At 45.5% G+C, this 105984-nt stretch overlaps 3 protein-coding genes across 6 annotated transcripts; 2 read left to right on the forward strand and 1 right to left on the reverse strand.

Moving 5' to 3' along the window:
• Positions 1–1354: 1354 nt before the first annotated feature.
• On the reverse strand, positions 1355–18391 carry SENP2 (SUMO specific peptidase 2). 2 transcript variants are annotated; one of them, XM_030456455.1, is made up of 17 exons: positions 18234–18368; positions 16459–16514; positions 14924–15051; positions 14035–14110; positions 13444–13516; positions 12073–12217; positions 11079–11182; positions 10251–10345; positions 9240–9297; positions 7716–7779; positions 6903–7040; positions 5510–5641; positions 4912–5115; positions 4701–4780; positions 3234–3318; positions 2542–2637; positions 1355–2028 (listed from the first exon to the last, which is right to left on the reverse strand). In XM_030456455.1, the coding sequence occupies exons 1-17, from the start codon at positions 18332–18334 to the stop codon at positions 1966–1968; spliced, it is 1698 nt and encodes a 565-aa protein (XP_030312315.1). In that variant the 5' UTR covers positions 18335–18368; the 3' UTR covers positions 1355–1965. The 2 variants fall into 2 exon arrangements, with proteins under 2 accessions (XP_030312315.1, XP_030312316.1); XM_030456456.1 differs by lacking the exon at positions 6903–7040 and having other exon boundaries at positions 18234–18391.
• A 13963-nt stretch (positions 18392–32354) lies between these two features.
• On the forward strand, positions 32355–39681 carry AMOTL2 (angiomotin like 2). Of its 2 annotated transcripts, none has more exons than XM_030456563.1 (10): positions 32355–32432; positions 32848–33682; positions 35064–35298; positions 35846–35990; positions 36129–36221; positions 37114–37409; positions 37515–37807; positions 37917–38128; positions 38281–38442; positions 38752–39681. In XM_030456563.1, the coding sequence occupies exons 2-10, from the start codon at positions 32937–32939 to the stop codon at positions 38808–38810; spliced, it is 2241 nt and encodes a 746-aa protein (XP_030312423.1). In that variant the 5' UTR covers positions 32355–32432; positions 32848–32936; the 3' UTR covers positions 38811–39681. The 2 variants fall into 2 exon arrangements, with proteins under 2 accessions (XP_030312423.1, XP_030312424.1); XM_030456564.1 differs by having other exon boundaries at positions 38284–38442.
• Positions 39682–56542: 16861 nt separating this feature from the next.
• On the forward strand, positions 56543–105304 carry RYK (receptor like tyrosine kinase). 2 transcript variants are annotated; one of them, XM_030456536.1, is made up of 15 exons: positions 56543–56781; positions 71887–72008; positions 73732–73831; positions 74882–75016; positions 77267–77323; positions 78710–78854; positions 82337–82437; positions 84843–84977; positions 86025–86111; positions 97368–97437; positions 99178–99310; positions 100107–100216; positions 103429–103588; positions 104173–104309; positions 104822–105304. In XM_030456536.1, exons 3-15 carry the CDS (start codon positions 73768–73770, stop codon positions 104931–104933), a joined length of 1446 nt encoding a protein of 481 aa, XP_030312396.1. In that variant the 5' UTR covers positions 56543–56781; positions 71887–72008; positions 73732–73767; the 3' UTR covers positions 104934–105304. The 2 variants fall into 2 exon arrangements, with proteins under 2 accessions (XP_030312396.1, XP_030312397.1); XM_030456537.1 differs by having other exon boundaries at positions 56544–56781; positions 84852–84977.
• The last annotated feature ends 680 nt before the right edge of the window (positions 105305–105984 follow it).

Here is a 105984-nt window from a genome sequence, read left to right on the forward strand (position 1 = left end):
CCCCTCTTTCTCTCCATCACTGCCCAACCCAGCAATAAGGCCCCTGGAGAAGGACAGGCAGCACCAGCACTGCCTGCTCTGGGCAGGGCGTGTTGGGGAAAGCTGCCTGTTGTAGGAGAGGAGGGGGAAAAAGAAGAACAAACCAAACAGATTTACAAGAAGTTGTCAGTCCAGGGCTGGAAAAAACCCCCCAACATCTACTGAAATTATTTTTTTTTTAAATTATAAAGAAAAAGAACAACAACCCCCCCACCACCACACACATACAGAAAAACTACCTCAGGTTTTCATACCTCAGCACCTTGCGCTTGTGTTTCCCTCCTAGAGATTTTTTTGTATGCCTTGTAAAACTGATAGTTGGAACATTTTTTTTATTTTTTTAATAAAACAAAATGAGTTGGAAAAAAAAAAAAATCTCGACCAAGTCAGCTGTGAGGCATGAGCAGGAAACTATCTCATGTATCCCTGAGCTCTTCTGTAGTCTCCTGCTAGCTGAGAGACCATTCCTTTGGAGAAAGCTTGTGAAAGATTTAAAAAAAACAAAAAAGAAAAATTACATAAGACACCACCATCCAAGCGTAAAAAAAGAGTAGGAAGAGGGGAAAAAAACCCCAAACCAAACCACACCAAAAGAACACCATGAGAACGGGTGAAATGCACTGAGCAAGAGGAAGGACAGGAGCAGCAGAGTGCTGGGGTGAGGTGCCAGTGCCCCACCTTTTCCTCTGCCACAAAGTGTTCTGTGAAACAAACCCAACACTCAATGAGAAAAAAAACCCAAAAGAAAAATGTATCCAGCTAACAAGAGCCTGAGTTTGCTATCCTTTGACTTCTTTTCAGTGCCTTGCATTGATCATGGCCAAGCTAAGCATGGGGATTTCTGGGGTCCCCCCATAGCCATCCCTTTTCCCTGCCTCTGGGCACTTGGTGGCTGGAGATATGCTGCTGGGGGAAGGAGTGGATAGAGGAGTATTTATATTTGGGGGGTGTGTGTGTGTTGTTTTCAGGCATTGTCCAGCATCTCTTTACCCAGCCATTTGGGGAGGTGTTGGCATCACACAGCTGCCTCTCAGTGAAGCAAAAATGATGGGATGACCCTGCTGCAGTTATTAATGAGGCATTAATTATGTTGATCTGGAGGGCTCAGGTGTCCCTGTAACCTACAGAAAGGTTTAAACACCATATTTAAACTAATCCAGGTCAGTGTGACCAGAGCAAGAATTCACCCCAGCTCTCCCTGTGACAGTCCCATAGAGGCTTTTGTGCTGATAGTCATCCTTGTGAGCTAAAACCCACATCAATAAACACAACTTATTTTTTAATTAAAGAATAAATAAATCACTCCATTAACAAGTACAGTAAGGCTCTTCATATAATTTAACATCTTTATTTTAATAAAAAGAAATAAATACTTCTCTTTTCACATTAGATAACTCCCTGGAGACAGAGAAACAAAACAAATCAACCCCAGTGACAGGGGTCTTCACGATGGATTTGTAACAAATCAAAAGACAGTGAATGCTTGCTTTCCGTGCTCATCACAGATCCAGTTTTAGGAGTCAAGTAGATATTCCAGAAACATAAGAAAACTCAGAGGAAACAGTAGTGTGTTGTCCTCGGGATGATAAAATTCAGATGGCACAACTGTTAGAATGGATGGAGTCCCATTTGTCCACAATGTCCATGTGTGATGCAAGGTAGGAGCACTGATGACAAAGGTTTAACAGTGTATGTTAACAGTTCCCTTGGCGAGGTCACAGCAGTCTTTCTGGCTTGCACTTGAGGTGCATTAGAGAGCTACTGTTTCCATAATCAGGGGGGCAAAAAACCATAACCGCTACTACTTAAACTAAAGAAGAAAATGTGTGCCTGCTGCCTTTTCAAATTAAGATACTAGAAATGGAACTAAATCAAGAATTAAGTCACCCAGAGGTGATCACAGTGTTAACTCCAATAGTGCATGTCTCACAGCAGCTGCTGGTGGATTATTTCCCACGCCATCTTCATGCGGAAGTAGGACATGTGACTCTGAAAATAAGAAAACCCAAAATTAAATAAAATCACAGCAGAAAGAGGCAGAACACTATGCCTAGACACCCTCCAAATTCTTTAAAATGAAGTTCCTCTTCAGAACTGTCAACACTTGCTGTTTGGCTACCACATGGGTTTCACCTCTACAACAACACAAGAGTGTCACAACCCAACTATACCAGGTTCACGTGAATACACAACCAGTATCTTCACTGACCAAAGGGTGAAACTTGTTTCTCCAGCAGACAGAAAGGCCACAGACAGCAGAAATCCGCTGGCTGAAGTATCCTGCCCAACCAGAATCTCCCTGATTAAACTCAAAAGCAGATACCAGCTCTGCTCTGCAAGAGGCCACATGTAAGTTCCAACACCAGCAACTGTGCACCAAAAATAGAGAGAGGTACAAAAACTCAGCCCTTAGCCCAGAAACAATTAAAAGTTGCTGTGGAACTCTGGCAGCTCTTGTTATCTGTGTGGAAAAATCTGGAGCTGTTTCTAACTTTCACTCACCTGGGTAAAGTTTATGCGTTTGTCTTGGGAGATGTAGTCTGCATATTTGCACATAAACACCCCACAGTCACTTCCATTATGTTGCTGAGGGATTTCCTAAGGAATGGAAAGAAGATGGTGAATTTTCCTCCTACTCTAAAAGCAATCTGGCAGCAGAAGACAACCCATACCAACAATACACTAACCATATACTCACAAACCTGCTCACATAATCCACTTACCCCTCCCACACACCAGAGGGTAAAAACTCTTAAAATAAGTTTTTCAATAGCATATTTTTATTATTAGCTTTTTGAGAAACATCGGCTCAACCATTTGCTTTGTCAGAATCCAGGATTTGTGCTCCAACCAAGAATTACCATCCCAAATCTAAGCCTGATTTTTGAAGCCTGATACCACCTTCTCTGACAACAGCTAAAGAGATTCTTTGATTCGACTTGAAAAATGGGGGCAAAACCAGATTGACCTTAATGAGACAGACTCAAAAAACATAATGTATTCAGCCAGCAAGGAGAGGCCCTGCTTAAAGGTTTCATCCCAGCATGGTTTACTGGTCCACCTGCAGATGGAGGTGGTACCATAAGAACATGAGATGTTTATGGCTGTTCTCTAAAGGCTTGGACTTAATAGAAAGTGTTAAGACCTTTGTGAAGAGGAGTCAGAGTTCACCTTTCAAAGCAAAGCTCACATACCCGTGGCCCCATGCTGTGAAGAGTCCACTCTGAAACAGTCAGCTCCACGTTTCTTTTCACCCGGCTTTCTTCTTGCAAGTATTGGCTGTTTAAAACCAAACAGTCATGCTTCAGCTACCTCATTTAGGTCAACAAACAAAAAAAAGAGCTGCTGAAGGATCAGAAGCTGAGTGGCTGGACAGTAAAATGTCAGAGGATGCTCACTGCAGCTGATTTAATGAATTTGGAGAAAAAATCCACATCTTAAATTTACAAAAGCATGAGAAGCTGTGAGCTAATGGTTACTGGTTAGGAATGAGACCAACAACTCCAACAGAGCTTTTCATAAAAGCTTAAGGTCATTGCTTAGTTGAGGTCAAAAAAACCAAATCAGATGTTAGAAGAGAAGGAAGAGAAAAAAAGAACCAGAATGCCATAATTGCACCATGTGCCTTAATCCCACATGGTGAGTGCACCTCTGGAAGAACAACTACAGAAGCTTCTGGGCTAATACCTCTGGGTGAGGAAGTTCCCAGGCCACCAGGTGCTGGAAGAACACACTTGAGGAAAAAGCTATTCTATGCAGACACTTGTACACTTTCCCAGGCATCTGCTGTTAACTGTTCAGGAGAGGACTGGAGTGAAACAACACTTAGCTTGTCTCTCTTGCCCTCCCACTCTTGGTCTACAAGGTTGTTGGGTTAAGGGTTTTTACTACTTCTGTATCAGCAGCAAAGTCATCTAAAGGATGCTGACTTGTGCAGCATAAAAACCTGTACCCCTGACACTCGAGATGCATGCTGTGCCATCTGGCAAAGCTTGCTACAAGACAACTGTCTTGAAGAAGATGATCAGAAATACAAATGAGCCACAGGAAGGACAGGAGGGTCACCTGCTGGAGGGGTCAGCTGAAGGGAAATGCAGTGGCTTTGTTTAAAGTGCTGAATAGAAGAGGTATAGACAGCGTGAGTAGAAAGGATGAACGCTGCAAGTGAAGAGGAAAAAAGGGTTTCAACACACAAAAAGAGGTAAGCAATAAAGAGGAAATTTGCACATATAGCTGATCCCCAACAGGACTGTATATACTCTAGGGCACTGACATTACTGAGTTGCAATCTGGAAGTTCTTCAAGTGGGAGTAGAAAAGGTATTGGAAGGCTGTAATTGCTTTTGAAACATTTCCCTGCAGTCTTTCATACTCATCACTAGTCCAGTTTAAGTAATTCCTCACTAAGTCAGTACATGTGTGCCACAGCGCTACCACATCTTTGACTGACACCTTGTCTGTGGCAGCATCCAGCAGAGCCTAGGTGGAGGGAACTATGAGAAATAAGCTAAGTAGCCAAAGTCACACAGACCACAGCAAGCAAATCAATTATTTGGCTTGTATCTACAACAAATGCAAAAACCTGCAGGTGTATTGCAGGGACAAACCAAAAAAAATTCTCCTAATTCACAAAATAAAAGCAGTGGCTGAGCAGTTACTTACAAAACAGTTTCACAAATGTCATCTCCTTTCTGTCCCATAGAGTCAAAGTAACTGATGTTCTTCTTTCTCATATCTATGACCTGTTATGAAAAGGTGACTCTTAGATAAAGCACGACCTTGTGCTGCACACACACCAAAACCTAAGTTTTTGCTATTTTTTTCTCCACAACCAGTTCTAAAAAAAACCAAAAAACCCAACAGTTTGACTCACCACTAGTGTCCAATGTGATCTCAAATGAATGGGAACAAAGATTAGGTCCTTCTTAAAGAGCTCCACATGTTTTGTCCATCTTCCCACTGCCTTGTATCCTCCAGACAGTAGTTTGGGATAGAAAAAGGTGCTGAAAGCATGGACTGATGGATAACCTTCTTTCTTGCTTCTTTCTATCAGTAGATTAACATAAAAATTGATGACCTGCACCACAAAGAGTAAACTTGAGTTGTAAATTAAGACACTGGTTTACCAAATGAAAAATAAGGCAACATGCCTTTGCTGGCTAACCTTATGTACATAGCTGAGAGGACTCCAGCCTCAGCTGACAGCTTTTGTTTTAAGTATTTTGCACTTGGTTACTTGTGCAGTTTGATTAAAAACACCTGCCACCCATTCCAGTAACCTAGACTAACTCCTGGAAGCTGCATAATACAAGTAAAGGAACTCCCAGAAATACAAGATCTTTAAGTACTCAAAACCAAAACTGTACAGGTATTTCTAGACTCTGCTGTGGTTTGATGACTGCTGTAAACAGCAAAGGGTATTTTAAAATAAATGCTGAATGAGAGGATCATTGTGATGCAGCTAGTTTTACCACATCGTTCAGCCAGCACGGGGTCCGCAGTGACCTGATGTCTTCTCGAGTCACATTCAGTTTGAAGGCACTGCTTAAAATGTCCTCTGGCTTGCCATCATCAAAGGCAGCAGCCACCTCTTTCTCCATTGCCTAAAATGAACAACGAAATGGGGAAGGACTTGTGAAACCTTCCAACTGAAACAAGGCCTGTACATTAAGTTCAGGGGACAGAGCAATTGGCTTTGCCAGGTTTGGGTTTTTTTGTCCAAGTTAGGACTAGCACTTTTTTTTTGCTTTTTTGAACGTTAGAGCCCAGGTTTGCTTCAATTTGTTTTCACAAAGAGAGGCAACAGGAAACACATAGACTAACAAGCACACTAAAGCAGCTGGAAAATGAACAGAAGTACAGTAAACACCTTTCCCACGTGATGCTGCAGCCCTCAAAAGCCCAAGGTTTAAGCCAACCCCAGCAGGCATTCTCTGTACACAGACAACTAAGTCAGGAGCCTGAAAAAATGTGAAGGTGAGGGACTTCAAAGGGAACTGAAGTAACAGCAATACAGGAAATTTAGGCAACTACACTTGAGTCAGGCAACGAGGAGTCTTGGATGTGCATGCAACTGGCTGTTAATACAGGTGTTTCCATCTAAGTCTGCTTAAGGAATGCAACAAACTACTGATAGTATAAAATACTCTGATCTGCAATAGCATCTCTTTCTTGGCTGAATCTGGGCTTGCAAAATCAGGAAAACACTTGGATTTTCCTTGTACTGAGCATCACTCTGCAGGCCTTGTAAACTCCAGATTTTCCATCCCTTTGCAAGTCAGTCCTCAGTGGCCAAAAAGGAGGTGTGCAATTACATCAGCAAGACTGCAACTCCCAAGAAAAGCAGCTTAAATTCTTACAGGTAGGGGAAGCTGAACTCCCACTCCCTGCTGAACCATACCAAAGTGACCACTGCTGGATGTAGTGCAACCATGCCCAGCGCACACATGTAACTCAGATCCTGAGGATGTACACAAGATACTCAAGGTTCCCCCAAGCAGTACACCACCACAGATCAGCAAAAGCTGATGTTCTGTCAGCATGGTAGGACAGGCTAAGAAGCAAAGCCAACAGAACTGTAGGAATCAAGTTAGCTCTGCTCTGGGAGACTGTTGTTAAACCTATTTCATCCTGGCAGTTGAAGCTCCACAAACAGGTTAGCACAACTGAAGGAGTGTGTGGAGCATATTAAAAAACTTCATTGCTGACCCTCGCACTGCAAAGCCACAGCTGCAGGCACTACCACAGGTTAAATGCAAGTTCTTAAGGTTTAAAAAAACCTTAAGAACCTCCCCTAGTAAATGAGTTCCTTGGAGCTGTTTCACAGCCTTCTGGTTTCTCTTAACAAACTGTCAGCTATGGTACCTGGGTGAATGGAGGAAGGCATTCTGGTTTTTCTGAGCTTGGGAATTTCTTTCCTTTCGTATCAATGGGAGGCGACTGTTTAGATACAAAAGGTGCCAGATACAGTAGCCACTCTTCTGGGATTTCCCGTCCATGTTTCTATTAGACAAAAGGACAAGCTAGCAAGAAAGCATAGATTTTTTGCTAAGGGACAGTATGGAACATCTTTCTTATGAGTAAAATTGAAAGGGGTTTTGTACACACATCCCAACAGCAAACTCTTAAAGTTACTTTTTATCGATGACTGAGTTGCAAATGTAGTGCTGCACTCAAAACTAAACAGAGGCAAGAGAGAGGCAGAAAGTTAGCATGGCTTGGACTAGCACTGAGGGACCTAGCAAAGCCTCCATGTGCAGGTTATCAAGTTGAGACTGAGATTAGTATTTCTGATTTCCATGATCAAAATTTTGATCAAAGAGCTCTACTTCCTACCTCATAAAACAAGACTAAAGATACAGCAGTCCAGCTTTGCAGGTCAATTAAGTTTGTGTACTCAAGATTTTGAAGCTATAGCCAACACATTAAAGGGGAAGAACCAAAATAATAGTGTCCTGTGTTTGTAATAGTCCAGAAACAAAATTAATGGCAGCAGGAAAGCCTTTAGGATAGCACTGGTCATAATAATGCAATAATGCTCTGGCTTACCAGGGGAAAAGCAACAGGGACAACAACATTACTTCCTCAACAATACATGAAAATGAAGAATGGGAAAATTTCTGATCACAAATACCTGCATTTTCCTAAAATGTGAAATAATAAAACACACAAGCTTACCCCGGCAACTGCTGGCTTCACTGATCTTGCCTGCTCATTAGTGTTCTCTGATGGCATGCAGTAGCTGTAAAAAGAAGGAGAGAGAAAGAGAGAGAATATGCATCTGGACTGTCTTATGAAATTTTCAAGAATTCACCTTCTGGGTAAGAAATGCTTTTTCAAGGCTGATTCTAACCAGAGCCTCACGCATGAACACAGGATGACACCATCTCCACTCCCAGCACCATTCTTTTCCAGCAGTAAGGCTGGGATAGAATGAAGAGCTGGGAGCTTTGTAAATTTCTTCCATCTACAGGTGCAAGACTCCTTTTTGTTTCTCTTTTATCAGTTTCATTATTTGGAAAAGAGAGAAGCAGCCCTTCTATTGAATGCTTTGTGATAAATACTGTGTGCTGGGTGTTACATTGCCAGGTATGACATGAACATCTGCAACTATACCTGCATCCACATATAGTTTGCTTGCAAAAACTAAGACCAACACACTGATTTAAAAATGGGACAGCTACAGGATGTTTATTTGCCTTCTATAGGCTAGTCAAGAGAGTGACTATTCCCCTTTGCATTACCATTAAAACCACAGACTCTGAAGAGCAAACAAATACACAGACATTAGAGGTGTCCACAGAGATGGCCCTTCTGCAAAACCAAGAAGAGCCCCTTTTTTAAGGACAGAGACCTGCTACAGACTCTCAGGGCATCCTACACTAAATGTGCTTTAAAGGCTTTCATGATTCCAGCATAGTAAGAGTACATGACACAAACCTTGACAAATGACATCAGTTAGTAGCTAAATATGCAATAAAAAGGCAAGTGTTCCTTTTACTTGAACCAATCTTATTCTATCAGTTATTTCCTTCTCTTCCCTCAAACTCAGGGGAACCAGTGACAATCCAAGCATAGGCACAGTGCTGCACAGCTAAATACAGCACTAGAGTTTAAAGCTGGAAGAACAGCGACAGAATTAGCTAAAAAACAGGACAGCCACATCTTAATCTCTCTCTGCTCCCACCTCCTTTTTCTCCTCCCGCACTTAAGAGCGGGTCAGTACAGGAAGAGGCATGCATCAGACTGCCATACAAAAATCTCTCTCTGTAGCTTGTTGCAACAAAAAAACCATTTCCCTCAGCAGCACAAAGCCACCTGACCTCACAGTCCTGCTGGCTCAGGCAGCAAACACAAACCTGCCCGCTGGTCCCTCAAACACGCAGACAACCTAACTGGAAGCTCATACTCAAACCTGAGACATCCTGTAAACAGTCACAAAACCCACCTCAGTCCCAACAAAGCTTTACAAGCTTTCTAATCCTTAACACTTAGTTTCCAAGGGAAAGAAATGAGACGTCAGCTCATCAATGGTTTGGCAGAAAGACACAAAATCAATTCTACAGCCACAAGCCAGCCACTTGCCTTCCACAGCACCAGGACAGTAAGTATGATTTGTGTTCTTGTGGACACACTACTGGAGGCTCAGACATGCAGGCAGAGCCAAAAAGAAACAAGAATTGTGATTAAGAGGGACTCTACCTTATCTTGTCACTTCTTAGGGGCCACTGTGGGCTGGAAACATCTGCACGTTTGAGGCCTGCAGAGAAAAGCAGTAATGGACAAGAAGCCAGTTCTCAATTACCATCAGATGCACACAGCTCTCACTTTCTGGGTAGTAATACAAAAATAAAATCTTAATGATGTCTGTACAGTTAGGAAGTCTGAACTCTGGCAAACAGTTTGACCTTTCAGTATTGTGTGCGAGTCCATGAGAGCTGAAGCAGGGCATTATATTTTATATCCTAGATCACATCCTTGACTAAACAAGTGATTTTTTCACAAAACCAGATGCTCAGACAGCTTGTCATTTTCCACAACTAAACAAGCTTTCCCCAAATTCTAGCAACTCCCCAGACATAATTTCCAAACCCATAATTGCATAACAAAGTCATAAATATGTGAAATGAATATTATTAATGAAAAATTATTTAAGTAATGAATGGGGAAAAAAAAGACTGGGACAATATGAAATGTAATAGGCACAAACACAAATAAGAAAATAGCTTCTCAGCTAATCAGTTTCACTAGCCCATGCTGCAGAAGACAACTAAAGTCACTTTCAGTAGTTATGTGTCTTCACCTTGCTAAGAATGATCTATCAAAAAAGATAACTTGGTATCTATCAGCAGTGGTACGGGTCTAAACAAACTTTTTCACTTCAACAAAAACATTACAAAGTAATTTTAACCATTAACTAGCTATGGTTTGAGGGAGCAGAGAGTGTTCCCCCTTTTTTCTTTTTTATTTTTTTTTTTTTGCCCCCTTTCTTTCCAGAGACAGCTCATTTCATTCCAAGAGCTGACATAAGCTATACTAGCACTAAGACACTGCCTGGTTTAGATTTCCTTACACATGGACACAGATTACTGATACACTAGCACTGACAAATATTTGTAACATAATTTATACCCTGGAGACTTAAGGAAATGCCCTGCTTTGATTTCAAATCTACCTGCAAAGTGGTAGAGATAAGAATCATGGGTTACTCACCAGGTGTTGGTGTCCCACACCGAGAGACATCACCTCCATATCTCTGCCCTTCCAGACTCACAGGTGTTGCTGCTTCCTTGGAGGAGACTTGAATGCTTTGGTGCAGCAAGAAGAGATAAGAATCACAATTTTTATCCAGATGGCCATGTTATCAGTGCATAACAATTCACTAGAAGGGACTGAATTTATTCACTAGAAGGGACTGAATATATTTGTACACAACTTGTCTACATGAGAGTTGGAAGCCACAGCTAAAGTAATAGAAATAGGTGAAGTAAAACTAGGCTGTTGAATCCCTTGTCCTGCACTGGCTTCATGACAAAACCCCAGAGGGCATTTCCAGGAGGAGGCAGTTTACATTTAGAAGCCTGGCTTCTTTTGACTCTGGTATACTGAAGACACAGAAGCCAAATTTTCTATCTCCTTAGAATTTCAGAATAGATTCCCTCTTTAAATGATTCCTTCACCTTTTCACCAGTAATCAGTAATTTTTTTTTTCTTTAAAAAAAAAAGTATTCTTTGCATATCCTGGATTAACCTGAGGAGACCACTTAATTTTAGAGGACAAGACAGCACTCCTTACAACCAGAGACCCTGTATCAGAAAGAGAAACACATCCACATCAACAAAGGAATCTTCTCCTTCCAGAGAATATTCATGCTTCATGTCAGGGGGACTATCAGTCTTTTAAAAATTCGTTTGCCCCAACAGCTGCCCTGGGACTCTGTCCAGAGCCCTGAGTAGGAAAGATTAATTCCCCACCACTTCTAAATATAACAGCCACAAAGTTAGCACCAAAAAGTTCCTGGTTATTTTCCCAATAATTACGTGTTGAAGTTGGTTGGCTGTGGACTAGGGCGGCTCCTGGGGTACTTTTCTTTAACCATTTCCAGGAGTTGTTTGTACTTGATCTTCTCCTCTCTTCGAACATCCTAGCAGAGCAGAAGGAAAAAAACCCAAACAGGTCAGAACCACCATGTATGAAGCAAATGGTTGTAATCTGGATAGAGTGCACTCTGTAGGGGTGCTTCACATAATATTGGCACATGATTCAAGTTTACTTTAGCAGGAATTCCCACACTGTCATTTGATGCTAACCCTTCTCTAGGAACTTCTGTCCCACTTCTGCAACTGTTCTCTCAAATGGAGGCCTCTCCTCTTTGTCTGCACCTCTTGCATAATAATTCAGGCTAATGTGCATTCCTGTCAATATACAAGATGACTGGGTGCTATGAGTCCCCAGGGTGTCTTAATCACACTCCACAGCCTGCCATGGCCTGCTGCTCCAGCACTTTGGTATAAGTTCTTCTCCCATGTAAGATAATGTTTATCAGGAATTTTCTAATAGTTGCTTCAGATATTGGAAGCAAAGGACAGGGAAGGACCTCTCAGATACTTCTGCAAGGAAGGATTATCAGCAACTGCCCATGTTTTTGCCTATATTTATCCTTATAAATTTGCTACATAAAGATCCCAGTTGAACTAGGCTAGGCTAAGGGCAAAATAGTGAAACAAATCTAGAGCAAATACGCACTTGGTGACAAGGAAGTACAGCTCTACCTACAAATGAAACTTGGTCCTCCTCCAGGACACCATTTCCAAAGACACTTCAAAATTCAGCTTCCTGGCAACAAAGCATCTCTCTATTCCATAGCTTGATACATGTCAAGGCAAATAAAACCCTATATGCTGTTTTTCCAGCAGTTTCCTTCATTAACTACACCCATTGTGCGGTAAAAACTGCCCCTTCAGCCTTTAGGTACAGCTTCCTTAGACTCCAAAGTTGTTTCATTTCAAATGACACGCTTCTCCCCCAGCCTACCTCCTCCACTGTGCAGAAAATTCTCCCCATTTTTCCAGCTTCTGAGGTAAAGGACTCGGGGACACTGTGCTCTTTTATGGGTGGTCTCAATGTGAAGGTGTTTTCTGGACCTGGTATGAGGTGGTGTTTACCACTCTTAGTTTTGCTAAAAATATCAATTACAAAAGAAATAATATTAAAGAACATTTATATGCATCTCCTGGTTCAAGCTAACTAATTTGTAAAGCATGTATGCTCATGAGAATGGAGACAGAAACAAGATGTTTACAACTTTCAGATGAGGACCTGCTGGCTTCAACTGGCTCATGAGAAAGCATGGAGAAGTAAAAGTGAAAATGCCTGGAAGAGAATGTTGTTTATCTGCATGTTACAACTGAGAGGCAGGTTACGCCCATGGCACTCCAAGCACCGAGTCAATATAGAAGGCTAAAGAACCAGACAGGTGTGTTATACATCCCATGCAAGCCTCACCTTTTCTAAAAGCTATAGCTGCTGCTTTCCACACAGAACTATTCTGGCAGAGACCTCTGGAGATCACCTCCTCCAAACCCCTGTGCAAGCAGTTCACTCACAACCTGGAAATTTCTGGTATTTCCACAGAAATACCAAATACTCCACAACCTCTCTAGTCAACCTGTGCCAGTATCTGACCACCCTCTGAGTAAAAATGTTTTTCCTGATGCTATTTTCTGGTTTGCAATTTGTACTCATTGTCTCTTGTCCTGTCAGTGAGCACCACTGACAAGAGCTTGCCCTCCCCCCCTCTTTACTCCCTCCCTTCAGATGTTTATTCACATTTGATAAGACCCCACTGAGCCTTCTCCAGGCTTAACAGCCCCAGCTCTCAGCCTCTTCTCATATGAGAAATGCTTCATGATCTTGAAATCATCTTTGTGACTCTTATGGAGCACTGTGCCCAGTGGGCTGAGCAGACAGGAGGGCAGAACACTCTCATCAGCTGCCAACACTACTCCTAAGCAGGGCAGGATCCTGCTGGCCTCTGCCATCAGGATGTATCCCTGGCTCATAGTCAGTTGGTCGTCTCATCAACTCAGGGGCTATTTTATGCCAGACCTCACAGAGATTTTTTTTTGAGAAAAGGTTGTTGGGTTTTTTGGTTTGTTTTGTAAAACAACTTATTTTTTCCCATTAAATTAACTACTTAGGACTTTTTCACAAAGCATTCCTGGTCTCAGCCTTTTATCATGTTCAGCACTTCCTCCTACAGATCTACACAGATCTACAAAGATCTTTAATCTTTATCTAATCTCATGTGTGTATGAAGCACCTGGATTTTAGGTTTAAAGTTGGTTGGAGGGAAAATAAAAAGCCTTTCAAAGAAGCAGTCAGAGAAAACAGAAGGATTTTTACCTTAAAGATCGAACTGTGCTTAGAGAATGGGACAGTCTGTCTGTCTTCAAGCAAGCAGTTCCACAAGGCATGTCTATGAGGGAAGAGTGTAAGTCATCAGTTAACTGCAAAAGGAAACTGAAGACTTAGGAGTTTACAGCAAAGAGCTTCACCAAGCAGAAATTATTTTCATTTTCTCTCTTACATTATAATGCTATTTGTTATGTTACTTCAGGAGATTTTCAGATTTTCATATTGGCAACTACAGAAAGCTCTGCAAACAAGGTGTTGCCAACCTAAAGCTGAAATAAAAGGGGTTATGGGGAACTACTACCTAAAATTAGCATTTACATCAATTTCCTTTGGGCAAGCTAACAGTGGAGAGATCAGATCTGAAGCACTGCATCCACGGCAGCTCTTGTACTGAGATGACAAGATTAATGCTTGGCCCCAATCCAGAAGCAATGCAAGCATGCAGGGAAGAAACAGAGCTCGTAGGTACTTTTAGATGCTGCCTAGATATTGTGCCTGCAATAATCTGTACAAAAGCCTAGTGGTAGGGCTGCACAATGCACAAAGTAGGGAAAAAAAAGAAATGAGTTTGTAACATACCCACTTGTAACATTTCTACATCTCGTGTAGAACTAGTTGGTGTTTGACATGGATGGCCAGAAGAATGGGACTGAGCCTTAAATCAAAAGAAAAAACATATTAAAGTGAGTATAACGTGAATGTGAAACCATCCAAGCAAACATGAGCTTCCTGAAATTTAGTCACTCAATCATGACTTGGGACCATGATTTGTTGGTTCAGACTGCAGCAGAAAGCAAAACTTTACAGGACCTTTGAGAAGTACACTTTAAGTTTTTAATACAGGCTCTCATAGGTGCAGTGATTAAAGCAATTCAAGCATATTGCTGAGTTCTCAGTCAGTTCTCCTAATAGCCCTTGAAAAACATATTTTGTGCAAATAAGAGTTACTGACTCAAGAATGAATAATTAGAATGTGAGAGTTTCTGATTCCTCTTATCCTATGGGAAAAATAACAGTATTAGAGAGTCAAGCAGTTCCTAACTCATTTTTACAGAGCCAAAGTCTTACAAGAAACTTCTTCTGGACTGGTTGATAGCAGACTTAGCAGAAAGAGGTTTATCCAGAGGAATTATGCAGTTTTTCTTGTAAAGTAATGTATTTTGGCTCCTTAACTACAAGCTTGAGAAACAGAGTAACTGCTTACTAACAGACCAAAAATATAAACATAAACAATTTTAAAGTATCTGGAAGACAACAAACATTTTTTCCTCCCTCCTCAGCAGCAAGTGGTAGAGCAGAGTACACAAGCTGGACAATCCCAGCAGACAAGAGCTGCCTGCTATAAGTAGAAAAGAAGAACCCACTGTTGTACAGACTCAGAGCAAGCCCAACTTGAAGATGCATCAGGGAGAGCCACTTTCTCTTTCATCCTGCATGGATTCTACCCCATTTCAATATCCTTGCTAACCAGTTCAGCAGTTTGGGTGGTTGGAGTGACATTTCCAACTGAAGTTTTCTGAAGCTTGCTTCTTGCCTTCGTTGGACACTTCACAGAAGCAGCTTCAATTCTCTTTTTCAGCTTAGAAAAGATGTCAGCTGAAAAAAAAAAAAACCAAACCAGAGAGGCTATTCAAAATGCTTTAAAAGGGAATTAGGAACTCTATTTTCATTAAAGCCCATCTCCTTACACCCAGTGTAAAACCCATCTCCTTAAAGCAGTGTAATTCATTTCAAGTGACATACCCCTCTGCCAACAGCAGCTGGTGGTGATTTTTGTCTTAGTTGGCTCCCTGAGCTGGAGTCTGCCAGGCAGACCTGAAAAACGACCCTACTTTGGGGAACACTGTCTGTTTCTGGAGAAGCAGCACAGGGTGTGATTATCCTCCTCACCCCCTCCACACATTCATGTACTCTTGCAATTTATTATGTGTGTCTGAGACAGTATTTTCAAACATCAGCAAATCTCTAATAAGAAGCTGTGTTAGAGCATTTTGTTTTGAAGAGAATGACTCTTCAGCAGGGGAGGTCCATAGATGGTCACACATTCTTCAATTTGGTCTGCTTGGTAACAGGTGAGAACTGTTCCTACCAAGAGTCAGTCATGTTGGTAAAAGGAGGAAGGACAGGGGAGCAAGAGGTCAACGTGACAGATTTTTCAATTGCTTTTTGTACTTAAGCCTGAAAAGCACACTAATGGTTCAGAAGACCCTACCATTAAATTAGGGTCAGCACTGTTGGCCAAACAGTAATAATGAAGCTCCACACCTTCCTGTAGAACTTGTGCTGGAAAAGGTGTAACAGCCTAAAGAGCCTCACTTCTACCTCTTGATCAGTAACAAGGGGAAATATCCACCTCAAATCATGACCAAGGCAGATGGCATCCGACATGACTGCAGGCAGGTAATTTTACCCTTAAACACTTTGTGGAGGGGGTGTGAGGGAAAGCCTCAGTGAAGAGAACACTTCACTGCCCCTGCTGCATCTCCATCCTTCTTTACTCAGTCTTCCTCTCTTTTTAAAATTCACATGCAAAATATTCAGATTCAGGCTCATTGGAGTTCAATTTGGCTTCCTCCCCATGCTGCAAACTCAACAGCTGACAAAAACATCCTTTTGGTCTGCCTGCCACAGGTTTGAAATTACCTGCCTTTACATCCCAGGTTCCAAGTGATTTCTCCTAAGATGTTGGGGTATTTTGAACTGGCAGAACTCACAAACAGGGAGATAAGGGAGCATACAGCTTTGATTTCAAATATCCTCTCTGCTGATGTGCGTGGGCTCACCACCAGAGAGACCTTGACTGTCGCCTGCTGGCAGGAAAAGTACAGTGCCCTGCCACAGCCAACACCGAGGAGGTAACACACCGTGCCAGGCCCAGTGACCCACGAGGACAGCTTGAAAAGCCACAGTTTTGGGAACAAAGCTGAAGTAGAAAAGTCAGTTTTCTGAGGTACACGAGACCTGGGAAAGCCCAAGATGAAATCCCTGTGTAACGCTCCATACCTTTCTTCCGTTTTTTCGACGGAGCATCACCAGCATCTTCCACAGGTGGCTGAGAACTGAGGAGAGACCACACACAACACCATTTTGTAACCACAGGGAAGCTTCTGCCAGGCTGACAACCCTTCACAGGGCCCAAACTTCCCATGGTAGTTTTTCATAGCCTAAAGGTCTCCCTCTCCAAGCCCCACCAGGATAATTTCAGCCAAACACACCACAGCCTCCCTACTGCTGAGCACCTTCATCCACACTCCTCACCTCTCCCAGCCAAGTATCCCCATAAAGCACATCTGGCCACTTTTTCTTGTGCTATTGATGCCACTGACTCTTATGCTCTCCAGCTCTGCTGCTATCATTGCTTCTTGTCTATTATCTGTTTGTACCAGGAGCACAAAAAATAACTGATACCCTCACTAGTACCTTTCTTACAATATAAAGAATATTTGCTGTTATTATGCCACCAAAGTCAGGCAGAAAATATTGGGGAGCAGATGTTATGGCCAAACACCTCTTCAAAAATGCATTCCTACTCAGCAGGTTTGAGACTTCAGAAGGCAAACCTGAAGAAGACAATAGATGTGTCTCCTCTTGCTCGATTTTCAGCAAGAACAAACTCATCCTGAGCTGCTCTCCAGTGAAAACTTTTCAGCATCAGCCTGTTACAGGATAAAGCACAATTCAACTTCCTCCTGGCTATCTTCTGAGATAAGCACAGTGTAAATACCTGACTGTGGCTACAAAACCTGGTTTTGAACAAGAAAACCTCTCTCTCCAGCTTCAGCAGAGTACCCACCACCTGTGAGAACGTTGTTTGGGCCTTTCCAAGTTTCCCACTGGTTTGCTATGATGGGAAAAAAAACAACCAAACAAAAAAAACCTGAGTTCTTCCTAGGTAATGAAGAAATAAACAGGGAAATATTTGATGTTCTGAAGCAGGCATGGCACAGCAGCTGAGAAAAACAATTTGCATAACAAGTGTCTCTTTCTAAAGCAGATTCACTTCTCCTGTTCCGTCTGGAACACAAGATGGTCGATAGCAACCATGCTCCCCAAAACATGGCACACACTCTGTACGTTCCCTCTCATCAGACACAAACAAGACAGCAGGCACAGAGACGGTTCAGCCATATGTTAAATGGGAGCTCTGGGGCACCAGCAAGGGTTAACGCCTGGGAAAGAATCCTCCCTTTCTCCACTCCACACGCACACATCATCCCCATGCCATAACTTCCCTCCATTCAATCCACAAGCACATACTATGTTCCTTCCCTGTTCTTTTAACACATGCCCTCCAACTACCAACTCCTTCTTTTCTTCCCAAACCCTGGCCGTGCAGATGGAAAGCCAACGAGGGGATGGGTTTGCCAACGGACTCACGGGGAACATCTAGAACCCACAATCGCCCCAGCATCATCACAGGTGAACAGCAGTGGCAACGGGCAGAAGGCGTCCCTGGCAGCCACAACAACCGGGGTTCAGCCAGCCCTCCTTCACCCGCTCCCGTGCCGGGCTGGGACGGAGCGGTGGAGGGCGGTGGTCTCCTGGGACCTCTGTGGCGGGGGGCACTGGGGACCCGGGGACAAGACCCCACACCACACCCGAGCTCACGCTGCCCCTGAGCAGCGCAACAGCGCTCCCGCCCGCGCCTCCAATGCCTTCAGGCCGAGGAGAGGCGGCCGCGGCTCCCGGTGGGCAGGCCCCTGGGGGCCCCGCAGGCCCCAACCGAGGAGGGGGCGAGGCTTTCGGGCGGCCCAGAGGCGGCGGGGTGGCTCGCTGACCTGGGGAGCGGCCTCTTGCGTGGCGACGGGGCCGGGGGCGGCGCAGGGCGGCGGGCGGCAGCGAAGAGGGCGCAGAGGGCCCCCAGCAGCCATTTGTACATAGGCCCCGGCCGCAGGGCACCGCCGGAAGTTGCAACCGGCCCTCGCGACGCTCGCCACACCTCGCCCCGCCCCTCCGCTCAAGCCTGATCCACCTCCCCCTTTGGGCTCCCGCCCCCTCGGCTGAGAGAAGAGAGGCAGAGGGTGGGCGGGGCGAGCGGGCGCAGGACCGCCTTTCTATTGGCTTTCACCGCTGTCAATCTAAGGGCCACAAGCAGCCTCTTATAAAAATGGAGCGGAGGGGCGGAGCGAGGCACTCGCTGCCCGTTACCTCGCCGAGCGTTAACGGAGATCTGTACCCGGCTCCTTTCGCTGCTGCTCCCTTTTCTTCCCTTCCCTTCTCTTTCGTTCCTTTCCCCCCCCGCCCCGAGCGATGAGATCTCCGCCCCAGAGAGCCCCAGACCCAATGCCGCTCCAGATAGCCATAACCTCGGGGAGAGGTGCTCCCAGAGAGTCCCAAAGTGAAGGCGAGGAGCTCTCCGCCTGACAGCGGGGGACCACCGGGAGCCTCCCCGGTGCTGCCAGCGCCTGGTGTCCGGTCTCCCCTCGGGGAGAATCCCCCCTAACCCCACACGGGTCGGAGAAATCCCGAGGGACTGCGGGCAGCACGGGCACCCGCCCGCTCCCTCCTGCTTTCTCTCCCCTCAGGTGCTGAGGCGCTGCCACATCCGGGCTTACCGAGCCCGGCCACGCTCCCCTGCCTGGGGCACTGCGCCGATCGCCTGGAGCACTCCCGTGCCAGCGTCCGCCATGTCTGGAGAGCGTCTGTAGGAACGGCGGGGAGCTCCGGCCTCCTACCATTGTCACGAATGCGAGGCCCCGTTCGAAGTTCTGTCCTTGAACCTTAGCGGGGGAGGGGAGGTGTAGGCAGCCTGTTGGGGCAACACCCCCCTTGCCACCTTATTTAAAAGGGCTTTTAAATACCATTTTTGCCTCAGCTGTTAATCTCTGGGGTGGGCATCAGCAGAGGAAGCCGTAGGTGTTGCTGCAGCCATCGGACTGGAAGGGAAAGGAAAATTGATGGTGGTTTTGGGCTTTTATTTTCTTTGTTGTTGCTGTTAGTTTGTTTTGAAGGCGAGGAAGGAAGCTGTGGAGCAAACTGGGCAGGTGACAGTATTGGGAGCAGAGGTGACACCTGGGGACAGCTCTTGTAGCAGGAGGTCCCTCTGGCTTTCCACGCCTGAGTGACGGCGGTGCCTCCTTTCCTTAAAATCACCTTCCCCCGTGGTTCTGCAGCTTAATTGCCGCTCCCCTTCACCCTGCGGGGCTTCGTCTCCGAAGTGCGGGGAGGCAGCGGGGTGCAGGCAGCCCAGCAGAGGGCACGGCAGCCCCGCGCAGGACCTGCCCTGGGCAGGAAGCGCTGGGAGATGCTGCGGCCGGAGCTCGTTTCTCCTTTTGTCTCCTCTCCCCATCCTGCGACCGCCGCTAGGCAGGTTTTCCTTCACTCCGTGGTATAGCCCCCCCGCCTGCATCCAGGCTCAGAAAAAAAACACAACAACAAATCACAAAGCAACAATGAGAAACCTATTCAGGAATTGCGTTTGCTATTTTAAACAAGCTCCTCTTTCCCTCCTGGTATCGCCACTTCCTTAGGCTCACCAGGGCATTTTAGTGCTGTTAAATAATTTTAAAAGGTCTCGTGAATGGCTTCGCATGTGCTGGAAAAGTACCAGGCTGTGACCACAGGGTCAGTCCATCTGATGTCCAGCGCAGCCTGGAGGTTTTGTTCCAAGCATGTAAAGACACTCAGTGTGGGGTTACTGGAGCTGATTGCTTTTTTCATGTGGTGTTTTGGATGCAGACTATTGCAAAACATCAATAACGAAATCCATAAAGAAGTTAGAACTGCATTAAATTCGTGCCACCAGACTGAGAATCTTTCTTCTTGGAGAAGAGTGTCTTGTCACACCTTGCATTAAATGTTTTCTTTTTCATCTCTCCCATGCATGCAGAAAAAAAAAAAAAAATCCCTAAAAGCAAACCTCACAATAACTAGCTATGCCAGAGGTTGGATGTTGTAACTCCTGGCATGTCTTTCCAGTGCAGTTTAACACCAGCTCTATTTCTCAATCCCTGTAATTTATGCAGCTGAGTGTTCACTTCATGACTTCATTCTTTAATATGTCTTTGAGCTCCTTGCTCAGTATGTTGAATGACTCAAAATTATGACATTTGATGCATGTAAAGCCAGAATCCTGCTACCAACCATTCAAACACACAGGGATCATCTGTGTTCCATCTCCAATCCAAGAGTGAATGCAGATAATTACAGAATCTGGGGTAATTAATTGTGCATTACCCAAGGTCTCTGGTTGTAGAACAGTTGCAGTGTGAAAGAAATGTAATTCACTTATCTGAGTACCAAAACACCATGTTTCAAATGAGTGTGATAAGAAAGTAATACCACCAAATAATCAATTTTGGAGCCAGAGGAATAATTGCTAATAGTAGGTATATACCTGATTTTAGGTGTATAAAGCATAATATACTTAACCAGTCATTAAGATCTTTTTATTCTACACCTGTTAGGGATGATCTCCAGGTGGCACAGCTCTGTACTGCAGAGCTGTCTGCCAAAAAACTGTTTCCCCATTCCCTGGTCTAACACGAAGAGGGGCTGGGGTAGCTCAGCTGCTGCAAGCCCCTCACTGCACAGCTCTGCAATCCCACCACTGCCCCTGCTCTCCCTGGCTGCCAACAAACAGGTCTTGGCATCTGGGTTTGGAGCTCAGCACCTCTTGCAGGGCACGCTGGCTGATGCTTTCCCATCTCTTACGTTGCTAATTCTCCGTGATTCTTCACCTTGGGAATCATCCCACTAAATGTGCTTGGGTTTGCCAGCATGGCTGCTATGTGACTCAGGTGTGTGTCACACATCTCAGCCCTATTTTCAAGGTTGCTCTTGATCAGGTGGGATCTCAAGCTACCACAGAACCAGTTGGAAAAAAATAGCTTAAATTTCCCTGGCATAGCTCTGAGGTTGAGGCTCTCCTTCTCCTTCCCACTGCCCCAGTTCAGCTGGGTTCCGCATTACGATCCTGCCCCTGTTGTTAAGGTGTCTTTATAATCCTGGTTCACATTTTTTTGTTCCCTGTAATTTACATAGCTGAAGGTGAAGTTCATGGCTTTGCTGTGTGTTATCCCTTTCGGTTTCCTGCTGAGACAGGAACAGCTCCGAGCACGTCTCTCTCCTGCAGTGCGTTTCAGCTTGTACACACAGTAGCCATATTTCATCCAACTTTCAGCTTGTCCCTTCTTCCCACCTTAAAATGGCCACTCCCAGCTTTGGTCTTGGACAGTGTTTCTCAGGATGAGAAATTGTGGAGCATGGACTTGACTCCTGTCTGGGCTGAGAAGGACAGATCTGAACTCATGCCTGTTTGCTTACCTGTCCACTGAAGCCTCCCAGACATTCCTTCTTCCCCACAGGCTGTTGTGGTGGCATTTGTCACTCCACTTGGTAGAGATGCCACCATCACCACCACTTTGTCGACCATGAATGACTCTGAGGGCAGGGCAGGGGTTCCTCGTGGCAGGGGCTTGTGTGGAGGTGGCACGTCACTCACCAAGCCCCAGCTTGTGTAACAGCACAGTATATGGTCCACATCTGATCATTGCTCTTTGTCATCCTCCTCTTGGAGCGACACAGCTCATAGTGAGACAGAAGGCACACTGGGAAGTGCCACAAGCCTGGAGACTCAGCCCCCGGCCGACAGCCCCGTTCCCACATTCCAAGAGGCGATTGGCATACTGCCCCAGCACCCACTCTGAACACAAGTGGTGGTGGGGTAGCCATAGGACCTTCTCACCCCCATCTCACTGTGTCTTCAGGGCAGGTGGTTAACATTGCCTAAGGAAAGGGATAGAATGGCAGAGGGCACATGAAGCACCCTGGCCAAGTTTCCCCAATCCATTTTGAGGTCAGGATGGGAAGTCCCACCTTCCCTAGTAGTTCCTCACCTCCTAAACCCATGAAGCAGGACAAGGGTGGGCATCCCAGCACTGGAGGCCTCTGTGAGAGCCCAGAGGTGTCTCCTCTCCAAGCCACCTTTGGAAAAGGGCTGCAAACTGGGACCTTGGGAAGTCTCAGTGAAGATAAGAGTGTTTGGTCAAGACTTCCAGCCTGCCCAGCATCTGTGGTGGCTGACAACAGTGCTCTTCCTGAGACTGGCTTTTCCCACCACGGCATTCCCAGGGCTTTATCCCTGACCCTCTCTAGTGCAAGCGAGTGGTCATACTTCAGCACTTGCTTCCCAGATCCACCACTGTTAATTCTGCTTCAGCAGCAACTGCTGGATTCATGGGCTCTCCAGTCCCTGCACAACACTGAGAAGCATGAGGAGCAGATGCTTGCCCTCAGGATGGCTCCTCTGCTGTGAGGTACAACTATTTACCTTTTCCTCACAAGACAGAGCTGGGACTAGTGGTGGGCCAGGTGCTGCTGTCATGCTGTGAGCTGAGTCATGCCATTCTTCTCTGGTTCAGGGCAAACAAAAATACCACGGCAGCACAGAAAACAGCCCTGGTGATGGTGACTCATGTCTGCCATGCCACGTTTCACTTCCTAAACACAGCCAGCTCCTTTTTTTTTTTTTTTAAGCAGATGCTGAACTTTGCAGAATCAAATTGCCAACCTAGAAGCCTCCTCCTCAGACTCCCAAAAGCCCCAGAAAAGGAAGATGGAGGCAGGCTCCCCGGAAGGCACTGCATGTTCATCATGACTGTGGCCTCTTTAGGAGGGAAAGCCAGTCCCATTGACTGGGACAAAACAAGTTTTGGAAGGTTGCCTTCATCTCCAAGCCATGAGCTAGCTGTTGAAAGGTCTCCTGGACTTCTACTGCATTAGCTGGTGATGAACAGAGGCAGGAAAGAGAGGAGGACCACAAGGAAACTGCTTGCAGTAAGGAGATGTATTGAGATGCAAACGCTGAAATTCAAGTAGTGCTTCCACATCTGGGTCTCATGGAGCATCTTCACAGCCACAGGGAGCTTGGGGAAAGCTTGTGCTGCAGGAGGGGAGCTGGGGTGAGCTTTTGGGGCAGATGGCCCCACTCATGCTTGAGGCCCTTCAGAGCCATCTGCATCTTCTTAGTGCATGCCAGGTGGCTTATTGAGTGTGTAAGTGAGGATTTTATTCTAGAATGATTACTGCATCCAGCTCTGGGATCCCCAGCACCAGACTGACATGGACCTGTTGGAGTGGGTCTAGAGGAGCTCCATGAAAATGATCCGAGGGCTAGAACAGCTCCTGTGAAGAAAGGCTGAGAATGTTGGGCTTGTTCAGCCTGCAGGGGAGAGGCCTCCAGGGAGATCTCATTGTGGCCTTTCAGTATTTAAAGGGGCTTATATAAAGATGGAAAGAGACTTCCTAGCACAGCCTGTAGGGACAGGGCAAGGGGTAACAGTTTTAAACTGAAAGAGAGGGTAGGTTTAGATTAAATATGGGGAAGAAATTCTTTCCTGTGATGGTAGTGAGACACTGGCACAAGTTACCCAAAGGAATTGTGGATATTCCATCCCTGGAAGTGTTCAAGGCCAGGTTGGATGGTTTAGTGGAAAATATCCCTGCCCAGGTGTTGGTTGGAGCTAGATGATCTTTAAGGTCCCTCCAACCCAAACCATGCTGTGATTCAGTGATCTCAAGCATGTGCTTCCCTTTAACTCTCCCTTTCAGAAGATGACTTATTTCCTTACCAGTCCCCTCCACTGCTCTTCCAGACACCTTTTATCTGGGAGTGGGAACCAGAGCTGGTGGGACAAACCACTGGCAGCTGGAGTGGGAGGCAAAGTGGACAAGCCATATGGAGCTGGATGAGGTCAAATTCCACGTCCTGTGGGGTGGTTTGCAGCAATATGAAAAAGGAGCCACTTTGTGTGGCCACTGATCCTTTCAGAGGGGAGAATATTTCTAGCTTACAAAAATTTGAGCCTTCTCACTTTCTTGTCCTGCAGTGTTTCTTCCTTTTCTTTACCGAAAGAGAGTCAAAGTCTGGTGTAAGGTCCAGATTATCCCACAACACATAATCAGGACTAACCACATGAGCATGAATTATTTCTAGAGGTAACTCACTGAACAGGGGCAGTTCTGGGATATACAGCCAGAGAATGAACTCCCTTGAAAAAATTGTTTCAAGTGGAAAAAAGGAAGTTCAAAAGAGTATCCTAGCAAGGGGAAGTACATAATTTGGACTGATTTTCTTATATTTATTTAAAGTAACCAAAGGTCTGTTTTCCTCCTGCCTTTTTCATGGTCCCTTGTAAACCCATAAATGACAAATATTGCTGCTGTGTGTCAATCAGGGACAGCCAAGGTGTGAGCAAGCAGCCAGGAGACAGGTTAGTCTGCAGAAGCAGCTGAATCCACCAGTAAAACTTGATCAGCTCTAGCCCACCCATTTCTCTTCTCGTTCAACTCAGATGATGCTGCAGAAGTATTTCAGTGGAGACAAGCAGTTGTGGGGGCATTGCTGCACCTCCTGGGTTGGCATTTGGGACCAGAGAGAGCAGGAGCATTTCCACTTGCTTCAGAAGACTTTAGGGCAGGGGAGGCAGGAGAGGTTTAGAGTTGCTGGAAGAGTAGTCGGGCACCGGAATGGGCTGCCCAGGGAGGTGGTGGAGTCACCATCCCTGGAGGGATTTAAAAAACGTGTAGATGTGGCACTTCAAGACATGCTCTAGTGGGCATGGTGGTTTTTTCTGCATTGATGGTTGGACTTGGTGATCTTAGTGGACTTTTCCAACTGTAATAGGTATTGACCCAGCAAGATGACTGCTGCTCTCAGGCCAGGGGTCTTAGTGAGCAGGGAAGGGCTGGGATTACCTCTGCTCCCATGGGCTGGGCTTCAGCCTTGCATTCATTCAGAGTGACCCCCTCTCAACTGGCTAAAGAGGAGGGCTGAGCGCTTCCGAAGAAAAGAAGACTCACATTAAACTTTGCCAGAAGGTTCTGGTGACCATGTGGAGCTGGAAGAGGATGAGGAGTCAGCTCTGACCTTTACTGTAGGGAGGGCATCGCTGACCCTCTCCCTGCCCCCCAGGGTGGCTGCTCCCATGCGACTCAGGATGTTCCACGCAGCACTGGGGGCTCTCTGCTAAATGAGACAACTAAATCCTTGAGTCCAGGTTTTACTATTTCCATGTGCCGCCAAGTATCTTAATCTGGGCTGTTTGGGGAATTTTTATCCCGTGGATTCCTTGGTATGCCTGGAATGTTTGCTTTTCCTACTGTGTGTATGTGTTTGAGGCACTCCTGTAAAAACAAGAGCTTCCTGCTTGCCTTGTAAATCTTTCCTTGATTGGCAGAGTCGCCTTTGGTGATTAATCAAGGGGTGAGCTGAAGCTGACACCCTCCAGGAACTTGCTCCTTGCAAATGCTCAGCACATGGGTGAGAGACCTGAGAGGGGGACCAAGAGAGCTGGCCAAGCTCCAGAGCCCGCTGAGGAGACACATTCAGTGACACCGGTTTTCAGTCAGAGCCTGGGAGAGGAAGAAATAAACGGAAATTCCAGTGAGCTAAGGAAATGCTCCAGAGGGCCGGGGCTTGGGAGGCATTTGCTATTGTGTCATTGAGCACACAGAGAAAACATGCAGCTCTGCTTGAAGGTCTTTGCTCAGTGGCCAGTCTGACCTTCCCATTCTGGACTGGGGAAGAGGGAGGTTTACCCCATAAATAGATTAAATTTTCTACAGAAGGGCCCAGGATGCCATGAAAGGACCAGGACCACCTTGCTGATGCACTTCGGCTTCATCTCCACATTCCCTTCGGAGTCCTCCAGGTGACTCTTCCTATCTGTGATGCCAAGCTAGGTCTGAAAAACAGGTCGCCTCCAGAACAACTAAACCAGCTCCAGCAGCCTGGCCAAAGGAGCTCTCATTTGCCCCAGCTAATGCAGCTATTGCTCCTCTGACACCTGAACTTGTGTGTGCTGCCCCAGTCCTTGCCCAGAGGTAGCTGTGGGATTTCTACATGTGTGGGAGGTGTCCTCATGTTCCCAGAGGAGATTCACCTTGCCAAAAAAACCTGGCTCCTAGAGCAGAGCTGCAGGTTGCCAGCCACAGGGCCAACCACAAGCTCATTAGCACAAGCAAGCAGACCTTCAGCATGGTAATCTCGTGGGAACTTGCCACTGGAAAGTTCGGTGCCCATCATTTTCAGATCCTGCTCTTCCCATTTTTTAATTTTTTTTTTTCTTTTCACTTTCCTCCATTGCTAAGAGGCAGCATCCATGCTGATTGCCAGGGAAGGGATCCTGCCAAGATGAGAAAGTCCAGGAGCAGAGCACTTCAGCTTAGTGTCACAGCAGAGCAGGTGGCCAAGGAGAGTCTAAGCTGTGGAGGAGGGACAGGTAGCATCATGGGAGTGCTAGGGACACGCAACCCTGCATGGAGCAGTTGGTGGGGCTGGTGGCTGCTTCCTGGAGAAAGGAAGAGCATTTCTGCCATGCACAGCTGTGACAGCCTGGGCAGTTGTCCAGAAGATCCCTGATCTCTAACAAAGTTATCCCGAGGCTCTGCCTCTGTTTATCCTGCTGGTTCATAAATAGGTGCTAGGCACGGGTCCTCCTGGAGCCTGTCTCTCCACACCTGTCTGTGTCCCCCTGGCAGATAGGACCAGAGGCAGGATAGTCTGTGGGTTTCTCCCTGTTGCATCTTTCTCTGGAAATGTTGGGTTTGAAGCTGCTGCTGCTCCACCCTCCACCTTTCCATCCTGCTTTGCATCCCTGTGTCTCCTCTACATACCATGAGGAAGTCATAGAGATGCTCTTTGCCTGCCTCTTTCCACATCCGTCCCAGTGCCAACCATCTGCTCTCACCATCATCACCATGTGCAACAGGAGAAACTCAAAAACTCCTGATGAGGGGTCAAGCAATTTTTCACAGCAGCTTTGTGCCCATGCAGGGTTTGCCCTGAGCTACATCCAAGCCCTGAGCCCTCTGGTAGCCCTGCTGCCTATTAACAGTGACCAGCCTGGTGGCACCTTTGCTGTCACCATGCTAGAGGATGTTTGGTACCACTCAGGTGTTACCTTCATGTCTGGAACACTGTTTTCTTGTGTTTTCACCAAAGCATAGCTCCCAGGCATGGCTCAGGGGGTTGGAAGCAGATGGCACTGATCCTAGGGGTGACGCAGAGCTTGTCTGTCCCCTGCTGCATGGGGGGGACCTCCTTACAGTATTCCAATGCTAAGGATATCCAGTTATCTTTACTCAGTTCCTGGATATCAGGAACAATTTCTTCCTGGAAAGGGTTGTCAGGTGCTGGCCCAGGCTGCCCAGGGCAGGGGTGGACTCCCCATCCCTGGAGAAGTTTCAGAGCTGTAGAGATGTGATGCTGAGGGACACAGTTTACTGGTGGCTTTGGCAGTGCTGGGGTAACAGTTGAACTTAGTGCTCTTAAAGGGCTTTTCCAACCAAAACAGTTCTGGGATTCTGTGACCATTAGGCATAAGAGTGTACAGCCCTTTTCTCTCCCCACTAGCCCAGCATGACTCGGCCAGGGCTGCTCTCCCAGAATGAATAGTTGTCACTTCTCCTAGGTTTGAGAACACAGTGCTGGACTGATTTTGGCCTGGCCGCACCCCTGGCAGGTTAACATCAACGCAGAGGATGTGAAGCTTCCTTAGATGTCCAGAGGTGTGTGCTCCTTGTCATCATAGAAGAGCAATGGAAAGTGGGGTGGCTTCTGTCCCTCTGCCCCTCTGGTTGCTACCCTCCCTCCCCCGTTTCCTTCTGCAGCCGGTGGCTCCAAATTAGGGTGCCTATTTGCCACTTGGCCATGGGAAGGGGGCACAAGCAAGAAGGATCTGCATCAATCTGAAGGTGCTCAGGAGCAGGAGGTGGCAGGGACAAGTGTGCAAATGTGGCCAGCGAGAAGACAGTACCCATGGCCACCTGGCTGTTGCACTTTCCTCGTGGCACTGTGTCACCCCCTGCTCCCGCCCAGTTCTGGGGCAGGAGATGGAGTGATGCTGGAGCCATGGAGGGTTCCTTTGCAGCCCTCCCTGGGCAGGAAATTGCACCCAGCACTTCGCATTTCTCAAGGAGTGAAAATGCCTCAAAAGTGAGAATGTGGCCAAATGACAGCTGCCACAAAGGACAGCAAAGGAATTTGCTATGGAAATGCTGAGCCCTTTCACAGTGGGCTCCTGGCATCTAATTGGGATGTGGTGGGTGACCACACTTGACCTTTGCTCTTGCTGGTATCTCCTTGGTGGATGCCAGCAACTGAAACCAAAGCCCCAGGTCCCACCATGCTGGTGCCTGCAGGTCAGGAACAATGAAACCCTTTGAGGAAACTGGGAAAGAAAGGAAAGCAGAACAGGACAATTTAACATCCAGGAATGGAAATGACTCAGTGGGGTTAAAATGCAGAGAAGAGGATGAGAAGGTACTGGACCAGCTCCTTTCTGATGGCCGTGTGGCTTTGTCATTTTTCCTCTCCCCAGATTGCTGAGAAGGGGCTTCCTGAATGTGCTCATGGCATCACCTCCCTTACCTGGTTCTTTGAGCTCCTCGAGCTTCCCACCTGGTTGCACTTTAGTTAGGGAGCTCAGGAGAAAAGCAGGTATCTGGAAGGAGCTTTATAGTGCAAATGGCCACAGATGGGTTGGGGGAATTCACCATCCCACAGGGCTGGGTGGCTGGTCCACACTCCCCACCATAACTGTGGCCTCAGGAGATGCCCACAGCTGGATCTAAACCTCCTCTCCACAGCAGGCACCTTAACTTCCCACAGTACCCCACTTCTCTGGGCTCAGCAGGGCCATGGCATTTTGGGAGCCACAAAGAACATACAGTCGAGGTGATCTCATCCCGTGAGTATTTTCTTGGCTCTTTCTCCTTGCTTCAACACTGGCCAATAAGGCTGGGCGGTGAGGTCAGTGGGAGGGTTTTGCATTGTGGAGCTGTGTGTCACCCTGGAAGCCAGGGACGCTGGCACCTGCACTCACCCACTGCTCCTCTGGATCCAACGGGAGCTGCAACTCCCTGCCCCACAGCATGGCCACAGGTGGGCTTCCCACCCATCTGCTCCCACCTGGGCTGCTGGAGGGCCTGGGGGGCAGCCTTGCCTTGCCTCCACTTCTTGCCTGCTGCCCATGGGTCTGACTGCTCTTTCACCTTCTCCAAGGGAAAATGTAAAGACTGAGACTTTTCTTACCTCCAGCATTAGAAAGTAAAAGAGGAAACTCTTCAGATCACTTTCCAAAGGGGTGCTATCAGCCCAGGAGGGGTTTCCTGATGCCGAAAATAAAGCAGTGTGGAGATAGGAAGGGAAGCAGGATGACGCAGGCAGAGATAAGGTCCGTGGATGAGGTGGGAGAGGCGGCCCAGCTGCTGGGGGAGATGGGCTGGCTCCCTCAGGCTTGGGGTTGATTGCCCTATGCCCCAGAGAAAGAGCAAGTCAGAGCCACAGCCAACCCCACGCTGGATGTGCTGCTGCTGGTTGGTATCAGAATGGTGTGTCTGTCCATCCATCAGGGACAGGACCTGTGCCCTCCTCTCCTCCACAGGAAGGAGCAGACCCTTATCACAGTTTTGGGGTCTTCTCCAGAGCTGATACCCACATCCAAAACTCCAGATGGGCAGATTTAAGTTGGCACTGGCAAAACTGGGCTGAAAAACTTGTTTCTTGAGCCTCATTACTGTTTGATGAGCTTCTGGGTGCTCAGTGCAGGCCCAAGACCACCCTGTGTGGGGATGCTGCCAGGCTTTTAGCCTGAATCCAGACTGACCCCACCAGAGCTGCGTCCTTCATCTCTGAATCTGTAACCTGCTCCATAGTGGGGATTTATCTCTTTCCCCTTATTTTTTTTGAGAAAACCAAGAGGGAGAGAGCTGTGCCTGCAGCTCCCTGCCTGCTATTCTGTCTCATTCTTTGTGGGGTGCTTGGAGTGGCCTGGGCGTGATACTGGGTTGGTGTGGATTCCATTGAATCATAGAATAGTTTTGGTTGGAAAAGACCCTTAAGATCATCAAGTCCAACCACTGAACTAACTCTGCTGAGTCCAGTGCTAACCCATGTCCCTCAGCACCACATCTCCACGGCTCTGAAACCCCTCCAGAGTTGGGGACTTCACCCGTGCCCTGGGAAGCCTGGGCCAGCCTGACAACCCTTTCCAGGAAGAAATTGTTCCCAAGCTCCAACCTAAACCTCCCCTAGCACAACTTGAGGCCGTTTCCTCTTGTTCTATTGCTGGTTCCTTGGGAGCAGAGCCCGACCTCCCCCTGGCTCCAACCTGCTCTCAGGGGGTTGCAGAGAACCAGAAGGTCTCCCCTCAGCCTCTTCTGCTCCAGGCTGAACACCCCCAGCTCCCTCAGCTGCTCCTGGTCAGACTTGTGCTCCAGACCCTTCCCCAGCTCCATTTCCCTTCTCTGGACACATTCCAGCCCCTCAATGTCCTTTTGGTCCTGAGGGGCCCAGAACTGACCCCAGGATTCGAGGTGCAGTCTTGACAGCAGAAGCAGCAAAACAAGGAGACAAGGTTTGAGACAGCTAGGTCCCCCCCCCCTCCAGACCTGCCTCCCAGTCAGAGGATGCTGAGTTCCCTCTCACAAAAATGAAAGCTTAATGTCCCGTAGCTAATGAGCAATTTTCCCCTGCACCTGCCTCCCCAGCACTGCCTCCCCTCCAGCCATCTGCCACCCCTGGGGCCTCGCAGGCAGCCGCAGCTTCAGGCTCTGTTCCGCGGCCCAGATGAGGCTGGTGCTTTTCTTCTTTGGGGTTAGGGGTTCTTGCTGTCCCCCCAAAGACAGGCTGGGGCACTTTGGTGCAGAAAGGGAAAAAAGAATTTGATCCTCGATGGCTCCTTCCATGCCCTTGTGTCCCGGAGTGCTGGGGGTGGCCAAACCCACCCCATGGGCTGTGCTGTGAATGGCATCTACCAGGAAAGGTAAACCGAGGCTGGCAGAAAGGCAGGGGATGCCCTAAAGTGCCAAGCCCAGAGCTCAACAGGCAGGAGCTGGCAGGGACGGCTGCATTTGCAGCCAGCCAACATCCCCCAGCCAGGGGCACATGAGGGGGGGCGAGGAGGAACAGGACACGGTTGCAAGGAGGGGGGCAGGAGGGCAGAGCAGATGGGGCCGGCAGGTTTTTGTGGAGCTGGGCTGGTCCCTCAGACAATGGTGCGTCTCTCTGAGCTGTGATTAACTAGGAAGATTTATGCTGCCAGACAGCTGGTGGGCAGAGCTTGCCGGCCCCCCCACCACGGCAGCTGTGAGCTCCCCACACGCACACAGTGCGCTCCAGACCCGGCGTGCTCCTGCATCTGCCCCCCAGGACTCCTCACATGCCTGCTAGCCGCTGTGGCACACGTCTGGCCCCTCGCACATCCTGGGACAAGGCGGGCCAAGTGCCTCAAGCATCCCTGCATGCTCATGACACACTCCCCAGGCACTTGTGGGGCTGGGAGCCACGCCGATGGGGATCATGGTGCCGGTGGGCTCCTGTGGGTGTGGGGAGGGCCTGGGCAAGTTTGGGGGGGATTTTAAGGAGGTGGGAGTGGGGATTGGTGTTGCATATCCCAATCCCTCCCTTCTTACGGATGTGAAGCTGCCAGCCCAGGCCAGCTGTGGCTGTCCTGTGGCTAGTGTCAGCCTGTGTTGGCATCAGTGCCAGTGTCACTGTGTGCTGGTGTTGGTGCCTGTGCTGGATTTGGTGCCCATAGTGGCGTTGCTTTCGGTGAGTGTTGGTTCTGGTGTGACATAGTTGGTGTCAGCGTGTGTTGGTGCCAGTGTTGGTGCTGGTGCCAGTGCCCACATCTGTGCCTCTGTGCGCTGGTGCTGGTGTTGGTGTCTAACAGTGCTAGTGCTCATGTCGGTGCCGGTGCCTGGTGTCTGTCCTGGTGTTAGTGCCCTGTGCTGGTGCCGTTTTCCGTCCCAGCGCCTGGTGCCTGTCCTGGTGCCGGTGCCGGTGCCCGTACCCGCGCTCCCCCTGCCGGCAGCGGCCCCGGCGGGGCGGGGCGGGGCGGAGCGGGCGGGCCTGGCCCCCGCATTCCGGGCATAGCAGAGCCCGGCCCGGCCCCTCCGCCGCGGGACGCTCAGACCCGCCGCTCTCTCCGCAGCTCCGCCGCCCGCTCCGCCGCCCGCTCCGCCATGTCCTGGTAAGTGCCGCCCGCCGGGGGGGTCCCGCCCGCTGTGGGACCCCCGAGAGGGGCGGTTCGGCTCGCCCCGGCTGAGAGGGTTGGGGGGACGGGAAGGGGAGGCGGGGGGGAGAGAGGCCAACCGCTTTCCGGTGGCTCCGTGCCCGGTCCTCGGGGCCGCTTCGTCCCCTGTCCCCGGACAGCGGGACAGCCCTTGTCCCCAAGGCGAGTCCCGGGAAGTCGGCATGGGAGCCAGCCCCGGCCATGGGTGTGATGAGAGAGCACCAGTGCTCAGCCCCCACTATGGGCTCCCGCACGTCCCTGCTCAGGCGCGGAGCGCGATTCCTGGAAAACAAACCCTCGTCTGCCAGGGCCTGCGCTGCCTGCCGCCCGGGCCTGTGCCTAATTCTCCTCTTCTGTTTTTTTCCTCACGCAGGTGCCTCAGTGTGGCCGGTTGCTGCTGAGGTCCCTCGGGGACGCCCTTCTCGGGTGAGAAAGGTGGCTTGGCCGAAGGTGCTGGCAGCGATGAGGACGGACGAGGACTCGAACGGGACGGTGCTGCACCGTCTGATCCAGGAGCAGCTGCGCTATGGGAACCTCACGGAGAACCGCACGCTGCTGGCCATCCAGCAGCAGGCCCTGCGCGGTGGTGGCGGTGGGGTCGGTGGTGCTGGTAGTCCCCGTTCCTCCCTGGAGAGCCTCAGCCCCGAGGAGAGCCAAATGGTGCAGCAGTCCACGCGGCAGGAGCCCCAGGGTCAGGAGCATCACTCCGACCATGTCTACTTGGAGAACAACGTCTATCGGCTCTGCCAGCCCCAGCACAAGGGTGAGGAGCTTCCCACCTATGAGGAGGCCAAAGCTCATTCCCAATACTTCGCTTCACAGCGAGGTTGGCAGCAGCCCGGAGGCACCAACCTGGGCATGCGGGGTGAAAATGGCACTCGTGGGGCTGAGAGTGGTGCCCGACACCCCAATGAGAGGCTGAAGGACCTGAAGCACGGCCATGTGCGGTCGCTGAGTGAGCGGCTGATGCGGATGTCTCTGGAGAGGAATGGGGCCAAGGCGCAGAGCCCCATCAGCTCTTCTCACAGTTATCCCCAGCTCTCCCGCCACCATCAGCTCACCGCCCTCCGAGGGCAGCACTCTGAGGGGCCAGAACCACGGGGACCCCCTCCGGAGTATCCCTACATCATCCCTTCCCAGGATGATTACCTGCCTGAACCCCGACCCTGCTCCCGGGAAGGTCCTGGATTTCAGCATCCTGAAATCAGGTAAGTTGCAGCCCCTGGACCCTTCTTTTGGGGAACCCACCAGGTACCTCTCAGCTGCAGTACCCCAGGAGCAACAAGGATGGATGCTGGGAAGATGTGGGATGTGGAGAGTGGTGTGGGGGACCAGGACAGTCTTACTGAACCTCTCGTTCTTGAGGGACTGGATCTGGCTCAGCCCACAGGGATCTGCAGAACTCCTCCAGCCCTCTCGTCTCTCCAGTTTCCCCCAGCACATCTGGGTTTTTCCAATCGGCCATGAAAACCTTGCTGTCCCCCTGTGTGCTGGGAGGAATTTGGGGTTAATTCAGGAGCTGGAAACAGCTCAGGAAACAGTTAAATGTGGATCAAGCATGGGCTAGGGTAGAAGGCAAGAATGCTCCGTGCTCTGTGAAGAGCTACCCCCAGGGTGTCTGTGTGGCACTGGATTTTTGCTGGTGCTGTGTGATTGCAGCCAAGCCAAGACCAGGCTGGTGTGGGGTGGTTAGCAAAGGCCATGAGCAGTGCTGGGCAGCTTTCCCCACCCCTTCGGCAGCTCGACACCTCTGACATAGCCCCAGGTTGTCTCTGAGAAGGCTACAGAGAGATCTAGGGAGCCCAGAGGTCCATACATTGCTTGGCATGTGGGGAGGGCTGGAAGCAACACTTTCCAGTGCAGAAAACGATAGGAAGAAGGGAACTGGAGTCTCAGTGAGAGGACGCACGTTGCTCCCAGCCCTGCTGACCTATCTGGGATGATAGCATCTCTGGCAGGAAAACCTTCTCCTTCCAGGAAACAAAAAGGGGAAGGGGAGCTGTGAGGAAGATATGCTTTTTCTTCCTCTCTCCTATATCATCCTGCAGCAATGCAAGGCCTTGGCAGACAGCCTGCAGTGCAGTGGAATTGGGCCGTGCATGGCCATCCCGCGCAGGGTATCTGAAGTGTCTGTGGGATGTCGAGGAACTCGGAGTGACTGTGCAAGGGGTGTCCGGGCTGGACCAAATTCAGTGAGGATGTGTTAATAGTTTGGTGGAGAGGAACCGTGCCAGGAGCCCTTGCTTTGCCCAGAAAACAAGCTAAAGTGTTGTGACAGATTCTAGTGTATCCTTTACCAAGCTTCCTCAGCAATAGGATGGGCCTGACCCACCAGGTAGGTCCTGGAGTTCTCAGGTCAAGGCATCCCTGTGAGGTGTTTAAACAAGAGTTAAACAAGACTTTATCTCTTGTTTGAGATTGCTGGGGTGAGCATCTTATAGAAAGCAAAAAAAGCAGGATAGGTGCTTCTCAGAGCCTTCCTCCTCTATGGGACCACCCAAAGGCACCGGCACCAGCTTGAGGGGATGCTGGAGATGTAGTTGTCTCTCCTGGCCTTCCAAGCCCCCTGACCATCCTTGCTTTCTCCAGGGTGCTTCCCACCCCTGTCCCTGCTGCTTTCCTGCCACCTACGGATGCCCTGAGCCCAAGCACACTGGGTGCTGCTGGTGTGGAGGCACTGGTGAGCACCCAGGCGGTCTCGGCTGGCAGCCGCCTGGCCCGGGCAGATGCTGTCCTGCGGGAAAACGAGAGGCTCCAGAGAGAGTGTGAGAAACTGCGTCGAGAGCTGGAGAGCTGCTCTGAGAAGGCTAGCCGCATCCAGAAGGTGAGTGAAGGGTGGCCATAGCATGGTGTCCTATCCACGGCTACCTAACCCAGGCCCTGCCTTGGGGGGATGCTCAACCAGCTGCTATAAAAATTCACCCCCTTGAGTGTTTTAATCCCTGCTCCCTCTTCTGGTGGCTTGTTTCCCCTCTGAGCAGCTGCATTTTGGCAGTGTGGCAGCCGGGACGGGGGAGAAGGAGCCTATTCTCTGGTCACCCCCTCCCTGCACCCGTCCCCCCCCATCCCTTGCCACCACAGAAAGCCCTTTGTGCAGCTTTGTACAAGGGGTGGCTGTTCCCTGCCAGACAGTTTATGGTGAATCCAAAACCTGCTGAGGGACTCTTCTGCAAGAAGTAAAACAGAAAAAAAAAAAGTTATGCCCCCCTAAAATTGCTGGGAGTCAGCCTGAGGGGGTCCCTTGGGTCCTCTGAACACCTCTTAGAGCTCAGGTTGGGCTGAGGGACTGAGGTGAGCTTTGGCCAACATCTCCCTCCCCTTTCCTCATTCCATGAATATCTAATTCTGGCCTGTCCCTTCCTCCGCCCCAGCTGGAAAGTGAGATCCAGCGCATCTCAGAGGATTATGAAAACCTTGTCAAGGCATCTTCCAAGCGGGAAGCCTTGGAGAAAGCCATGAGGAACAAGAAAGAGGGCGAGATGCGGCGACTTCAGGACTTCAACCGGGACCTGAAAGGTGAGGGACCTTCTGTGTCACCACCCTCATGGGTGCACTCCACTAGGAGCTTTTCCACCAGGAGCCAAGCTGCTTCTGCTTCCTCTAGCCAAAAACTTGCCTTTAAATCTCAATTGGGTTTAACTGTCTTTGGACCAGAGCGGTTGGAATCGGCAAACAAGCAGCTGGCCAGCAAGACCCAAGAAAGCCAGGAGAGGAACCAGGGGAGCGTGGCCAAACTCCTGGCGCAGAGTAAGTCCCAGGCAATACCCATCCTCACCCTGGGATGGTGGGGCCCAGCGTGCTGTAAGAGGGGGCGGGTGCCAGGCAGCAGCTCTCGCCCTTCCCCAGGGAGGATGGAGCTGCTCTTGGCGCTGGACTCGAGCCATTAATCCCGGCCGGCCGGCGGCGTGACCCGCATTCTCCACATTCCTGCTGCTGTTCCGGCTCTTCCAGCACCAAGCCCGCACTCCCGCCCCGCTCCAGCCCAGCCCTTCTCCCTCCTCCCCTCCTCCCCCCTACGCCTCGGAGCTGCACTGCTTTGGCCTTTTTTTTTTTTTTTTTTTTGGGGGGGGGAGGGGTTGGGGGAAGGGCATTGTACCCTAGATCCATTATTTTAGCAGAGAGATGTGGTATTAATGTTCCATGGGAGGAAACACATCCCTGTCCCTAAGGTGGCTGGATGCTCACCAGGCAGCTTTTATCATAGAATTGTAGAATAATAATTTGTGTTGGATGGGACCTCTAAAGGTCACCTAGTTCAACCCCCCTGCAGTAAGGAGGGACACCCTCAACTAGATCAGGTTACCCAGAGAGCCTCGCCAAGCCTCACCTTGAATATCTCCAGGATGTGGCCTCAGCTACCTCCCTGGACAGCCTGTTTCATTTTTCTACTACCCTGATGGTAAAGAAGTTTTTCCTAATATCGATGAGACATTTTTACAGCCAAAATTTGGGCTAAACATGGCAAATGGAGGCTTTTGGCCAGCTGCCTGTGCCATGACCTACCTCACGGGCTGGGGGAGGGTTCGCAGGGCCCGGTTTCTGGGGGGACAAAAAGCCTTCCCCTTCCACGAGGGCATTGTGGACCAGCTTTAGAAGGGATGAAGCCTCTTTTGGTTGAGACCTGGGTCCTCTCTGGCAGGCTATGAGCACCAGCAGGAGAAGGAGAAGCTGGAGCGGGAGGTCTCCCTGCTGCGCAGCGCCAACGAGGAGCAGCGCCGGCGGGCAGAGCTGCTGGAGCAGGCACTGGGCAGTGCCCAGGCCCGAGCGGCCAAGGCCGAGGCCGAGCTGCGGAAGAAACGAGCCTACGTGGAGAAGGTGGAGCGTCTGCAGGCAGCCCTGGGCCAGCTCCAGGCTGCCTGTGAGAAGCGGGAGCAGCTAGAGTTGCGTCTCCGCACCCGCCTGGAGCAGGAGCTGAAGATGCTGCGGGCTCAGCAGGTGGGTGCTGGTGAGAGACGGCGGTGGGTGCCTGCAATCTGCATCCTCCCAGCACCTCCTCATTCTCTTTTTTTTTTTGGTGGTTTTTTTTTTTTGCTTCTGCAGAGACAGGCAGGCATTGTGGGTGGAGGGACACTGGACCTGAGTGCCCACACACTCTCAGAGCAGCTGAGGGAGAAGGAGGAGAAGATCCTCGCCCTGGAGGCTGACATGACCAAGTGGGAGCAGAAATACCTGGAGGAGTGCACCATGAGGCAGTTTGCCATGGATGCCGCAGCCACTGCAGCTGCCCAACGGGACACCACCCTCATCAGCCATTCCCCACAGCACTCCCCCAGCAGCAGCTTCAACGAGGACCTCCTCCTGGCCACCCACAAGCACCAGGAGATGGAGAACAGGTAGGCTCACCACCCCTACAAGCTCATGTTGTGGTCTGGCCACGTGGTGCCTGCATCCTCCTCCCCACCTCTGGCTCCTCTTCCAGCTTCTACCTCTTTTCCTCATCAGGTTAAAAGCCCTTCATGCCCAAATCCTGGAGAAGGATGCTGTCATCAAGGTCCTGCAGCAGCGCTCACGGAGGGACCCCAACAAAGCCCTCCAGGGCTCCCTGCGTCCGGCCAAGTCCGTGCCCTCCATCTTCACTGCCTCTGCTGCCCCGAGCTGGCCAGGGGCTGGCCAGAGCGAGCGGGGAGCCCAAGGCAGTTCCCAGGGCAGCACAGGTAAATCCAGGCACCTGCCCATCCTCTGTCTTCCCTCAGATGCCGTTCCCCCTTTGGTTTTGGAAGTAGAGAGCATGGGGAGGGGCGATCTCTCTGGTGAGCCATGGGGTCCAGCCGGAGGAGTCAGCCATCACTAAGGGCATCTCCTCCAGCAGGCAAAGCCACCGTTGAAGGGGCAGCAGCAGCAGCACCCACTGCCCTCCCTCTGCCCTCCCACTCCAAGCACGGCAGCAAGGACGGCAGCACGCAGACAGATGGGGCGGCTGACAGCATTGTCCAGGGTGAAGGTCCTGAGCATCCACCTGGTTTGTTGGGTGAGTCTCCACAGATGGCATGAGGGAGAGCCAGGGATGCTCCAGCACCTGGGCTTGGCACCCAGGAGACTGGCTGTACACAAGCACCTGTGATATTTTTTATTTTTAAGGCTTTTTAGAGGCCCCAGCTGAGTCTCGAGGCTATGAATCTCTGTAATCTCTCACTGACTTTTTTATTAGGGGTTTTTGTTCTTCAACACTTTGAGGGAGGCTGGGCCAGCAGCACACTTGCTGGCAGCCTGTCAGTGGGGTGGGTGCTGTGCCCGTGCTCCTCACCCCTCCTCAAGCTCTCACCTTCTTTCTCTGCAGAGAGCTCGGCTCCTTCTAGAGCCCTGGACCTGTCCGACATGGTGGAGATCCTGATTTAAGGCCATCCGGGGGCTGCATGCTGGCCCCTTTACCCTCCCTGCCTGCCGCACATGCAGAGCCACCCTGCCTGCACCTGCCAGGATGGAGGAGCCTTCAGGAAGAACCGAGCCTGGAGCTCAGCAGCATCCCCACCACCAGTCTCAGTGGGTGGCCCTATGCCTGGGAGGGCCAGCGTACCTGCTTGGCACCCACAGGGAGTCCCCAGCTGTGCAGGGCGCGACGGACTTTGGGGACCCCACAGTGGGGGCTTGTGACCCCCCTGTAAATACAGCCAGGCCATGTATGACAGGAGCGGATGTATTTATCGCTTCAGCCTCTTCTCCTTCCCAAGTTGGAGGGGTTCTTCCCATCCCCTCCCTCGTCAGCTCCATCCCCATCCCACCTCTGGGTCTTGGCCTTCTGCATCTACCCAAGTGCTTGGTCTTCAAATGGAATTTCCCACTTTGCTCTCTTAAACTGTACCTACAGCTGATGTCTCCATGTTAGGGAAGAGCTCGGATGGATCATCCACAGGTTTAATCACCCACCTGGATCCACATGGCTAGACCAAGTGCCAGGAGCCCCAAGCCCCCATCATTTCCATCTTGCCTCTGGGATTTCAGAGGGGTTTGGGGTACCATGGTAGTGATGCAAAAGAGAAGATAATAATTGATGGAAGGAAAGGTGGAGGAGAAATCCCCTTGAAACAGGAGGTTTCTCTTGGAGTTACCCCTGGATTGCTGATGGAGGGGGTGGGATGTGCCACTCCTCTTGTGGCATCATCCCACTGCCACATCCCCAGCTACTGGCAGCTGGCTTCTGCCTGTAGCCAGTGCTGACCTCGTGCTCCTGAGCTCAGGTGCTTCCTGTCCTTGCCTTTCCTGTATGTGTGTGTGTGTATATATATATATATATATTATTTTTCTTTCTTCTTTAAACATGCATTTGCTGGACAATTGCATTTTTTAATTTTTCTCTCCCAGACAGATAAAAAATGCATTTGTGCATTGTTTACAAACAAACAAAAAATTATGAAAGAGGACAAAAAGCCCCACCCACAACTTAATATATTTTATATTAATATTGGTATTTCTTTTTAAGTATATATATTTTTTGTGCTGTGAACTTTTGGTTTTGTTTTTTTTTTTCCCTTCCGAAGATGAGGAGTTCTTGTTTGTGCATTTTAAATTATCTTGAAGTATTTAAATGTAAACCTGGCTGTTTCGTTACGCCGCCCTATACCGAGATTGCTGTAGCATTCCACTTGGTATAACAATATTTTAATTAAAAAAAACAAATATTGACCCATGACTACTCTTTTTTTTTTTTTTCCCTTTTCTTTTTTCCCCATGTGATGGGGCAAGAGGGAGGTGCCACCAGAGGGAAGGAGTCTAGGTGATGCCCTGGCTGAAATGCTGTACTTCCCAGCTCCCTGGGCAGTGAGGGAGCATCCCAGGGACACAGCTGCCTGAGAGAAGGAAAAAAAATGCTAAGGGGTGGTGATGGGAAGGACTGGGTGGGACGCTTAGGGGGCTGGGGGGGAATGAGTTGGGGGGCCCCGGTGGCCCCTGGACAGGGGCTGTACCTTCCCTGCCTGCCTCAGCTAATGCTGCCTGGGAGCTGCAGCAGCCTCCCCCGGAAGGCTTGCAGCATTCCTGGCATTCCGCAGCTTTCACACCCCAGGTTTTATTTACCCGAATGCGTATGCGGAGCAGCTTTATGGCAGGTCTGGATCTCTGCAAGCAGCTTTCTGGGTTCAGGGATTCAGTCTCCTTGTGTTGAGAGCTTTGCCCACTCTTTGACCATCCTCCGTCCTGCTCCTCATCCCATGACCAAACCCTGGGGCTTTCACAAGCTCTGAGGGGGGGGGAGGGGGGCAGAAAATGGGGAAGCACATTTTGGGGATGAGTGAGGAAGCAGAAAAAGAGTTAAAAGAAATAATCATGGGAAGGGAAAGGAAAATGCCAACACTCATCTGTAAATGCAGGAGCTGGGCTGTGGGGAGAGGATGCCCCAGACTGGCAGGTTGGGGCAGGAGGTGACAGCTCCTGAAGATGCAGCAGGAGGTTTTGTTTGTTTTGGTGGAGTTGCTTTCCAGTGGCAGCAACAGCCTTGCTGGAGCTCCATGCCTCGGTGGGAGGAAGGCGTGGGGGGTGTGTTTTATCGCTCTGCTTTATCACAGGCGTTTCCCTCCACCCTTGCCACACTACCTCACAGGGTTTCACCATCAGCAGTGCTTGGATCCACAGCACTTGATCCCACGTGGGTCCTGCTCAGGCAAGGACATGTCCTTGTCACATCAGCCTGTCTGAAATACTATGTGGGACCTCAGACTCCTGCTCCCATCCCTGTGGCTGGAATTTCTGTGTCCCTGATCCTTGTGTCCCAGCATCCCTCCATCCTTGATCCTTTCATCCCCATGTCCCTCTGTCCTTGATCTATGTATCCCTGTGACCCTGCATGCCTGTGTCCTATCCCATATCCTCACATCCCTGTGTCCCCACACTCACAGAGGGGTGGCTGGAGGTGGTTGCTGAGCTGCTGGTCCTTGATGTGACACTTTCTGTGAACTTCACATTGCAGCTCTGTTCTGAGTGCCACCCCAGTGGCTTTGAGCAAGACATTCTCTTGTGGGGCAGCAGCTCTCTTGAGAGATGGGTCATCTGGCCTGGGAGCTATTTAGGGAGAGGCAGTCTCTCCTGTGGTCACAGCAGGTCAGGACAAGGCTGAAGATGGGTTGGTGCCCCATGGCCCTCCACTCTGTCCAATGGCCAGCCCACAGCACCTCCTTTCTCTGGTGCCACACCACAGCAGTATTGCTGCAGCTTGAGTTCCTGCTCCTCGTTTCTCTTTAGAGCCAGGAGGTTGTATCTTGGTCCCTGAAGAATCCTTGGAGCTTGGTAGGTCCTTCACCAGCCCTGGGATCACTCCTCTTCCAAGTAATCCCCATTCTGGCAGGGGAAGGTCGGCAGGGCTGCAGGCTGGCCCCGCAGCCGCCTTTCCAGCAAACCAGTCGGGCAAACCACGGGGCTTTCTCCTGCCTCAAGTCCCGGCTTGCCACTCGGCCCGGCAGGAATGAAGCTCTCCCTGCCCGGCCTGCTGAGCCCTTCCCTGCCCCCTGCCTTCAGTCTGCTCCCCACCGCCCTCCCCGGGGGTCCCCGCGCTGTGCCCAGGGCACTCCCCAGCGGCCTTGTGCAGGCAGGGCCGGGTGCAGGCAGGGCCGGGTGCAGGCAGTGGTGGGTGCAAGGCAGCGGTGGGTGCAGGTAGGGCCGGGTGCAGGCAGCAGTGGGTGCAGGCAGTGGTGGGTGCAGGCAGTGGTGGGTGCAAGGCAGCGGTGGGTGCAGGCAGCGGTGGGTGCAGGTAGGGCCGGGTGCAGGCAGCAGTGGGTGCAGGCAGCGGTGGGTGCAGGCAGTGGTTGGGCGGCAGCGCGTTGCGGGGCAGATTCCTCATTCCTCTTCCCTGTGCCGCCTGCCTGCCATTTCTGCCTGCACGCAGCAAACAGGCTGCTATTATCCCGGATGCTTCGAATAACTGTGGCTATTTTTTCTCTTCCCAGTATGCTAAAAAGGCAAAAAATTCCATGCGGTTTCTGAGTCAATTTTTCTTTTTTTTTTTTCTTTTTTTTTTTCTTTTTTTTTTTTCTTTCCTTCCCCCTTGCTCTCTTTTCATTCCTTCCCACCGCCTCTGTGACCTTGCCTGATGAGGCAGACGAGCAGGCTGCCTCTCTGGCCCCTGCTCTGCAGCTTCTCGAGGCTAGCAGTGGGGGAAGCTGGGGACAGCACTCTTGGTGGAGTAGCCGTGGGCTAGCAGTGCTGGGCCCCTTGGGCACCTTGCTCATCACCTCCCCTGGCCCAGGTGGCTGGGTATGCTCCAGGAGGCTGGAGATGCTCAAGGAGGCTAGAGATTTTGAGGAGGATGGAAGCAACAAGAAATGCTTAGGGAGTCTGGGATGCTCGAGGTGTCTGGGTATGCTGTGGTAACAGCAGAGCACACAATAATTTGTCCCCACTGTACTACTTGTGTGTGGCAATTGAAGGATTTCCTTACCTGTGTTCCCTGGCAGCTGCAGAGGAGTTTTGACACCTTGGGCAGCAAGGAGCATCCTTGACACCCTTCACATCACCAGGGGTCAGTGGTTCAGCGCCAGACATGGGGAGAGGTGACAAGAAACATTTTTGAGGGAAATACATTTCCTTTTAGCTAAACGTTCACGTCATTCCTGTCAGTGTTTGAGTTGTCTTGAGCCCAAGATGCCTTTTTATTGGCTTTGACCGAAAAACCCGCAACAAAACAACAATCCTAAGAGTTTTTGCCTTGACATTTTGGATGCCTGGCTTCCCAGCAGGCAGGGGTTGTTTTCTTAAGCTTTGCATTTGCAAACGTGCCTCTGAAAATATTCAAGTCAGGAAGAAAAGGAACCTAGAGTCCTGCTAGAGCTGATGTGGGGTTTTTTTTCTGGTTGCTTGTTAGGTTTTGCTGCAGCAGGGCAGCTTTTGCTGTTCGTGCCAGGTCCTGGAACACCCTTCTGGTGGGATTGGCATGGAGCAAAGGGCATGTCCCATGGGCCAGGTTCCACCACAGGATGCTGCAAGGGGCTTGGGCCAAATAGCGGAATGGAGTCAGCAGTTAATTAATTAGAGGGATTAATTAATTAGAGAGAGAAACATCAAGTGCAACGGTTGTTAGATACTCATTTGGAAGCTCACTGGGAAGAGGCTTGGCAGGATGGGCAAGTGATGCCCAGCAGGTGGGAGTGATGGCTCCAGGTGGAGAAAGTCTTTAAAACCCACTGAGCTTCATTTCCTAGCACTTAACACCAGCACTGAGTCACTGCATGGTAGCACCACCCAGAAAATTTCAAGTGAAACATTTTTCCAAACAGAAGTGATTTGATTTTTTTTAATTTTTTTTTTGTAGTATCAGCACCCCTGGCTTCTTCCTTCCAGGAAAAATTGGAGTCTTGGCTTTTTCTGTCTGCTGGAAGGAAAACATTGCCTTGTAATTTTGCTTCCCTCTCCACTTTAGAACTAAAACTCTCCTGAAAAAAACCACAACCCAAGCTTGGAAGAATTTGTATTGGTTAACTGACAAGAAGGTGCCTGTTTCTCACAGTCCACGTTTTTAGGGAAATTCCAGAAATACTTAAATTTGGGGGAAACAATGGACTTCAGGACAAAGGAAAGTTTTTAACTCCTGATGTTTGAAATTTTACAAGGTTTCCTTGAAATTTTTCACTGGGGTGGGGGAGAGAATCACTTCCCTTGAATTCCCTAATGCTTCCATCCAGAAAACTAGAGCCTGGATCATTTCAAGCTGGCACTTGGAAGACAAACATTGTGCTTGGGCCTTTTTCACCCTGGGTTTTTGCAGGCTCAGATGCTGCTCTAAGACAGAATGTGGCAGAGGTGGGATGAAAATGTCTGGTCCCCATGGGGGGTGACCCCCTTTCCCTGTGTGCCCCCTCCCCAGGGAGCCAGGCTGCCTGCCCTGCTACCCCCTCCCAGGCTGTGAGCTGTGGGGAGGGAGGTGAGAACAGCATTACAGACCCTAACAATGAAAAACAACCCCCCCAAAAACCAAAAAAGGGCACTTTCAGGGAGAAAAACACAAACAGCAAGCAGCAGAATGGGAATTTTGGCCTGGGTGGAAAAATGACACAGGCTGGAAAATATTCCCACCCGCATTTTTACAGCCTGAAAGTGTGATGGTGTGATGCTTGGTGCTTTTATTTTTTTTACTAGGGTCTAGCATGAAGTAACACCATGCTGGTGGAGCCCAGCCTTACAGTCCCATGGCATGTCCCAGCAATTTGTGAGCAAAACCATGTTTGCCAAGTAAACAAGGGTTGGTACAGAGGGGTAGGTCAGGGCCATGAGTGCCTGGACCTGCTGGTGAGCAACATCTGCTGCTTTTGGGAAGTGAGGGCAAGCCTCCACCACTGTGACTGGCCATTCTGGAACTCCTGGCATGCCTTGGACCCATCAAAAGTTTAGGACCATGTTTCCATGGCAACCAAAACATGTTATTTTTTCCAGCTGTCAAAAAAAACCAAAAAAAAAACCCCAAAACCAACAAAACAAAACAAAACCAAAACAAAAAAAAAGCAGAACCAATGGAGGAAATTCTGAGAAAATTATATCAGCTGGAAAACGGGCAGGCGGATCCCTGTCCCGAGCCCTCCCTGATGAGCACTGCCTGGACACAGGCAGGGAAGATGCTTGTGGTGTTTGAGGTCCTCTGCATGCAGGGAAGCACAGCAGGGCCATCCAGGGCTATTCCTGATTCCTGCTGCCCCATGTGCCAGACCAGGAGTGGCTCCATCCTGGAATAGAGCTGCCACCCAGACGTTCCCCTGTGGGGGCTATTTTGAGCTGTGTCCCTGCAGAGACCAGTGTGTGTCTGCAGCACCCGGAAGGCTCCTCCATGGGGCTCTCGCTTCTGCCTCTAAGCCCCCTGTATTTTCATTTTGATGAAAAATCCAGTCGTTTTTCTTTCCATCTGGCTTGGCTTTCTGGCACACCAGTGTAATCAGCGGTACACAGAGGAGCTGGTCTGGCTTGGAGAGGATGGTGGGCCAGCTTTGCAGCACCTGGCAGTTTGGGAAGACCCCCCTGCAAGTTCCAGAAATCTTTAAATTTTTTTTTTTTTTTTTTTTTTTTGCCTCTGCTTTCTTTTTTGTGACCACTTGTCGAGTGTAATCCCTGCTGCCCTCCTCTGCCCTCCTCTGTGCCAGGCATTTGCTGGCAGGGCTGCTGGGGAGGGGCTGCAGCTGTGGGGCTGCAGACGGAAGGGAAGGAGAGGAGAAGGCAGGAGAGCTCACTTTGGCTTTGCAAGGTCCAAGAGGGCTGTAAGGGAGAAGGCACACGCAGGAGTTGGGGATGTGTGTTATGGCTGCAGCTGAACTCAGGGAGGCAGCTGGTGGCTTTGTGGGTATTTGTGCTGGAGAGGAACAGGAGTCAAGGGGTATGACCATGGCCCTGGGGCCACCTGCACCATGGGCAGTAGGAGGGCTTGCTCAGGAGGCTGAGGTTGCAGAAAGCAACTAAAAGATCTCACACACACACATATGCTTTGCTTCTGCTTGGTTCCAGACAGGAGAAACAGCTACAGCACTTCCAAGCCACAAGCTCTTCACGCTCCACCAAACACCATCTCCACTCCCATGGCCTAAGCACCATCTCCATTGCATGGTTCATCTCCACTCCCACTGCTCCTTGGAAGCTGGTTCCCTGACAGCTAGTCAAGTGTCTAAAACAGATCTCAGTCTGGAGCATCTCCAGCTCCACAGCCTGCCCTGGCTCCATCATGGGGGATCCTTGGTGCTAGAACCAGGAAACCTTGGTGTGACCATGGCACAAATATTTAAGAACGGAATCATCCAGGACAGAGGCTCTCATTGTGCTGTGGATCCCCCTGTCTACCACCATGTGAAGCCTTGCACTGCACAATGGGAGGGAAACTCTGCAGCTCCTCAACTGTCAGATCTTACCCACAAGCCAGGGATCAAAATCCTGGGGTGACAAAGCAACAGTATGCCAGGGTGAGCTCTACCACCCTAAAACAAATGAGGCTTAACCCTTGAAAGCCAGAATGGGCAGAGCATTCCCAAGCATCTCCATGTTTGCAAACTGTCCTCACTGTTGGTCTCAAACAAGCTCAGTGATGTCTTTTGCTGGGTGAACAGGAGCAGATAGCCTTCGAGGTGGGTTTGCTTTCTGGGCTTTTCTTTATCTTGAAGATGGTGATTTGGGGAAATGGGTCTCTCTGCAGCTCAGCATTGTGGTTCTCCCGTCCTAGCTGGACACGGACATGGATCAACTTCTGTGTTTCAATAACTCTGACGACCCAAAGGCACGGGCTTGATCATGCAACCCATGGACACATCAAGGGCCCAGGAACAAGTCAGTCTTCCTTCCTGCAGACCAGAATTTGCCGGGTGACCTTGGATGCTCCCTGAGCTTGATGTTAAGAACATGACTAGAAAGTGTTGGCTGGCTCCAACGTGCCGAGGCAAGCACTACCTCTTCCTCAGGTTCTGCAACAAACTGCTGGTGCTTTGCTTTTGTGCAACACCTGGAGACTTTCCAGAAGCCAGGCCAGGCAAGGGAGGTTTGAAAGCCCAAGCTGCCGGGCCTGCTGGGAACACTGGGTCAGGTTGTGGTCCCACATGGGGTGTTTGCAGCTGAATCCCATTCTCAACATAACATGTCAGGATGGTATCCTCCCACTCAACCCTGCCCCAGGTGTTGTAACAAGGTGGATTTTGTGATGCCTTCTTTAATTTTATCCATCTGGTCTCCAACCAGTTTCCCAGGGGCTAGGCATAATCCTCCTCCTGGTGTGCTGGTGTTGTTAAAAAAAAAAAAAAAAAAAAAGGGAATTCCACAAATTCTTTCGAAACTACCCATCTTTCTCAGCTTCCCTACAAGCTCTTGGGCTTCACCCTCTGTGCAAATGGGTGGAATGAGCAGCATTTCCCTGGTGTCGTAATGCTGAGGTGGTGAATCAGTGGGGATCTTGTTGCCTGAGCCCTCTTGTAGCATTGTTATTGCTGAAGTTTTGCTATTTTAAGCGACAATGCCCCATGTATGATCCTGCCTAAGTAAGTGGCAAGTAACTCCGTTGTATCCCATTTCAAGCCTAGGAACTGTTGAGAGTTGTGTTAATGCAAAACCATTCTGGTTCATGAGACCCTGCTCCACACAAACTGTATGCCAAGGGGTAATCCAAGCAGTGTGTAACTTTATGAAGGGTATAAATAGTCCTGGCTGGCCTTCGCCTGGGTGTGTCAGATGGGCAGGGGGAATTGTAGCACACGTGTTTCCCTGAGATGAAAGCTGAAAGCTAGGGATGGGTTCAGGGCCTGATTTTACTTTTCATTCTGGTTTCTGCCACAAGATTGTGGCTGCCAAAGCAGGTCAGCTTTGCTTAACAGAAACTTCAGGATACCTTCTGCCTGCACTGCCTTTCCAGGTCTTCAAGTAGCACTCATCAAACCAAGGAGCTTAGTTCCCAAGTGGTGGTCTCCTGGCCACAGCATCCCCATCACCAACCCCTATGAAGGGGTTTGCCACGCATTCTTGCCCTTTCCAGATTTAGAGCTGCTACTGCATGGACAACAACCCATCCATCAGCCTCCAGGTCACCTCAGGCTCTCTGGGCTTTTCCAGGAAAAAGCTGACGTATCTGCAGATTGAGGGCCAGAGGCCATGAAGCCACCAAAACAAGGAGAAGCAATTGCCTAGAGGCCCTAGCAAGATGTGTCTTCCATGGGGAGATCCCTGGAGAGCCTGGAGGTGATGGGGGAGCACATCATCTCCTGGGATACAGCAGCCTGGTCACCCAGGGCTGTGGTCTCCTCGGGTCCTGGCGTCCCCTTCACTCGGGGTGCTGGGTGAATGAACTCCAGGGCTGGAGTTTGGAGCGGACACTATGTCCACATTCTTCAGCCTAGGGCTGGGAAGCAGCTTCTGTCCTGACGCCAGAGGCTTGCATTCCTCCCTGATGTTGCTCCCAAAAAATGCCAGCCCAGAACGGTGCTGGGGAGAGGGGTGCCGCTTGGTCCCTGGGGGAGCGGGGGGCAATGCACGCAGAGCAGGGCTGGGGTTAGCATGTATGTGCTGGTGTGTGTTTACTAAACCCTGCTCCTAGGGAGAGGGAATGGCTGGAATTCACCCCCCTCACTCCCCACCAGACCCCAAGGACACACGGGTGGACCGGGGGAATTTGCTCCTCCAGTCTGTTGTTGCCATGGCTGCATATTTCAGAGAGACCCAAGCAGCAAAAAAAAACCCAAAACATTTTATTGGGAGGGAAGAAAAATAGCAGGGCAAAAAAAATGCAGAAGAATGAGGAGGACTGGGGAGTCCAAGAAATGTATTAGATCATCCAGAGAAACTGATGCCTGAGGAGTTCTCCGTAGCTCAGGCTATTCTAATATTTATTGTGTGTTACTTAAACCGTTACTCCTGGCATCAGCTAGGGCTCCACAGCACTGCTCAGAAACAGAACTAAAAGCTAATTCTGGGCTCCAGGACCACTTAAGAGGTGCTGGAAGAAACCCATCCACTTTGGCTGCGGGAGGCAGTGCACTTCCAGATGCACTTCCAAAAGCACTTCCAGATGAGCTGCTGGCAGGTTGGCAGCAGAGGGACTTCTAGCAGGCAGGACCAGGTGCAGAGCTGGCAGGCAGAGTGTCTAAATGGCATGTAAGCCACAAGCATGATAAAATCCTTGGCGGGGCTAAGCAAGGACAGGCCAGTGGCTGGCTCTGGCATGAGTACACACCTAAGCCAGGGCAGGACTCACACACTGTCATGGATGGAGAGAAGGGGAGATGCAAGTCTGCAGGCAGGCAGGTATCCCTGGCACCTCTGAACCTGAAGGGACTTGTTCATATCGGTGTACTGAGTATTTGAAATCTCCATGGGCAGTTTTTTAGCAGCAGGTTTCAGCATGCTGATCATGAGGCATTGCTCCCCTGGCTTGGTGTCTGTGACGCTCTGGCAAAGCATCTCCTCCATCCTGCAAGAGGCTGTGCAGACCATCAGGGAACCTGGAGTTCTCACCCAGGCCAAGATGATGTGTGTCTCATCTGTCCCCATGGTACCAATTCATGGAGCGCCAGGCATGCCAGAACCCAGCTAGTTTTAAAGTTCTGCCATCTTATGGCACGACTCATGGAGGAATCATAAAATTCCAGACTGGGTTGGGTTTTTGGGAATTTCCTCCTAACATTTAATCTACATCTCTCCTCTTTCAGCTTAAAGCCATTCCCTCTCATCCCATTGCTCTAGGATTTTGTCCAAAGTCCCTCCCCAGCTTCCCTGGAGCCCTTTCAGGAACTGGAAGGTGCTCTAAGGTCTCCTCTGCAGCCTTCTCTTCTCCAGGCTGAACAACTCCAGCTCTAAGCCTGGCTCTAGAGCAGAGCTGCTCAAGCCCTCTGATCATCTCTGTGGCCTCCTCTGGACTCACTCCAAAAGCTCCATGTTTCTGTCTTGTTGGGGATCTCAGATTTGGGCCCAGCTTTACTGCAGGAGGGTCTCACCAGAGGGGAGCAGAGGGGAAGAATCCCCTCCCTCACCCTGCTGGTCACACAGCTGGGGATGCAGCCCAGGACAGGGTTGGTTTCTGGGCTGCCAGTGCACATGTCTGGCTCATGTTCATCTTTCCATCAAACAAGACCTCCAAGCCCTTCTCCTCAGGGCTCTTCTCAATCCATTCTCAGCCCACCCAGTGGGCTTGAAATAGGAGGAATCTGGCTCTTCAGCGATGTTTATTCTGTCTCGGGCTTCCCCATCATCGGTGTTACTGACAAGACAGAGGAATGGCATGAGTGTGGCACAGTCTCTGCTGCGGAGCAGGCAGGAGTTTCCGTAGCCATCCCGGGCGGGCAGTGACACCTAGTGTCACCCTTTCGTCGGTGCTTCTCCACCTACCTGCTTCCAGCTCCAAACCAGCTGCCTTCAGGAGACATGTGCCTCGCCCCGAAGTGCTTCAGATACACAAAGGAATCTTCTGCTCACACCATCCTCCTTGCTGCAAGTGTTCCTTAGATGTCAGGAGACCTCTTGAAAAATCACGTTTAGTCAAGGATTTGCCTTGAGGGCTTCCAGCTGAGGGCTTCTTCACATGATTCAGCGAGGAATATTTCTCCCTGGCTGGTTTCATTCTGCTTACAATAATGTGTGCAAGACAAAGTATAGAAATCTGGGAGAGGGAATCCATTGCCCTCTCCAGAAGGGATTATTAACAAGAGCTGTGAGATGCAAATATTACCAAAATAAAAGCAGTTCTGAAACTGAGCTACAGGATCCTAAACTTTCTGCATGTCTTTCACCCCATAAAATGCCTGTAGCTGGTGTTCCAAGAGCAGATTTTTGCTTCTAGTGATATCTCAGAGATGTTAGGCACCCCACCTGCCACAGAAAGCTGGTTTCCAGCAGACCTAACCCTCACCCTGACCCACAGAGGGAAGTGTGGAGATGTCTCTGGTAGGAAATGGGAGACAGAATTAATTTGTGTGATGCTGTGTCCAGCCCTGTCATCCACAACTCAATAAAGAAGCTGAATACATGGAAAATGCTGCATAAGACCTGGGGAAGTCATTCAAGGTCAGGCTTCCGCTTTACAGGGACAGGCCAAGGTAAGAGAACTTGTTTTGCTTCTGCAAGAGAAACAGCTAATCAAAGCAAGAAAGCTCCTGGTCAGCAGTGATTTTTAAAGACAATGAAACCAGTGGCAGGCAAAGCTGAGGCAAAATGCTCTGCCTGGGCATGGGAGAGCCAAAGATGCTTATTTTCTTCCCCTCGGGTCCCTTGCTTCTTTCTCCTGTTCTCAAGAAATCCCCCTCTGACTGTGAAATCATGTGCTGGGGAAGGAGTGAAAATAACCTCAGAACCACCCAGTTGGGGACAACACACACCTAGGCTGAAATCCAGCCTGGAGGGCGGAATCTGTCAGAGAAACACTACCTCTTTCTGCAGTCCATTAGGTTGGTGACTTGCTGCTGAATCACCTGGTTCAGAAAATGCCTGTCTGGGGCTTATTTTTGTCACAGTAATGACAAAATTTTTAACCATCAGAGGGATGAGCTGGTGAAGATCCTGCAGCTGTCATCCAAGATAGGGAGAGATCTTTTCCTGAACAAGTGCTGCATACAGGCTCCCTTCCTTGCTGACCCTGGGGCCTTAAAAGATTTCTCATCACTGGAATCTATGAGGGAATACTGGATATTTTATGAAAATCATTTTGGGGGCTTGAGTTTTGCTGAAGGAAGGAGTTTTCATTCAATTTTGAGTACACGTGACTTCATGTGGTATGAGCTGCTGGAGGATGAATGGTCTGGAGAGAACTTGGAAAGCATGCAGGAACAGTTGGATGGGAGGAGGCCAGGTTGTCTTCCCAGCCTTTTTCCTGACTCTTTCCTCATTCTCAAGATGAGGATCTTGGAAAACACAGCAGCCCTGAAAGGAACCCAGTCAAAAGCACAAAGTATTTTAATGAGGCAAAAATTCCTGCTAATTCTTTCAGTTTATTGCTGTTGAGCATGTTCCAAGCCCAAAGAAAAGGGCTCAGAAGAATCTATGAAAATAGTTGGCTGATAGGATCTGCGATGTAAGTGTGATTGAAATGGATCTAGTTTTATCTGTATGAGAATGCATCAGCTACAGGAATCTGTGTTTCAAAAGAAATGTATATTTCTCATCAATAAAAGGTGTCTGGTTCTGCTTTGGGTGTAACAGTACTGCCCAGTGTTGGGGAGAGAAGCAGATACCTTAGATCACAACATAATACTCACTTCAACCCTGTGAACAGCTGAGTAAATCGATACCAGAACTCTCCTTCATCTCCATGGGCATGTTCTGGTGTGTCTGAACATCCTCTTCTCCCTCTGCTGTGGTTCAAAGATACCATAAGGTATGGGAAGATTCTTGTGGCCCACAATGATTTTGTTGCTATCACTTAACATTCACCAATCTAGTTTAGTTGGTCACACCAAGAACTTAAGCACTGCTGAAGATGCAGCATCTAACCATAAATGCCCAGCCTGCAGCTGGAGCCCAGGTGTCTCTCCAGTGTGGGTACAGAGGGAAAAATCTCCCCAGTGTTCTTCCTGCTGAGTAGGAGTCACCTAGGAATTGCTAATTTGAAGCTTGCAGGAGAGCATGGCCATCTGAACTGGGATTGCAGGCAAGAGACTTCATCCATAACAGGACTCAGAGTCCAAAATACTTGCTAGCAAAAGTGTCTGTTCACCCAGTGCATGCAAGGATTGAGCAGGGTTTGCTCTTTCCCAGCCACTTTGTTGGCTAGTACTAAGTGGCATGGCAAGACCTGTAAAGTCACTGGGCCAGAAACTGGGAGACAAGAGTTAGAGCTCTACAGCTCTCAGGCTCACTTCTTCCCCAAAACAATCCAAACCCTGGGAGGAGTGTGAGAGTCATGCTCTCTCAAGCTTTGATGGATTCAGGGCTTCTACCACCTCTCCTGTAAAGGGATTCAGTGAAATAAGTGAGCTGTTGGTACTTCTTTCTGGTACTTAGGTGCAGTAACCCTAGTGAAATTGCAGCTATTCAGAAAGGGAGTTCAATTAACATTTTCCACTTTCTGGTGGAAATTGTTCAAATGGTGCCTTTGTAAAAGAAGGATGGGATATACAATGACCCTTACAACTAATTATCTCCATTCCCATATCGTGTGTGGGCTATGAAAAAGCTCTGGTAAACTATAAACCAGCTCAAACTGCCAGAGCATAGGGTAAAAAAATATAAGTGATCTGTAAAACATGACCACATATATTTGTTAACTGCTGTTCCATTGACTTCCCAAGGGAAAAGGGAAAGGCATAGAGAGGAATGTGCTCTCTGAGGGAGGGTGCTGCATTTGGAGTCCTGTGCCTAACTACACCACAAGGCCCGTTGTTTCAGCACACTGGACTAAGGAAGTCCCTAAAGACTAATTGTGAAGGTTCATTTGCACTGAAAAGCCAACAGAAGGTCCCTTAACAACCAGGGGCTGAAATCGTATTCTGATGATCTCTGCTTTTCTCCATCCTCTGCTTGCTTAATGCCATAGCAGCTTAATGTTCCCAGGATGTTTTTTCCATTAAATGCTCCACTTTCAGGAACCTGTATCTGGCATTTCCCTCTGCTGCTGCCTGAGTGACTTTTCTCGCTCCTTATGGATTCCAGCCCAAGTTTTCTGATCCTGCAGTGACTGATCACCCAGCCCTTCCTTCCCAAGAGCAGCTTTATGAACCTGTGTGCACAATTAGAAACTGGAAAAAAAAAAAAAAAAAAGGATAAGTTTGTTGCAAAGGAGGGGAGCAGGTTGGAAATCTGAGGCTTTTTATCTTTGCTTCATGCTGGGTCTCTGCTATGCCAGATGTGGACATCAGCCTTCCCAGCAAGTGCCTCCTGTTTAGGGCTCATGAGATGGCACAAAATGAGGTGTTTTTTTCTTTTGTTTGTTTGTTGTTTGTTGGGGTTTTTTTGTTTTGCTTTTGCTTTTGTTTTTGTTTTGGAGGTGCAGTTCTGTATGTTTTCAACTATGAAATTTCAGCTCTTCCCTCATCTTGAAGAGTCCATGGGGGACTGCTTACTGCTTATCTGAGTGATTTGTCTATTTATATGATTCTGTGTCCAGTCTCTGCTCATCTCCTTAGGCTTTGGGAAAAGGGATAGGAAACAGAGAAGTGGGAGAAGAAAAAAGCAGTAAGCCCCCAGTCTGCTCCACCCCAACGAGAGATACCTGGAAGCCCTGGGACACCTTGCTCCAACAAAGACAGGAAGCAGCAGCAGGTGAAGCAGAGCAAATTAATGGGGTTTATCCCAGCTCAGAAGTGTAAGCATGTGTCCTTGCCCATGGGAAGGGATTCTTGCTGCTGCTACAGAGCCCCCCAGAAGATGCCTGAGATGATAAATACTAAATAGCTTAGAAAGACCAGTGCTTACACAGGGTCAGCTGTGCTGTCTTCTTCTAGTGCTCCTAAAAGCCCTTTTTTTCCCCATTCCTACTGACCGTCCATAAGCAAAGCCAAAGTTCTGCAGCATTTCTGTGAAGCAGCTGAGCTGGCAGTGTCTTTTGGGCAAACACTGAGCTGAAGGCTCCAGGGCTGTGTAACTAAGGTGAAGTTTTGTTGGAAGTCATCCAAGCACTGAGGTCACCTGGTATACTCATAAAAAACCAAACCAAAACAAAACAAAAAACTGTTTGAAAGCAAAAATGTTGGATGACTGATTGAAAGAGGCAGGTCTTCATTCTTGTGCCTCTGTGAAGGGGGGCCAGTTCTCTATAAGGAACATTTCACAGTCATTTATAATCTTGAAGGGGAGGTGGGAAAAGCCACCCTTTATCACAGGAGTGCCTGTAAGCAAGTCTGGACACGGAGTGTTTTTTAACCAAAATCCTGTCTCACATTTTCCAGCCTCCACATAAATATCCTTACATCGTTTGCCTTCCATGAGGTATCAAATTCTTATCAGTGCCATTAATTGTCACCTATTTGCTTTTGCAGATTTGTTTGATATACCAGCTCTTCCCTGCCTCTCAGGACATAGTGGTGGTAAGTGCTGATACAGTTGTGCTCAGAGCACAGGCAGTGATGCATCCCACTGCTGAGCCAAGCAAAACTTTTCCAGATGAGTGCAGTGAATTCACAGCTATTGCTAGCAGAAGATCTTTAGCATTTGAGCTGGCCTGCGAGCTGCATTTTTCACCTTTTTCAAATGATATGTTTCTTGACATCCGTGAAACCTTTATTTGACTTCTAGTACCCCCTGACTATTCTTTTAAGTGTAACAGACTGCATTTTAATTGAAACTTCAGGCCTCGGCATGCAATCAGGTTCAGGGGCATAACAGGAGTGACACACCAGCAATGACTTTAGCTCTAAAAGTGTCCATGTGCAGATGTCTCCTAAGAATGTGTTTATTTGCTTTTGGTTTATGTGGGTTTGGTGACCTTTTGTTAAAATCAGCCAGTGACTTCCAGGAGGCAAGTTACATGCTCACTAAAAAGTAATGCAGCAAAATAATTTTTGCACGGGTCCTTCTGCTGAATATGACATTTCTGCTGAATATCATAGCGCTCTCTCCTAGGCAGGGAGGACTGAGGTGAAGGTTAAAGAGAAAATACCCCAAGTGCAAGAAGGAAAACTGCCCTGGCTATCTTTGAGCTGTTAGGACGTTAACAGCCTTCTCTTCTCACAGCTAGGGAGCGTGGTTAGTTATTGGTACTGCAAACGGATTCTTTGGGTGCAAGGATCGGCGCTAACACAGGGTGAGTTGATGAGTTCGCATTCTCTGCAGTTCTCAAACAGAGCTGGGTGCGAATTCACACTCACTTAGCCCATTAGTTTTGCCAGTGCTTTTGCAATGACTTTTGCAAGACAGGAATCTGAAGCCAGAGATGAACTTCAGTTTTGGTTTTGAGCGCTTTAAACACACAGGTTGCTTGCCTGCCCACAACCCCTAAGTGAGGTGCATCGGAAAACACCTGCACTCTGAAATTCAGACTATTGTCTGAACAGAAAATAAATGCACATATCCAGACTTTGGGCTTAGAGGCTGGGGAAATTGTCTGTGCAAAAAAGTGGTACTGAGGGCTCGCTCAGAATCCTTCAGAGGTGAAGCATGAGCAGAAACCAGAGGCTGGGTAGAGCCAACCCCAGTCGGGGGTGGGGGAGGAGAGAGAGCGAGAGCGAGCGCCAGAACCAGACCAGATCCAACCAGACCAGATCCGATCCGACCTCCCCGGTTCGCTCCTGCCCGGGTCCGAGCCCCCGGCAGCCATCACCGCGGGCCACCCTGCCTCCCTCCCGTCCTCCCCCGGTGCGGCTGGAGGGGCGGGGCCGCGTGGGGGCGCGTGCGCGGGGCGGGGCTCGCGGCCCCGCGGAGGAAGCGGCGCCAGCGGCGGCGTCGGGCGCGCGCGGCCATGAGCGGCGGGTCGGGGTCCGACGGCCGCGGCGTGTGAGGGGCTCGGCGGGGCGGGGGGAGTCCCCTCCCTGCCTTCCCCCCGGCCCTCCTTTCCTCCCTCCCTCACCCCCGACCCTCCTTCCCTTCCTCCCTTGCCCCCGGTCCCCCCCTCCCCCCCTCCTTCTTTCCTTCCCTCCCTGGTTCTCTCCTTCCCTTCCTCTGTGCCTTCCTGCCTCCTTCCCTGCCTCCTTCCCGGCCTGGGCAATGGTGCCGAGGCGCCGGGGCGGGGGCCGTGAGCCCGGCGGGGGGCGGTGGCGGCGGGGCCGGCCCCTTTCTGCGCCGGGAGAGGCGGGAGCGGGGCGGCGGCCGCCGCCGTCGTCCTGCCGGGTGCGAAGCCCGCGCCGCCATCTCCTCCGCCTCCTGCCGCTGCTGCTGCTCCTGCCCGCCGGTTCCCAAGGCCAGGCCAGCCCAGGGTCTGGTCCGCACGCCGCGGGGCCCCCGGACTGGCCCCCCGCCGGCCCCGGGCCCAGCCTCAGCCTCTACCTGAGCGAGGAGGAGGTGCGGCGGCTGATTGGTGAGTACGGGCCGGGGCCGGGTGTGGGGTGTGAAGAACCCCTGGGGAATGAGCGAGGTTCTGTATGCCTGGGGGGACAGTGGGTGCCGGCGCTCAGAGGAGGCTGAGGGGAGTTGCGTGGGGCCGTGGGGGCAATCTGGGGGTCTGGGAGAGGTTGGGGGGGGGAACAGTCAGTGGGACTGGAGGATTGGGGTGGTGGCTGTGGGGGTCCGGCAGGCTTTGGGACTGGTTGTGGGGCTGGTATGAAGGCGGCAGGTCTGAGGGTACAGGGGAGTATGGAGAGGGCTGTGAGGGGGAATGAAGGACGTGGGGTTCTGAAGAAGATGGGGGAGCTCAAGGACTGGGGTGGGGTTGTGTGAATCTGGGGGCCTGTGTGGGGTTCCGTAGGACTGGGGGGAGCAAGGGGGTGATGGGTGGGAAAGGAGAAGTCTGGGGAACGTTTCTGTGCTGTCTGCTGTGTGCTTGGTTGGGGTCTTAGGGGAAGAGGCTTTACCTCCTGGTAAAGTCCTGGGCTTTACCCTGATGGTAAGGGGTTCCCCCGTGCTGAAGTGACTGGGGATGATGCCTCGTGGGAGTAGTATAAGCCTCGTAAGAGATGAATTGAGGCCCATGATTTAATTAGCGAGATGAGTGACATTCAGAGGGTAGAGAGGAGACCTGGCAATAATTGAGTGCGTGTGTGAAAGGAATCTTAATTTCTAGGCAGGCTGACAATTGCTGCGCAAGTACTTGGAGGCAGTTCACGAAGTCCCCCATCTGGCCTGCTGCGTGAGGCTTTTGCTGTAGTTTTGTGCTTGGAGAGTCTCTGATTTAAACAAAGATTTGTTTTCTGTAGGCTTTGGCTTGCTTGGGCTCTTGTTTGGAGCTGGGGGCCTGGAGTTTCAAAACAAGTATGTTGGTATTCCCAGGGATTTGTTTGTCAGTAAATGGCTAGTATCTCTGTGAGCTGGAAAATAAGCAAGACTTCATTTGCATCGGAGGGACAAAATAAATATACCTCCAGTGAATTTGAACTCTGTGAGTAGTAGCTGACCAAAGTCAGGGGGTCTGGGGAGTGAGTAACACTGTAAACATTTCTTCCCTTACAGCTTGCTCTGGCAATTAGCATCCTGTTGCTCTCGTTTTTTCATTGCATGTGCTTGCTGCCAGATGCTCTTGTTACAGATAGGGGATAAAAATGTCAGGCTTGCTGTTTAGCTGAATTTCTAAACAAGTAATTAATCTGGAAAATACTGAATGGTAAGGTTTGCAGTGTGCCTAAAATGTGTATTAGTTGGATTTGCTCAGACTTTTGTGTTTCTCTAGCTTAAATTTTCATCCTTAACTACAACTGAGGAGGGAAGCTGTGGTGTTGTTACTGTTCTAGTTAAATTTCATCCCCTAGACTCCCTTGTGGGTGTTTGTTGCTAATACAGTTAAAGTCACTTACTACTGATCTGTAGCTGTTCTGTATGGCTTAAAGTATCTGACGTTTAATGCTGTTCTGCTTCTGTGACCCCAGAGGTCTGGACAGCCTGGTGTCTAATTTGGAGATAAGCTGGCACTTTTTGTATTTAGTGGGACACTAGGAATCTGTTGTAAACTAGAATTTAAGGACCTACCTCATGCTGTTGGCACAAGCAGATTTAATTTTAGGTGTATCTTTTACATCTACTAGCTGTTGTAGGTAAGGTGTAAAAGCACCTAGACACAGGCAAACCGCTGATAACTTTGCATATTTCTCTGGCAGAAGAAAATCCCAGAAGAGACATTTTTGTTCCAGTTCTTCATGCATCTGAAAACAAACCAAGCTTTTTAAAAATATTCAGCTTTGCAGTATCTGAACTGTGTTTCCCTGCAATCAAGTTTAGGGTTTAAAGTGCTCGTATTGGTTTGTGTGAACTTCCAAAAGGAGTCTTCAGCTTCTGTGACTTCTCTGAGGAAAGCCGTGGTTCAGTGGATGCTGTAATAGCAGCCATCCACAGCAGACAGGAAAATGAGGCTGTTAGGTTCAGTGAAGCTGCTAATATAAACATAGTAACAAAAGGTGAAAAAAAACCAGCTTCTGAACAAACTGTCTCTGCTACTGTCTTGCTGTGGTTTAACAGAAAACTCTTAGGCTTTCTTACCCACTCATAAACCCAGACATGACATGGGGTTGCTACAGCCTGTGGTGTGTTTCCAGGCTTCTTAATATCACCCTCATACATCTTTAGATTGCAGACTTGATTCAGAACAAATGTAAGTATGAGGCTGTGAGTTGTTGAATCAGCCACACATGCATAGCTGAAGCCTCTGGAGGGCTGGTGAAAGGTTTTTGGGGCCATACCCCTGCCAGCTCCCTCTCACAGTGAAGTTGTACCTGTTCAGTGGCACATGGCGGCGTTGCTCCACAAAACCCAAGTTTGGTGTCTTATGGAACCAGGGCCCATGTTTTTAATTAGGCCGTGGCTCTTGTAAGTGAAATAGTGACTTGCTGAAGATTATTTGTGGCTGTTCTTTCTGTGGCGTGGAGGCAGGACAGATTACTATGGTTTGTAGTGAAAACTGCCTGCCACTTTCCTGCATGCTTATGCCAGGTTTCCACCATTAGGCTGTGTGATTCTGACCATGTGTCTGCCTTAGGAGGAATTGTTTTGAAATCTTCAGAACTTTACAGAGAAGAAAGCTGGCTCATCTTGTCGTGCAAGATGGATTTTTATTTTGGAAAGCTGTGGAGTTCTCATGGTCTGAAAGAAGGACTTTCTATGTGGCAGGCAGATGGTGTCTCTGTCAGAAACAGCTTCTGCCATTCCCATAGGAAATGTTCACAGCCATCAAAACCGTAAGTCTTTGGAGAAGAAAAAACATGGTTTTTACACACTTCTGTCTGTCAGATTCCACCTGTACCGGGTAGGATTCAGTGATAGATGAGCTAAAGGTAAAAAGAGAGAGAAGTTAGTCAACGGGACTTGATTGAGGTGAGTTCAGCGATGGCAGTGGGAGACAGAGGTGTTTTGAGAGAGAGCAGGGATGAGGTACAGGGTGATGGAGAGTCAGGGAGGGGAAAAAGAAATCCTGCTTATAGGGTGGAGGCACGCAGAGCACCACAAACCTCTTTAGGGGTGCCTGTGAGCTCTCTCAGCGCTGTGATCAATCACTGTGACAATACTTTTTGGGTCTGTGCATTAACTTGGAGAAAGTAGTGTTAGTCCGAGGTAGTGACTGACTATATAGGCATGATAATACCACCTGATTGTATCACTTTTTTTTTTTTTCTAGAGACTGCCCTGTGGTGCATTTGAAGCCAGTGTGCAGCTTACCAAGATTAGTTGTCAGGCTGTAAGATGAAAAATCAATGCAAAACCTGTTATAGCAGAGGGTTGGTTGTTTGTTGTTTAAATCATACTGCTGTCTCAGTGTGGTTGAGGTTGGCAGGGTGCTCTGGAGATAGATCATCTAGCCCAGCATTCTTCTCAAGGAGGGCTACCTAGAGCCAGTTGTCCAGCACTATGTCCCGAAGCTCTTGAATATCTCCAAGGATGGAGACTCCAGTATCTCTTTGGGTAACCTCTTCGGGAGCTCAGTCACCCTCTCAGTAAAAGTGTTTTTCCTGATGGTTTGAATCTTCTCTTCTCCAGGCTGAACAGCCCCAGCTGTCTCAGCCTCTCCTCATGTGAGAGAAGCACCAATCTCTTTAATCATCTTTGTGGTCCTTAGCTGGACTCTTTTCAGGTCTCTTTTGTTGGGAAGCCCACCAGTGGACCTGTACTCCAGGTGTGTCCTCCTTAGAGCTGAGCAGAACCCTGGTGATTTATATGACAAATGCAGCGTTGTGAATTTCGGATGGAGTCCAAATATCTCCTACTTAATGTAGTAGTTAATCAAGTGATGTCTTAATTTTACACTGTGGAACAGCTTTCTTAATGTCACTGTTTGGGGGAGCTGGCTACGGAAGTTCACATCAAAAACTCAGTGTGTGTGCAGTGACTGGAAATCCTCTTGTTTCTTTGCTGCCTGGTCAGTTGTCCTTGTTAGGCAAGGGAGCTGCAAATCTTTGTGCTGGAATGGTCGGGATGTTCAAATTACTGAAAGGCCAAAGTATTTCTGGTGATTCTTGAAATGCTTCAGGGCCTTGTTAAAAGCCTGTCTTTGACAGCATCACTACCTAGACCATTAGTGAGCCAGTGCTGGGAGGTTTTCTTTCAGAAGCACCCAGGTTAAATTTCCATGTGAGATGGTTAACTTGCAGCTACATGGTGCCTCTTTAGGACAGAAAGAATACAGCAACGAGCCTCTGTACAGCTGCAGGATGAATGAGATGTCCACTGAAGAGTAAATATTGAGTACCCTGAAGTCTTGAAGAAAGTGCTTATGTGGTACACCTCCTAAAGTTCAGACTCTGGTTCTGTTATAGATATATATGTATATATATGTTCCTAAACATTTTCTAGCTATTAAGTTCTTGCATCCGAAGAACAGCAGCTTTTTGCATGTTGAATGCCAAGTCATGCATGTATATACCACGTATGCATCTTGTATAACCAAGTCTTGTGTTGCTGTGGTCCACATGAAATGCAGAAAAACCTGCATGTTAATGCTTCGTTTTATTGTCTGAAAAAGTCTTCAAATTAAAGATTACTGTGGGTGAACACTGCTGCATGGAAAGCAAGTTTCATGCACTGTAATGAAACTGAATTGCTTATGGTGGCCTGAAAGGATCCCCATATAACATATAACTTAACTGGAAGTGTTGCGTTTTAATGTATTTTTGTTATTACCTTGCCTTGTAAAAAGCCCTGCAGTCTAATTATAGTCACTGGTGGGTGCTTTTTAATTTGCAGCTGAATGTCACTCAAATCCACTTTAGAGAAATAGGAGTGGGGGGGAGGATGATGGCTGGCAGGGTGTCTGGGTCATAGATGCAGCAACATCTGGCAGCTTGCAGGCTCTGCAGCAGGTTGTGATGAGTTCCTTGCATGGTGGAGTTGAGCAATCTGTTTTTGGTTTTGAGCCTTTCAGTCGGCTGGGATGCTTGTCCATCTGATTTACCCAGTACCCCAGTTCACATCAATATTTTTCTGAGGCTTATGAGAACAAGCTGCATGTGGGGTTCCTCTGCCCTATTCCATTCTATTACCTTGCTTCTAATTTGCAAAGTTCAAATAGTGTGCAGATTGCTGTTCCTTCAGAGATGGGTGTAGTCGTATAAACCCTCTGCAGTATTTCTGGTGCTTGCAAACTGGCAGATGAATATGCTTGTAGAAGTTTGAAATATCCTGTGGAAGGACAGTGGGAGAAATGCCAGTGGGGGCAGCTTCAGCCTGGGCTAGGATTGCTTTGAAATCATCATTTATTCTGTGTGACCACTGTTAAGGAAAATACTTCAGTCCTTGTGTGTGTATCTCATTGTTGCCGAGATGGCTGGCTGATTTCTGCAGTGTGCTTTTTCACACCAGATTGTACTTGGGGACTTAATGCTGGGGGCTCTGTCTGTATCCTTCCTGGGGCAAACAATTTGCTTGTACAAATTGGTGGTTCAGGGGCGTACAGCATGGGCAGCAGGCTGCTGGGCTTCCTTGTGTGGCTCTTGCCTGCACCCAGCCCTGGGGGGAAGCATCCATTTCACCTCCCAAGGGGTCACCATCTGTCTAGTGATAAATGTTTGTGGCTCTTTTAACCATTCATGTGTAAGGGACTTGGACAAAGTATGACCTGAAAATGAAGGCCAGCCTCATGGGATTGGGGGAATAATCCCAAAGCTTCATATCTCTCAGCTCTGATGATACACCTGTGTTCTTTTGGGCACCATCTTCTTTATCACTGTTGATTGATTGGCCTCTTTGAAAACGTGTTCTCTTTCTCCCCCCAGTTTGTGGGCAGAATGGGAACAAGAGAGAGGAAATGGAGTAGAGAGCTCTCTGCATGCATGAGAAAAGCCATTGAGAAAGGGCTCCTGGTACTGGGAGGAAGGCATGGACTGATACTGTTCCTAAACACCAGCTGAGCAGAGAGAAATACAAAAAATATAAGGATCATATTCACAGGCATGAAAACTCCCAGCATAGCACTTTTCCTGAGTGGGAGCTGTGGAGGCAGCTATACTGTACTCACTGTTGCATGGGTACTTTAAAAGATGAAGTATCTGGGCAAGTTGTGTGTTTTTCTTCTCCCCTTTTGCTCTTCAAAGTTGTTTGGATACCAGAAAAAGTGAATGAATGAGACAAATTTCAAATGTAGGCTTGATTCATAATGTCTCTGAGCTCTAGAGGAACAGGGTTGCTTGATGACTAGTTCCTACCTGTAAACTATCCAGGCTGAAGTATCACTGAGGTTCCTACATTTCTTAGAGTGGAAAGGCCTTTAGTTAGAGGCTATTCCCGTAGTAACTTAGTGTGCATTATTAAAGTGGTACTGCAGGTCTCAACTGTGAGAGCGGGGAATGTGCAAAGGTTGCAGTGCATTTAATGAGTTGTGCCTGGTGAATTGATTCCCCCCTGCCCCTTTTCTCCCCCCCCCGAACGGCAGCAGCACCAGCAGGTCCTGTGTAAGAATGAATGCTAACACTCTCTGAAAATGGCTTGTGGAGGTACAAAGGGTGCGATAGTGGAGGCTTCAAATGCATTATTTCTCTTCCATCTCTGCTTTTGTCCTTCTTTCAAGCGGATAACTCGCGTATTTGCACTAGCTGCTTTGGAGATCTGGGAGCAGAAGCAACAGCATGAAACTAATGTGGTGCTTTAGAATTTCACTGCCACTTACTGGGTGTTGAATAGCTGTAATTAAATTAACCAGTGTATTGATTTCACTGTGCTGCTTGGGAAAGATAAGAGCAGGAATATAAGCATTGGAGCTGCTGCTTGCTAGGCTTGAAAAGAATACATAATGCCAGCAGTACCAATGGTTCGAGCAGGCTGATAAACTAAAGATGGTTATGTCCTCAAAATTGTTTGAGCCTTTATGAAGTTAGTGAATGGCCTTGTAGAGTAATTCCTAATAAATGGAAAGCCATGGAGGTTACTGTTTTTTCTTTTTTAATTGGCTTGGAGACCTCTATAAAAGTGAGTACAGCTTTTTTGCTTTGCATGGAACTTGGGTTTGCGTAAAACAATTAGTGTCACTGTAATGGAAACCTTCCAAAGCACCACAACAGATGTCAAGGGTGTGCTGTCCCTTCAGCGTCCTGTCAGTCATCAGAGTTTAGAGGCCAAGAGGCCTGATGCCATTGAAGGAGGTGTGTGTGTTGGGCTTTTAATTGTTTTTTTGATATTTTTACTCAGTTGAGTGCCTGTTGCTGAGCTAGTTGTGTCTCGTAAGAGGCTGGGCATTCAACTGAACATGCTTTAACTACAGATTAGTTAAACTAATGTGCAGTCTGGCTGTGCTATGTTACTACAGCTTGTAAATTATCTGCAACACCCAATGAGAATCTTCTCCCTTATGTGACCCCTGAAAGCCAACATTTTAGGGTTTCCCTCCCTTGCACACATGTTCCCTGCATTCCCAGTCAGGTAGCCATGGACCTTCCTAGGTGATCTGCATTGACTGAAGGGTCCCTACACACTTCATGCACCAGCTGCTTTGGAAAGCAGGGCTTCATCCTGCGTGTACCAACATGAGCCTGAGATAATAAACAGAGGATGAGAAGAAGAGAGAAATCATCAGGGCTGTTAATTTGACACTGACTCTTTTGATCTCCTCTTTAGATGATGAGGAAAGGGTAAGTGTGCTTCCTTTTAATCTTCACTCCCGCACTTTAAAGGCCTCAATAATGTTCCCACCAACCAGATCATTTTCATTTGCAACTCTAATTAATCTGGGAATAAATATGCTTTGGAGAGGTGGATTGATTTAAATGAGGGCTGTCTTTTCACCTTTAATCTATAGTGCTGCATTTCTCTCTCTTGAGGAAATAGCTTCCAGCTTGTGCTTTTCTCCCTTTCTCCCCAGCTCCATGCAAGGCTCTTTCTCCTCTTTTTTTTATTATTATAAAATAATGGCTTCAGCAGGTGAATAAAAGGTTGGACAAGTTTGACGAAAATGGGAAGCTCTTCACCCTTGCTACCTTTAATCTATTGCATGTAAATTACCCAGGCTATTTCACTGAGGCTTTACACAGCATAATACCAGCAGGCAGCCCATTCTCAAAAGGCTGTTTTGATATTATTAGTATTGTCTTTAATCTTTTGTGGTGTGAAGAATGAGGACAACACAAGGATACACACAAACCAGGGGAGCCAGGCAGAGGGGAACCTGGCAGGGCCTACTGGGCTGTGTGAAGGAATGGGTCCAGCAACTGGAGACATCTTTGTAGGGTGGAAACCCACCAAAAAATTCCAGCATTGGTGACTTTGCAAAGCTTGGCTGAAGCCACATCAGGGTGCCTGAGAGGTTTCTATACCAATGGCTTCAGCCAGGGCTGGGAGAGGAATAGATACCTGGCCTCACAAACTCATTTGTATTCATCTTCTGGTGCTGGTTTGTAGAGCCAAGGTCTGGGCATTGTTGCAGCAAAGATTTCTCCACATGGCAGACAGCATGCATGCCTTCTGTAGCACAGAGGTCCAACCAAATCCCACCTGGATGGTGGGACCAACAGAAACATCTATTCTCATATTGTCCTGTTCTGGGAAGATGAAAGAGTTGGGGAGTGGTAAAGCCAGGCCACCCACAGGGATGTTGAGTATTGACCTCATGCATCCATGGCACAGGACACATGCATTAGAAGAGCATCCTGAAGGACAAACTGGCAAGCTCTGAGGACAGAAGAAACAAAAAAGGCAAGCTGAAGTAAAACATCCCCTAGAATCTCTGACAAGCAGCCAGCTGAGGAGAGGTCTTGCAGCGTGGATCTCAATCTGTCCATACCACCAACATAAAGTAACTACTGAGAAGAAACCAATCTCACAGGATCTCAGGAGAGCTCAAAGCACAGTGTTAAAGGTGACTTACACTGCCATCAAGTGTCTCAGTGTCGTGTCTCTTACCTTTGGAATCAGCCCTTTGGGTAACTCACATGCACCATCATGCACTATGCTGACTGTTAGTTTTTGTTGGGTTGTTGTTTTGTTTTTGGTTTTGGTGGTGTTTCAATTGAGAAAATTTCATTTAGAAGGTGTTCTCAGATGCAGAGTTTACTTGTGTTCTGCTCTGAGGTAAGAGATGGTGAGTTTGGGATTTTAAAAGTTTTATTTGTTTTAGTTTTTATCTACTAATAAGAGCATTGTCTTCTAGCCATGTTTTCACCTGTCTTTATATCCTGATTATCAGAAAAAATAAGTTTTTTCTGTAGGTGAAGGAAAGAATAAGCAGGCAAGGCAGTTGAAATGTAGTTGCTGCTGTTTAAGAGATAAACAAAAGGATAAGTAGGTAGGTTCTAGAAGCAATTAATGTCTTCATTTTACTATGGGTTGAGTTAAATATTGCCATGTTCCTTATGCTTTTACTTCAGCAAGTGCCATCTCCTGGGGGAAGCTTCTTCCCAAAGAAAGGAAGAGGTCTGTCTCAGAAAGGCCTTTCAGTGAGAACAATCCAGTTTGTCAGTGGTGTTGAACTTGCAAATTCTATGGAACAGCATCAGTGAGGTGAATGGTGGGTCATCTGACCGTGAAAATTCACAAGGACTTAACAAATGGTCTCACCTAAGTTTTTCTTCTTGTTTACTACGTGTTGGGAAGTTTCCTGAGATTTCCTGTTAGGGAGTCCTGGTTGGTTTTCAAAGATTCAGTCATTGCCTTGAAGTTACATTGGGTATTTCCTCCTGTTGAAAGCCTTACATACTGTTTTCCACTTCCAGCTCAGGAAGAGTTAATTGCACAGGTAAAAAAGACACTATTTTATTTATTTATTTTTAAAATAACCAAAGTCCATATGCTCTGTGCTAACCTTGGGCAAGAGCAGTGTGATCTTACAGAGCAAGATTGCAAGTGCAATTAGCACTGAGGAATCAGTCTCTGGTGGGAGAAGAGTTTTCCTTGAAGTGAGAATGGATTTAATTCTGGAGCCTCACAACTCAGTGTGATGTTAATGAGAGAAAGTGTGTTTCAGTATCCTTTGGGGATGTGTCTGTATTTCTAGTCTGTTTTCTATGTACTCGATTTTGGTGGGTTTTTTTTTCCCCCAGGTCTATGATATTGGATTATAAGAAATCCCTTTCTAGCAAAGTTTAGACTGAAGGTCATAAAAACGTGTTGATGAATTTAGAGGCACGAAAGCAGTGAGGAACTCCTGTAGAAGTAGAAAGCTGTGCCATGAGGTGGGAGATTTATCTTAGTGTTCTGTTTTTTTTCTCTCAGTATTCAGTGATGAGCAGGACCATTCAACAGGCAGGGCAGAAGAGTTTCTAAGCAAAAGATAGAAAAGTGTGTTATTGAGTACTGATGGATTTGTGCCTTCTGATTTGTCTTTCAAGCTTGCCACAACAATGCCCCTTGATTGTCTCTGGCACCTACCTTACGTGAGTGAAAAGCTGTTCATCTTCTGTGTCACTTAAGTCTTAATTATTTTTTTTCCTGTAATATTTTTAGTGAGTCATTTTTCCAGACTTATGCCCTGTTAGATGTTTAAAAGCAAGTATTTCAGCCCATATTCCTGACCATCAGCTGTAACTGGCAGAATGTAGTGTTGTGGAAAACTTAAGTAAAAAGGGAGGAGGAAGGGAGGAGAAAAAAAAAAAAAGGATACCTATCTTTAGCGAGGTAAATTCCATGGGGCTAGGAGAATCCTATGTATTTGTGGAATAGGTTGTACAGACTTGGGAAGTAGATGCTGGTGAAGGGGTGTTGCACTTTGAGGTTTGTACTCTTCTCATATGGATGTTCACCCTGGAGTGGAATCTTCAGGTTTGACCAGGGGGCAGATGAGCTGCTCAGGAGTGGAGGTAGTGTTATATGGAGCATGTAAACCTCTGAGTAAACAGGATATTTATCGTTAATATAACTTGGTTAACTGTGTAAGTCTTCTCAATTGATTTAAGTGGCTCTGAGTCAGGAGCTTGCTTTGTCAGGGCTGTGGTGCTTTGGCGTTACCCTGCAGATATTTCTCAGCTGCTCATGAGGAAACAACTAACAGACCAGTATATTAAGAAAATGGGCAGTAATTTCAGTCACTTCTGTACACAGACAGGAATCGACCAAAGGGTTAGGTAGGCAGCTGAGAGACCCAATTATGTCAGCTATCTGATAGCTATTAGGCTTGGGCTGATACGGCAGCAAGCAGGATTTCAACAAGAGCAAGCTCATCGAACTCATACATTGCACATTCATGCTTGAATGGTAGACTTTATCTATCAAAATTGTGTTCTTATGATTTGAAGTCTGTTACCTGGGGTAACAGACACCTAAATACTATTGTCTTTAAGAAGAATCTGTTACTACTAGTGCATGGTATAGGATAGATTGCTTCATAAGTATAAAATCTAAGTTTTCCCATGCAGATAAGGGAGTTTCTTTTGTATATTGGGATTAGGAAAAAAAGTTGAAGCTAGACTGGATTTACACAAGGGCATTGGAAAAGAAGTGTTTTGTTAGGCTGCTAGACTGACATGATCTGATTTTGTTAGGAACACAAGGGCTGTTCAGCATCTTTTGCATTTGGGAATGAAAACTGGCCTCTCTCCTTCCTTTCTGAGCTTCTTCAGATGTTTTGTTATGTTAAACAGTGCAAAGAATGACAGACTTTCTCTATGGTGCTGCTTAAATTTAGTTTTTTGTTTGTGTTTGACTTCAATTTATTCTTTCAAGTTTGCATCCAGCAGTGGGAGGTACGAAGATGTGGAAATTAATAATGAGATTTCAGGGTTGTCTGAGTAAAAAAGGTGTTGGGTTTGCATGGAAATCTCAGCAAATGATTGGTTTTACTGTTCTCATGTGTGCTGATGTGGGTTAGTCCAGTCCAAGTAGTAAGAAACTAGATAGTGTTGTGCATTGTCTGCCTATGGACTTGTTTAAGGAGCATTACCAAACAAAAACAAGCTTTAAAACTGCCCATTGTTGACCACCAATGTACTGCTTAAACCCGCAGAAGCAATTTCTGAAAAGCTGCTTTTTCTCCTCTGCAGAAGTACCAGTTTCTTTTTTATTTCTTTGTAAAGTTCTGTATCCCTTCCTTTTACTGCTTTGCCTGGAAAATTATTATTGAGGAGCTGCCTGTTTTCTCTGGTTGCTTGTACTCCATCTGTGTTTTTCTTCTAGATCCCCCTGTTTGCTCCTTTTATCAGTTCCTCTATGACATCCTTGTTCAAGTATGCTGGTGTGTTTGCCCTACTTAAAGTGCAAGGTGGAGAAAGTGTTCAACACCTTAGGAGGAACCTAGCAACTTGCAGATTTACTTTTTTCCTACCTCCTACCAGTCTATGGGGGTTTATTGTAGTCATTTAGGAAGCATTCCTCAAACAATTCAGAAAATGAAACTTGCTACATGGGCTGATTGCATCTCATGCTGCTGTTGTGTTTGAAAGGTTTACACATTTTTAAAAAAGTAGAAAAATAGGTCTCTGCTTTAGGCTTGTGTAACCAGAGTGACTTGTTTCATTTGATACCAACTTTTGAAGCTGCCTGTGCCGAAATCTAAGTTAGTGCTGCTATGGTCTTGCCCAGTCGAAGAGGTGCTTCTGAGCGTCCTCACAAATTCAGGGAGCTGAACTGACTGTGAAGTATTTCCCCACTTCTTTTACCTGCGTGGTACCAGCCTTAACTCTTTCGGTTTGGCTTGCTGAAGGTTCAAATAAGGGACATGGCAGGGAAAGTATAAATATGCATATCCGAAGAAAAAAGGTGAAACACAAAATTAAAGCAGTTCAGAGTTTGACTTAAACAATCTTGATAATGGAGCCTGATGTGCTGATCTATTTTTAATGTCTGCTCCAGAGTGTTAGTAGTAGCTCCTAATCAGTCTGGAAATCTAAGCGGAGAGGCCCGGTTTCATTGTGTGTGAAAAGGTTTGCAGGCAGCAAGAAACAAAGTATGAATAGAGGTAGCTCACAGCCGGTACTCAGTTAACGTTGCTGGACCTGTTCTACATTTCACTGAGGCTTTAACATTGTCCTCTGGATGGGAGGAGAGGTGTTGGATGCCATCAGCCCAGCGTGTCAGCACTGGTATCCTTGTCCTCTGTCTTGAGCAGTGCAGGGCTGTTGGAGCCTGGCAGGTTTTTTTTTCAGTGAGATTTTAGCTTGTACAACACCATTTGGTGTTGAGAAAAGCCTAGCTTATCTTGGCTAAAATACAGTAGCTGCAGAAGTCTGGAATTCGCCCTCTGTGAAGCTCTTGAGCACGTGTGGTACTGCAGGACTGCCCTGGCAATTCCTGCAGGTCTGGGGAAAATTTCTCTTCCTCTAAGTGGAATCATTTGTGGGATCTTTGTGTTGGGCAGAACACACCTTCCTGTCTGGCTGCCTGCCCGGAGCACAGGCAAGGTGCTGCTTTTGACTGGCAGGTTCAACTGCAATTTTTTGTGTGCTCTGCTGGCACAATTACCATATATTATATAGATAAAGTGCTTCAGGAATTCAGGATTGAGGTGGGAGAGGCAGCAAGGGAATGAAAAATTAGGTGTGGAAGGATGGTCTGGAAGTAAAACTGCTGTGGATTGGTGAGTGTGCTTCCTCCTCCTCCCTGTTTTACTGGTAGATAACACTTTTGCATTTGCTGTTTATTATTCAATAGAAATATGGACAAAATGGAAAAGAAAGGCTTAACTCTTGAATATGCTGCTTCAGGTTGATCTCATTCAGCACTTAAGGCATCACCTACATCTTTTTCTGTTCAAGATCTTGTTAGAGAACATTTCATCTTGGGATTACTCTGTTTGGATGGTTTCTTTCATGAATCTCTCACCACCCCCTAGTATCTGTGATTATATACTCCTGAATTTTGATTAAATTTCAGGACATTAATGAGGCCACAAGGAATGAAACTGGTTAGCAGCCTCAAGAATGAGGAGGAATGTCTTGGCTGCATTTCTGCATCTTGAAAACGAAGTGGATTAAATCAAGTTCTGGAATAAGAGAAGTCACTTTGCACTGATCTGTGCCCAGTTTTTGCACTAAATAGGAAGAATTATTTCTCTTAAGCTAATTCTTCCTTTTCAAATGCATCTTGACTACACAGTTTATAGTTATCTTATTTTCTTCCATAAAAAAGTAAAACCTTTTCATGTTTCCCTAGATTCTTGGAATAACTTTAGGATTCCTTAAATGCTGCTGTCTTGGAGTCACAACCTCTCCAATTTTCCTGACTTTATAGCCATAATAAAAATAACTTCATTATTTACATTCTCAGTTGTACAGCAAATACTTGAATTGAATGTAGTCCCCTCTCCCTAGGTCATGGTCAGAGCTTGTGTCTGTCTTGCTCAGTTTTCTTACCTTGTCAATAGATTTCTGAAGATGAACCTTAGTGCTCTGTAGTAAATAGTTTTGTGGGCCTTTCAATGATCTAAGTTTATTTAAAAACACAGAAATCCATGTGTAGTCAGTAAATATTAATATTACTCGGTCTACACATATCATTCCTCCTCTCCTTATGTGCTTTGTGTTATCATCTAGTTATACTGAGATTAATTCCATAGTGCTTTTGTACCTCAGCTCAAGAAATGAGCCATTCCAGGAGTAATAAATAATTACATACCAGTCTGGGTTTGTTCAAGGATGATGGTGTATTTGCCTTACTTAAAGTGCAAGGTGGAGAAAGTGTTCACTGCAGGAGGAATTACTGCAGTTAACAAGCCAATAATTGAATGCAGTTTGAGGGTACATAGTTGTAAATAAGAGCAACACTGTACCCATGATTTCCAGAAGCAAATGGGGTACATTTTGGAGGGACTGTAATGACTTTTTGAGGCTTGTATGGAAAGGTCATGTTTCTTTCCCTTAGATTCCAAGTTCTGCTTGTTCATTAGGCTAAGGTTTCTCTCTGAAATTGTTGCTTTGTAAGAATTTGAAGCATTCTTGTTAATGCTGACATGCCTGAGTGTTGATCTCTAAACCTGCAATTGAATTTGTGGACTGGAGACTCAAGTGTTTTCCAAAACATTCCAATACAAGTGGAGCTGTATTGGTTGTTTATAAAATAACCCAGAGGTGTTTGTTCTGGTGCATTACTACTTCTCCTCTTCTTCCCCATCTTACTCTTTTCTTTCCCAATACAGGTCTTGATGCAGAGCTGTCTTATGTGAGGAATGATGTGGTTAATCACTACGCATTGTCCTTCAATCTCTTAATACCCACTGAGACCAACAATCTTCACTTCAGCTGGCATGCTAAATCCAAGGTAAGGCATCCCTTCTGTGTTTAAGTACTTGAGACATGATCTATATTGCTTAGGTAATGCCCACAGTTATAGTTTAATGGCTTTTTTCTATGCAAAAAATAGCACATGATAGGTGCAAAAGAATTATATATATTGTTACAGGCAATAAGTTAAGATGCTATGCAAACTGTTCTTTTCTTGTTTTAGAAAGTTTAAGCACTTCTTTTGAAATATTTCATACTTGTTGCTTCTGGCACACTATACACATACAATCTCTGCTGGTTGTGCATTGAGCACACAGAAGAGGCAGCCGTGTACTGAAGTCTCTAGAAATCAGATGTAAAGCAGTTATGTTTTATTTTCTGGAAACATAAGTTTGTAGACCAGAAGGACCTATAAAAGTAGCATCTAGTATGTTATTACCAAGCCCTGATTAAATGGGAAGGGATTTTTATTTCACTTAATCACCATAGCTGGAGCATGCAGCCTCAGCTGTCATAAGGCTTGTGTATGTTCTTACATTTTTGAAGGATTTCCAGTTACTTAATTTATTTTTGTTTATTAAATGATGTGCTTAGTCTCTGCCAGATGTTCATTCTTTTTCAAACTTGAGCATTGGTTGTTCTTCTGACCCTTAAGTAGGGAAGACTCCAGTAGGAACAGCTCCACCAATGCAGTTTCTGAAGATTTCTTCTGCACGTGTTCTTCCCTTTGAGTTGCAGCTTTTTATGAGATGAGAATTTTGGCCTGCAACAACATCAGAGACAGCACAAGACAGCCCTACTACTTGATCCCATATTCTATTTTCACAGGCAGTTCAGTCTCTTGTCATGCAAATAGAAGTTTTAAAGGAGTTGCCTTGTTAAAACTTGAACCATGAACTGTCTGCATCACCATCCCTGCCTAGAGTTTCCTTGGGCCTCTTTTGTGAATTTTGAATGGGAATTTTTGAGCTTGTGTAGTCCTCTTTCTGGTACTGGGATTTCACCCGTTAACAGCATCTGTGCTGACTTTGTAGGATGGCGCTCATAGGATGGACTTCATAGGAGCTCAGAAACTGGGTTCTGCTTCTGCCCTTGGCATCTTCACTGCAAAATAAAGGATGCATTTATGCTATCTGTTTTATATATATTTTTTTTTTTTGGGGGGGGGGGGAAGGGGAAGAAATTAATGAGGCTATGTGAAACTAAATTCTTTCATCTGAGTGGAAACAAAGGATGAATTTCCAACAAGAATTTAGGATTTAGTTACAATAGATGCTGTACCTTTTTGAATAAGTATTTGCAGAATCAACTTCATAAGTGGAAACAATCTTGGAAACAATCTCATAATCTATGGTTAAATGGTTTGTATCCAGTTTTGGCTACATAGTTCATGAAACTTACTAGAGCAGGGGAATTTTTTGAATTCCTGTAATTGTAACAAGTTGGCTTTTCAGCAAGTAAGTTTAGCAGCAAGTATGATTTGTGGTGGCTGTTTTTAATACAGCACTTTAAATTGTGGCTCAAAGTTTCACAAATTCTTTCAAGATAGACTTCGATTTTAGCTTTTTTTAACTTGATCTGTCACAGAAGTCAGATATTTAGGCTTCATTTAAGAATCATTTGGGCACCTAAACCCACCACTATTATACGAAAATAAGATATATTTTTTAGTTTAAAATACAACTATCAAAGGTTAAGTAGCATTTTTTCTACTGTAAAGATTATTTGATATGTCTTTCACCTCTCAACTGTTGTTGCAGGTTGAGTATAAACTGGGATTTCAGGTAGATAATCCCATGGCCATGGCTATGCCCCAGGCCAACATTTCTCTACAAGGAGAAGTTCCTCGCACCCTTTCAGGTAAACAGACTCCCTACCCCTGAACCTTATACAGCTGTTGCTGTTGCTAACAGTACTATTTTTTTTTCCAAAATGTGGATAATGTTGGGTGTGTAGTTTTTCTGTACTAAACATAGAATTTTCATCAGTCTTGTGCAACAATTATGAAATAGCTCAAAGGAAATCAAAGATTGGGACTCTTCAGTCTAAGAGTAATATTCTCCCCTTGTTTGCTGAAAGAGGTTTTCCTGGGAAGTTAACATGACCTTTCTTTTATATGCATTTACACACACAAGGTTCCTGTTCCCTTTCAACAATGATAATCAGAAATTAGCATTTTAAAATCCATGCCTTTTCATTTTTATGGCCTGTAGAGATTACATTTCAAGATGTGTGGAAGATGTTGGTACATTAAAGTGTTTATGATAAGATTTTAAAACTGAGGAAACTATTTTGAATATGTATTAGCCCCTCCGTAGGATCTAGACTAGAAACATTGATAGTTGTTTCAGGAAATGTGCAAATGATCACAATTCCCTTGCATGATTTTTTACCATTTTTTTTGGGCAAGCAGACACCAGGGGATTAGGCTTGTGTCTACTCTATTGGCATACATAATGCTGGTATATAAACTAGAAAGTAAATTAGGTCATATTACTTCCTTTGATTCTGGTCAGGTTTGCAGAGACCAAAATATTTAAGCTTAGTGCTTGTAAAAAAAGCCAACCATAGCATCTGAAACAGCAACAAGGAAAGCAGATTTTTCTGGTTTTCTGGGGTAAGACATTTCTCTTGTCACAGAAAGAGAAATTCCAAAGCTAATATATTGCTAATAGTCATGTATCTACAGAGATGATATTAGTAATCAGTAAATTTGTAATTTAATTCATATAAAGGAATTAAAAAGAGTAATACTTGCCTGAAATTACAAAGCTTGAAGGCTAAAATATTTCTTAATAGCAAGTCCTTTAAAAACATTGAAAAATAACATTATCACTTAATGGTGTTTCATCACAATTTTTGAAAACTGCTGGGATGAAACTGTAATGCCTCTTTGTTTTCTCTTTGCAGTGTTTCGTGTGGAACTCTCCTGCACTGGCAGGCTTGACTCGGATGTCACAATACTAATGCAGCTCAACTTGACACTAAATTCATCCAAAAACATCACAGTTTTAAATTTCAAACGAAGGAAAATGTGCTACAGAAGTAAGACTTCTTAAGTTTCAAATGTTAAGCTCTTAGTGTTAATCTATGATAGACAAAAGGAGTGGGAAGGTGTATGATCCAGGACATGATTAGCAGTCCCCCAGGTGAATGTTGGAGAAGAAGAAACCAGGTAAAATTCTGCTGTTCAGATGCAAATTGGGGACTTTTGGTAGAAGCAGAATCTAATGGATGACAAATTCCCCACATTTTCTGCTGCATTAACTGATCTTTTCACATACATAGCAAAAAGCATTTTCAAAGCATTTTCTCTTTTGTGCTTGGAAGGAAGAAACTATTTGCCTCAAAACTGAATATTGGTATTGTTCCAAAAATTAACAACTATACCTACTTAGTTTATAGAATAAGATAAAACTGGCTATTTAAGAAGTCTAAGCAGGTATTAGTCTTCCAGAGTCTTCCAGTGCAAAATGATCTTGGTAGATAATGCTGATTTCAGAAATCCCAAATTAACTCCTGCATTTTGACCTTGGAATCTGCAAGCACTAACTTATTGTTGTATAGCAGGAACTGTTTCCTGTTGCTGCTTCTTTAGAAACATTTTCATAGGTTTCAGAAGAAAATTATTTTTTAGAATTCCAAAAACTGTACACCCCTTCAAAATGGCTCTGGTATCCTGTTCTTGGGCAGAATTTGAGGGTGGCTACCCTCGTTTACCTGTTCCTCCTGGCTCTGTTTTGTTTACTTCAAGCTTTTGAGGACAGCAGGTGGTTTTTCAGAGGGGAGTTTGTCACTTCTCTCCAGTATGAATGTCCAGGGATGTCCTCATGGAAGGTGTGAGTGAAAGAGCTAGCCAAGTTTTTTTGTTTTTTTTTTTTTAAGCATGTGATGTTGTGATACTCATGTTCCTTGTTTTGATGCAGTGGGAAGATCATTCTTAATTTGAAGTGTTTCTAGTGAAAGTGGAGGTCCTGCTGATAATGTTTTGAAGGAAAGGTACTTTTTCAAATTATCTCAGTGGAGGAAGTCAGCACTGCTTTGGCATTGATATCTTACTAAGCTGCTCAATGTGTAGAGGTTTCCATAGGCACCCCACAATTATCTGCGTGTGCGAGATAATCACTTCTACATAGTTTAGGAAGTGACTCTCTTACAAAGATCATGTTTCTTTGGGTTCATAAAAATGTCAATGACTTCTTTGTGATGTGCGTTTTAGTTGATTGGTTTACAGCATCTGGGGATTTCTGGTTTAATTTAGTGCATAAGTTAAAAATATGCTGGAACTTGCCAGTGATTTTGCTCAAGGCATTTGTAATAGTTCCTTCCAAAATTTAAGAGGGTATAAAAAAACCCAAACTTCAGATATTCCCTTCCCTGGATTACTTTCTCACAAGTTTATCTGGCTGCGCTGGCTTATCAAGGACTGGAAGGTGCCATGGTAGGAAGGAAGCAGCTCCTCACAGCAGAGAGTACAAAGGGTGATGTGCAAGTGGGTCTGCACCTTTACAGCCACAGAAATCCCTTCTGTTGCCTCCATTGCGTGCAGATCCTCAGGGAGGTTTGTCTGAAGTCATCTCCATAGCCTGCTTTCCCACTGCTCCTTGAAGTGATCAGGCTTGTACACTTTATGAGGGTTTATCCCCTTTCTAAAGGATCATTTTCATACATCAGCCTGAGCATTGTCCTTGTGCCTTTTGTTCTGTTTTTCTGAGTAAATAGACATTACCTTTTTCATCCTTCAGTTTTAAAATGCTCATGATGGTAGTATCAGCTGAGAAGGCACAGTGCCCCTGGCTGCATCTCTTAACTTTTTCCTAAAAGGAGTAGGATTAGAATTTGTGCCAGAATCTGAGGGTAATATTGACTGAGCATTCAGGAAATTATTTTCTATCCTGTAAGTAACTAATTCTGTGAGGTCTTTGTGTGTCTTAGTATACGCTCACATACTCTGTACCTCCTCTTTCTACCATCTGCTGCTTTGGACTTTGGTGGACAAGCCCCAGAGGGTTTTTTGAGGTAGGTAGATTCAGCAGGGCTGAGCATGGCCTTAATGGATGTATGTATTGATAGTGAAATATATTTAAGACTTAAATGTCTTAAAGAAGTATATTTTTTTTTTGTACTATGCAGTGGTTAGGTATTTAAAATGGCAATTTAGAGATAACGATAGTTCTTATGTCAGCTCACTTGAAAAGCAGATTTGTTTTTCCACAAATGAGGCAACTGCCTGCCTGCGAAGGACTACAACAATATTTGTGTACCAAGATTAATCATTTCCTCTCTTCAATTTAGAGCCTGAACCAGAAGTAAAATCTCCAACATCTGACAAAAACAGCAGCAAGGCTATCTGTAAGTAGTTCTGAGTGTGAAAATGAAAAACCTGTGATGTTCTTTCTGGTTCCATAGTGTTCCCTGTGAAGATTAGCCATGTAGTCTGTACCATACCCTGTATTTTAGTGGGATTTTTTGGTAATTAATTATTTTAACTAGAAATGTGTGCTAGTGAAGAGAAAAAAAAAACAAACTCTTTTGAGTCTCCTAACAATGGTTTCTTTTACCACATCTTGGGAGCTCTGGTTTCGGTACATGACTCTGATCTATTTTTGTCACTTTAGGACCTGTCTGGTTTGCAGGTGTGACTTGTCAGTGTTGGATGAGGCGGGTTCTTTTTCTCACTCCTTTTCTAGCTGGAAATACCATTGACTGACTGTGCTCAGCCTCTGTGGTGACCCCAGATGTAAACAGTTTTGCCATAATGCTTTTTTAAACAGTGGTGAAGCACATTGCTTGGTTTTCTCTTTGCCACCCACCACCTCTTCCAGAACAATTGCTCTCCATGATTAAACTGGGGATGGTACAGGCTACCATGTCTTGGTGCCTTTAGTGCCTTTGCTCATGTTGCTGGTGGCACAGGCTGAAGGCCAGCACAGCAGTCTTCTGCTGCCAAGGTTAAATGTCAGAACTTTGCCCCAAGTTACTGCAGTTGAGATTCTTTTGAAAGAGAGGATTAACTGTCCTGTATATGCTGCTGCTTTAAGATGCAGGTCAGGGGGCCATAATCCACCTGTCATGGCCTAAAATTAGGAAGGGATGCTGAGTTTGTGTTCTCTGGCACATTTTGGTCAGTGAGCAAGCACTGCTAGTATCCTGCGTCTAGGTGTTGGTTTCATTTTATTTAATCTGTTGGCATGTGTCTCCTGCTCCTACAGCCCCACTAACAAGTCTGTGCCACCAACGGTGATGGGACTGAGCCAGAGGCTGGGTTTGGCCATGCTGCTACCCTGTTTTCAGCTTGGAAAGGCCATGGGAGTCAAGGGATTGTGTGAGGTAGAAACAGCAGGACCAAAAAGACTGTTTTGGAAGATTCCTGGATAGCATTTTTTCCTTCAGTAGGAAGCTTCCTTTTGTCCTAGGAAAGAAATAAAGGCATTGAGTGGCTTGCTGGGCCCTGCCAGCAAACTGCCCCAAACTACCCTATTTGTGATGCCCAGTTCTCTGGGGGTTCCCAGAGTCTGTCCCTGTGAGCTGGCTCCAGCCCTGCTCTTCGTGGGTGTCAGGGCACTGGGAGTGAGCCTGGGGACAGCAGCACTGACCTCCTGCCACGTCAGCCTGCTGGGAGCTAACAAAATGTTGTTTGTTGGGGGTTTTGTTTGCATCTTTTTCAGGGCTTTTTGTTTGGTTGGTTTTTATTTTATTTTTAGAAAGGTTCAGTAACTTTTCACATTTCTCTTTCAGTTGATCCTGTAAATGCAGCTCCCACCACTTCTACCCGTGTGTTTTACATCAGTGTAGGCGTGTGCTGTGCTGTTATATTCCTGGTGGCAATAATATTAGCTGTCTTGCATCTTCACAGCATGAAAAGGATAGAGTTGGATGACAGGTATGTATTACAGCTTTTCAAGTGTATTCTTAGGACATGTTTACCCAGATATGTGGGAGTTCTGGTCTCAGAATAAGTATTTAGTAGCAGCTTCCAGGTTCTGCTCTTGATGTCAAGCTTTAACAATTACTACCTGTGTAGAGTTCTGATAAGTGCTGTACTGCAGAAAAGCAGCAGTTGCAGATGTTCTGCTGTTTATGGGGTGGGAGGGTTGTGGCTGTTGGGTTTTTGCCAGAACACTTGTGTGAGGGTCACACAGTGGGGAAGTCTGGACAGAATCAGATCTACGGGGATATTAAATATTGAAGGAAAATTCAGTAGATACCTGTGCACACTGAAAATACTTGATTTTTACTGCTACAGGAGATTGAATTTCAGTTTTCTCTATTTTGATTGATTTACCAATATTCACTTTGGCCTTAGGGTAAAGTCCGAGGCTTGCAACTGCTCAGTTATAAAACTACAAATGGGCTTGCTCTCAAATGTACATTCAGTCCAGAAAAACCAAATTGGCACATCCATGCAAAAAAGCCTTGTAACCTGAATCCAAGGGCAATATGGTCAGCTGAGAGGGGATTAACTGGAAAAGTAGGTGGGCTGAGGCTGTGTGAACAAGCTGCATCAGGTGCAACTGTTCAGAAGCAGGCAATGTGGAAACTGAATACTTCACAAAACAGTTTGGCCTGTGGGTGGTCACCCCTATTGGAAGGGTATCTCGAGCACTTTCTGTTCCTGCCTGCAGCTTCTCAGAGTAGCTCCATCTTTTCATCTTCCTCTCTATCTGTTCATCTGTTTCTTTGAGTTTTTCTTTCTTCTATTTACTTCTCTGGTGCCCATAGACCACTTGGGTTTTGGGAGTGCCGGTGTAGGAAGTAGTAATGGTAAAAACAATTTAGTAATGGTTTCTCAGAGTCTGATTACCTAACCAAATTACTTACCAAATTATTTGTGCCTAATTGCCTCCAGAAGGTTTTTAGCCAATAGAAGGTGCTAAAGGTTGTGCAGCTTGCTTTACTTCAGATAGGGAAAGCCTGACCTTTTACAGAGCGTGGGGATAGTCTCATCTATCAGTTATGAGAGACTGTTTCAGCCTAATTGTGTGATGAAATGTCCTTTCATCCATTCCATTGTACTGATTCCTGTGAAGATACAAGCTAAAAATTGGTCTTGATGATAATACTCTGTGGTTTGCTGGTATTAAAGAAATTGCTCTAAACTAGTATGTGGCCTTCTGATAATTTCTGTGAAGTCTGTGCAGATTGGGTTCTTTGGAGAGCCATATAGTGAATTTTTTTTGAGCCCAAGGGTTGCCTGACCTGACAAACTTGGATGGACTTCTGAGTCAGAACTGTGGTTGACTAGTGTCATAGCAGAAGTGTAAGAGGGGCAAAATGTGCCTAAAAATCAGGATCTGTGGAGTTATGTTTTCAGAACTGGCTGCATGCACAGGAGCCAGGAAAGACACTCTCAGGTGATGTTTCAGGGCTTGGTTCAGAAACTGGTTCAGTGTTATAATTTAGCTTCAGTGTTATGCACCAGCCTTGCAGGTGACTGGTGGCAGCTTTATGTAGCAACCAGCAACTAGGGAACTTGTAAGAGAAGAAACAGCTTTTGGTTTAGTTTTGAGAAACATGCTCAAAATGTTGCTGTAAAGGGTTCTGAATCAACAATAACATCATTAGAGTTAACAACCTCCCAGGAGCAACAGTGGCTAAAATACCCACTGCTTTTGCTCTTAATTTCAAAAACCAGAACCAAACAAAAGCAAGGAAGGTTGTTAAATGGAAGCTAAAAACAGGCAGCTGAGTTTACAGGCAGCACATGGACCATTTAAGAACATTGTATTGAAAGTTCAGAATGAATACTTGCATACCTCCTATCAAAGGCACTTGAAAGAGTGCCTTTAATAATTGACATGGCTTGACAGCAGGATAATGGAGGTTATGAAAAGCAAGAAGGCATTGGTCTTAAAGCTGATATAGTATGCGAGTAAACTAAGCAAGCTCATAAATAGGAGCAAGTTAAACCTAAAAAAAAAAAAATAAACACAGCTTGTACAGGTAGTAATGCAAACAGTTAAAGTAACCAATAATAAGTTGCTAGCACCAGAGAATATAAATTTAAATGCTTCAAAATAACTTCAAAAAAGGTTTCCAGAGAGAGCTATAAATCAGTAAGCTTGATGTTTGTATTGTGTACTAAACTCTTCTAAAGAAAGAGTTTACTAGGTGCATCTGTGGTTATGGCATAATGGGGAAGAATTAACTTGGCTTTCTGTTTTTTTTTAAAGGAAGGTTTACTTCAAAAGTAGCAGTCAGTGGTCCTTGAGGGCATCACCAAGCATGTCTAAAAATCCTACAAGGATGGTTGGCACTGCTTGGTTAGTACTTGGTAGCAGCCCAAGAAGCAAAGAACATGTTGATTACATGGCAAGGCAGAGGGTTATACCCCAAACGAGTCTTTTTGTTCTGCCAGCACAGTCAGGAGAAATAGAGAAGCTTTTCGAAGTTTAAAAAAGGGAAAGATGTTTGTGTGCATATGGATGGAGATCAAAAAACTTTCCATCTGAGCCATCTGAGCTGATAACAGGTACTACAAACTCTCACCTGTCTTTAGGCTGCTAGAGCAGCGACAGTGTCTTTTTATAGCCTTTTGTCCATGAGGATAAGGCAGAAAACATCCTGCTGTGCTTTAAGTTATGTTTCTTGAATACTGTCTGCAGCTCTGGTCCTTCTATGTAAAGAAGATATTTCAAAAGCACATGGTAGGTGGCTCTGGAAAAGAGCAGCAAGTGTCCTTAGAGAGAAGAATGACAAAGTAGGCTTAGAGCATTTTGGTCTATGAAAAGGAACTGTGAGAGGTACAGCAGGATGAACTACCAGGATTCCTGGTAAACTAGGGAATATCTTTTAGATATTTATTTGTTCGAGCACAGAAACTAAAGGGCACTGGGTAGAGCTAGTAGTGGGTATGCCCAAAGCAAGCAAGAGATGACTGGCTGAAAACTCTGGTTAAGCTGTGCAGGGTGCCTCTCCCTTTGGCTCTGGCTGCTGCTTTGTAAGTTGTGTAGTTGTTACTGATTGTCAGTGGGATGTTGGTACCATGAAACACATACAAGTCTGCTCTGGAAGGAAATAATTTTGTTCTTCTTTATATGAACATATCTTCTTGATATGTTCTTCTTGATAGTTCTTGCAATGAATGTTTTGTCACTTTTTTTTTTTTTCTTCTTTCAAAAGTGTGGGGAAAGTGCTTGAAAAGAGAGCAAATTCTGCAAAATAAGGCTGAGGAAGTTGTTCATGCGGAACAGGGGAACAGGATGGGAGCACTAAGATTTCTGAGTTACCAGAAGTATATTTTAATATGTGGGACTTTAATAATGCCATTCTTTCAGAGTATAGCCTGTTAATTTTGATACTTTAATTCTGAATTTATTACAGTGGGAAGCAGTCATGTTCATGTCCATTTTTGTTTTAAAACAGCATTAGTGACAGCAGTAGCTCACAAGGTTTGTCCCAACCTTCCACACAGACAACACAGTACTTGCGAGCTGACACACCAAACAATGCAACGCCAGTGACCAGTAAGTGTTAATCTAATTACAGACCCTTCAACAGACCCTCAAACACAGCCAGAGTGTTTGGTAGTAGGGCTCTCATCGCTGTCTTTTCATCTTATTCCTACACTCTGCAAAGGAAATCAGCAGGGAAAAAGCTTTAAAAGGGTGATATATTTGTGATTTCTTCTTGTTTGCATCTCTGCTTGAAAGAACATTAAGTAGTTACTAAGAGCAAGTGAATTAAAAGGAAAGGTGGTTTATATACTTTGTGGTAGGCTGATACCAGTTCTGTGCCAATTCTGATTAAAATCATGGAAGTTTTGTTACCTGCAGAGTGTTTACTCCTCCAATCACTGTCTTGTCTTCTCTAGTGGAGAAATATCCAAGGAAGGGACTGTTCAGAACTGAGGGAAACTGGGCAGTGTAGGGAGACTGTGGGTGTGCAGTTTCTTGGCAGACCATGAGCCTTCCCCTTTGTGCTGGCACTTGGGTTTCTAGGCTGGAAGATGTCTCAGGGAGCTGCGCCAGCAAAAACCTGACTTCTTCTGTAGAGTGATGGGTTTTTGGTTGACTTGAGTCTCTGAACTGGCTGGCAGCCTAGCTCTGCAAGCACAAAGATTGGTGCTTAGAGGGTATGTGTCTACCTGACTGAGAATTGGAAGAAATCAGCACTTAGCCCAAACTGGCTTAAGCTGAAGAGCCTGCTTTAAAAGACCAAAAGTGAGGGAAGGGTTTATGTTATGAAGTGACAAAATGGCATAGCTCATCCAGAGGAACAAACTGTCTCTCAGTTAAACTCAAATTGCTTTTATTTCCTCAGTAAACTGGGAACTGCCAAGCTGAAATAGTAGCCTGGCACTCATGACCTTTTCAGAAATTGTAAATTAAATGGCTCCTGTTGTCATCTACTACCACCTGTGGTTTTCTCTTCTGTAAAGCTCAATAGTTTTGTATTAATTGACTTTGTCCAGCAATCTTGTGGGTAGAAATGTCCATGTAGATCCATTGCTTAGAGCTAGGTAAAAATAATGATTCATGACTTGGTTTTCTTCTTTCAAGAAGACCTCAAAGTCTTTTTCTGATTGCACTTAGCAGGGATACAGACCATGCCCGTACAAGTGGGAGCACAAATGTCATGATGACTGTTCACTCCTACTGTGTTTTCCTTTTTCTTCCCTCCCCATGTGGATGCAGGCATTTGCCTGAGAGTACTTAGGTAAAAAAGTTTGGGCTCTTTTCTAAATTGTACTGTATCTCCCTTAAAAAAAGAAAAATGCAGGGGGAGAATCTTTTTTGTCATCTTTTTCTTGCAAAAGGCTGCCTTTAAAATTTATTTAGTAGAAATGTTAATTTAAAAATAAAATAAAGATTAAAATGCTTTCTGTGGAGTTGGGATGAGATCTTACCATGAAAACAATTCTTGAGCTGTTTTTCGCATTATCCAGCTTAAGTCCTTCCCCGGCCTTTTTATTTTGCATCTTGTGTCCCAGATCACATTATGCTTTTGGTGTCCTGTCAACCTCAAGTTTTTAGGTTGGGCCCTCTAAGTGTCACTGCTGGGTTAATTTAAATATTAGCCCTGGAAACTCATTACTGGGCATCTGGCAAATGGGGAGAGGAGGACTTGTCATGAGTCACCTGCAAACCAAGCATATGGTGGTGTTGAAAGTCTCCTCACCTTGATGAGTGTGGTAACCACCTCTAGGTAGTACCTAAATGGCAGCTGTTTGCTGTGGTCAGTCCCTGGTGTTTCAGAATGTTTCTTTCCTGTTTCCTCTCACCCCATGTAGCACAGGGAATAGTGAAAGCTAATAGAAGGAGTAAAAATGTTGAATGCACAAAATAAACAGGAAGAACGTTCTGAGTCCTTCCACAGTCTTAACCTTGTTTTCAGTAATGTTTAAATAAAATTTAAAAAATTATAATCAAAGTAATTCTCAAGATTTTTCCTCAGTGATTTATGAACTTGTACAAAAATATTCAGGCCTTTCTGATTCTTAGTGTATCTAAATATCTACAAGTGCCAGAAGAGGGCACTGGTAGTTTTGGTTATGTCCTGCTGGGGTAAGGCATCTTTCTCACTACCAACAAGGCTTCTGTAGCTGGCAGTGACCTTGATTTCCTTGTTGGCAGGGGAGTGCCGTGTGGTGTTCATCAGCTTCAGTATGTAAGGAGGAGCTTATTTACTTGGTGTTAAGAATGAGACTTCATTGCATGACACTATAGAGAGTTCCTGTCTCATTCCCCTCCCCGCAGATTATTGCATTCACATGACTCGTGTTGTTGTTTTAATACTCTAATCTTTTCAAGATTAAGATATAAGTACATGCTGTTTGCGTGTCTTCATACCTGTAGATGGTGCTGACGTGAAGCAGCGTGCTTGTGTTCTCATTGTAAGGGTATTTATATTGGTTTGTTTGGCTCTGCTGGCTCCTCAGGTTATCCTACACTACGGATAGAGAAGAATGATCTTAAAAGTGTCACTCTCATGGAAGCAAAAGCTAAAGTGAAGGACATAGCCATCTCCAGGGAGAGGATCACTCTAAAAGATGTGCTCCAAGAAGGTATTTCCAGGACTCGGATGCCTGTTGGCTACAGTGTGGTGTATAACTATATAATATAGTTGGATTTTTCTGAAATTACCCATGGATGATGTTGTTGATCTCCATAACTTTGGTGGAGGAGAAGAATGATGAATGTTTGCATTTGAGGTGTGGGGGTGAGGAAAGCAGTTTTCAGAATTCCTTAGAGCAGGGGAGTGACTAACTCTGCTTAGTAAATCATTCAGTTTGTCTGTCTTAATAATCTGGTCCTTTAAATGAAGGTAAAGTTTAAATGGCTCAGGAATGAAGTAATCAGTTGGGGGGCTGTAAGTGGCAAATAACTCACTTTTGTAAGTTACTGCAGAAGAGCAGTAAACCAAAAAAAAAATCAAAATCCTAAAGCCCACAAAGACCTCAGTCATCTAAACTCATCTCAATTTCATAGCTTCTGATTTGGAAATCTAATCAGCAGATGCAACATTTACAGGTATGTTATGAAAACTTCAGAGATTACTTGATTCTTTTGTGTCACTTGGTGTTTACTTTGCAAGTGTTCCTGCACAACATTCACTGGCTCTTGTTGATGCTGAATTTGGGAAACAGACTTGACATATTTCGAGTTTTTACTGCTGTGACTTCAAGTCTGGGTTCCCTGAGCCTGATGAGCAATACAGCTTCTCAAAGCTAGAGATCTCAAGATACTCTTAGAAAGTAGAACTGCTAAATGCTTTGCAAATAAATATTTGCTGCAAAATAAACCCATCATCAGTATTTCTAGTTATTTTAATTGGTTTCTTCTGCTCTCATTAGTTCACACTCATGCTGGGGGGCCATGAGTTTTAGTTATCTAAAACTTCTGGCATTTATTGTGTGTAGTTCTGAATCAACCTGGTGCTGGAGAGGTGGTTGGATTTTATATTGTTGACTTAACAGGACATGTAGAACTTAATGGCTGTTGTTTCTAACTTTCTGCTGTGGTCGAGACATTTTAAGGCAGTGCTTTCTGAATAGATAATGTTCTAAATGTGTTTTAACCACGTAATAACCTACTGTATCTTCTTTTTGTAGGCACGTTTGGACGCATTTTCCATGGGATCCTTATAGAAGAAAAAGACCCCAATAAAGAGAAACAAGTTTTTGTCAAAACTGTTAAAGGTATGTTTACAAAAAGGAAGGGGGTTTGTGTCCCATGCACACTGAGTGTAACAAATCTGTCCTTAAAAACAAGCCCCTTCTCCCCCAGATATGCAAATGGCTACTGCTTTAAAAGCAAAAGTAATTTTGATGCAGCCAGCCAGAAATCTTATATGGAAGAAAAATGCACCTTTTCTCTGCAAGTGCCTTCACTTGCTGCATCCTGAATACTTTTGCTTATTATTCTTCTAAGTAAAAAATACATTTGCTTCTTTCCCATAGCATGTCATTGTTCTATCCACCCACAGCCTTTTCCCCAGCAAATTTCAGAAAAAGGCACCTGCAATGTGTCCAAAATATCTTTTATAGACATGCATGGAAAAATGGGGCATCATTTCTGTGATCCTTAAACTTTGCTACTGAAGCATGAGAGTTGTCATTTAGAACTTAATTTATATAAATACAACATCCTTGGTCAAGAAATATGTTCTTGAAGTGCTTTAAATTGTGATATTCTTAAAAAAACAGGTAAGTGTAACTGAAAAAGCTATATGCATCCTAAATGTATGTTACATGCATCCTACATATATCCCTTCCTCTGCACTCATCATTTTAAGTAGCTCACAACAGCTTTGCTGCATTCTTTACACAGTAGTTGCTTCACCAGTTATTTTCTTTTCATTTGGGTATATTATGCAGCTTTTAATTCTTTCTTTAAAAAAATTAAGCAGGCTTCTATGAGAATTTCAACTGGTTTTTACATTTTCTGGCTGGCTAGAAATTTTTAAAGTTAATTATTTTAAAGAAGAAAGTATGAATGAAACTGTTAAATTTTGTTGTTGTTGAATCTTTCTAGTGCCCATTTTTAAAGAAAAAATATAGTGCTTGAAGAAAGTAATCTGTTGTTCTAGGTATAGGTCTCACACAACGAGATGCTTGTAATAATAAAACGTTTAGGTGGAAAGTCACTTAGAAAAAGACCGGTCTCACTTTAAGGGGAGAAATTTCTGAAAGTCAGTTTGAGTTGGTATAAAAGTAGCTGAAAAGAGGTCCCTACTTCTTGAGCTAATCTGAAGTGGCAGTTTGAGATGAATGCTGGACATTTATGTAGGCCTAGGAGCGTGGTCTGGAGACAGGTCAGTGCCTGAAAAATACCTGCTGCTCTGACAAAGTATGTTGAACTTCAAAAGGTTCAACTTGTCAACAGTACTAAGGCCAGGTACCAGCTGTAAGTAGCAGAACACAGGCAGTGTGAGCTTAGCCTCCTTTCCTGCTGCACAAACCTTTACTTCCTTGTCAGACCAGTCTTCAACTGCAAGGGCCCTCCACCATGGTGGGGTGGGTGTCAACAGCCATGTAGTGCTTTGTGGGCAGCAGGAGAGCAGCCTCTGATTAAATCTGTCTCAGCATGGATCATGCCAGCAGACCTGGATCTGTGTTCTGGCCAGGCTGCTTGTGTGCCTGCTATTGGGGTTCACAGAGGTCTGAACAGGGAGGATTTGCTGCTGTCCCTTGTCCTGCTCTTTCCTCTTGCACATCCTTGTGGGTGTTCCTAAATTCAGGGTGACATTACCCTCTTAATCACAAGATACTTCCATTATTTCTTCAGGAGTGCCTCCAAGATGGTATGCTTTCAATCTGTAGCACTTTTCCTCCCTGCTGAGTCCAGAGGGGACTTCCAAAGAGTAGATATGTTGTCTCTTTGGAAGATGCTGATAGCTACCATTTAGTATGATGATGGTAGCTAGAACTCTGTCATCTGAAGCAATTATAGCCTTAGAAAAAAAAAGTAGTGGGTACTCATAAGTAAAGTATTTTTTTTTGGTCATGACTTCTAGCAAGGAGCATCCTCAATTAATAGGAAAAGTATGCTTCTTTTCAGTCTTTTGGGAACTTTTCCCAAATTCTGCACTTTTCTGTTTGCCCTTCCCTGCCAAACAGTTCTGACTGTTGTCTTGCTTTTTTTTAACAGTTTCCATAAGACTTCTCCCTTATCACATGAGCCTGGTGCTCCTCTGTGTATGATGAGGCATTCTGACTTGGGACATCATTCACCAGTCTTACCTTAACCTGGCATCCTCTTCCCTGTTACTTAGTGGTTCTTTGCCCTGGTTGAGAATCAGCAAATGCTATGGCTCTTGTGAGCCCCAAAGGTTTTGAGAGCTGGAGCAATCTGATGTCTGTACAGCACTATGCAAGCACTATGGTTACTCTTTATAGCATGAGATTAAATGACAAGACAACACTTTGTGAGAACAGATCTTAATTTAGCTGCCTCTCATCACCACTTATTATTTGTTTTACTGAAATGGACCTTCTCATTCTCTCCAAGCTGCATTTCTACCTTGCAGTGCCCTGTCTCTCTGACACAGCACATATCCTTGTTTCTCTTGTCCTTCACTTTGCAATGGAAGATTTGCTGGCTACTGTCAACTTCACATAATTGATGTATGTAGAGAATTTCTCAACTTTACAAAAGATCTGTATGGAGAAACAGTTTATAATAAATTTTGCTGATGCCTTTCTATGGAATAATACACATTCGGGCAGCAGAACGTTGCTAGGAAAATAACTATAAACATCCACACTTCTCCTTAAAGTAGCTCATTTGCAGTGCTAATATTAAGCACCTTCATCTTTGTATCCTGGCTTTGATAGCTGTGTTTGCAGCCGGATCATGTAAGAAGTTGGGAATTTGATAATCTTGGAAAAAAACTGCAAAAGTACTCTTAACCAGACTTTTTCCTTGATCTCATTCCTTCTGTGACCACACACACACTGCTGTTTTGGCAGAAACATGGGAGCAGGGCAGGACCATGAATGTGAGATGAGTATGAGAAATATTAAACTGGTTTAAGTGTCTCTGCTGAAAGCAAGAAAGGAGCCTGAGGGTCATGGAAAAGAAACAAGGAAAAAAGACTTTCCCCTAAGGACTGAAACCCAAAATAGTTGGCTGGTTATCACACTAACTGCAGTAGCCCTTACCACTTTCCTGATGTTTTCTAGCCCTCTGGTTAGTGTTGAGCATTACTATAATATTACTATTAGCACCCAGAACAGTGCTAACTGAAATCAAGAAACCATGATTTTTCTGAGCTTAGTACTTGTTCCCCTTTCCAGAGTGATCTGCTGTTAAAGGAGTCGGTAATACTTAAAAACTGGGAAAGTCTGGACCTGCCTACCTTTGTCCTGAGAAATTCTGTAAGTGAAAGAAGCCATTCAGAGACTCTGTGAGACCAGTTTCCAGGAATGTATTGTATTTCCCCTTTTCTCAAGCTGGGATTGACCTATTAGGTCAGACTCTCAAAGGACAAGTTTGATCCTAATAGAGCAGCATCAGTTGCAGAAGGCAAAGAGATTGGAGTTTGCTTATTAAGCACAATTTCACTAATTTCTCCTACACCACAGAATTTGTCTGGGGTCTTTTATCTGAGCCATTTATTAAGTCTTTGAAGTGTTTTTCAACTGATTTATTGACTACTTGTTCTGTAGCTTGTGAATTGATATGACTGAAAAGCTGGAAACACTTCTCTTGAAGTCTCAATGCTGCATCTTTTATATAAACATAAAGTCTGAAGGCAGAATCCATCCCTGAGTGCCAGATGTCCACTCCAAATCCCTGAGAAGAGGTTTTCCTTTCACTCCAGTGTAAAGTTGCAACTTGCCCTAGGTAGTGACAAAGCTTCTACCTGAATACATTAATTTGTAATGCGGGGTTTTTTTAATGCTGTATCATCTAATGCTTTAGAGTGTGTCTGGATGCCTTCCATTATGTGCACTGGTCTGGGCCAAAGAGGAGAGCTTAAAAAAAAAAACGGGCTTCAGTTTGCAAAATAAGAGGCAGCTTTCTGGAAACTAAGAATTTATGAAGAACAGATAATAAGCCGTGGGCAAAAGGTGTCACTTGTTTATAGTTCCTTCAGATCCTTAGTGTTGGCTGTCTCGTTGTTCTTTGCAAAGCACAATTTCACTGTGTATTACTTTGGTAGTCATTGTCATAACAGTTGTAGCTTCTCTCACATTTAATCTTTTCTGTGAGTAATTCTCCTTCATTCTTGCTTTAAATGAATGTTCTTGAAGATTAAAGATACGTGTCTCATTACCAGTAAGAACAAGAATGTCATCTATGCTATATTTGGGATATTGGATCAACACAACCTGAATAAGTTCTTTGTTAAAAAGATGAGAGACTGAGCTGGCATTTGCTTTCCTCATTGTCTTTCTTGCTCTATGGTAGAATTGCTCTATGAGGTTGTACTGCTTCACTTTCTTTTCTAATGGGTTTCCTGTCAGTCACTTTTGGGAAATGTCTTGGGCATGTTTCTCAAAGCTGGCATTGGATCTCTTGCCAGTGATGTACAGATCTCTTCTGCCTTTATATGGCATGAAAGAGACTTTCATGTGAATCTTCTAGGTCACCTTACATCAGAAGAGGAAGCAAACACATGGTTTTCACCTCTGGTTTCAAGAACACTTTGTTTAATAGTGCTTTTCCTGTGAAGGAGAAAATTCTCCCCAGAACAAATGGAACTGTATTATTCCAAGAACACACGCAGTGAGTTTGACTTGTGCAGAGCCCTGACTCATTTAATATGTTTCAGCCAAGATACATTTGTGTTAAAACAACGAATCATGCTTTTCAAGATTACCTGACTGCTTCCATTTCACTTTCTAACCACTTAAAAATGAATAAAGTGTTTTAAAACAGTCCACTCATGAAAAGCATTGGAAACAAAGTCATAGAATGAAGATTAACTCTCAAGATTTCATCATTTTACCAGCCTTAACAAAAGCTTTGAGGTGTTTTTTCCTGGGATCATAGCTCACTAAAGGACTCTTTCAGTATTCTCAATTATCTCTCACATGAATACTTTTTAAAATATGAGCATCTTTGAGTCCAACCATTAACGCAGCACTGAACTGTGTCCCTCAGCACCACATCTACACTTTGAAATCCCTTCAGAGATGGTGATGATTTCCGCACACCTCCCGGTTCCAACCTCCTCTCAGGGGGTTGCAGAGAGCCAGAAGGTCTCCCCTCAGCCTTGTCTCAGACTGAACATCCCCAGGTCCCTCAGCTGCTCCTGGACAGACTTGGACTCCAAACCCTTCCCCAGACCCTTTTCTAGACACGTTCCAGCCCCTCAGTGTCCTTTGTGTAGACATAAGAGTGCAACCTGGAACATACACAGTTGATCCCAAGGTACCATTCTTAAATTGCATTTAATTTATTATTCTGGGCAGTTCATTCTTAAAAGCATTGCTTTGTAAAAGTACTTTTAAGTTGGAGTCCATGTCTTAAATGTACAGTATTTAATGCTAAATACTTCTTAATTTCAAGATTTGCTATTCCATATGTTTCTGCAGGAGGAAAGAACCTATAATAACATAGTCTACAATACGATTTTATTTATGTGGTTAGAATCATTACTTGTATTCATTTTGTTTGCTGCTGTCCTTCAGCTGTTGGTAGATTTTGAAACATTAAACTAGTTGTTTCTCTTCCCCAGTTTCACTTCATATTTGCTTACACTTTTGCTTCATTAAGTTAAATGGACTGTTGAACACAGAGCTTTTGACTTGTTGCTATTTGCTGTTGTCACTTGGATTCTCATATTATTGTTATGTAGGGAAATAACCCTGTCCCCATATACATCTCTCTGTCCTTTTCTGTGGTTTAAAATTGCATGTGTATTTGTAATGTAGGAAAACCAGAACAGCACTCCCTGTTCTAGCAGTGTCATGTTGCATTACTTCCAGAATTTAAGTTTGAGCTTGAATCTGAAATTGTGAACTGCCTTGCTTTGGAAAACAACTCGTAGTTGTGGTGTGGAACAAGCATTTTAATATAAATAGCCTTTATATTATGATTGGAGGAGATGTCCTCAATATAAATAGCCTGGATAACAAGGTGGGAGGAGAAATCCTGCTCTGTTGAACTTTTAACAAGAATAAGCATAGTGTCCTTTGTAGGACAGATGCCTTCGTAGCTATCTGGACTTGCACATGCACTAGGGCTGCCAAACAGGCTTCACTTCTGTGGCAGGCTGAAAGCCATCAGATGTGCTGTCAGTGTCCATGGTAACCTGTCACTGGCAAACTGTTAGGGCTTCTTGAAGTTTTAAAGTGTAAATATTTTTGGGTATGTACTTCCCCTTCTACCAGTAAAAAAGCAGACTGGATCATGACTGCTTGCATGCCTTAAGCTGTCACCCTTTTGTTGAAGGAAAGTTCTGAAATGTCTTCTAGCAGCATTAGAAGTGTCCTTTACAACAGGCATGGACTCTGGATATCTTCAAGTGTTGAATTGCTTCAAAGAACCAAAGAGCTTGTGGAGAAATGTTAAAACAATATTCAGGTTTCTGTTCTTTTTGAACTGGGGTTGAATTCTGCCTTGGGAGAAATTTTACATAATGAATTGCTCTGCAAAAGCAGCAGTAATTAAAAAGGATGTGTTGATACTAGGAGCGTTTCTTACCTGAAGCTGAACAGGCTGCCCAGGGCAGTGGTGGAGTCACCAGCCCTAGAGGGAGTTAGGAGTCATATAAACATAATACTTATGTATGTGTTACTGCCATAGTAGGCTGTGAAAGGGCTCTGGAGTGACTTGTGTCAATTCTGAAACCTTTGGTTATGTTGCTTTCAAGATTCTGCTTTGTCTTTCTCCTAAAGAAATAGATTTCAGTAACCATGCTACAGTTGTTAAGTTGTAATGCTGTACTTGGCTGCTTCAGGTTTCTCAAAGTTCTGACTTAATGTTACTCTGAAAAGCCATCCAGCTAATTGGATACCCCCCTGCAATATGCAGGTGATTGTAGCTTTTCATTTCTGAGAAGTAATTTGAGGTGTGGAGTGACTCTTTACTTTCAATAAGTGGTAGCCTACCATAAGAGCATGATGTTCTGCTGCTGTTCAGAGTGCTCAGTCTTGGAGCAAGCCAACTGCTGCAATATTAGTGTCATCCCAAACTTCCCAGAGATGTTGTCATGGGAGTGTTACAGTAACACATGTGACCGATGATGAACAAAGACTTTAAAATTCAATTTTGCAGATGGACTTTTAGAAGTGGGTGAAAATCAAAGAGGTGCTCTTTTTCCCCATGAACCAGGACGGGCCTCAGCTCATATCACGCTTGCCAGAACTGTGTGGGAAGACAGTCCTCTTGTATAGAAATAGTAGTGCCAAAAGCCCCATTGTACCTAGGTATATACAGATAGTGTAATATAATGAGATAAACTTGCACCCATATCAAAGCTTCTTGAAATCCTAGCTTGTTCTTGCTCTGTGCCTTAGGGTAGAATTTCACAGCCAGGTTCTTGGCACAGAAAGGGTAAAACCAGTGCTTGGGAAGCATCTCCCTAGTTCTGGAATGCATTTACATCTATTTTAAATAGTCTTGCTTTAAGCACCTTCTGAAGTTGGACCTTTTGGGTCCTAATTAAACATCTAGAATTACTACCGGGTATTAAATCTTTGGACTGATGTGACCTGCAGCCTTTGCTGTTCAGTCACTCAACTGTTGGTGTGTGGTAGCCTTGTGAAAATAGATCAAGCTCCTTCAGGCATAAGAAGCACTGACCAGGATCACCTCAGGATCTGGAACTGCATAAGTTGAGCACTGATGTATTCTTAATCACAAATAGTGTTAAAATCTTGGAGGGAAGCTGAGTTTTGGGTTTTTTTTAGGGCTTTGAATTTGTTCAGTGAGCCCTACTGCCTTGCTGTGGAGTGTTGGAATTAAACTTGGGGCTATTTCCTGATGCACTCTTTTAATATATGAGAGACTATTGCTACCTCTGTTGTTGTTTTAAGTTGCTACTCTTAAATTTAAGAAGTTTCTATTTCTGTGGGAGGCTGTCTTCCCCATATTCCCCCTTCTTTAGCTGCATGTGTGGCTATGCTCATGCACATCAAATGACTTCATGGATCCAGTACAGAAAGAATGAGTTGCAGAAGCCTGGAGGCATTCTTGTGTGTTTGACAAGCTCATGCCTCAGGTCTCATTTTGTGTGGCTACACAAACATTTCTGTGAATAAAATGCCTACGTGTGAGTGCTTACACGTAATGCTCAGAGATCTGATACGTGGGTTTGATACAGGATTATGCTGTGGCCTAGGCAGGAAAACAAAATCTGTAGGTTTCACCTTAGTGTGTCCTCATAAAAATGTCTCACCAAGCTGGAATTGCCAGATCACAACTGTTTCTGGTTTTTCTCTAGACCTGTATATTTTGTCAAAGGCAGAAATGCTGTAGATTTTCTGGATTGCTTATGTGGGTTTTAAGGCAGAAGGGTCAGTTTCACCAGGTCCTCTGCAACAGTATATTTTATTACAAAAATCACCACCTTCATAATCTGACGAACCTGTCAGTTGGATGCCCAAAAGTGGCTATAATATACTAAATGGGATTGACAATTTGTTTAAATGCGGTTTTCTTATTGTGTAAATAAAGAGAATTGGCTTGAAAAGAAGTTTAATTGCAGTGGGGACTGCTAGTAGCACTATTTTGGTAAATTTTTTCCCCCTTTGACTAGAATAACTGCAAGTGGTGATTTATATTCTGTTTTGAATAACATCTAGTACAAAACCACAATAATTAAATTGTGTGGGTTGTCTAAATTGGCATCACTCTAAGCCAGAGGAAGATTAGCCCTGTACTGCTATTGTTTGTTCTGAGTGTGTTGAATTTGTTGGTGTTGTGCAAGTTTTTTCCATACAGAAAACAAGGAAATAATATTGGTAAGAAAACACAATACGGATGCTGGGACTGTTTCACAAGATAAGATTTAGATTTCCGTATGTACTTGAATGGGAGTCAATCTTCCTTTTGGGTACTCAACAACTATGGCCTAGTGTCTCTGAGCTGAAAGAAAACAATGAAACGTAACTGCCACCTGCTGAAAAAAAAGACCCTATGTGACAGAAAGGGAGAGGCTGTCATCTCTCCTGGTGGTAGCATGAGGGGATGTAGAGGTGTGTTGTCTGAACCAGAAGAACTTGTTTTGTAGATTTTATAGCAAGTTTGAAATAGCCTCTGAATTAGAGCTTCAGTGTACTGTATGGTGGAGCTTACAGTTAAAAGCAAACCAGTTCAGCAAGCATGGGGCCAAAGAATATATAAGCAAGGTAATCATCTCAAACTCACACCTAGTAATCTCTTTCCTCCCTTTGCCCTGTGGAGGGGTGGTGATGCTGTGGTCTTCAAGTAATTAATATGTTTACTGGAGCTATTTACTAGTATCCAGCTGGCGATTCCTCTAACTTCATATAATACACTTTAATACACATATAATACACTTTAACACATATAATACACCTCTATTTTTAGTGTTCTTGTCTTTAACCACTGGGTGATTAATAATAATGTAGTATCTTGGGTTTTCTTGTCTGCTTACCAACCTTTGAAGTTCATGTCCTGCAAGTGCTATGTCAAAAACATATGGACATAGCACTTCAAGACATGGTTTAATAGTCATGATGATGTTGGCTTGACTTGGTTGATTTGATCATCTTAGAAGTCTTTTCCAAGCTTAATGATTCTATATCAACTTTTTCACATATAAAACACTGAAGTTCTCTTGCTTCCCAATAGGTAGGACTGTCTCTTTCTCATGTGTTTGTGTGTTGGAGTAAAAACTGGAGACATTTAATTAAGACTTCTGTAACACTGTGTTTGGGCTTTTGGTGGCATTGGTCCTTCCAACCTATACAGGATTTTAGGCTGTGATGCTCCTTAGGGGTTTCCAAGTGTGCTTAGGGCTGTGAGCACCTCTGGCTAGGACCTGTGTCTGCATTTATAACCTCCATTTCCTGGTCTCCTCCTTTCTAAATGCCTGTATGCTTTGGGGAAGGCATGCCTCCTTTTTAATCTCTCATGAGTTGAGGTGGTAAAGCAGCCTTTGATGTAGTTTGCCTTGGGGTATTATTCCTTTCCCTGGCTTAGGAGCACTTTCTCAGTCCAGCCAATGTTTTGTGGCTTGCAGGTTCTTGAGTTGCATGATTTCTCTTTTGATGAACCTTCCTTAGGCAGGAGCTGTGTCTTGCCTGAAGCTGGGTCCACTTCCAGGGCATCTGGAAATCTAAATGCTGGTTTGTGTGTTCTGGTTAGAGCCCCTCTATTGCCCTGAGGAGGTGGCCATGCTCTCCCTCTTGGGCTTTGTTCTTTCTTTCCCTTATTTCTGTGCTTTCCTCTAACTATGGCCAAAAGTCATGCTTTCTTTTGCAGGGTTGAAGTTCTGTTAGGAAAGGGTGACAGAGCTGATACAGGGAGGAGGACAAGATCATAAGGAAGAGAAATGAGCAAATGAGTTCTATAATCCCTCTCCTCTTTTTCCTCCCAAGGCAGTAAAATGTTGGTTTGACTCATCTGTAATATGTAAATTCATCTTGGTGCTGCAAGGAGGACTGGCCTTTGCTGGTCTCTCTCCTGTGCTAGCTTGCTGACTAGACACACCAGTACTGGTTATAGCAGGAAGGGGGGACAGAAAGTGCACCTATATGAGGATGCAGATATGAGGAGTGTGTGACTGGGAGAGCTGACTTAAAGAAGGTTAAGTTTGCCTGGTGCTTCTTGCCAGCAGACCCATGGGGAAGAAACAAACTTATTTGTGGGGGAGAGGCTTACAGGTAACATTTGCTACTTCTGCCCAGTATGATGTTCTGATTGCTGCTGGTTACTGGTATCATCACAAATGCTTCAATTTTAGCTGGTAGCAGTAGCTTTTTGTTTTTAAGGTGGGAAGAGAACAGCAAACGTATCTAAGGTTACCAAGAGTCAAGTGTTTCAAGTAGAGAGCAAATAAATAAGTATATTTAAAAATCAATAGGATTTGTCAGCATGGAAGTAACCTGCAGAAGTCTGTACTGGTAAACCAGCAGCAAAAGTGTCTTCTGTGCTTTTGGGAGACACGCAGCATGTTCCCCTTCTCCCAGTAGCACCCACCCCCTGTGCAGGATTGACCTGTGCTGCTGGGTGCAGGCAGTTCATGCCTGCCCAGAAGTTGTCAGGAAGTAAGAAAAGTACAGTCTGTCAGCACCCAGAGTGTGTTTTATTTCCTTTTTCAGCTTCACCCCGTTTGTTTAAGCAGAAATATGCCCTAGAACTTGGCTTGCTCATTTGGGGGTTTTAAATTCCCTTTTTGAAAAGCAGGAAAACAAGTTCTGTTTGTACTCAAATGACCTTGGTTGACTTGCAAATATGGACCAAATTTAATTAATGTGTTGATTTATTTTCAAAGTTATATCTGTGGTTTGTTTGTTTGGTTGGTTTTTTATCAGATCAGGCCTCAGAGGTACAGGTGACAATGATGCTGACTGAAAGCTGTAAACTTAGAGGACTTCATCACAGGTAAGCTAAGTAGTGTTTACAAACAAAGCTGTATCTGTGTGAGCTGAAAGTGCTTGTGATTAAAGCTCCCTGGGGGGAGGGACAAAATTATTTTTTCATCAACATTTTCTACATTTAATTTTTTTTTAGCTATAAAGAGCTGGAACTATTTTTGTGTCACTCTGAAATAAATTCTGGGTACGTTTATTGGAAAGGGTGCTTATAACCTTTTTCTAGCTGCACAGTCAGTAAAAACAAATAGTAGCAGGTTGACTGTAATTATCTAATTACTCATTTGTTCTGTATTGTTCATCATTTTCTACATGGCACAGAAAAGTGCTGTGACCTTCCACAAGGAGACAGGTGGTTTTTAGCTGTCTTGTGCACATGTTGTCCATGTGTGGCATCGTGACATCTCTGGGTTTAAGTCCTTGAGAATCACAGTTGTGATACTATGGAGTGCTGGCTTAAGTTTTTTAGTTATTGCCCCACAGAGTTTGGGCAAGTGGCAGTTTTGTAGCTCAGATTAAAAGATGACTTGGGCCTTAAAGATATTCATTACTGGCAAGAGTGCAGGTAAGAAGAAACCTGCACTCATCATCATCAAGTCCGTGGACTGGTTATTGATGATTTTACTCGTGATGTGAAGGGAGTGAGATCAGTTCAAATAGAATTATTAGTTCTACACTGCATTTAAAAGCTGCTTTTCTAAGAATTATTATAGTTAAGACCTTGCTTAAAATACAGTATTATTAAGAGAAGTAGCAAGTTCTTGGGGAGACAGAACTGAAACAAACTCCCTTTCATCATTCAAAATCAGTTTTTACCTCCCTTTTACTACCAAAACTCTTTAAATAGTCCAAAATTTTTTTTTTTCTGTGGAATGCTTGTAAAGCTGGGACCTTTTTAGTTGAAGGTAGAGCTACATGGGTATGTAGAGCTCTCACAGTTGTGGCACCTGACTATCAGACTTCTTCAAGCAAGAACAGGAAATTTCAAAGTTCCCTGTTAAAAATAATTATAACTCACTGAAAACTTAGCTAATACATTTTCAATTGAAGATACAGGGGTTCTAAAAAAATGTTTAATGGTAAGTTGAAAGTGTAGATAGTTTGTTTCAAGTTTCTACAAATGAGTATGGTGATAGTACAGGAAGATGGATTGAAAAAATGCAGCATGGGAGTTATCTGAGCCACAGGTAGGCTTGGAATTGTCCTTTAAAGTGGTTTAGTGGTGGACTTGGCATTATTAGGTTTATGGTTGGACTAGGTGATCTCAAAGCTTTTTTCCAAACTTAAAGAATTCTGCTACAAACCCCTCAAGATACTTCTACATTTAGAGTGCGGTTTAATGTTTAACTGATTCAAAACTGAAATTTTAAGTTCTGACTTTTTGAAGTGGGTTGAATGATGTTTTGACTTTTTTTTAAGCTGTGCTTGAGCTATATATTTTATATCTAGAGTTGTATTTTGAATGATGTTCTTCCAAATCGAAGACATATCACTTCTTAATATAAATGATAACTTGTATGCACAGAAATCTATTTCAGCCCTCTTGGACCAAGTGAAAAGATTTAGAGGGTTCTTCCCAGGGGGAAAGAGCTTCATTTATTTGGAGAGTTTGTGCTCTGCAATTCATAACACAAGATGAGATTATTTCCTTCACTGTTGAATTAGTTTCACTTACTGTGTTTAGGGATGGAGAAGATTTTTATCAAATTTCAGCTTCATTAAATAAGGAATTTCTCTCCCTGTCTTCCAGGAATCTGCTACCTATCACTCATGTCTGTATAGAAGAGGGAGAGAAACCAATGGTGTTGCTGCCATACATGAACTGGGGGAACCTTAAGTTGTTCCTGCGACAGTGCAAGCTGGTAGAGGCCAACAATCCTCAGGTACACTCAGCAATCTGTGTCTTCATGTCCATTAAAGTTAGAGTTGCTTTGTCATCTGCTTAATGCGCCTTAAAAGAAATTGTTGTGGTATTCACCTGTTCTGTTGTGACAGAGAGAGAGCAGGTTCCGAGGTAAGTGTTTGTGTTTGACTTCAGATACTGAAGGAAGCAATCAGCTGATTTCTTTTTTTTAATGCTCTTTAACTTTACTGTGTTTCATTGGAATCTGTTGCATTTGTTCTATCATTATTTTATTTATTTCAGGCCAGTTCATGAGAAGTGAGAATATTTCCAGATGAGAATATATTTTGCATATTTTTTAAAATGAGTGTTTAGTCCATATAGGACTGGAGAGTTGTGGAGGAAGCAACTGCTTTTGTTATTATTTTTCAACAATAGATAGCAACAAGAATTTTGACTTCTGTTTGTGCTCTGCTCTATGAAAATCAGTTGGTTTTCAGAAAAATAAAGTCAGTAGAATAAGTGGCAAGAAGGGTAAAATTGACCACTTTTGCTTAAGTTCACCACTAACTGTAGAAAAAGCTGGCAAGCAGGGAGGGAGTTGCAGATTGGAAGTGTTGCAAATTGGACCTGAGATATAAAAAGAAAAGAAAAAGAAGAAAATCAGAATAAGGACTCTCTAAGTTCTTCAATTGCTGGTAGTCTCTCTAAGAAGCTACTAGACAGCATCAGCCACTAAACAGGAGGGGTGGGGGCACTAGGATGCAACAAAAGTGCTAACCTTGCAGGCATGGGGCTTGCAGTTTTGCAATGATTGTTCTTCTGTGCTCTTGCAGGCAATTTCCCAGCAGGACCTTGTACATATGGCTATTCAGATTGCTTGTGGAATGAGTTATTTGGCCAGACGGGAGGTCATTCACAAAGACCTGGCTGCTAGAAACTGTGTGTAAGTACTCAACAGGGCAGAGTAATCACGTGGGCTGTGCTACGTCAGTAGCTAGAGTTAGGATGGACTTTCTTCAGTTGACCTGATCTCTGTTTCAAAAATAAACTCCTGTTGGGTTTGTGTTTTTTTGGTAAATACTTTGGTCAGTGAAGTTGTTTTCCTCCAAAAATATGGTGAACCAGAAAACACATTTTTCAGGAAAGCAGAATGTCCTCATCTTAAATAATTCTGCTATGTTTAGTCTATATTTATTTTTTCAAAGACTTGAAAAATATTAAAGCTTCCTTTAAATATTAATAAAAACCCCAGAACTATGTAAAAATTGTCAGTGAAGGTAAGTTCCTATTCATCAGTAGTTTAGTTGCCTCATATAAAGTCTTTAATCTGAAATTGGCTACTAGAGGTGATTTTGAAGTTTTGAAGAGTTCTGCTTTCCATAAATAATTATGAAACAGTATCTCAACATTGGATCACTTGGGTTGGATGCACATCTTACATTCCTTCAGTTACAATCCATTGTTTATTTTTGGAAGAAAATAAAATTCCTCATGATCCAGTAATTTGTTGATTCTTCTTCTGTCTGTTTTATGAAAATATTATTGATAAATCAGTTTCTTGGGATTGCTGCTAACATGTTCTTGATGACCTTGGGTTTTCTGTTACATGTAATGTGCATTACTCAGGTTTCCTCAGGCTCTGTCTTTTGCCAGTGCAAGGGTGTAAGGACTGGAGCCCATTCCCAAATCTTCATGTTTCTTCACTGCCTGGGCAGCAGAAGTGACTGGCTTACCATTTCAGTTCCTGTTCTTTAGCTTCCATCTCTTTCATCTTTTTGCCACTTTTGTTTTTTTCCTTATTTGCCAAGATGTTTTCCAGCATACCCTTGGAAATACCTTCTAGGATCCTCAAGGCATCAGTCTCTCCATTATCTTCAGAGCACAGAGCACCTTATTCCCCTTTTTGATTGGGGTTTATTATTCTCACAGAGTCTTTGAAGTGGAAGCCCAGTTTCTGTCTTTGCACTTGTCATGTACCATGTGCCCTTTTAGTGTATGCTCCGCCCTGGGGCCATGCCACTGGTATCTGCTGGGGACCTCTGAACATCTATCTGGCTTGTAAATAGTAAACGTCTGGCAAGCAATAGTAACTACATTTCCAACACCAGGATAGGTTCTGCTCCTCGTATGTGGACTGAGTTTCGTGCCTAGCCTCTCAGGATTGTCTGGGTCAGTATTGCTACAACTTCAGTCCTTTGTGTTTCTGTCCACAAAACCACTCAGTCCTTGAGTGAAGTCTTTTGCCCAGCTCTTCAAATGTCTCAGGGGGCTAAGAGGAAAAGCTGGAAGACACTTAAGGTCTCAGGGTTGTCCTAGGGTATTCCTTTGTGTACTGCCCCTCTTGTACTGGCACCATCAGCATGAAGCACTGCTGCTGTAAGCAAATGCTGGGGCAGAGGGAAGAGTGAGATCCACCCTGAAGCCATCCCTTCTGCTTTTGAACTGGTTCAGCTTGTCTGTGCTGGCCTAGGGCTACACAAGGGTGCTCAGTTTGATACAGTTCCTTCAAGACTCCTTTCCTAATACTTGTTGCATTTCCTTTCTGGTGAATGTATAAAGGAAGATGTACCCCAGGAGACAAAGCTCACAAACAGTGCTGAAGGGAAGCTACCTTGTGACCTCTCCTTTCTGTGCAATGAATTAATTGCCTCAAGCCTGTGCTGTGGGAGAGGTTGGCAGTCCAGATAGCTTGACTCCCTGCCCTCTTGGCTCAAGGGCCAGCTTCACTTTGGTTGCCATAGGTGGATTTGGAGTGCTGGCAACACAAATCAATTCATAGGGCACCTGACACTCTGGGAAATACAGGCAGAAGCTGAATGTCTGCTGGGCTGTGAGGCAGCACAAGAAGTCCTGGGCTAGCCTAAAGAATAAAAAAAAAAGGGTGGGAGCATCTAGGATCCCTTGAAGGACTTTTGTTGCCCAGGACTATTCCTGTGTGGTGAAAGGCTGGGGGTAGTTAAGAAGTGTATCAGACCTTGGAACCTAATTTTGGGCAGGAAGCCAGGATTGCAGTGGTCCTGGCAGGTTTGTTTAGGGGAGGAGAAATGCTTTTGGTCTCATGTGCCCCTGGCACAGTTTGGTGTAATTGGAGTGGACATGGATTGCACAAGTCAGAGCTCCCTAGTCACTGGAAAATTACCCTTTTTGTCTTATTTGTTTATAAACAGGTCTTCTAGGAATGTCTCTGAACTCCTAGGAGTGATTAGATATGGAGAGATACATTTATGAATTTTGAGGGCAATGAACTGACCTGAAAGAGCATCCAAGTGGGAAAAATAAGAAGGTACTTGGGAAGAGTAAAGCAGGAAACACATGAAATGAACATTTCTGTTTATGTTTTCCTATGAAAATAAAGAAACAGTTGACAAGATGAAAGGACAGCAAACACCATTCTTGTTTAAATCCCTCTAGCCCAGCTTTGTTTTTATATTTTTGCCATAAGATGCTAAGGCAACATCTTAACCCAATTCTGAAGTAATCTGCTCATAAGAACATTGAACTTAATAATAACAGTTTTTTACATTCAAAAGAATGTGAATTAACATCTCAGAGAGGGGGAGAATTCAATAGGCTCAGTGTGCTTTTTTGAGTCATCTTCTTTTGATTGAGTTTCCCTTAGCCAGTAGCCTACTTCTCACAACAGTCAGAATGAATACCCCTTGATGAGGGGAATAAACATCTTAACAGATTGCTTGATTAGAGAGACACGAGATTTTAGGCCACAAATAGTATCGGTTCCTTTAGCAAGACAGTACTGGAACTTGTTTTGCTTAAATCTTTCTTTTATTATTACTATGGTAGTAGTAATAAAAATATATTTCATTGATCTGATAGGGGATCTCCAAAGTAGCAGGAATCATTTAGGGGAGTTGTTTTTATGCTTTAACTGTAATTTTTTGTACTTGTGTTTGATTTTACTGCTGATTTTTCTAGTACTTATCTGTTAACACAGAGTAAATATGTTCTCTGCTAATACTTGATAGCAGCAGAATAAGCCTGTCTCAGTCTAGAGGAGTGCTGGCCCTTTGAAATGGTGACAGTGCCATTAGCCTTCCCCAATTAAATCCAGAGCCTGAAACTGAAAGTTGAGCATTGATATCTTCTGTAAAACTGCAATGCCAAGTTTGCCTAAATACTTCTGTTCTTTTACATTAGCATTGATGATGCACTTCAGGTTAAGATAACGGACAACGCGCTATCTCGAGACCTCTTTCCTATGGACTACCATTGCCTTGGAGATAATGAGAACAGGCCAGTTCGGTGGATGGCTCTTGAGAGCCTGGTTAACAATGAATTTTCCAGTGCTAGTGATGTGGTAAGTTTTAGTTTGGTGGTGTTTTGTTTTCCCTCTTACATTTTGTGAATGTATTTTATTGATATTTATCCGTCTTCTTCAACCACTGGAGAATCATGACACTGAATAGATAAACAGTGATTTGTCCAGAACAGCATCTCTACACCTTCTTTTTCTCCAGAGTCTTACTTCTGTGCATGTACTCCAACTACACAGATGACTTCGATTTTAAAACACAATGGTTTAATTCAGTCTGTGTCTTTTTTGAGGATTCCCCTGTAGTGTTTTCAAGAGGAAGAGGGTGATATAAAATTGTTGTTTGTTTTGTTTGTTTGCTTGTTTTCAAAACAGTGAGTTTAATTGGTTTTTTTAGCACTTAAATTTTAGTGCATCAAAGTTTTAATTTTAGTTCAGTTTACCACTTGCTCTGTAATTCTTAATTGTCCCTATTCAAGACAATGTATTGCCATGTTGAACTTGTATGTATATTTCATGTATGTAAAGTGTTCTTACACTGTGTAGTCTCACTCATTACTGATTTTGCAGAATGTCTGCAGTAGCTCCCAAAATTCAGCATGCTCTGTCAATGTCCTGTTTTGTTTCAGTGGGCTTTTGGAGTCACACTGTGGGAGCTAATGACTTTAGGACAAACACCCTATGTTGATATCGACCCTTTTGAGATGGCTGCTTATTTAAAGGATGGCTATCGAATAGCTCAGCCAATCAACTGCCCTGATGAACTGTAAGTCCATGTTTTTTGATAGTCTGTTTTTTTGATGTCTGGTTTATAACCAGCCCATTAAGTCATATTTGTCTTCCTGTGCCTGTTTATTCTGCCTTTTTAGGGTGACCCCCTTGTAAGTTGCTTCAGTGACCTGTGTCAAGGAACTCGGGTTAAAACAAAAAGTGTTTCCTGGTTGTTAATCCTGACCCAGCTCTTTTCCTTCTTCTGACACGTGTGAGAAGTGAGGTTGAGCAGCAGAATGGGAGGAGGGAAACAAAAGGATTGGGGTCATAGTGTTTGTGGGTCTGCCTGTAAGAAGCCACCAATTTTCTATGTGGAGGGGATATCTATCCTCTCAGCAGGACTATGGAGAAGTACCATGTGTAGTGGGGTTGAATAGCAGTTCCTGTGGTATTTATTCATAATCCTGATGGGAGAGAAGGATGTGCACAGGCTCTGGTTTTTATTTTCAGGCTGGTGGTCACCAGGCTTAACATTCTCATCTCTTCCTTCTGTCTTTTGTCTTGCAGGTTTGCTGTGATGGCCTGCTGTTGGGCCCTAGATCCTGAAGAAAGACCCAAGTTTCAGCAGCTGGTGCAATGTCTAACTGAATTTCATGCAGCATTGGGAGCCTATGTCTGAAACTGCAGAAGAAGATTCAATTATCTGACTGGGAGAAGGCATGGCAAACATCTGCCTCTTTCCCTGCATCACTCGGACTCACACACGTGATGTGTATAAAGCAACACTAAAGGGAGAAAGCACTTCTTCCAAAACACTGTGCCTTAGAATGCTTTAGTAGTCTGTTTTATTTTGTTTTGTTTTCTAAGACCTCTTGATGTTGAATATTTTCTAGGTATCACTTTTGCTAAGTTAAATCAAGACCTTTTTATTTGCCATCAGGATTTTTAAAGTGTAGTGATAGTGAACTTAAATACACGGTTTGGATGGACTTTGCACTGTTACAACAGACAGGTGATTTTTTTTTTTTTTTAAAGGGTATATGGAACTGGTAGAAAATTGAGGATAGAGAAATTAATGCTGAAGTGTCACACTACAGGAAATTTTCTCTACTTTTTAAAAATGTTGAAACTGAATCTTTCAGACCAGCTCTAGCATTTGTACTTGTATGTATCTGGAATAGCTTTTTTAGTATCAACTTCTATTTTGAGACAACAGCACATTGTGGTTGAATCCACAAATGGCATTTTTTTTTTTCTTTTTTTTTTCTTTTTTTTCTTTTTTTAAACCCATTCACAAATGAAAAGCTGGTCTTCAGGACACAATATCCTCTTTTTAAAGGAGTAAGTGATTATGTAAAAGTGATTCCAGTTTACCTCATACAGAGAGTGATAAAGCTGGGGTGAAAATTATGCCCCTCTTTGCAGATAAAAGGCTGATGGGATTTTTTGAAGTGGTTTTATGTATTAAATAAGAGGCCTTCAGAGAAGTGCCAAAGCAGCCCTTGTCATGGGAGTCTTTCACCTCAGACTTCTGGATTGCAGTTTCTCTGGTTTAAAAAGGTACTGGTTGTTTTTCATGGGCTTTTATGGCCTGAGATGGGCTTAAATATATAAATATATATTTGTAAAGACACTTGGAGAGTAAAGAATGTTTCTCTATTACATCTGATGTGAAAGTTTGGTCCCATTTACTTTGTGTATTGAACCTGCAGGTTGGGGGTTGTCGTTGG

Source organism: Calypte anna, chromosome 9 (genome assembly GCF_003957555.1).
Source record: "Calypte anna isolate BGI_N300 chromosome 9, bCalAnn1_v1.p, whole genome shotgun sequence".
In the NCBI taxonomy this organism is placed as follows: domain Eukaryota; kingdom Metazoa; phylum Chordata; class Aves; order Apodiformes; family Trochilidae; genus Calypte; species Calypte anna.

Bases quoted from the DNA above. Each gene is read 5' to 3' on its own strand.
- AMOTL2 (XM_030456563.1), top strand. From the start codon at position 32,937: ATGAGGACGGACGAGGACTCGAACGGGACGGTGCTGCACCGTCTGATC. The intron at 35,299-35,845 runs GTGAGTGAAGGG...CCTCCGCCCCAG, and splicing joins AGGCTAGCCGCATCCAGAAG to CTGGAAAGTGAGATCCAGCG. The intron at 38,443-38,751 runs GTGAGTCTCCAC...CTTTCTCTGCAG, and splicing joins GCATCCACCTGGTTTGTTGG to AGAGCTCGGCTCCTTCTAGA.
- RYK (XM_030456536.1), top strand. From the start codon at position 73,768: ATGGCCATGGCTATGCCCCAGGCCAACATTTCTCTACAAGGAGAAGTT. The intron at 75,017-77,266 runs GTAAGACTTCTT...TCTTCAATTTAG, and splicing joins AAGGAAAATGTGCTACAGAA to AGCCTGAACCAGAAGTAAAA. The intron at 82,438-84,842 runs GTAAGTGTTAAT...TTGGCTCTGCTG, and splicing joins CAATGCAACGCCAGTGACCA to GCTCCTCAGGTTATCCTACA.
- SENP2 (XM_030456455.1), bottom strand. From the start codon at position 18,334: ATGTACAAATGGCTGCTGGGGGCCCTCTGCGCCCTCTTCGCTGCCGCC. The intron at 10,346-11,078 runs GTAATTATTGGG...GCTGCACCAAAG, and splicing joins CAGCCAACCAACTTCAACAC to CATTCAAGTCTCCTCCAAGG. The intron at 5,642-6,902 runs GTACCATAGCTG...TGTTCATTTTAG, and splicing joins GCCTTCCTCCATTCACCCAG to GCAATGGAGAAAGAGGTGGC.